Source organism: Strix uralensis, chromosome 21 (assembly GCF_047716275.1).
Source record: "Strix uralensis isolate ZFMK-TIS-50842 chromosome 21, bStrUra1, whole genome shotgun sequence".
NCBI lineage: Eukaryota > Metazoa > Chordata > Aves > Strigiformes > Strigidae > Strix > Strix uralensis.
Genome location: NC_133992.1, coordinates 429,450 through 551,345, shown reverse-complemented (window position 1 = coordinate 551,345; position 121,896 = coordinate 429,450). Strand labels below are relative to the sequence as shown.

At 48.3% G+C, this 121,896-nt stretch overlaps 4 protein-coding genes and 1 pseudogene across 6 annotated transcripts; 4 read left to right on the top strand and 1 right to left on the bottom strand.

The window, feature by feature from the left end:
* The first annotated feature begins 384 nt into the window (after positions 1–384).
* Positions 385–19,518, top strand: UAP1L1 (UDP-N-acetylglucosamine pyrophosphorylase 1 like 1). The gene is made up of 9 exons (XM_074891232.1): positions 385–661; positions 8,299–8,503; positions 10,161–10,336; positions 11,426–11,598; positions 12,439–12,632; positions 13,463–13,603; positions 15,203–15,388; positions 16,138–16,204; positions 17,200–19,518. The coding sequence occupies exons 1-9, from the start codon at positions 385–387 to the stop codon at positions 17,284–17,286; spliced, it is 1,506 nt and encodes a 501-aa protein (XP_074747333.1). The 3' UTR covers positions 17,287–19,518.
* Positions 19,519–22,420: 2,902 nt separating this feature from the next.
* Positions 22,421–42,490, top strand: MAN1B1 (mannosidase alpha class 1B member 1). The gene is given in 14 exon segments (XM_074891469.1): positions 22,421–22,527; positions 22,530–22,634; positions 24,625–24,733; positions 25,381–25,517; positions 26,590–26,750; positions 28,355–28,464; positions 29,760–29,945; positions 32,155–32,303; positions 32,985–33,173; positions 34,152–34,342; positions 35,793–35,913; positions 38,361–38,558; positions 38,866–38,997; positions 39,864–42,490. Coding segments are annotated over 14 exon segments (2,058 nt in total). The 5' UTR covers positions 22,421–22,461; the 3' UTR covers positions 40,068–42,490.
* On the bottom strand, positions 33,169–68,731 carry DPP7 (dipeptidyl peptidase 7). 2 transcript variants are annotated; one of them, XM_074891471.1, is made up of 13 exons: positions 68,657–68,731; positions 68,217–68,330; positions 64,999–65,138; positions 64,127–64,290; positions 62,228–62,363; positions 59,331–59,412; positions 57,662–57,828; positions 56,377–56,437; positions 48,558–48,676; positions 48,318–48,474; positions 47,938–48,002; positions 47,020–47,090; positions 33,169–33,294 (listed from the first exon to the last, which is right to left on the bottom strand). In XM_074891471.1, exons 1-13 carry the CDS (start codon positions 68,709–68,711, stop codon positions 33,276–33,278), a joined length of 1,350 nt encoding a protein of 449 aa, XP_074747572.1. In that variant the 5' UTR covers positions 68,712–68,731; the 3' UTR covers positions 33,169–33,275. The 2 variants fall into 2 exon arrangements, with proteins under 2 accessions (XP_074747572.1, XP_074747571.1); XM_074891470.1 differs by lacking the exon at positions 33,169–33,294 and adding an exon at positions 45,685–46,489.
* LOC141953119 (kelch-like protein 9) lies at positions 48,748–55,805 on the top strand (annotated as a pseudogene).
* Positions 68,732–79,297: 10,566 nt separating the features above from the next.
* LOC141953123 (dual specificity testis-specific protein kinase 1-like) lies at positions 79,298–112,569 on the top strand. Of its 2 annotated transcripts, none has more exons than XM_074891435.1 (9): positions 79,298–79,394; positions 97,989–98,188; positions 102,679–102,800; positions 102,944–102,992; positions 103,724–103,873; positions 105,775–105,948; positions 106,539–106,622; positions 107,578–107,664; positions 109,122–112,569. In XM_074891435.1, the coding sequence occupies exons 2-9, from the start codon at positions 98,000–98,002 to the stop codon at positions 109,221–109,223; spliced, it is 957 nt and encodes a 318-aa protein (XP_074747536.1). In that variant the 5' UTR covers positions 79,298–79,394; positions 97,989–97,999; the 3' UTR covers positions 109,224–112,569. The 2 variants fall into 2 exon arrangements, with proteins under 2 accessions (XP_074747536.1, XP_074747537.1); XM_074891436.1 differs by lacking the exon at positions 79,298–79,394 and adding an exon at positions 90,427–90,480.
* Positions 112,570–121,896: the final 9,327 nt, after the last annotated feature.

Genomic DNA, 121,896 nt, shown 5'->3' with positions numbered 1-121,896 from the left:
CGCCTGCCGTGCCCGGGCCAGCCTGTGGGCCACGAGTTCGGCCACGGGGCAACCGCCGCGCTGGCCAAAGGCCTCACCGGGCCGGGCAGCGGGCAAGCCCCGGGCAGGGACCCCGCGGCGGCCGGCAGGGTGCTGCGGGCCCGAGGAGGCCGCGGGAAGCGCCCGGAGCGCGGGCGGCTCTCGGGAAGCGAGCGAGGGGCACGCGGCAGCCGCCGACCGGCTCCGCCCGCGCGAGCGGCGGGGCAGCGTCCCCGGGGGGCGGGGCCGCCCTGCCGTGGGGCCGCCCCGCCCCGCCCCGCCCCGGTCGGTCCCGCCCCGGCCGGTCCCGCCCCGCCCCGGCCGGTCCGGCGGGCGGGCAGAGGGCGGCGGGCGCGGCGCGGCGCCATGGGCCCGGTGGAGGAGGCGCGGGCGCGGCTGGCGCGGTGCGGGCAGAGCCACCTGATGCGCTTCTGGGCCGAGCTGGGCCCGGCCGAGCGCGGGGCGCTGCTGGCCGCGCTGCCGCCGGGCCTGGACGAGCACTGCCGGCTGGCGGCGGCGGCCGGGGCCCGCCAGCGGGGGCTGCCGGAGCGCCTGGACGGCCGCATGGAGCCGCTCCCCGCCCGGCTGCTGGGCAGCACCCGCCGCAGCGGCCCCGCCGCGCTGGAGCGCTGGGAGGCGGAAGGTGAGCGGGGCGCGGCGCCGCCTGTCCCGTCCCGGGGCGGGGGGGGGCCTGGGGGCTCCGGGCCCCTGGTGCCGCCCCTCCCGCCCGCGGGCTCAGGAGCGCGGCCGGGGCGGGGCCGGGGGGGCCCAGGGGCGTCTGTCCCGGCGCCGCCGCCGCTGCCGGCGGGTCCCGCAGCGCGGCCCTGCTGCCAGTCGGTGCCAGAGATACAGAGGCTCGTCCCAAGAGCCGGCCGGGGCTGACTTACACCCGACAGCGCGGCCGGGCGCCAGCGGGGAGGGGCCGGGCTGGCCCCGGCCCTGGGGCGAGGCGCGGGGGGGGCTCGGGGCGGGGGGCAGGCGCATCCCTGCGGCATCCCGCGGAGCCTTGGCCGATGTTCCTGGCGGGGTCCCGGGGGCAGAGAGCCCCGTCCGGAGGTGTCACCTTTGGGGTGGCATCCAGCAGCCTGCACGGCGGCCGTGTGCTTTGTCGGGAGGGGGGGCTGGTGTCAGGCAGGGGGGAGGCGAGTGGGAGCCAAGGTGATGGCGAGGAAGGCAGAGCGGGGGAGATTTGGGGTTACAGCTGTACCGGCAGGCCCCAGTGCAGGCAGCCAGATGACCAGGGCAGGGGCTGTGGAGACACTTTAGAGCTGAAACATTGAATTTTCACTCTTAGCTGTTAAATACAGGGGCTGAGGCTGGGGAGCGTGTAGTGGGCAGGCCACAGGATAGTGTGGTGCCTCACAGGTGGAGGTGAAGTCCCTGGGGAGGGTGGGAGCAGAGGGGCTGCATTGTCCCTGGCATGGGGACCTGCCCTGGGGCACACAGGTGATCTCCCGGACTGCTCAGGGGTGTGAAGGCAGGCCTTGGTCCAGCCTGTACCACCTGCAGTGCAAGGAGGGAGGTGGGATCTGGGAGCAGAGCGGATGGGTGGTGTGGAAGAAGCTCAGGAGAGCCCAGCGTACATGTTTTTTGGAGCCTTTGCTGGCAGCTTTCCCTGGTCACCCAGTGGGTGTGTGAAGGATGGGGGTGATGGGAGAGGTGGTGGCTGGATGTGGGGTGCTGTGCTCCCCCCACAGCATGTGAGACATCCTGTGCTTTTTTCCTTAGTGAACGCTCTATTTTATTTATTTGCAAAGGTTCAGATGTGTCTCCCCTCTATAAAATGTAACAGCACCGTTAAAAAATAATCATAATAAAAAAAGGAAGCCAGAAAAAAACAGCTGTGGTCAGAGAGACACTTGCCTGAATTGTGGGAAGCGTCTGCACAGCCTTGACCTAAACCTGCCAGTGAAGCGGTGGGGATGTGTGGGCAGGGGAGTAAAAGTTTCCAAAGAAAAGACAAAATAGAAGCATCAGGGTCACAGGGCAGAGGAGCTTTCCTGCCACGTCCGACTCTGCAGACAGAGCTGAGTGGCGATGGAGGGAGCAGGAGGAAACTGGTGACCAGGGGCCACGTGTGCTTGGTCCAACCAGGGTTTCCACCAGCCATGCTCACATGTCCAGCCGAGCAGAAGAGGGTGTCAGTGCCCAGCCAGCACCACAGTGGCCGCCCAGATGTAACCAGGGGGGTTTGGTAGGGACCCGCTTGGATGGTGGTCGCTGCCTCTTGCCTGAGGGTGTCACGGTCAGGGGGAGGGGATGAATCCTAGGAGCAGACGGGTCCAGGCCAGGGGACCGCAGTTAGATTAATAATTTTACCAAGCTGGGTCTTTCGTCTTCTGCCCTGCCAGGCCAGCAAGGAGCCGGCATATCTGCCTTGTGCCACCGTCTGCAGCAGGGCAAGGAAGGCAAGCTGTGCGACTGGCCTCCCTTGGCGTGAGCAATGCTTTCAGGAGTCCAGAAGGTCTGGTGTGTTTGTGACCACCGGCACCGTGCACAAGTCGCCTGGCCCTGAAGTCTGGATGGCCTGAGCTACATCAGTCCTGCAGGAGCATTTCTTAATTTGTACCAGGAGAGGGGGATGTGGTTCTTCTGGTTTCCTGTGGTTTGTTTTTCTCATTCCGTTTAATGCTGGAGCTGGGAATCAGCCCTCGGTTTTATCTCCCAGAGGAGGGCAATCAGGAGGGAGACTTTGTGCCGCTGAACCCGGGCAGCGCTGGCATGCTGGCTGTCCCTGCCGACGTGGCCTCATCCCTGGGAGTGTCACCGTGCCCCCGCACGGCGTTTCCCAGTGAGCTGGTGTCGTTGGCACAGGCTTTGTGGGGGTCGTGGGTCTCTGAGGGGATGCAGGCTCCAGAAGGCTCTTGCTTCCAGTGAGCTGCTCGTGGTATTGAGCTGGACAAGAGCAGAGAGAGCAGTCCCAACTCCCAACCCGCTGCTCGATGTCCTCGAGGCTGCACGGCGGGTACAGCCCTTGGCTGCGGGGCCGGGGTCACCCCGAGCTCATCTGTGCTCTGGCTGCAGGTATCCAGGTTCCCAGCAGCTCTCACCTGCAGTCTGTCCTCTGCAAAGACTGAGCAGCTCCTCCTTTCCCCTTCCCCCTTTTTTGTGATAAAAAATGATAAAAGAGCCAAGCAACTCAAAACTTAGTCTTGGGAACACCCAAGATATTTTTTTTAATAGTTAAAAAAGTCATTGTCTCTGAGATGATAAAACTTAGCTTGGTCAGATTTGCTTTCAGATCTTAAACACAAGCATTAAGTGATCACATGCTCTAGGCAGCCTTAGGGATGATGATATAAATCAAGCACAGACACTTTTACATTCTGTAAATATTTTAATGTTTAGTGTTTAAATGTTTATCTAAGTCTTGGACATGGGCTGCAGCATAGCCCCCATTTCATCAGAGAGTTTGATGAGCCGTTCTGGTTATCTGACTGCTCTGCAGAATTAAGGATTTTGGGTTTTTTGCTTTATTCTCTTGCTGACTGCTGTTGTATATTGGGCTGATGCACCTGTTCAGCAGGAGAATTCAGTCTGTTCTTGCAAGATCAATCCGTTCTTCCTGCAAAATCTATTTTTTGTTTTTTACTTTTTATGCAGAATAAGACTTACTGCAACATTGGTGGCTGTCTAACAGCCAAGACATCTTCTGTTTTTTGTTTGGTTGAGCTATTTGTATTTCATATGCTGCAGAAAATAAGGTGGATGCTTTTTTCAAGAGGGATGGATATTTCCATTTACTCCAGGAATGTGCAGCAAGATGAGTCAGTTGTTATGAACTCTTGTCGTGAATATTAGTAGTTTTACAGCTGGGAAGTCAGTAGGCTTACTCAGATCTTTGGGGATGTTTGTTTTCATGGCAACTTAAGATCCGAAACTTGGAAAAACTCTCCAGTAGTTGTAGGATTGCATCGTAAATCCTGAGAATGTCATAAATGAAGGAGAGTCCCCTTGCTGTGTTGTTCATGTGTGCCATGGTCAGCCCTCTCCTGGGAATACATTCCTGTCAGTCTGCTGGATTTTGGTAAGAGAAAAAGAGAATTACATCGTTGATGTTGTGGTATTGCTTTGGATTCAGACTCATCCTGCTTAGGTCAAGGTTTCGGTCCCTGCAGTGAGAGGCCCCTTCAGGAGGTAGATGTGAGATGCCAAATCATCCTTGGGCAGATTTGATCTTCTTGTCGCTGCATGGAAAACTTCTGAGAACTGCCATCTCCTCTGGGCCATCCCCGTTTCAGTGGGGTGACACCAGCCCTGTCACCCTTGAGTTGTGGCCGAGGATAGCAGCTGCTTGTGCCGGATGCTGCAGCACAAAGTGGGACCTCGCAGGCTTTTCTGATGCAGCGTTCGCTCCAGAGCTTCATGTGAGTGATGCCCCTTGGTCACAGGCTATTGCTGTACATAAACCTCTAATTGGAGATCATGGGATGTGGTCCGTTGCACCAGGACCAGGAGGGTGCGTGTCAGTACGAGCCTGGCGGTGCTGTGGCAGAGCTGGAGCGGAGCAAGCACTTGACCTAGTCCACTGGTGGATGAATCTGAGTTGCACCTCAAAGCAGCAACCCCCTTGCTGCAGCAACTGAGACCAGCAAATGCTGAGTTCAGACCTCAGCTTTCTTTTAAATCAGTGTGAAATACTTTAGCTCATGCAGTTTCAGTTCTAGGTTGTTTCGGTTTTAAAAAATATTTTCATTGCCTGTTTGAAACGGAACAGTTTGGAAGTGTCCCACAGGAACTTTTTTAGGTTGGTTGGGTTTTTTTCCTCCATAAATTCTTCCCTCCCTTAATTTTTCTTTTTCTACTGGGACATTTTGGGACAGGTTTGGTGGAAGAAGCCCGGCAGCCTGGTACAGTGGTGCCCTGCTCACATATGTGAGGCCAGGCAGAGAAATCCTCCCTTCCCCAGCCCTGCAGTAAGACAAGGCTTAGGTAAGGATGAGCACTAATGAGTACTTGGGCTGGGAGCACGGAGGAGTGCTGTGTCGATGGAGGCAGGTGATGAACATGCTGCAGCTGCACCTTGCCCTGCCTGGCTGGGGTTATCCATGCAGCATCCCCGCCCGGAGTGGTCCTGGGTGGGATGTGCTTGGGTACTTTGATTTTACTGACCACATGCCTTAGCCTTCAACTTCAGTCCAAGGCTGTTCAGATCTTTAGAGAGCTTCAAGTTTGCTTTCTTGGGGGACTGCTGGTGGTCTTGATGCTGGAGGAAGGTTGTGTGTTTCCCTTCGTGCTGCTGCCCTTGTGACCCTACTAACTGGTGCTGTGGGGCACCAGTGTGGCACAACTGCTGCAGCTGTGAACGAGCCAGGTATTTGCTTGCATCCTGAGGAGCAAGTAGCTGGAACACACACATATATATATATATATATATATGTATGTCACCATCTTATCTCTTCTGCCCGGTAGGATGTGCTCACTGGGCTTGCTGGCCCTGCGCAGCTGCATGTGGCGGTCTCATGCTGCTGTCTGACGGTGCTCATTCAGCCCTGGGCCGCTGTAGCGTGGGGACATTCAGAGCCCTTCCAGTTGCCAGGTCTCTGGGCCTGTGTCCATCTGCTGTGGGTTTTAAATGAAGTTGGGAATCCCTGGAGAGTGACTCATCCTTGGCTGTGGGAATGACAGCAAGTATGCTTTTGCAGTGCTCATGGTCAAGGGCTTTTCTTTGCTCAGACACTGCTGTTTGTCTTGCTCTGAGAGGCTTATCGTTACTGTGGAGAGGACGAGATTAAGCTTGCTCAGGGATAGACTGGCCAAGTGAGAGGTGTTTCCTTGCGGAGTGGTGAATCAGCTCCCCATGGCTGACCTCTGCAGGACCATGACAGTTGTTATTCCTTTTCCTGGGATAAAGCAGGGATAGGAAATGGGCAGGATCTGTGCAACCACATGCTTCAGCTGCAGCCATCGCTGTCCTATCCCTGCCCTGCCCCCGGACAACAGTGACACAAACTGAAGAGTTTGGCTTTGTTTTCTAACCACAGTGACTTTCCCTTCCTCTTCCCATTGGTCAGTTTGTCATTGCTGCTGACCCCTCCACTGGCCTGTGATTCCTCCCTGTTCCATCCCGCAGCTGTTTCTCGAAAGGACGGGCACAGGCAGAGGCGATGGTGGGGCTGGTCGTGGCGGGGATGTGGACTCAAGGGACACCCCCAGCTAGCCTGGTACTGAGCTGGCTGGCGGTTTTCTGCGTCTCTCGTGTCTGTGTGGGGAGGAGAGAGAAGGGAAGGGAGAGGGGGCTGGTAGGAAAGAAGGTTTTACCCAGGTCTGTGTCCCCCAGGGCTGTGTGGCTGCACCGAGCCAGGCTTGTGTGCAAAGCACAGGTCTCGCCTGCGTGCTTCCCTCCTGCATGAGTTTGCTGCCTCTGTGCCAGGTCTCGATGCAGGGGCAGCCACCACCAGAGCCAGGGTGCTGGGAGGCCTGGAGCCATGCTCCTGTGGCCCTTCATTCGGTCCTTCCCTTCGCCCGCGATGGTGCTGTGCGCTGGCAAACCGCCTGCCGAGCACGTGGCAGCAAACCATGTGTTGGGGACCAGAGCAAGTAATAGTGGCATAACTAATGCCTTAGACCTCCTGCTCTGTGCTTTAAGTCTTTTGTGATGGGAAGTTCAGTAAAGATGCAAAGCCATTAATTGCTTGTGGTATGTTGCATAAAATTATGCTTATTTGCATCGCCATACAGCTCACCCACACTGCTGTCATCTGTGCCTTTTAAAATTTAAATTTAAACCCACTCAAGCTTCCCCCTCTATCCAAGGACCTCCTGAAACTTTGAAATCCCCAAACTTCCACCTTCAGCACAGGTTTCCCTCTAGAGAGCTCTCCTAATCCCACTTGGAGTGGAAGGGTAGACTGCGGATCTCCAGAAGTGGACAGCTTCTGCAGTTCCATGAACGCAGAGGCTTGCTGCAGCAAAGCGATGGCAGGGCTGCATGGCAGGCTTCCTTCCGTGTTCCTGAGCAGGCATTACCAGCCTTTTCGGAAAGGGTATGTTTAGGCAGAAACATTGTGTTACTGATGTGGTGGGACTGAAACTTGTAAGCGTGGGGAGATATTGCTGCAATGTCATGAATGACTTACGTCTGGTTTTATTACTGAAAGCTACATTTCCGAACAGGACTCAAACCAAGCCAGGTTGTTAGAGCAGCAATTGGTATTTTCCCTCTATTGCTCCTTTAAATGGCCAATTATTTAAAGATGAGCATTAAAACAATCCTGTTTTTGTTGTAATTCAATATCTTTGGTCCCTGTGTCTTTCAGTCCAAGTGAGGAATTTTTTAGTCCCGGATGTAGTTCAAGTTGGGTGTTTGTTTTCTCCTCGGAGGTTGGGGTGAAGCACGGGGTGTCCTGGGCCGCACGGAGCAGTGGCAGGCTTGGGGGTGTGTGTGAGACTTCTTGTATTAGGTTGCAAAAGGCTCCGTTAACTACCATACAGCAGCAGAGTTGTGGCTTTTGGCTTGGACAGAGCAGACCTCACTGCATTCCTGGAGGAACGCAAAGCATTCCCTTAAGAAAAATGTTTCTCGCAGTTGTCAGTCATTACTGTGATGCTGGCTTGAGAGAAGGCAGGGAACAAAGACTGTGAATGAGCTGGGTGCTTATTACGTGGTCTGGTTCTTCCCCAAGTTCTGGACTTTCCTGGTACGTTGGGAGAAACTATCTGTTTTAATTTAGATTGTGGAAGTTGTGGGTTCTGCAGGCTTGGCTGTGCTATTAGTCTGCAGCCGAACAGAAGCTGGGGCACAAGTACAGATAGTTCATTAAGGCAGATTCCAGAAATGCTTCACTGAAGATGACAAAACTTCATTTCTTTGGGATGTAGAAATGTTGGTGTTAAGGGACCTCTGGAGGTTTCTAGTCCAACCCCTATTTGGAACAGGATTATACCCAGCCCTAGGTCAGGTCAGCTATGGCTTTACCAAAGTAAGCCTTGAAAACCTTAAGGGACATCCCCCACCCTTCTGGATCTCTTTTCCAGTGCTGTACCACCTTCCTAGTAAAGAGTTTTTATCCTAATGTCCAGTTTGATCCTCCTGAGCTGCAACTCATGGCTGTTCCCTGTTGTTACACCATCTTTAGGTGAGGAAACTGCTGCATCAAAGAGGTGAAATGACTTTTTCTCGTATTGTGTGCAGTGTCATAGTTCTCTCTGAACAGCCAGCAATGGGCATTGAACTGGCAGCTGTTGGCTGTTGCCTGAGCTCTGCAGAAAGGCTCAGGAGAAGAGCACAGGGTGTTGGTTGCTTTTGTGATTCTCACATCCCCTTATGTTCCCGTTCAGGCTTGCATCTGATCTCGCAGAACAAGGTGGCAGTGCTGCTCCTGGCTGGAGGACAAGGAACTCGCCTGGGAGTGAGCTATCCCAAGGGCATGTACAACGTGGGGTTGCCCAGTGGCAAGACGTTGTATCAGATCCAAGCAGAAAGAATCCGCAAAGTGGAGCAGCTGGCTGGCCAGAGACACCACTGCAAGTGTGCCGTCCCCTGGTAGGTGACCTGAAGCCACAGACCTACTGTCTTTGCGTTGCAGTCTTGCCTGTGTTGTCTTCTAGAAGCACTTTGCCGGGTGCTGTACAGAGACATGTCAGGGGAGAGCCGTTTGTAGGCAGGATTGTGATGCCAGCAGCTGGAGGAGGGTGCGCAGGGATGGGCAGTGGCAGGTCTGTGTCTGCAGACCTGAGGGACCGAGTACTGCCCTTGAATCACTGACCACTATCCTAACTGCTGTACCCTGCTGTCTTTTCAAGCCCAGGCCCTGACAACACTATAAATAGCACTTTTCAGTGCCTGCTTCAGATGCTTCACAAAAGATTTCCTCTGTTTGGGCCATTCTTTCTCAGGTTCCTGCATGGAGGGAGAGATCACCTACAGCTCACCTTCCAAGACCCTCTGCCTCCCCTTGTCTGCAATTTCTGCCACAGCAAAAAACCTCTTCCCCTTGCAGTTGTAATGGAGCTTGTCATGCTTCATTTTCAGGCCACCTCCTGCTGTTGTTGTTTACAGCTGGCTGCTGTCCTCCTGGCTGCTCCTAGCTTTCAAAAGGCTTCAGAAGAGACTAGATTTCTGCAAGGTGCAAAATACGAATTCCCTATGGGATGTGGTGGGTGAGAGGGAGGAAGGCGCTGCAGCGCGCTTCTGGGAATGTTTTCTGCTAAGTGTTCTTCATTAGACACTGTCTGGTCTGAGCCAGGGTTTGGGAAGACTGAAAGAGCAGGGTTTTCAGGGTAGCACATTGTTTTACAAATTAGAGATCAAAGGTGGTTCGAGCCCACGTTGTGTTTCTTTCTGAAGCCATACGTACATGACATGAATTGCAAATACACCATCCCTGGTGCTGGTGGAAGCCAACATGGGTTATTTGTAGGATGCAACATCTGGTGATAATGTTCCTCTCCCTGGACTGAGGAGGCAGCTGGCTGCTACAGTCCACCACAGGCCAGGGTGTGCTGTGCTGCAAAGATGCAAATCATGGAGTGTGTGAGGTCCAGGCTCTCCTGTGCAAGGGATTGATTCCCCTGGCATGCTGGCAGAGGACCCCATACACCTATGCCAATAGTTGTTGACAGGTAGATGAGGAAGGTGGTTCTTAGCCACTGTTGAAGGAGGGTAGTGGAGGGAGAGACAGCAGCAATGTGGAGCTAGAAGGAGAGGAGGAAATAGAGAAACTTAAGAGAAAAACAAATGATGCAGCCAACATTTGAAAATGCTGCTGTTCGCCTTGGCACAGAGGAGGCGCTGGCGGACTGAGCTGCTGGGGGTTCACAGCTCATTCTCAGCACCTCATGCTGGTCAGTGCTGCTTTAGACACTTAACAACAGTTTGAATCTAGGATGAACGAGGCTGTTGTACTGTCCTTTGCCTTGTTTTCCAGCTCATCTGGATATCCAGATGTTGTTCACCTTTAGGGAAAGGCTCTTCTGTCCTGGCTGGAGCTAAGCCTGTGGTTAGGGTCATGCACAGACCCTGTGCAGCCTTCCTGCAGGGCGAGTTCTGGAGGAGAGCTCCCCTGCTCAGCTGCATACTGCAGGATATTGCAGTGTCCTCATTTAACACTCTTGGCTTTCCTTCCTTTTGTGTTCCACTTGTGGTTTTGTCTTTTCCTTGTGCTTTTCTTGCTTATTGCTCAGCACCCATTCCTACCCAGGTACATCATGACAAGTGAGTTCACGCTGAGGCCGACAGAGGAGTTCTTTGTAGAACACAACTACTTCAACCTGAATAAATCTGACGTGGTCATGTTTGAACAGAGGATGCTGCCTGCTGTCACCTTTGATGGGAAGGCCATCTTGGAGGAGAAGGGGAAGATTGCCATGGCTCCAGGTACCCCACTGTTCACTCTTATGTGGTATAGTAATGTGTTAGGTGTTGATAATTGCTACGAGCCATCAGCCAGCTTGGCACATGGAGCAGTCTTTGGAGGTCAGTGTTAATGCTTCTGATTAGTGTGGGAGGGTTCAGTTAAACGTTTCAGGCTGGTAATAGAGTCTAGCAATGTCTGTTTAGTTCTTACTGGAGATTTGCCCACAGCACATGGCTTTTATCAAAGCCTGGGAGTATTGTCAGGATTAGGAGTGGTGCAGCTGCAGGTTAGGAACAATGTGCATCAGCAGGGCTGTGCGTGAGGTCCCTGGGGTGCTGCCTCTCAGGCGTGAAGCTGTCAGGAGCCAGGCTCCCATGCAAGGCTTATAGCTGGTAAAAAAGCAGCAAGAAGATTTAACTTTCCAAAATGATTGCAATGTCTCACCTAATAAAGTTCTCTTCTCTTAACCTGGACATGGTAGGAGACTCGGTGAGGGCAGCCCAGTCGGGGCCGTGTTGCGGTGATGTGGTTTTGCGGTTGCAGAGCAGTTTTCCTAATCTGGCAGGGGTGTCAAAGGAGGAGCTGTGAAAGGGTGATCTGTGATGAACAAATGTGCAGGTGTCTTTTGTGCAGCTGCAGTTCAAGCCTTTAAAAAGGCATTGGGAAGTTGCAGGCGGAAGATAAACAGAAAATAAGATTTATTTCAGTCTTTTTCTCCAAGCTGAGCTTTAAATATGCTTTTGCTCTGCACTAGAAGAGAAGAAATATAGCAGGCTTTCCCCACTGTCAGCATAATGTTTTGCCCTTTAGTGTTTACCCTCTGAGGATCTTATAAGGCTTCATAAAGTCTCATAATGCTTCTCTGTGAGGCTGGTCCCCATGGTCCCACTCTGCAGGTGAGGGAGCTGGGGTGTGGAGGGGAACAGCCTTGCCTGAACGTGACAGACCTGCAAATAAAATCTGGTAGCACTGACTCTTGGCTAGAAAGAATTCCCTGCTCTGCTGTTAAAGAAAGTTTCTTCAGGACTTTAAGCTTTTTCTCTGTCAGCAAAAAAAAACCCACAAAGTCACAAACTAACCAGGGTTTTCTCTTTTCTCTTGCATTATAGATGGCAATGGTGGCTTATACCGTGCTTTGGTGGATAATAAGATCTTGGATGACATGAAGCAACGTGGAATCCAGTATGTCCATGTATACTGTGTGGACAATATTCTTGTGAAAATGGCAGATCCAGTCTTCATAGGCTTCTGTGTTTCGAAAGGGGCAGACTGCGGTGCAAAGGTGAGGTGGTGCTAGCGCTGGGCCATTTCCCCACGGGGAGTTAAGGTCTGATCACACTTGGAAGCTGCTGCCTAGGATGAGCTTAGATGAACCAGGGTGTTCAGACCTCTGTCTGATAGCGACTCGCTCCAAGCAGATTTAGAACTGCTTGCTGCCTGCGTTGCATTCAGAACCCATGGGTGTCCTCCTCTGCTGCTCCCAGAGTACTGTGCAAAAATTAACTCAATTAGAGCAGGGACTGTAACTGCACAGGACACTACAAATTGGAATTGCTTCTCCTTTATGCCCTGCCCTTTCTGCAAAGGCACTCGGGCTATCTGGAAGCTGTATTGAACTGGGTTGTGTTACTTAAATGCACCTTTAAGTCTAATGGAGGCATTCCTTATGCCCCACTGTGGAAGATGGGGAAAACCAAACCAGCCTGGTTTTGTCACCCTAAAGCAGCAGGTGCCTGAGGAGAGATTTATATTACTTTAGTCATTAACACTGTACATTCAGACAGGAAGCTGAAGGCTAATAATAGCTGCAAACATTTTTTCATTTAATGCCAGGTCTCAGTCCTTGATAAGAAAAGTGCCCCACAGTACGCTGATTTCTTTCAACTGTTTTGTCTTCTGAACAGCCATGCAATTAAGCGGTCAAGTACTGGGTTTTATGCCCAGTTGTTGGACAGAATGTGCCTCCAGGCTACTCTGTATACCCAGCACTGCCCTGCCCGTGCTCCTGAGGTGCTGGAGGATCAGCATGCCTACAGTCCTGTAGGATCATTTGTACGTGGGAGTTGGAATAGTGCTGGGATTTTCTTCTTCCTTGTCATAGCCCTCTGTCCTGTGGCTGCAGGTGGTGGAGAAGGCCTACCCCACAGAGCCTGTTGGGGTGGTGTGCTGTGTGGATGGGGTCTACCAGGTGGTGGAATACAGTGAGATCAGCCTGGAGACTGCGCAGCAGCAAAGCCCTGATGGGGGACTGATGTACAGCACTGGCAATATCTGCAACCATTTCTTCACAGTTGAGTTCCTGGAGACAGTGGCCCAGTAAGTTCCAGCAGACCTGCTAGGCAGCTGTGCAGCCCAGAAAAGCCTCCAAGAGCAGGTGTTCCCGTTGCCCACTCTGTAATATCAGTTATGGGTACCTCGTGCTCTGCTGTTCACCTCCTCTCTCCTACAAAACAGCTGTGTCCCCTTTCTGACAGCCCCAGTGTGCTCTTCAGACCTTACCCAATGAAGAGATTGCATGCGTTGCTGTAGCTAAATCAACCAAGATATACCAGTGTACGACCTTCCTGGGCCTGCAAGGGTGAGCGGCCACATGGGCTGCAGTCTGGTCAGTGATGTCATCAGTGATGCAGCCCCACACTGAGGATTTTCAATGGGAATGTCACCCATGCCATCCCTTGGGACAACAGAGGTTGGGGGAGGGGGTAAAGCTGGCAGAGGACTCTGCACCGTGGTGTTGGGAGATGGGGATGTGATGCCAGGCCTTCAGTGAGCAGCTGTACACCCTTCCTGAAGTCCTTGATCCACCCTTGTGTGAGAAATGGGTTCTGCTCCATTGTCATCCTGGTCAGATAATAATTTGGGTTACCTTTTTTTATCTCTGCCTGCAGTTCCAGCTCTATGCTAGATCTTTCCTCTCCTCTTGCTTTACCCTGTCATGTCCCACTGGTACAGGGAGTGCTGCTGGCTGGGCTGCTCTGCTCAGTGAAGTGTTTCCTGGATGTGACTTGGATCAGTTTGGAGAGAGCAACACGGACAACAGTTGAGAGAGGACCCAGAGCAGTAATAAGCCATCTGTTTCCCAGAAGTGTACTACTGTTTTCTAAGTGGGCATGAAATAAATGAACTTGTTTCTTCTCCTTTTGCAGGAAATATGAGCCGCAGCTGAGGCATCACGTAGCCATAAAGAAGGTGCCCTACATTGACGAGGAGGGAAATCTGGTAAAACCGCTAAAACCGAACGGGATAAAGCTGGAGAAGTTTGTGTTTGATGTGTTCCAGTTCTCTAAGTTAGTGGCAGACATGATTTTATTTTTTTTTCCTCCCCTTTTCAATGTTTGTTTGAATGACTGTAGGTTGTAACAGGCCTTGCCAGGGAGCGTGTGGTTTGTGGGTGGCTTGTTAGAAAGGCTGTTGGATCTACACCAAGCTCCAGCACAACATAACACCACAGGCTCTGAGAGATGCGGTCACAGAGTGCTCAGCAGTAGCTGGCCTTGCTCTGACCATGCTCCCAGAACTGTTTGTTCCACTGAGCATGTGTTGGCTGGCTCAGCCTCTGCCAGCCCCGTGAAAGAAGGAATCAAAAAAAAAAAGAGGAAATCTAGCACAAAGCCAACATTTAATACGAGCCCATGTTGGAGTATTCAGACTTGCAAAAATTGGGTCTTTCAGGATTGTGGCTTCCATGGCAACTGCAGCTCTGGTTGTGTTTTTGGTGCATGTTATGCCAGGGCTCAGCTCACACCCTTGGTGTTTGGAAAATGGGTTGCTTAAGCACCGTGGGGCCAAGTTACTGTTGCTTGGGAACTGTCAGTGTTGACTTGCCAAGCTCTAAAACATAGCTGAGAGCGCTGTGCCGTAGTGTTAGTGCAGGCAGGGGTACTTTGTGTTTAGGGAATGTGGGACTTTTAATAATGTAGGAATTTAGCATAAGTGTTCTTTTAAAACCTGTTTTCCGAGGTCTCAAATTGAGCAGTAAAGATTCTGGTTTAGGCTTAAATAAATGGGAAAAAGAGACCTCAGGGAAACTGAATTATCTTTGTTCGGGGATAGTATTTTTCTTTTTAGAGGGTTTACTTTAGGGTAAGGAGCTCAAGGTTTGAACTGCTCTCCGTTTCCTCACGTGTGTTCAGTAAAGAAGTATCACACCAAAGGCAAAAGCAGAAATGTGATAGAAACAGTGCCGAGTTCTGAGCTTTGAAAGGACTCATTTGCAAGCAGTGATTCCTTGTGCTTTTTTAATAATACTGCAAAACCAGCCTGGCAGCTGCTCTTCACACGTGAAATGCAGAAACGCACAGATGCTGCTGTGGGATTTTTTAATTTGCATTCCCATTTCTGGTAAACAGCTGTACTTAAGATTCAACTGTGAATCTTCCCATACTGCTTGTTCATACCTGGGAACTGGTGTCCTCAGTTGATCCTTGCCTACAGACTCCCAAGTGGAGTGGCCGTTTCTTGCAGCAGGGGTGCGATGCTCTGAAGTGAGCTGCAGAGCTTGGTGCTGTGTCTGAGCTTCAGGCACCGCTGCTCTCTCCATCCTGCCGTGTTCTTACCTGAGGCTTTTTGTCCACAAGCTTCCCAGTGCCTGGAGAGCTTTCTGTGGGATCTCTGCTTTTCCTCTCATCTGTGCACAGCTCTGGATGGTTGTGAAGCTGCTGTTATGTTGCAGAGACTGGGCTTCTTACTGTATTTTTCCATCATACAGCCCTGGTGGTACTTTGCTCTTCAGATGGGAGGTGGGTTTTCCTTAGCTTGACTGCCCCAGGCTGCATACATTGCTGCTCCCTAAAATATATATGAGCCTTTCCCCGTTAAGGTTGTTGCACATCAGCAGGGCTGATGGCTAGCTTTGTTTATCATTGTTTTCTCCCTTTTGCTGGTAGGAATTTTGTGGCATTTGAAGTTTTGAGAGAAGAGGAGTTCTCTCCCCTAAAAAACGCAGACACAGCTGACAAAGACACTCCTACCACTGCTCGGCAAGCCCTCCTGGCCCAGCATTACCGCTGGGCTCTCAAGGCTGGGGCCAGATTTCTGGATGAAAATGGTTGCAGGATACCGGAGAAACTTGGGTAGGAACCTCTGTGACCTTCTCCACAGTGTCTCTGCCTGTGAGTGCCCAGCTGTGCCAGCTGGCTAGTGGCATGTACTGTGCTCTACAAAACGGGGCATTAGTTTGATCCCAGGGTGGCTCGGCATGATTTTTGTTCAGCTGGTCTTTTCTGAACATGCCGTGTAATGTCTATTACAGCTCCTGCTCCATTAGTGATTGTGAGTGCTCTAGACAGTAGTGCACAGTGCTCTGGGCTTTATCTCTGGCAGAGATTCCTGCTCCTCCTATAGGAGCTTGTTAGGCAGGGGCAACCTTTTCCATCATTCTGGATTTAGCCAGCCCAAGGAATTGTAATTTGTAGTCCTCACCAGCTTTTGTGAATATGGCCCCAGTGCTTAAAGCCCATCAAGATTCTCAGGTGGGCTTAAGGATCAGCTATTATAGCAATTACCAATTCAGATACTTCCTGCATCAAGCTGGTTTTACTCCGTGGGATAATTACTTCATCAACTCATAGTTTAATAAACCCACAAGCTGTTCATTTTACTTGAGAAGCACCTCTATAAAAGCATGTTCTTGTTTTGATGAGAAATATTTGGGAGCTGCTAATTCTCTTTTATTTTCATATTTTGTTTTCGAATAATGTCTGGTGCATGTGAAAACAGATGTCTTATCCTTCTGGATATCCTATTCTTGATGATCTTTTGACAAAGATGCACTGGTTTTTTTAAGCATTGCAAGAAGCTAATCCTGTGTTCTCTTCTCTAGTCTCTCAGGAACTGAAGATCCTCCAGCTGTCTGTGAGATTTCTCCATTAGTGTCTTACTTTGGAGAGGTGAGAATAACTATCTATGGAGGTATTTTTAAGAGTGTGCAGGTATGCATCTGATTTCTTTCCAAACACAGGGGATTCCTTTAGCCTGGTCTTGCTGAGAAATGGTAAGATCAAAGGAACTAGGACTTGGGCTCTGTTACGTTTGTGGTTCCCCTACGGTTTACTCTTCAGCAGTTGGTTCACTCTTAGTTTTAGCCATCTGTACAATGAGACTTGCAGTGAGGCTGGAGAATTTCATTAAGACTCACAAATACTTTGAGATCTTCTGAATGATAAGTGCAGAATATTCAAAGTACAAAATCCATGGGCTCACCGTATGCGATTGTATGCTAATTTGTGCCCCTCTCCCACAGTGAGTGAATACTGAATGATAAGTTGGAGTTCTTTAGAGAACTGTAAAGCATTGGCTTTAGAGAAACCACGTCATAGATTTCTTGTCTGTCCCTCTGGAAAGAATTGGTCCTAGGAAAGCTGCTTCCATTTGGAAGTGAGAAGAGGAGCTTTCTCTGTTTTGGACAGACAGGGCAAGAAATAGTGGATTGCAGGAGGATGTGTGGGCACTGTGGGGAAGGGCATTCATAAAACTTCACATCTTCACTAAGTTTCTGTGTGCAGATAGCAAACTCATTGCAATCGAAGTGTTGTAATAACAAAATGAAAACAAGGCAATTTGAATTGACTTTTCTTTGCTAGGATTGTTCTAATGTGAGTTAAGGACACACCTTCCCATGCCTGCCCCTCCCAAGGAAGTTTGCTTCTGAGATCCATTGTTTTATGGTTCATTGGTACTTCTCCTTCATGAACCCCAGGCTTGGGGCTGAAACACCTTCCATCTGTGTCACTGGGGAAACTGTTGCTGTTGTCTGCCCTTCCCGTGACCTTTTAGCTCTGGGTAGTTGGTTGTTCTTTGAGGACATTATGTAGACTTAAAAATAGTGCAGGTAGCCAGTTGGATGCATTTACAACCTAACAGTACTGTTTTCACACATTCTCAGGGTCTGGACGTGTACATGAAGAACAAAGACTTCCCTTCTCCCTATGTACTCGAGGAAAACAAAGCAGAAATGCTAGGAAATTCTTGAAGAGAAGGGAGGCCTTTCCCCCTCAAATCAGTTATCTGTTGGTCAGATCCATTACAAAAACTGACATCGCTAAAATGTCAGCTATGAAGTATGTTATTAAAAAAATTGCTTTGCAGTATCGGATTGATGCCAGATCCTTGCAGCCGTTGTGTTTACACACACATCTGTGCTCACCAGCTCTGTTTGGTAACTTTGAAGGCTATGCCTTTTACCTCAGTCTGTTTTGTAAACTTGGATGTGAATGAAGATTAATACCTTCTGGGTACCATACAGATTTTATATTTCTTATTTGCTGTGCATATGAATATGTAAAAGAGCCAGTCAGGGCCTAATAAATCAGCTTTGCATTCAAGAAGATTAAATGTATTCAGTGCCTTGTTAGGTATCTTCTTTGTGCTGGTGGGGTTGGGGTGTTTGTTTTGTTTTTAAATTGTGTGCACAGTTGAAGAATCAGTTTGATCCATCTTTTCCCTAATCCTGTGCTGGTTAGAAGATCCAATTCAGCAACTGCATCCTCTAACCAGATCATACAGAGGAGCCTGCTGTAGGTAGGGTTGCTGCTGTGCAGGGTTGCTTGAGGTTTGTACTCCAAGGCATAACAGACTGCTTTGCATATCTAGGTTTGTTGGTGCCATTCCAAGAAAACATAAATAAATAGGCAGCTTGGACTGATTGCTCTTTACAGCTATAGTGACCTGTTTTTCTTAATTAAAAAAAATGAGAATTTTTTTCACAACCCTCTGCTCTTCCTTCTATATAATTTATTTTACTTTTCATTTTTCTGTTTAATGTATACCATATGTCTCAAAGGGGACTCTTTTAAAGTATCTGAAAGTAATAAGAGGAACAAATTCTGATGGTAGAATTTAATGCTTAACCAAAACCAGAAGAAGCCTTAATCCCAGCATAACCAGTGTACACAGTAGAACACCAGCCTCTGCTTCTACAGTTTCTTGCCAGGTAGTTTTCCAGCACTCTTTCACTTAGTAAATAATTCTTTAGATGTCTTCTTTTTAAATATATTACTAACCATAATGTAAAGATGTGTCAGCTAATTAAGGACACTAATTGCCAGAACATACGTAGCATGTGACCTCAGCCCTGGCTGAGGGATCCCAGTGTGGCTGTGATCCACAAATGATTGTTCCTGTTCAGCCTTTGGATGTTGCCCCAGCAAGCTTGTGCCAGGCGGGACCTGCCTGCTGCAGAACCTGCACTGAGCGCACTGGAGTCATTTCAGCCTTTGTGAGGATGATTCAGGTGCACTGCTGGGCGGCCTTTGCTTGAGGAGCGCTCTATACCTTTTCCCTAAACCAGTTGTTAAGGAAGGTGGTGAGGAAGATGCCTCATCTGGCACGTTGATATTTCATGCATCTGCTACTGAGGAGCAGCTGATGCTATTTTGTTAAGTGTACATCTTTTAAATAACTTACAGGGCTTTCTGTAATTTCTGACGTGAAGCTGTATGCAGAATGTTGGGGAAGTATAAAAATGGCTTTGAGAATAAATATGATTTGTAAGTAGGCTCATGTTTTCCAGAGAAAGCGTCTAAATGTCAGTGGCAGAGTTTTTGGGTATAAAGTGTATCTGCATGCACATAAGTAATGAGCCTCTTGCACATGCAAACCAGCTAATGACAGTTTTGATTACCTCAGTTTGCAGGTGCAGCCAGTAATTCCCATTTCTTTTAAGCATTTGTCCTTGACACTCAATTCTGTAATTTTTTTTTGCACAGTGTTTCTGTGGGCCATTCCATTCCTGTCAGTCACGTCTTATATCTGAGAACAAATTGTGTTGTATCTTTGTGGGTATTGCTTGTTGATTCAGGCACGCTCTTGTCTTAAATTGCACTGTGCTATAAAGAAAATGTATTTCTTGTGCTCTTTCTAAAGTGCTTTCTCTTTTGAAACTTCAGTTCCCATGGGCTTTAATCATGTGTACACTGAGCTGCTGACATGATTTCTAGAGGTTGTTTTCAAGGAGAAGCTGAATTAGAGTGCTGAATGCCTTGTCTGTTGGGTTGGTTTTTATGACTCCTCACATTTTAAGCGGGAACATAGAAAGAATTTTGGGAGAACTTTAAAAAAAAATAAATAAAATCTGTCCTATATGTAACAAAGTAGTTCTAGTATGTGTTACGGAATGAAAAATATCTGAAACAAAGGGACGTCCCGTAGTACTCCAGAAACTTTTGAACACCTAAGCATTTTTATAATAAAGATGTTACTGTGATTTCTATGTGTGTGTCTGTGTTTCTTGTCCATGAGGAAAACTACACTTGTCGTCTTTGTCCCTACACGTCATGGGTGTTGGACACTGAGACAGCATCACGTATGGCACGGCTGGAGGCTGCAGTGCCCACGCTTCAGATGTACAGGATGTGGAACTCAGCAGAGGGTAATTCCTGAAGGAGTTTGACATGGTGGGATGTAATTTTTTCATCAAAAAGCAGAAGACTGTGTTCTTGCCTGCAATCCTGTTTAATTTTTTTCAAGTTTTTCAACTCTGTTTACTGAGAGAAGGGAGTTTAATTGTGGGTGGAGTGTGTTTTTCTTTTATTTTTATTTAAAGTAATTTGAGTGATATGGATCTGAGTCAGGCTTTCGCAGCTGTTGTGTAGGTAATGAGCACTCACTGTAATGCAACTTTTATTTGGCTTCCCATTGACAGGCACTTTTTAAACAGGGCTCTATTTATAGAACGAGCAGTAGGGGAAGTTAGTGATTTTTCACAAATAACAGATTGTGCTCTTTTGGGGGTTTAGTGCTGAACCCAGCAAAGGTCAGAAGTAGATATTCTTCCTTCCCATACCTATTTCACACCATGTTTCTCTCTTGGCACCCATGTGAATGCTGCTGGGGGTTTTGATGTGTTTTTAAGGTACATAAATCAGTAATTTCCTGTGATAAGAAAATAAATATTAAAAATGAATGCATGCTTCAGGCTTCTTTTAAATTGTTCCACCGCTTTAAGTGTTCATATCCACCAGAATTGTTTGTTTGCTCAGAAAACCACCAAATTTTCAGTTTTATCTGGAAATCTAGTGTGAGGTAGATTCCAAATTTAAAGGCTAAACCGATGTATGTTAACAGAACAGTTAGGCACAACTGAAGGTCAATTCAGTGCCAGCACTTAAAGCAGTAGTCTTAAAGCAGCTGCTTCAATGCTTTTTTTTCCCTTTTGAACTAAACCTGGTCTAGGAGTAATGGTTATTACAAAGCCAGTTATGTTGTGGCTCTGAATGTGTACCTTACTAAACAGCGCTCTTTCCTATTCCTCTGACCCCACTGATGTCCCTCCTCCTCTGCAGTGAAGATGCAGATAACTGTTTGCACAAGGAGTGATGAAGGGCTCGCATCTGTGGAGAAGCAGGTGAGGGAAGGAGTTGTGTGGGACAAGTGGATCCTGCCGAGTACCAAAATTCAGTCCCAGATCTTACGGAAGGGTTTACACAACTGCTTAAGTTGCTTTTCACCTACTCTCACACATCCTCTCACAGATTTCAGTTGTCTCCTCTCGGGATGGTGTTCCTGTGTTGTCTGCCCAGGACTGTGTGCGTGTGATGCAAAGGACAAGGGATGCCAGCTGACAAATAGCTGTCTCTGGGGTTCTCCCTGGCAGGCAATAACAACATTAGACAGCTTTCTCAGGCCTCTGGGAGTCAACAGGTGTTTGGGCTTTTCCTTTGCTGTGCTCACCTTCCTGGTGGACTGGCAGGAGGAGCATTGGTGTCTGTGGTGCATCCTCTTGTTAGGGCACAGTGTCTTCTGCTGCGTGGCTGGTGCCGTGGCCTTACCCCAGTGTGGTTCTCCAAGCTGGATGGGAGCTGCACCCTCCTGAGCTCGACTGATGGGAGTGTGCCGGCCGTTCTGTTCATTGAGTTGTTTTTCCTGATGACCTCCTACATGCACATTTCCATTTATGTTTCTTTCATGCCCCTATTTCTGTGACTGGTCTCTATATTATAATTTCACAACACAGGAAAAGCCTCTCCTTATGTCTCATTTCCTGCCCAGGCAGCTGAACTCCTGGCCCAGCTCCGTTGAGAGAGTAGGTATAGCGAGGGGGAAGAGGCAACCACCACCTGCCCGAAACAGGTGCCGGCACCAGGATGACCGGTGGCATTGATTGGACTCGGAAAACCCAACGCCAAGAGCTGCGTCCTCTCGTGGCACCCTTGGTGCTTGTCGCGGGTGGGCGGTGCAGGGCCCCCGCGGCTCCAGCGCTGCGTAAGGCAGTGAGGGCCGCGGCTGCCGCCACCCTGCCCCCCGTGAGGAGGACAGACCCCCACGCTCTGGCCGCGTCGAGGGGCACCGTTCGTGCTCATTGCCAGCCGGCTGAACAGGAGCTAGCAGTGTGCCCAGGTGGCCAAGAAGGCCAATGGCATCCTGGCTTGTATCAGCACTAGCATGGCCAGCAGGGACAGGGAAGGGATCTCACCCCTGTGCTCGGCACTGGTGAGGCCGCCCCTCGATGAGTGGGTTCAGTTTTGGGCCCCTCACTCCAAAAAGGCCATTGAATGACTCGAGCGTGTCCAGAGAAGGGCAACGGAGCTGGTGCAGGGTCTGGAGCACAGGTCTGATGGGGAGCGGCTGAGGGAACTGGGGGGGTTTAGTGTGGAGAAGAGGAGGCTGAGGGGAGACCTCATGGCCCTCTCCAACTCCCTGAAAGGAGGGTGCAGAGAGGGGGGATGAGTCTCTTGAGCCAAGGAACCAGCGCCAGGACAAGAGGGAATGGCCTCAAGCTGCGCCAGGGCAGGGTCAGACTGGCTCTTAGGAAGGATTTCTTTGCAGAAGGGATTGTTGGGCGTTGGAATGGGCTGCCCAGGGCAGCGGGGGAGTCCCCATCCCTGGAGGGGTTGAAGAGTCGGTTTGACCCAGCGCTGAGGGATCTGGTGTAGTTGGGATCTGTCAGTGCTGGGTTAACGGTTGGACTAGATGATCTTCAAGGTCCTTTCCCACCGAGGTGATTCTGGGATTCTGTGCCGTGCCGGCCCTGGCTGCCCGTGGCGGGTCCGGCGCGCCCTGCGGCCGCCGTTGCTAGGGCGCGGCGCGGCTGTTGCTAGGGGCGCCATAGAGTCCCGGAAGTTCTCTCGGACTAGAGCGGCACCCGGAAGCGGACGCTCCGTCCCGATGTGTGGTGGGAGGTGCGGGATCATGGCGGCCGGCGAGGGGGATGGTGGGCGAGCGGGCTGCGGCTCCTGAGGCGCCGCCATGTACTCGGCTGCCGCCGCCGCCGCCTCGCCGCCGCGACGGGACTTCATCTCCGTCACCCTCAGCCCGGAGGAGGCGGTGGGGGCCGGCGGCTACAATAACAGCAAGGCCTGGAGGCGGCGCTCCTGGTGGCGGGTGAGGGCGGGCTCCGGGCCGTGAGGGGACCCGGGCCGCGGGGGGCTCCGGGCCGTGAGGGGAGGACCCGGCCTGGAGCGGGTGGGGAGCTGTACGGCAGTGGCGAGCTGGGTGCAGAGGGCACCTGGCAGTGAGGGAGCACTGCTGGGCTGGGGGGGACGGTCTGTAGGGAGTGAGCGGTGAGGGGTGTCTCTGGGCTTGGGTGCAGCTGGACTGTGTATTGAGGGTCCTGGCTTGGGACCCCGCATTCTGAGCTGTGGGCACTTGACGATGGGGATACCCTGGGCTTTGGGAAGGGGTGGCCCCGGGCTGGTGTCTGTTCTCAGGAGTGTTCGGGTGGCAGCTCTCCACTGGTGGGGCTTTGCGGAGTGCAGGCTGGTTGAGGGTGCTCTAAGTCATATCTTAATTTTTGTGAACAAAGCTGTGTGGAAGTTGGGGGATAGGGAGAGGGCAGGCAGCTTACAGCAGGTGGGAGTCTTGGGCTGGAGAGGCAGGGTGGGAAAGTGTGAGTCAAAGGGACAAGGTTGTTGCAGATAGCCACCTATAGAGGTTTACAGGTGGTCGGGTGAAGTGTCTGGAGAACTTGTTTAGGGACACAGTATGGCAGCTTCTCTCTATTAACAGCTAGGGTAATGTGGGAATAGGACACAAGAGGTTCCATCCTTCCTTTTATCCTTATTGTTTGTCAGGAAAAAAAAGTAAGATGGTGGTGAATGCCCTCATGAATTCTTGTGCCTTATTCCTACCCATCCCAAGACACCACAGTCAATGCCTCTTCCCATCCTACCCTTGGGAAACACAGGGCCGCTGGGTTTCAAGCATCCTTCTGCAGTTGGGAGATGGTTTGCTGTGCTGGTAGAGCCGAAGGTGAAGGAGTGGGATCTGCATCTTGTGGTGTGCGTAGGGAAGGGTGTGCAGGATTACCGTGCTGTCAGCGCTGTGGGAGGAAAACAGGAAATGTGTGCTGTGGGGCTCGGCACTGTGAGCACGGTTCTTTGCTGAAACATTTGCAGCCTCTGGATGATAACTGTGGGAAGTGCTGGGGGGTGTAGAGTGGTTTGTAGGAAACTGCAGGTGTTCCCGAGTGTAGCGTTGGCACCAAAGAGCCCTCTCTGTGTGCTGAAACTTGCCATCAGAAGCAAAATGGTGAATTTTGATAGGACTGTTAGAAAACGAACAAAATGGTAATTTAGCAGTTAATGTTTAACTCCAACTGCTCTCTCTCTAAATGGAGGAAACTTCCCTCTCAGGCTAATCTAGCTAATCTAGCATTTGCTGTCTGACTTTTAGTGATTTTGTTGTATATACTTCAGTTTTAAAAACACATTTTTGCCCAGGACTAAACTTGGAAACGTTGTGGGTTTGTCTTGTTCATTGTTCTCTTGGTCTACTTCATTTTCATATTGTTGCGGGTTGGTGACTTTATTTGTGGTGGCAGCACCTGTTCTGTGTGACGGTTACACATATGTTTGTCAGAGGCAGGACGCCTGGATTTTCTTGTCCAGTGACTGGTGCTTATTTTGAGCCTTCTTTGCTGCAGTAACATTTTTAATTTTCTTATCGCTTTCATCTGTTCCATATTTTGCATGTGTGTTCTGCAGCACCTCCCCAGCCAGAAGGGAGGAAAGAGGCTTTTGGCTTATTTCCCATTTGACATCTGGGCAGATGCGCAGGTCAGCCAGCAAAGGTTGTGATGAAAGTCAGCGTGCTGTAGCTGATGCTCTCTGGGAACCTCGGCACTTGGTAGTCTCTGAGGTTCTTGCAGAAAATGGCTCTGATGTTTCTCTGAGCTTGCTAGCATGCTGTATTTCTGTTTTCTCTATCATCAAAGAAGATAAGCAATGGATGTCTGCAGTTGGAAACAGAGGGTAAAATTAAACCTACTCAGTTTTGTGTTTCTTGCTCTGACCGATAAGAGTTTATTTTTGACTGAGTTGGATCTCAATGTCATGCTAAATATTCTTCCTTTTACTTATTTTCTCTCCTAAAGAAATGGAAGCAGCTGTCTCGACTACAGCGGAGCATAATTCTCTTCCTGTTTGCCTTCTTGGCAGTCTGTGGAGTCATTTCATACACAAGCATGGGGGAACCCTGGAAAAGTATGTGTTCTGTATAGCTGAGAATTACCGGAATGTGGTGTTACATTTAATTAATTGTAGTTCTTATAACTAGTTTTAATTTTTATTGACAATGACGGGGTGTATCCATTAATGCACACCTGTGAGATGATTTTTATGTGACGTTTCAATGACTTGTTTCTGCTTAATCAGAAATATTTTTCATACCCCTTTTTATTATTTATTTTGATTAGAGCAGTGTTTTGGTTTAGTTGATTAAGATTTGGAGGCTGTGAGTGGTTTTTTTATTATGTTTGTGTGTAGATAGTGGTAACCCAAACCTAAACAGTAGAATAAGATAATGCTCTCCTCGTTTTGATTGTCCATCAGATTAGAAATTCCAAGCTTTTCTACAATATGAAGGCACATTTGCCTTTGATATTATCTTACAGCCTGTATTGAGAAGCTAAAATAATAGCAATTAAAAAGAAGCATGTGCATTTCAGCAACCTCCTTGTATATTGGGGAGAGTGTTAATACCAGAAGACACTGTGTGTGTTTATCAATGTTTTGTGAATGGAAACACTTTTTGGAGGCGCATCTAGTATGTGAATACAGCAAACTGTTCTAAATTTCTAGCTGGAGCCTAAACTGTTGATTCCTTGTGCTGAGCAGTTTTGTGTGTCTAGGTCTAACAAACAAATCATTGGATGATCAGAGAACAGAACCAGAAATTCCTGGATTAAAGCTGGCAAATCCAGCCGTTCTACCAGCACCCCAGAAAGCAGATGCCAACCTTGGAGACTACCCAGAGCTTTCACCACAGGTACTATGAGAAGAAATGAGTTTTATAAAGCTACCAAAGAGTTTGTGAAAGCTGCAAATAGTGCTTGGTTTCAGCAGTTGTTGAGAAAGGAGTTATAACTTGCAATAAAAGTCTGCTCTGAGTGGAATGCTCTCTTCTCAGGAAGGGCTTTGGTATAGTATTTCTTGGCTCTACTTTTTATAAGTAAGTGTTCAGTATACTGTTTCCTAATCACTGATATACCTAGGAGTGCCAGGACTTTAAGTCACAGTGACCTCTTACTTGAGGCTTCACTTTCTTGCTACAATTAATTTGTTTGGACTGGGAGTGCTCTGGACATCAGTCTTGCTGTTGTGAGGAGCCTAAATAGAGTCGTGGCTGAATATGAGTCGTGGGATACTGTCAGTGTCACACTGAACTGAAATAGCTTTTCTGGAAGCTTGAAATATAGCAGCAAACAGAACAGATGTTAGTAGGTTTTGAAGGGTTACATTTGTGGGGGATGTGATGGGAAAGAAACATGAACTGGCTGTGTGAATTAGTGGTGTAGAGGAATACTGGTTACTGTGTTGCTCTTCATGTATTTACCTCATGAATTTTGGGATTTCCAGTTAATACGAATTTTTGTATTAAATCTTTACTTCACTCCGCACAAATGTACACATATTACTTGTGTAGTAATTCTTGGTATTACCTAACAATAGCATTGTGTAAGCTTTTTTTTTCCCGATGCTTTTTGCTAATTCTGATAAAAAATTTACTGTGCCTAGTAAAATGGAATCAAATATCTTTACAATCCTTTGGCAGTGCCTTGTGTTAAATTAAACACTGGTAGCAGTAGAGGCAGTTTAAAAGTAATTTCTCAGTGTGAACTTGAGAACTGCATAATTTTACCAGAAGTTTAAAACAAACAAAAAACTAAGGTCTTTAGCATACCTTCCATTCAGGGCAGAACTTGTATGCTGATACGATATCAAACTAAGATTTATCTGAAGTTATGTTTAACACTGGAATGCTGTTGATTTACGGTTTGAAATTTTACCAACTGTGCAACATACCAAGCACTTTTTTTGTTTTTCCTTTATTTTCTCAGAAGCCACCAAAACCACCTCATGTTCGGCGTGGTCCTTCCAATCTTCAGAACAAGCCACCGTGGAGGGATGTGAGGCTGAAGACCCGACATGATACCAGCAAGGTTGTAGAAGACCCAGTCCAGGCTGATAAAGAAGAGAAAACGGAGAAATCCATTATCAGGTAGAGACGTTTCCAGCAAGTTACGGTCTGGCCTGACAGGTGTTGATATTGCTAGGCTGATTTGTTTAATTTCAATGAATGTGCAGCTTTTCTGTTTTTACTGTTTGCATCATAGAACTGCAGAGGATTTGGAGCCAAGGCTGTCTGTATTTCTAATGCACTTAGACACTCTTAATGCTCAGCAAAATTCTGTAGGTTTCCACGGTTTGTTTTGTAGTAAATATTGATGTATCAGTACAATAATACCGTCACAAGTGTCTATGTCCTGGGCCAGACTTGGAAGATATGTCAGTGTCAGTGTTGGTTACGGGTATGATGCCACTAAGCACGGTAAGCCCAGGTTGGGCTGGCAGAAGCCGTAGACGCGTATGTAGTTGTGTGCATGTAACTGTACAAGATGTGCTTACTCCTTTCTTACAAAAGGTTAATCATACCGTTCAAAGACCCCTTATGCAGATACAGTAGTATCTTTTACAGTGGGTCTATGCTGCTATGATTATATTAAGTTGTTCCCTAAGATATTATTGATCGAAATTGTTTGATTTAGGAATAACTGGAGGGGTGTAACTTGGATATAGAAACAACTGCCACAAGTTCAGCAGAGGTTCTTAAGATTTGGAACACTAGGCTTTTTTTTTTAATATGTTTGTGTCCTTTTCAGCACTGGCACAGCTGAGCTGATCATAGCATCAGAACTGTGCCTGCATCGGCATTTTGGCTGTCGGTGCTACCTGAAATCTCTCAGAATGACTTGAAGTGTTTTGTGCTGTGCCTTCTGCTATAACTCAGAGAGTTGAACGGGTGGTAACAGGAAAACTTAGGAGAGCAGTGAAAGTATAGTGAAGACTAGTTACAAATTTAAAGAATGAACGTAAGAAAGGAAATGATGGGATTTATGTCAGTCATAAGATATACTGACTGTAAACAATAAAAACTTTAAAGGTCCTGTAAGTCTGGTTCCCTTAGGAGGCATAGGATGAACTCAGAGGCAATATGTACATTAAACAGCATGGTCGAGGTTGTTTGATCTTGATATGAACTTGTCTTGACTTGATGTCTGTTCTGAGAGACTTCAGGAGATTCTTAATAAAAACCAGTAAAAACTGATTTATGCATCTGTGGTGGTAGGGAAGTCCCGTGAGTCCCGTGCTAGTAAAGCCTTAAGTGACTTTAAGTGGCTACTCCTTTATGCTTATTCATGATTTTTTGATGATCATCATTTGTGTGGTACTATTTAGTGTTAGTAGCTCCTGTGATCATTTCAGAACTGGTAGATAACAAAATACTTCTAATGCAGCATTCTCAGGTGTTTTAATTATTTTTAGAAGTTCTTTATTAAATTACAGTGCCAAGGTATTTAATGAAATTCCAAGAGCCTGTAAGACATGTTTCTTAATCCAGTAAAATTTCTCTGGTGCAAATTACTTTCTTTGAACAGAAAAATTATCTAGTGGACAACATAGTTGTTTTGATCCTTGATAGAAAATCCAACTCCTGTTTTTATCAAAGTATTGTGAGAAAAAGGAAATGCAGAGATATCTCATTCATTTGCATGACTTTCTGTGATCAAATTAAATCTTAATTACAATCCCTTGTATTTGAAGCTGGAGAGGAGCAGTGATAGAACCTGACCAAAGCACTGAACCTCCGTCTAGTAAAATAAAGGAACCAGAAAAACCTTCATCTGTGGAAGTTGAAGACCAGAAGGAACCAGGTAAATAGTACAGTTAATTATACCTTTATTTCTGTTCACTTTTATGGCTGAAGTTGTGCAATTCCTCCCCACACATCTATTTTATTTATTTATCTATTTTAATTAATGAAAACAAAAAGTGTAGGAAAGATTATTTACCTAGGACATCCAAGCCTTTCAGTGTCCTTATTCCACCATGACAGCCTTCACGCTTATTAGCCTTCAGAATTTGAAAATAAATTTTAGTGACAAATTTTTGAAATAGAGCCTCTGGGAGAAAGCAGACATTCCTGTCCTTTCTCCAGGAAGGGATAGTCTAAAGAGATAGGGCTTGGAAGGGACAGTTTCCTTTTTCAGCTGTGGTTTTCCTTTTGTTCTGCAAATACAGGGAAGGTGACTTCCTCCCTGAATTAAACTGAACTATTTTTAAGTCTCACCAGAAAGTTGGAGAAGTTGTTTTTGCAGTTGCTGTCCTTGTGGAGTAAAGAACTTGTTGTTCTGCTTTCAGGGCTCGTATGAGGAAGTTCTGATATGATAAAAATGGCATATTACAATGTGGTGTGTTTGGCTTGTTCTGACTTAATATATATGGGTTACTTATGCTGCTTGGTGTTTCACACTCTAGAAATCTTTGTTTATAATTTTGAAAAATTTCAGCTAATGGGCTTGAAATTTTTCATGTTGGATGTGTAACATAAACTCAATTTTATGGCCAATTGAGAGCAAAAATTTCAGTAGAACTGTGGAAAAAGGTATGGCTTTGCCCAGGATGGAAAAATGTAAATTTTCTTCCTTTTTTGTATTAAATGAAAAGTTCAAGAGAAATTATTTTGTATAACTGATTTTAAATTTAGCAGACAGCAATGAATAAGACAGGGGGCAAAAAATGGTATGTGGTAAGTTAGCTGAGGATTGAATTGTTAAGCATATGTATTCAGCAGCTGAATTCCAGTTGATATAAGCAATCTTAATTCTGCTGTTTCCTGACTTTCAGGTCTCTGAGCTTTAGTGATACTCATGTAACAGTTGTGCATGGGATTATTTTAATGTTTTATTTGCCAAAGTGACTTTTTTTTTTTTGCCAGGGAGAGATCTCTGTTTCCATCTGGCTGAATTGCTGACCAGAAACACTGACTGGTTATTCCACAGAGGAAAGGCTGTACTGAAAAGAATAATCTAAGGATGGTTTTTCCGTTACACTGATTGTCTAGTTCAGAAGAAAGTTTATTTTGTGTAGAATGCAGCAAAATGGTGTTTGATATAGCTGCATAACTCCCCTGCAGAAGTCTTGAGCAAGGTGCTGTTTCCTTTTGCAGTGCCCATCACCGAGCGTCAGGTGGCTGTGATAGAAGCATTCCGCCATGCCTGGAAAGGGTACAAGGATTTTGCCTGGGGCCATGATGAGCTGAAGCCCTTGTCCAAGTCCTACAGTGAGTGGTTTGGACTTGGGCTTACCTTAATTGACGCCTTGGATACCATGTGGATTTTAGGCTTAAAAGAAGGTAATTTTTTTTCCTCCTCCATTTTTTCCCCTCTAAAATAATTCCTTATTTTCTATTCAGGCAGTACACATTCAGAGTTCTTTGGAGGGAACATTTACTATGCGTGGCCAATAACTTTTGTTTACCTGTGAGGGTAAATACATATATATATATAAAACAGTATGTATAAAAAAACAAAAAAAAACAAAAAAACAAAAACAAAAAAACCCCAATTATGTTAAATGACACCATTTTTCTTGGAATAGAATTTTGAGCCACAAAAAAAATACTCCACTGTTACATATAACAAAGGATATGTCTGCTAGAAACTGAGGAAGGTATTACTAAGCTTTCTGATTTTTGTTTCTGTACTGAAACTCTAGTGCTATGTTTGTACCATTATACAGCCACTGTAGGCTTTCTGCCTATCAGTCTTAGATAGTTAGCCTGTAAGCTTGGTTGTGTTTTATTACACCTAGTATCAGTATTTCATACCTGGATTTAAGAAAGTTGTTTCTGTAAGGAATCAATAGATGGAGGAGTGTTCAATACCTCCTTCCTGAACTGCTCTGATATCTGTATTTTTTCAGTTATTCTTGAAGTGACTATGTTAGAAAACTTTCAAACAGAGTTTAAAAACTAAGCCAAAAATTGTGCAATTCTGTTGCAAAAAACTTGCTTAATCAGTACTTAGGGGGTTTTTTTTGTTGTTTTGGGTTTTTTTGTGGTGCAGTGTTTTTCTTAGTGGTATTTAAAAATTTCTGGAACTGTATCTATTTAACCTTGGTCGATAGCCACCTTTGTAGACTTCTATCCATCATGCATTTTTTTTTTGTGTCAGGATAGGAAGAACAGAGGTGCTAGTAAGGGGACAATAAACAGTCAAAGTCTCTTATGATTCTGTCTCTTTTACCTTTGAAGGTTGTGTAAAATATTAAATCAAATGAAAACTCTACATCATGTCTGCAGCTCTAGGCCTGAGTAGTGTATCTTTCAGAAAGCTGACAGTGTGCTGCTTTTTTTTAATAAAAAATTAATTGTGAACTGCATAGAGCTTTTAAAATAAGTTATTAGTAATTTAGATGTGTTGGAAATGGGTTCTTGGTGAAGGCTTCTTCATATTTTATAGCACTTCTTTTGCTGATTGCCTTAGAAAGCTCCTGTGTTTTTTTTTCTGAATAACAAATGCTATCTAAATTAAAGCTCTGTTGGAGGTTGCCAGTCTTTCTTGCAAGCTGATCAATGCTAATGCTTCTGTGAAAGAGGACCTTACCTTTTCTGTTGTACTGCTGGATAGTGCTAACATCTGACAGTAGAGATTTTTCTGTGGTTCTCAGTCTACCCAACATCCAGTACTTACCCGCTATCCGAGACATTTTTTTCTCATGAGGACATAGAGGCATCCTTTTGTTTTAGAGTTAATCTTCTCTGGAATACCTTCCATTTCTGGGAAACTGATTGTTCTGCGCTACTCTCGAGCAGGAGTTTCTGGAAGGTGTGATAATTCAAGATTAGTTTAGCCTTTGTAGTTAAAGCATGAGCTAACTCACATGCACCATGGAGTTAGACCCTGTGCAAAAGCAGTCATTGAGTGATACTGCTGGTAAGCTGACTTTTGAATCTAAAATGAGTTTTTTTACATTCCTTTTTGAAGTACTAGAGTGATAAACAACCATTTTTGTTTCTGGACAAAAAATTGCAGACTGTTGGGATTTTAGGGTTAAGTGCTGAAGTAGGAGGCAGGCTCCCCAGGACATTGCTAGACTAGAGGTGTTAATGGCTGTTAACTGAAAATGTTATCTGTTATCTTGGTAGGTATCTTGGTAGATAACAGCTTTGGTTTAAATAGGTTTCATGGTAAAGTTCAGAAAGCTCTTGTGGAAGTGTAACTAATTGCCTGAGAAGTCAAATGGATGGGCTTAAAAGATCTCAATTTCTGGATGATTTTAATAAAGAATTCCTCAATTCTTTTTTTAGACTATTAGAAACTTTTTATTTTGCTGGGTGTTTTTGTCTGTATGCATCTGTGGTGTATGCTGAATTTAACATAATAAGCCAATGATAGTCAAACTTCTCCTACCATGTGCTCTTTATTTTAGTTTTCCATCTAAAATTATGATCCCTTTAGACAGATATAAGTAACTGTCATGGATATATGGAGTGCTAATGTCTCTAGTCTGTTTGGAACATGCCAGAAGTTCATAACTGGACTACCTTTTATACTTTGCAGAGTTTGAAGAAGCAAGAAAATGGGTAGCAAACGATTTAGTATTTGATAAAAATGTGGATGTGAACCTCTTTGAGAGCACTATTCGTATCCTGGGGGGCTTGCTGAGCACCTACCATCTCTCTGGAGATAGCCTCTTCTTGGAAAAAGCTGTGAGTGACTAGTCTTAGAAATGAAACTAGATTATGTATTCTGTATTGGATGTAGTCAAGGGAAGATGCATCAGAAAGTTAAATGTTGCTGGTTTTTTAAGTTGCAATGTAAAGTGGTGGGAAAGGGATTTACCTTTAATCTTTTAAGCCTGCACTTTTTGCTTTCTGGATAACCTCAGAACCTTGCTGTGTTTTGTCAGGTATTCTTATATGCCTGTTTTTCTGTTGATTAAGAGCTGACCGTAATAAAGTTCATGAAACAAAAGAAGAAATAAATGGTTAGCGAAGAGTAATAGTTGTCATTTGTCGCCCTTTCTGTGTGTTTTAACAGCATCAGCCAGCTCTTTAGATTAGCTAGATGCAGGCAATGACTTCAGAATTGCATCACATTGCATAGAGGTTGCAGACTCCAATGAGGCTTGCAATACTAGGAACAAGGTAGAAACTCTTTACTCTTACTTTAGTAATTTAGTAATTACTAAATGTAGTAATTACATAGTCATTACTATGAATAAATCCATGACCCTTTTTAATTCTTGGCTTTCTTGCACCATCTAAACCCAAGCTGCTATTCTCTCTTTTTCTCTCTGCTTGTTGAAAGAAAGTCTAAACGGGTATGTGTGTATATATTTATTTTTTGTCGTCTTGTTGTTTTGTCCTGTGCTCTTGGGTTTTCTTTAGAAAGACATTGGGAACAGGCTTATGCCAGCATTCAAGACCCCCTCCAAGATACCATATTCTGATGTCAACATTGGCCGTGGCACTGCACATCCACCTCGTTGGACATCTGACAGCACTGTGGCAGAGGTGACCAGTATTCAGCTCGAGTTTAGGGAGCTCTCTCGTCTCACTGGAGATGAGAAATTCCAGGTATGGAAGAATCAGTCAGTGTTTTTCTCTTTTTCCACCTCTCTGCAGCTCCACCACTGACTCTTTGTCAATGTATGTGGTCTCTGTAGTCTCTAAGTGACGCTAAATGAGTTCTGAAACTCTAGATGAGGGAAGAAAAAGAAACAAAGTAATTCCAATTATTTTCTTAAGTACCAAAAAGTCAATAAATATTTTTCTCAGAAACAGCTTTTGATTTAAAAAAACAAAACAAAAAACCAACAGCAAAACCAAACCACAACAAAACCCAAACACCACCATCCCTCCACTGCCCCCCTCCAAGTTTTTGTCATTTTTTTGTTTGACATTCGGTTGTCAGATTTTGAAAAAATACTAAGCTAAACAGGGGACTGTGGAACTGTGCCTTGCTTAATGTTGTTAGAATTCTATGTGAGGTTTCTTGATGACATTACCTAAATGCTGCTGTACAAGGAACTAAAATGTGATTCACTAGATAAGGCTCTGACAGGAGGTCACAGTATAAGGAAAAGTTAGTTGAAATAAAAATAATTAGAGGAGAATATTTTCCAGTCTTTTTGTTTGGTGGTGGTGTTTTGTTGTTTTAGACTGTATTACACACAGCTCAAGTTTTGTGCAGTTATATAAAGAAGTTTAAGCTATTGCATGATCCATGTAAATGTTATTTTAGCTGGACTTCTTGCAGATACAAGTAAGTCAGATCATAGTCCAGTGCCATACTGGCTTTCGAGTGGGCTTATTTGAAGGAAAGGAAATAGTTACAGTTATGTCACAGTACTTAAATGTACCTAGTACATCATGTTTTGAGAGTCAGAAAGTTTGAAATCCTGTATTTAGTATATTACACGAGCTGAACTTGATGTCCCTGATGCTAATTTGAGGAAGAATAATTAAAGATTTGTTATCAGCCTGAAGTTACTAGCCACAGTTTTGTGCATCATTTATACCTGTAATTTATGTTTGCTATTTTCTTTCATTCAGAAAGCTGTAGATGAGGTGATGAAGCATGTTCATACCCTCTCAGGGAAAAATGATGGACTAGTGCCTATGTTCATAAACACCAATAGTGGGCAGTTCACTCACCTGGGTGTCTATACTCTGGGAGCCAGAGCTGACAGCTACTATGAGTATTTGCTGAAGCAATGGATTCAGGGTGGAAAAAAAGAAAATGAGTAAGTTCTTTCCATTTCTCATATCTGTGTGAGAATTATGTGAACTGTAAAACTTCCTGTTGTAGTTTGCTGCTTAAAGAAAAATAATGTACGTGCCCAACAGTTGACTGAAAATATCACTGTTTTTAAAAGCAAGCTAAGCAAGCAAGAGGGACCTGCGCTAACTTTGATGTAAAAACAGCATGAAAGTTAGGCTTAGTCTCAAAACCTCTCCTCCTCAGAAAGCTTTTCATCCTCAGCACATCAGATGTGAGGAGTGTTGCAGACAGGAAAAGAGAATTAAGTCTTTGCAGTAGATACGGAGCATAATTAGACACTTCTGAAATACCGATGATACTTCATTTCACCAGCAATGTCTGTGCTTTCTCTGGGTTTGTGAGGGAAAGGTGAATCCTACAAGATGGTTGAGGTGGGAGATTTAATCCATAAGGAGTAATTTTTCTTAGAAAGGAGACTGAAGTTTGATGTTTGTGTAAAATTTTGCTTTAGGTCTCTTACGTTTCTCTTATCTGTGCTGGATAAGTGTAAGAGAATGTTTGCAAGGAGCAGAGGAATTAGAGATGTTGGAAAAGAAGGTTTCCTCCAAAACAAGACAAAAAATCCAAGCACTTTTTTGTCTGCTTATGAGCTAATTATGTTGGACTTGTTCATGTCGAGGGGTTTAATGCCTCTCTGAGGCATTTCTTTATATCAGAATGGGTGCATGTCTGCAAAGAAAGCTTGCATCACTGCTTTTTCCAAGCCACACCTCACTGTAAATGGAGACTGTGGTCTTTGGGACCACGAACGATGGCATTTAGTGAACCTCAAATGAAATTATTCAGCTTTTTTCCACATAAAAGTAGTTTGAAACAAGGGAAATTCCAGTTAAATACTGTGAAACAATGCTTCACAGTGAGAGTGGTCAAACATTGGAAAAGACTGCTCAAGGTCTCTGAGGGTGATACTTCATTTAAGGTCATACTACTACATTTTTGGATGGAGATACTAAAAAAAAAATTGCTTGGTTATGCCCTCAGGCAACCTGATCTAATTGAATCTGCTTCAGAGCAGAGGGTTGAAGTAGAGACCTCCAAGAGGTTCTTACCCGCCTGTGATTTCAGTTACTGTAATTCTAAGGATTCCTGAGATAAAATCTGGTTACTGCCTAGAAACAGAGTGGGGAGTATGTTTTATTTAATACTTAAATTACTTGAATTTAATACTTAAATTACTTGAAAAGTAAACCCAATATTACTACTTGGTAGTAATAACTACTTAATGTCCAGTTGAGGTTTTTTGTCAGTTTTGGTTAAATTTTGGTTAGTATTGTTCTTCATTAAATTTGGTTAAATATTGTTCTTTAGACTGAAATAACAGTCTCCAAAAGGATTGTGCTGAACATCAGCTATGATTAAATGTGTTCTAACTGTGCATATGTGAGCCAACTGGGAATGATTTTAATTCACAGACTGTTGGAGGACTATATGAGAGCCATAGAAGGAGTGAAGAAGCATCTTCTTCAGAGATCACAGCCCAAGAAGCTTACTTTTGTAGGAGAGCTTGCTCATGGCCATTTCAGTGCCAAGATGGTAAGAAGTACAACTGCATTTAAAAAAACAACAAAAGAAAACAGAAAAAGCACCACCACCAAAAAAAGAAAAATCAACATATGGATAGGCAAATGCAAAGCTTCTGTGTTGTCTTTCCCCCTTCCTCCCTCCAAAGAAAAACACCCCAACCAACCAAAAAAAAAGGGAAAAAAAAAAACCCACCAATAAAACCAAGACTATATATATATATAGGCAGTGGGATGGCAGTACTGAGTAACTAGTTTGTCGATATCAGCCACCTGTGTAAACCAGCAGCCTTCTCTTTGAGTTACTCTGGTAAATTCATTTATGTTCCTGTAAGACGGAACATTTTGGAGCTGGAGTCAAATTTTCTTCTGTTTTGGTCATAAAATTCCAGTGTCTGAAACTGTTGAGGCAGTGCCTGTTTTATATATTATTTATATTCCATAATTCAAAAATATATGTAGACACTTGCACACCTGGCTTCTCAGATTTACCTTCAAAACAAGGTGATCTAATATTGTGTTACTATGTCAAAAAAAAAAAATCTGATAATTTTGGAGGGTTCTGTCCATTCATGACATTTGTTTCTTTTCCTACATATAGGGTTATTGAGTAAAACAGTATGCTGTTTGCTGTAGAGAAAATTGATTGATCTCACCTCCCTGCTCTTAATTTGTGCATCCATACTCTTTAAAAGGCATTTTAAAATCTCAGTTAAAGATTTCATGCAAGTGCAGATATTGTATGAGTGTGTGGCTTTTTTTTTTAAAGATGAGTGCTGTGTTATTAATGTATGTGTAGCCTTACGCATACTTTTTCAATACCTGAAGTGAGTTTTAGTGAATTCTTTGACTTGTTTGGTTTCTTGATGTAGATGTTCAGTTCTGCATGTGCTTCCTGCATCTGAATTTCTCAAAGGCTCTTCAAACCTGCTGTGAGCAAGACTGGATTGGTAGAGGGAGCTCCCCCATCCCAAGATATGACAGAATTGAATTCAGACAGATAGATTTGGCTTAGGTTTTTGCATGTATTGGTACACTTGCTTCTGTTCCAGGGAGTCAGAGTTTGGGTATTTAATCAATTATTGAGTGAAAGGCTTGACAGGTATCTTACCCTGGCAAACTGGAAAAGTGGAGGATGTTTGTCCCCTGTGTCTGTGTTGACCTTCACCACCCTCACCCATTTCCTTTAGGACTGGACAAAGCTTTTAAAGGTCCATACAGGTGCTGCTTGTGCACCGGAGTGTTTTTACTATGCTTTTGGGTGATGAGACCTGAGCTTTCATACTGAATGGTAAGAATCATTTGAAATTCCATATGTGACCTTAATCTGCAACTCTTACATTCACAATACCAGTGGTGGATTAGCCCCTGAAGGACAATCAATCTTGTACTGCAAATTGAATTTTGCTGGAGATGGGTTTTGGGCATTTTATACAATCTGATTTTTGATGTGTTCTTCAACTGACTTTGACAACTGAGCTTTCTTGGGAAGTTAACTAAATTAATCTTGATTGTTTACAAATGTTGCACAGTTCTTGAAGTAATACCACTCATGTTGTCCTTTGAAGAAATTGTTTGCTGTAGCAAGTAAAAGCTAAGGAAGAAGTGTCCCTGCGGTGCTTTCATTGCTGCTGCTTTGTCTTGGGAAAGCCAGCAGGAATGCTCTTCATAAGATCATCCTCAGATGCCCCTCTTCCACACATACACAGCGAGCCAGAGATGTTTTGTTCAAGGTGCCTGGTATCTGTGGCATTCAGCTGGCTGTAAACAAGAGAGTAAGTCTAGAGCTAGTGGTGGGAATGGGAGCCAGGTGTATCCCAGACTCTCCAGAAAAATGGTGCTCTCGCATCTTTGGTGCTCTGTAGATGTGAGGGGTAATAGCTTTTTATTACCCCAAATAACAAAGTTGCAAGAAAGGGGCAAGCTTTCAGGCAGAAATATGCTTGAAAGCTTGTCAGTGGATCTAATGATCTCTGCAGATGTTGTGTCTCTTACAATAATGCTAAGATTATTTCAGAATTTTAAAATGAAATTCAGATGATGAGTTTGTCTCTTACGTTGTCCCTTTAGGTGTGTCTATTGAGAAACCTTTAGGTGATCCTGTTCACCCCACTTCATAGGCTGGTATGAAATGAATACTTCTGGTAAACCGAAAGACGCTCTCTTCCCTCTTGCACTGACCTCAGACCTCTTTTTCAGAAACTTGACATAAAAACAGAGTCTCGTAAATTTTCCAAATTAGTGATGTCTCTGTAATAATGTTGCCTGCCTCATGGTACATTACATCAAACGTAAGAAGTTATGCTCAAGTTCTTGGTACCTGAAATGTGTTTTGAAGAAGAGAAAGAAGGGGAAAAAAATGAGATACACACATAGGGACAGAGAGGGGCATGTGCACTCACACAAATACCTGTTTATTGTGTAATTTTTTTCTAGAGTAAGAGTTGTCTTGTCTTGCAGGATCACTTGGTTTGCTTTTTGCCTGGTACTCTGGCACTGGGAGCTCACAACGGATTGACTGCTGATCATATGAAATTGGCTGAAGCCCTTATAGAAACCTGTTACCAGATGTATGCTCAAGTAGAGACAGGCCTGAGTCCAGAGATTGTACACTTCAATCTTCATGCACAGAAGGGCCACAAAGATGTGGAAATCAAGGTGAACAGATAGTTGGCCTGAACTGTAATTTGATGATTCTTCTGTATCTCTGTTCTGCTGTTGAAACTCCCAGCCAGATATTGGTGATGTGCTCTGTTGTGAAGCAGGTGCTTCTTTTGCTGCCTTCCTTTCTAGGTGTACTCTAGCCTTTGTTTTTAATTACCCCTGTAGTGTATTTAGAAGCTGAGTTGTGCATAATAAACTCTCTGCAGTAGGTGGAGATGGGAATCGCTATTTTTTTTCTTCCTGCATGTGTCCTTGAGGAAATTCGTTGTCTGAATTATTCTTGCCTTTTTTCCTCTTGCAGCCTGCAGACAGGCACAACTTACTGCGACCAGAAACTGTGGAAAGCCTTTTTTATATGTACAGATTCACTGGTGATAAGAAATACCAAGACTGGGGCTGGGAAATCTTGCAGAACTTCAATAAATACACACGGGTAAGGTCAGCTTATAATGTCCTTGTTCTGTCAGCACTATATTTGTTCACTTGCTCTCTAACAAGAACTTTGGAAACCTACTGTGTTTCAAGAGTCATCAAATGCATGTGGGGAAATTCATAAGAACACACAGAAAAGTTCAGTTCATGCAGTGCCTTACAGTTTGAGATACACTACTTGGTACATTCAGGGAAAGAGCTGGTATTACATTGCTTAAAATGTAAAATGCAGAGGCTGCATGCAGACTACCAAAGTGCCCTTATGTCCTCTTGGAAGCTGTTAGAATCTCTGCTGTGATCTTCTTTAGAATTCAGAAGCTGAGAAGGACCAGGCTGGATTGAAAGAACCCTTTGGTTGAAGTTGCCAAAAAAAAAATTTGCCACAAAATGGCATTAGTGCTTTAATAGAGGGTTTTTTATATTCATTCTGACTACAGTGCTTATGAAGATACCACTCTGATATGCTGTAAAAGTGTGGCCTAGATTGCAGTGGCCATTAAATATCCATTGTCTGTTCTTTAGAGAATACATATGGCAATTTGTCCAACTCTAATGTAGAAATTGCACTAGTTACTTTCTGTACTTCTGTCCAGAAACTTCAAGGGGATGTTCTTTGTGATACCTCTTTAAATTAAGCATAAATGGACATTCTGATTCATTTTATCAGGGTAGTTTCTTTTAAAATGCAATTAAAGTTTTTTCATAACTAAAGTTTTATATGTAAATGAAAACAAGTCTGAAATTAAAAACATGCTGATTTGTTTCATAGCACTTATTTTCTCCAAGTGCATCTGGATGTTAAGAAGTGAAAATAATTGATTTTAGATTATCAAAATGTACAAAATCTCTTCCTTTCTTTTGGCACAGGTTCCTACAGGTGGTTATACTTCCATTAACAACGTCCAGAATCCCAGCAATCCAGAGCCACGAGATAAGATGGAGAGCTTCTTCCTTGGGGAAACACTCAAATATATGTTTCTGCTGTTTTCAGATGACATAGACTTAATCAACCTTGACAAATACGTATTTAACACAGAAGCTCATCCACTCCCTATCTGGGTGCCAGCATAGACTGGGTGTCAGTAGACCTTCCAATGGTGGCATTTTTATCTTCAAGTCACTTTACTTTTCAGGGTTTGAGGAGAGATGCTATATTGCACCTTTTTTGACTTAAAAGAAACAAACAAAACCTTTGGGAAAGCTTCTCTGGTTTGGAGAAGTCATGTCAGTCTTAAATCTAATCCCTGGTTCTGGGATGGACAAGCTGTGCCATACTAAGCTGTTTTTCCTGGTATTGATGATGCGGTTCAGAGAATAATTGTAGTGTGGACCATGACATTCACAGGGCTCTGGTGAACGAGAAGTCACTTATGTCAGTCTTACTAAATGCTCGTTAAATATCGGGAGTGCAGCAAGTTGTCTTACAGCACAGGATTGTCCCTGGAGAGAAGGAATAAACCTACAGGCTTCTGGTTTATTCTGGATTCACTGAAACACTCGGTTACAGCGCCATTCCTTCGTAAGAACATGTTTCAGGTTTAAGAAGAGTGTTTCAGGTGGTAAGTGGAATAAACAAAGAACTGTAACGTTGTCCCAGGTAGAAGCAAAGCTGTCAGTATTGCTACTGATACTCTGATCTCATTCCAAACTACCGAGCTATGCTGCATCACATTAGAAGAAGGAGGTAGCAGCAAAGCATCTATTGTACAGTGTCTTAGTTTTATAGAGCACTTTGAACAATCTGTTCAGGCTGTGGCTGAAATGAATGATGGAAGAGAATTTGCTGCTGGTTTGGCTCAGAAGTGGTATATAATTTTGTAGAGGTATTGCAGTTTTTTTAACTTATCTGCAGGAATGCAGGAGATAATGTGAAACACAAGTGAAACTACACGTGCATTTTATATATTATTTGCATCAGTTAGACTCAGGTATTCTGACTGAAAGCTGCTTTCTGAGGTTGGGCACTGGGAAAGCTTGTGAGCACATTAGGTATAATTCCAAGTTAGCCTCCTTCCGTCCCTCCCTGTCCACATACTGCATTGTAAGGTGTTTGTTGACTCAAGCTTACAACTGTACAGCAAAGTTCATGTTGTTCATAATTTTTTTGACTGTGGAGAAATTACTTTGGGTAGAAGTATTTTCATTGATAGTATTAAAAGCAGGCAGTCTAAACGTATTACAACAGTTCCTGGTCCCAGTAGAATTAGTGAAATCTATTCAGTTGCTTGAAGACAAAGCAGACCCAGGTTTTTTTAAGAATTGTATGGGAGCCCTGGGATCTTTCATTTTTTGTATGTGCAAATAGATTTTTAAACCATAAATTTGGAAATCAGCTTTCTATAATGCTTTTCTTTTTGGTTTTATAGCTACTTGGACAGTCCTGTATTCACAGATAAGTTCTCAGAAATGTGCTTGTTCATATTTCTTAAAGAGGTTGTTCTTACTGAAATGTCCTTTCCCCTCACATCAGTGGGAGTGGTGGGAAGTATGCAGGTGCATGGTAGCGACAGTGAGGTACAGTCCCCTCTAAATTTAGAGCTGCTAAGTGGAATTAAATAAATCTGACTGTAATGGTTACTTTTCCAGTGGCTGAGGGGGGTATGTGTATTTTATAGTATTTGTAACCTTGGATTTGTAAAGTAAGATGCACCTTTATTTGTTTTATGCTGATCAATTCTGTTTGCCAGAGTCAGAAGTTACCCTTGGGACCACATTTATCATTCCATGTGTTAATGATGGCTTATGGAAATGGAGAAATTTTACAAATTATTTAAACGCACCTTTTTCTGTCATCAGAGGGACCCTGGGATTTGCAGGACGTGACCAGTTTGTGCAGAATGATGATGTTCCTTCAGTTCACATGCCACCAGTAACCCTGGAGAGTAGTTTCTCACTTATGTGTGCAGTGGAATCCAGTAGCTGTAGCCTTTTTCTGCACAACTGATTTGCTCCTAAGACTTTTGTTTTCTTTGACATAACTGTGAAGAAGGAAAATGCTGTTGAAATGTGGGAGGAAACACCTTCATTGTTTTTGTATGTGGAGCCAGGTTTGTGTTTCTGAAGAGCTGAGCTCTGGCTAAAGGCTGAAGGCTTAAAACTGGAGATTAAAAAAAAAAAAAAAAAAAAAAATTCAGTGAGACTACCCAGGCCCTACTGACTTGCGTTGCTTTGGCCTTGTGCCTTCAATTGAAGGTAGTATTGAACCCTTAATTAATGACTTTGCTATGGACTGTAAAACTTCCAGAGTCTGGCGTTTCACCTATACAGCAGCCCTACTGAGGAAACAAAGAGATTTCTTAGAAAGTGGAATACATATAAATGCTCACCAAAAACCTTCTGTCTTATACTAGTCTTAATGTAATCAACTTTACAAATGGGACTGTGGGAGTTTGTGTTATAATTTTTTTGCCTTATGGTTGGCTTGAGAGTAATCATCCATTTCATAACGAGTTAAAGGAAGGAGAGAAGAATAAATTGTCACTTTCCCAAACACACTTCTTGTCTTTTAGCTGAGCCTGTTGGTCCAACTGATTTCTTTTCTACCTAATTCTTCCTGGGAAACTGAATCTTTGCGAAGTGTGGCTTTACTGTCCTCATCCTTTAAATCTGAAGTTCAGATTTTTCATCTCTCTCTACCTTTGAGAATAAATGCTTGTTTCAGACTCCTATATCACATGTGAAATGGTATAAACCTAAATAATCTGATAAAAGGTCATCTGCTTCTTCCTGTTCTTTTGCAAAGGTCACTTTAATTGCTTATTTCTTTTTACTTCCTTAACAATGTCAGAGTAGTCTCTTGAGCTTCACAGCCCATCTCAATTCCACTGTGTGCACACACTCCCTCGCCAGCCCTGGCACAACACAAGCTCAGAAGCTTTGCGTGTAGTTGGAAAGTTTTCTTTCGAGTACTCTGTAGTTCTTTGAATCAAAGCCTTAATTGCAGGGTCTGTAATCCATAAATAATGTTTATGCTTTGGATGCTTAAGTCAAATGTTGCAGAAAGGCCATCTCTTCAGCCAGTGATTCTGTCCTTTTGCACAAAGACCTGCCTTGGTTTCTCTCCAAGAGATTGAGTGCCTTGCCTAATGAAAATAAAAACCAAACCAGGTGCACCCAGCTATGCTGTTCCCTTCTGCTTTCACTGATAAACAGAAATGGGTATGGGCAGAGCCACGGAGTGCTGCACAGCTGTAGGACTTGGAACTCTCACAGTCTGGGCTTTAAGCCACAGCTCAGAAAAAAATACATACCTGCTTGCTCAAAGAAAATTTAATAGATGGATGGGGCCACAGTTGGCATCTAATCTCTGAATTTTTTGAGAACTGAAGTGTCACTACAGATCTTAGAAACTGGCAGTTTTGCAATGTCCATGGTATTGGCTGGGACACACACACACACACCCCCCTTCTGTGTTTCACATGGCTTTCCATTAACAGGATTTTCACCATTACATGCCATGCTCAGGTAGAGTTGTATTTACTCCTCTAAATACTAGGCAAAGAATCCACTTTGTTTCCTATTCTCTATCAGTGTGACATTGCAGTGATGAGGGATGCAGACAGGATAGGTTTTTGCAGCTAACATCTTTACACGGTTCTGTGAATTTCTCCTGTCCTTTAAAGACTATTTCCCTTCAGCTGTGCTTTCCTGCAGGCAGTTCAGCTCCTGATTTCCAATGCCACACTCAGTATATGTAATAAGACCAGTAAAACTGACATGTCAGGGTAGCTCCATGATGCTGTCTAGCAAGCTTGTTGCTTCAACAGAAGGGTTAAGAGTTTCCTGACTTTGGATTTGGGAAGAATAGCTCGGGGTTTTTTTGTCTCTGAAGTATTGCTAGAACTTATTGTCAAATTCTGGAGGCCTCAGCTTCCACAATAAAAAACAACCATGAGTTCTTCAGAAATGGATGACTTGTAGCTTGCCAGGAGAACCCGCTGCTTTGCATGATCAGTTTGCAAGCTCTGACTTAAAGGCGTGTGACCAGAGAGACACTTCTTACTGTTTGTGCAATGTTTCCATCTTGGTCATACTCCTCATGCTGGTACGTGATGATAGAATGAATAAGCCTCTTCTCAACCACCCCACTGGTGCAGGTCTTAAACCAGCATGGGGGCTCCACCTATGGATGGTTCTCTGGGTCACTTACTCTCTGCCTGCACTCCCTTTTCCTTCTGTGTTCCCTGAAGCTCAGCCACAAGCAGTGTTCCTGAAGTGTGCAAGAGCGGTGACTGTTGGGCTCTTCAGTTCAGAGCACCACAAACCAGGGTTTTCTGCTTGGGTCCCATTCTTCCTTGTCCAAGGCTTCAAAATATCATGGACATTTGTGGCACTGGCTTCAGATTTCTGCTACAGTTTCTGAAGCCTGTTTTTGTAATTATTTTTAGCACTGCTCATCTATCATCTGCATGGACGTCCATGTATATCTTGTTTATCCCTTTGCCATAGCGTCTGAAAGCCTTTAGTTCATCTTTCCATATAAATCAAACCATTTGTGTCCCTTGCACTCTGTGGATTCCTTTGGGGCAAGTACTGTTGGCCAGCAGAAAATAAAAGATTGGTATAGTCCATTATAAGAGGATTAAAGAACTCTCTCCTTCTGGAATGTCAAAAGACACCAGGGCCTCTGTTCACTCAAAGGTACAAAACAAGCCCCTGGCAAAGATGTTAACTTGCAGATTCCTTTCCAAAAGACATGGTGGCCGCTTTAATGCACTGCTGGGTTGATTGGGGTGCCTGCTTGTTGGGAGCTAAGGGTGCTGTTAGGTAATGTAAGCAAGATGTAATCCTCTCTGCAGACACATCCACCACTGTCTGCTTTAATGTGGTGCTAGTCCTGAATAATTGCTGGGGTACAGCAAATTACATTCAGAAAAGCCAGGAGGGTCCTGTGAGCATACCGGATCCTAGCATATCAGTAAGGCTGGAAGGGGCAGCGTTGTGTAAGCTGTATAGTTCAGCTGACAGCTCTTAGAGGTGGAGAGGTTTTTGTCAGCACAAACTGAGAAGATACAGGTCTTATTGAGGATGTAGTTCCACTAGCAGTCTCTAAGGGCTTTTTTCTTTAAGGACTGGAGTTTGACTAATCAGGTCCTCCATACGTTGTCCTTCATTTGTACGTATCTGAAAGGTCTGATAAAGGGACTTCATCTGCTGCAGCTCTTCAGCGGGGGGTGGGGGTGTGGGGAGCGGAAGCTTTGGCCCTTTTGTACTTAAGAACAGGGAAGAGGTAAGCAAGTCGTATGCAAAAAACCCCTTTTGTCAGCAGCTGAATATTGTGAAATAACATCAGTGAGTGACATCGTAGCTCTGGGAACCAATCATACGGTGATGGCAGGGTGGACCCAGCCATGCAAATACTCAACACAAAGCCTTGTGCTTGAGCAGTGTAACAGAAGCTGAAGCAGTGCTGTGACTTTGCCTGTATAAGTAATGTGAGTCTGTGACCCGGGAGGCTTCTCTGCTAACTCGTAAAATTATTGTAAGTGGACCAACTGAGCCTCCAATTGATTACCAGGATTTAATATTTTTGCAATTATGCTAGTATTTATTGGTGCATAGTAATTCCAGTAGGTAAGAATCCACCTGACTATGTGCAAAGATGAGTATACTCCACCTGGAAAGGTGAGAAGTATCCTTTTTTATCTTCTTTGGTTATACTACCAAGCCATGAAATTATATCACACACTTTAATAAACTTGTAATTTATTTTAAAAAGATCTGAAGATGTCTCAAGTGGAAGTGTGCTTTACTGGTCATCAATAAGCAGCTCTTCAGTGACAGCAGTACACACCAGGATTACTTTGTGTAAATACCAGCTCACCAACTGGAGATCTCTTGTGCAAGTTAAAATCAAAACCAAACAAAAAACCCAGACCCACAGTACTGGATGAGGCTGACATAACTGGTCACTAATGGAGTCCCCTGTGAACTTGTGTAAGTAATGACCATGCCTCTGCTTTTCCACTAGTCGCCTAGGATTTACTTTTTGTCTAAAAATAATTTAGCTTCAACCTTCAGGTGCCTCCTGCAACCATATTATTGAGGACAGTGATGATTCTTGGGCCTTCAGGCCAGCTTTTATTATTTCCACCATTTGTAATGCCTTCTCATTCCAAGCAGGTGAGCGTGGAACCCACACAACATAGTTTTGGCTTTAGCCAGTGATTTGGCCTTTTGCTTTTCTTTTGATGCTTGATTAGGGGCAGGTGGGACCTTCAGAAAGGTGAATTTCCACAGTCAGGGCCAAGGAGATAACACTTTCCCAAAGAGCACAGGCCCAGCTCAGCAGGCTGCTGTCTGTGCGCTGGTGGCAGCCTCCCACCCACCAGGGGCTGTGGGATGGGTGTAGTCAGGCCTGTCTGCCCGCGGGAGCTCCCGAGTGCCTCTCCCCTGCCCTTTCCATCTGTGCAGCTTTCACCCAGCTGTTGATGATGCTCGCTTCAAGCTTGCGCACCTCTGTGACAGACGGGGGGTCAGCTGGATTGTGTCCTCTAGAGAAAGCAGAGCAGTGTGAGCTAGTCAGTGGGCAGCAGCTCTCTGCCCCTTGCACAGGGAAAACCAAGCCAGGGAACGGAAGGACAGAGATTATCTGCTTTGTACTTCATATTTATCTCCTAGAAAACAAGTTACAGTCTCACACACACCAGGAGGTTGGAGGCAGGCTTGAGAGCTCTCCCTTGCATTGGTGGCTGCTGCCCTCTGCTCTGGGCCTAAAGTGTGATGGCTAATGCCGAGAAACCCTGGACTACACGAGTACAGCTACAGGCTGTCACACACTTGTGCCACTCCCGGTGCAAGAACAGGTTCTAATGAAAGTAGGTAAGCTTAGTGCTGAGTTCTGCACAGCCTGGCTTCCCTAGATGCTGTACTGGGGAAGAAGGCTGCTCTTCCACAGTTGTGCTGCAACAGTCTGGTATCCAGACCTCTTCAGGTATCTCCTGGTCCTCTGGACTGTGGCTAGCTAAGATCAAACACTCAGTGCAGCAGGATTTGGTCAGCCAAAGGAGTGTTCAGTACTTACCGGAGATCTAGGTGATGAGCGCCTCCTTTAATGGTCAGTGCAATTAGTGAAGGACTGAGGCTGCTGTTTATCTGGAAGGAGAAGAAAGCAGAGACAAACTCTCACCAAGTCACCAGGCAGAACTGGATATCAGTTCTGAAAACTGGAAGACAAGCTGGGCAGGACTGAGGAAAAGCACAGGGAGAGATCCTTGGTACAGCTGATGCTGTGTTCATGGCTAATGGTCCTGATGAGCCAAACCATCTGTCTCAAACGAAGTGAAGGCCTCCCCCAAGATGAAGACTGTCAGACGATTCTGGTACAGGCAGTCTGAAGTAACAAGCTCCTTTGGGCCCATGCACCCTAAGGAACCTGTTCCTCTTGCAGCTGGGATTGCCAAGCCAGCCTAGAACACGGAACTTCTGCATTACAGTCAGGAGCTCAACTAACTCAAAATCCATTTCTGAGACATTTTTGTTTTTAAATTTTAAACTAGAGCTCTGCCACCACTCTAAAGTTTTGCTGAACCTAAGCTAAAATATGCCCTGCTTCGAGTTGCTGCTTACAGCAACTGCTTGGTCTCATAAAGTGTGCTGAGGCTGGAGAGGGCAAGGGGCTGTCAGCACTGAGACCAAGTCTCCACAGAAACACGACGGGTTGTGGTTCAGAGCCCGGGTGTTGGGAAAGGAGGCTCCTGCTGTGTCTGCACTAGTGAAGCCACCTTTGCTGCATCAGTGTTCCTGGCTGATGGACTCTATTCAATGTGTCCATCATTAATGTCCTGAGGCTCCTGAATGGTTCAGCGTAAAACAGCCGCTTGTAGAAACTCAGATGGGCTAAAGATAAATCACCAGTGCTGCTTTGGAAGGGAGAGAGGGGCAGTGTATCACCTGGAAAGGTTGTTCTCTGTGCTGGGTGTGCAGGAGTGCACATGCTTACCCCACCTCCAGCCCACGGGTCCAAGTCTCCATTTGAAAAAATGATGTTGCTTGCACTTTTCAGGTCTGAAATTAAGAGAGATGACATTTGAGAGGCCTCGTCCTGCCCATTTACCCAAATATCTTTGGCTACTGCAGGAAACATGGCTAGGAACAGAAAACAGATGAATAAACCACATTCTTGGCAGTTTTTAGATTTTCCACTTCTGTCTCAAAGAGGTACAGAAAAGTCTGTTTGGCTCAAGTCAGCACAAGGCTGTGACTTTCTGCCAGGACTTGTTAGTGCACTGCTGCCTGTCCCCTCGGAGCTCAGCGGGGCAGAGGGGGACAGGCAGACAACTACAGGGTAATGCAAAGGGACGAGAAGCCAGCACAGCTCACCTCCTCCCCAAAAGTTTGTCTGCAGCCAGTGTGCTCGTGGCCTCACGTGCCACTTGCTCTGACAGTACTGCTCTCGCATGGCCTCCGTGAAGGGCATCTCAGGGAACATGTCAGTCACGTTGTTGCTGTTGAAAGTCAAGTTGATCTCGGTGCAAACCTAAGAGAGGTACAAGAGCTGTCATGGGGCAGGGGTATAACCATGGCAGCAGCTGAAACCTGTTGGTGTCTCCAACACCTTACCTGGTAGTCCCAGGCCTGAGCATCCGAGCCGCTGCCGCAGCCCGTGGGGTCAGCACAGGACTGGTACAGCTGGTATATGTCGTAACACTGCGCTGAGCCGGAGGAGTTGTAGAACACCCCTGCCAGGTGGGAACACAGCACAAAGCCAACCTGTCAGTGCCTCTCTGCTGTCTCACCCACTGCCTCCCACATGAGCCTCATGGCCAGACCAAGCAGAGGGGTAGCTATCCCAGCTGGGCAAGTGTGTAAGGCTGGGGCAGAGCTAGCAGGGTCTGCACCACCGTTACATTATGAGCCAACTTTATGCCAAAGCTTTCACATGGTCCCAAGCCCAGCTGCATGATACCCTTTGCTTCTGCTGTATCCACGGGGAGGATCCCAGGTGCTCCCAGGTGCTCTCTGCTGTCTCTGCTCGTGCAAGAAGCCAAGCAACAGGCTCACTAGTCCTTGGGAGAGCCTCCAGTCCCCAGAACACCCGGGAACAGGCTGTGTACAGGACGTTAGCTGAATGATTCAAACTGAACGGGACACAACTGCTGAGACCTTCCCACCCCCTCCCTGAAAGCAGCTGTCTGAATGCATCAAATTTAGTCAGAGGGCCAAGGGTGGCACGTCACAGACAGGATTTTGTTTGACTGTTGTTCAAGAAGGGGAAGACGGCGTGTGCAGGCTTGCCCTGATGAAAGAGCACCTGTCCAGGCAGCCCAGCGAAGCAGAGCTGGGGAGCTGCCGAAGAATGAACTGCTTTTTGTGTGGATGGGTAGTTACCAGATAGCAAGGAGGAGGAATGCGGCCACACCAGTGGCCGTCTGCTGCTGCCAGTGTCACATCCCACAGGCAAAACCCACAAACACTGTGGGCTTTGTCTGATAACCAGCACCAACAGCTCCACTTGCAAACGGCCCCACGCGGCTCTGCAAGGCACCCGGCGCTCTGCACCGGCAAAGCACCAGGCAGAGGCCGCTGAGGAGGGAGGCTGCTGCAGCTACTGCCTTCGGAACGGCTCTGCGGCGTGGGCAGCGCAGCCTCGGCTCCCTCGAAGCATAAAAGCACTGGTTGGGCTGCAGGAGATGTGCTGAGTGTGTGCAGCGAAGGGTCCTGAGGCTGCCCCAGGGCTACACCCCTTTCAGAGAAATGTTGCTCAGCTCCCAGGCCAGCACGGTGAGGCTTGTGTCGGACACCTACCTGGCGAAACTCCTGGAAGGGCTCAACAGCCTTCGCTCACAGAGTGCACTGTGCGACGTAACACTGGAGGCAGAAGGGGTTTGCTTTCCAGCTCACAAGATCGTTTTAGCGTCAGCAAGTAATTACTGCAAGATCCTGTTTGTCGGAAACTTGACAAGAGCGGGAAGCGCAGACAGTAACGTTCGGCTGAAAGCTGTCAGTGCTGCTGGGCTGAAGAACGTTCTCAACTTCATTTACTCCAACAGTCTAGACCTCTCATTACAGAATATCGAGGAGACCTTCAAAGCTGCAGAAACCCTCCTGGTTCGGGAGGTGATCAAGCTGTGCTTTTGCTTTCTGGAGAGCTGCTTGAACGGTGAGAACTGCATAGATGTTCTTAACATTGCTAAAAAACTCGGCCCAGCAGAGCTGAGACAGAAAGCCATGTGCTACGTAGGGCAGCATTACAAACAGATCCTGGCTGATCCTCAGTGCTTGAAAGACCTGGACCGAGGAACCCTTTGTGAAATTTTAGAGAGGACCGACACTGAGGGATGCTGCGAGCTGGAGCTGTTCAGAGCTGCTGTGAGCTGGCTGCAGCACGACCGCGTGCGGCTGAAAGATGCGGCAGATATTTTAAGGCGCATAAGATTCCCTCTCATTCCTTTAAGGGATCTGCAGAAGTATGCCCAGGAAACGCCCCTTATGAGGCTGGATTCAGGCTGCCACAGGTACCTGCAGGAGGCTCTGAATTACCACTCCCGGCTGTATGCTCAGCCAGTCCTGCAGACGCAGAGCACAAGCCTCCGCTCCGGTTCTGCCATGCTGCTTGTGGCTGGCGGCAGAACCGCTGACAACTGCGTGTGCAGAGAGATGTGGGCTGCAGACCAGAGCTGCAGCACCTGGCACAAGGTCGGGGACCTCTGTGTGCCAGTGTACAACCACTGTGTCGCCATCATCAATGACTTCCTCTTTGTCATCGGGGGACAGTGCAAATTTGACCCCACAGGAAAGCAGCCATCAAATGAGGTAAGACACAAGAAACATGTAGCCTTGGAAAAATGGCTGGGTGAGGAAGGGAGGGAGTCAGTCTTCTTGCCCACCACACATCTCCTACCTCTACGTATTGCTTAGCACTCTGTACAGTACTGAAAGCCCTTGGGCACAGAGCTTCCAAACTCTCTGGGAAGCAACGAGGTCCTGCCCTGGTCCTACCGTGCTCCTACTGTAAATTGTCACCCTGATCCGTACACAACTTCCACAGTGCAGGTTCAGCCAGGTCCATGTCAGCCAACCTCATGAATGCTCCCCCGTCCCCCTTGTTGCTGCCGTGGGACTCGCACTCGGGAGGCATGGTTAAAGCCTTGAGAACTGCTCCTTCCTCAGTTTTGCCCTTGAAAGGTAAATCTGCTTTAGCTCCCAGGACTTCCTCTTCTGCCTTGAGAGTAAAAAGACTTGTGCAGGATTTTATGTTTTCCTAGATGGCTTCAGTGAGTTTGCTAGAAAAAACAGCATGTTTTTCTTTCCCATACTTCCAGGGGGCTTATTTCAGCATTGTACTTAGTTCAGCCGTGCCACTGCAAACAGCAACTTTCTTCCACTGCCTTGAAGGTAGGAGGCAGCTCAGCAGCAGTGGAGCAGAGGATGCTGAAGCAGCAGGGCTGCGTGTGGTTTTGTTCACTGACCTGGGCTTTCTAACCAGGACTGACAAAACAAGTTTGGGGAGGTATTTACTGCTGAACAAGATTTGAGTGGAACCCCGGCCTTAGCAGAGGTGCTACACCCCTGCGGGGATGCCATCAGGGACGAGGGGAGGGGAAGCCACTCCTGCCTTCTCCTGGGCAAGAGCAGCAGGCAAGCTCAGCTGCTCTCTACTACACACTCAAACAGTAGCAGAGATGCAAAATGTGCTTGTTTAAATCAAGTTTTCAGCTGACACATGCTAGCTGGTGTTTGAAACAAAGGTATTTCATTAAGCCAATGTGTTTCACCTCCTGCTTGCTGCAGGAACAGGAGCACAACCTGTTCCCAGACCCCCACAGACCTGCAGAAAGGCCATAACTGAGCCTCCAGCTCCACTGGGGAGGTACTGCTGTTATCAGCTGGCACTGGAAGTTGAGCCTGTCCAGGTCTGAATATAAAACCTGCCTCAGTCCAGGGAAAACGTTTATCAGTTCTTGAAGGCACACAAGGTGCAAGCCAGCCACCTGCCTTCTGCTAACCATCACCATCTGCTGTGATCCTAGGTTTTCCGATTTGATCCCCGCAACACTTCCTGGCTCCAGGTCGCCAGTATGCTGGAGAGGCGGACACGCTTCCACGCGGACGTACTGTCTGATCGCATCTTCGCCGTGGGTGGTGGGACCCTGCTGGGGACCCTCACCCGCACCATGGAACTGTACCAGCCCGCTGACAACAAGTGGGAGTTCGCAGCTCCCTTCCCCGTGCCTATTGCTGATCACGCAGGCACAACCCACAAGGGAATCCTCTATATTTCAGGTGACAGAGCTAGTAGAAAGCAGCATATTTTCATACAGTTTCACTGATTTTTGCTGGCATCTTAATGTCACAGCCTAAGCCTGCACCCACACCAGTAACACCCACAGCTCCAGTGTCCCTCCCTGGTGTGTTAGCACAGCCCCACTGCCCTCCTGAATAGCAGGAATTCTTTTCTTTCCAAGACATTAAAGGTGACACCACCTGCTTGCAATCCACACCCCTGCTCACCTTTGACCTTGCAGTCCTGGCTCAGTCATTACAGGGATCTTTGGTAGATGGTGCAGGATGTTTAACAATAAAGCAGCAAGGGTTTAAACAGTTCAGGAAATTCTTGTAGGATCTTTAGCTTTTGCAGGTACTAATTTGGTCTTGAAAGATGACCTTTGGTTTGTCCTAGGAACCGCACAGTGTTTGTGTTACTGCCTCTGCAGTTACACAAGCCCTGGGCCAGTCTGCCATGGCCACAGGCTCCCTGCACCAGTCACAGCCCACTGGGATCAGGGCACTGGTCTAGTCCAGATGACCCACAACTGCACAGCTGCAGCGAAGGGCCCCTCTCTGTGATGGACTGTACACCTGAGGCCTGGCAGCAGCACAGGGGCTGCCCTAACCAGATGTGTCCCCCCCGCCGTGACAGCAGGCCTCCTGCATGGCAGTGCAGTGCGGGTGGATAATGGTTCAGCTGGGGAATTGCTGAGACTCAGGTTCAAGTCCCTGCTTTGACTCAGCTGGCCCATGGTGCCACAGGCAGCTCTTTTAACCCTTGTTGGTCTCAATTCCTACCAGAGAGCAAGGACACAATTGCCTCACAGAGCTGCAAACACACCACAGTGATCTAGGCTGGATAACACCATACCCCTGGTTTATACCTACCTACAGCATTCATTTCCTTCTAAACTAGTGGGGTGACTGCAAATTTGTTTTGGCCAGCCTACAGCCCTGCCCAAGCAAACTGAAAATTAAGAGCAGACAAAGTATTCATGCCTAGGTGAGCTGGGGCTTATGGCCAACCTGAAATATCATCTTCCTTGTTTGCAAAGACTCTGTGCAGGCCGGAATTCAACAGGCAGGCAGCTGGAGGTGTTTACCCTTCCCATTGCAGCATCCTCCTTCTGCAAAGAGCTTTTTATAACGCACACCTGAAACACACAAGTGAGTGCCTAATAAGGAGAGAAAGTTGACAACAGCACTGGCAGCTTGGCTCTGAGCTTCTGTCGAAGATCCAAAGTTCAAAGAGTTTTGAACGCTTTTCTTTCAAACCACCATTCTGTGACTGTGTGCTGGAAGCAGATTCCCTAGTTGAAGCTGTTCCTGGTTACACTTGAAATACCTTAAGAGTTTTATTCAAAAATCTTTTGTGGAAAACTGTTTACAGAAAGAGCTGGAACTGGTTTGGGATTTTTTTTCCCCCTCTTTAAAATACCTTAAGAAGCTCAGGTTTTAAATTTCACACCGCATCAGCTCTGCAGAATGGTGTGAAATTTTAAATCCGAGCTTCTTAAGTATTTTAAAGAAAAAAATCAGCTCTGCTAATGTTTGCAGAAGATTTGCTGGATGTCAGAGAGGATGATGGACAGATTTTCAAGACTTCTGCTTTCCTTTTAGGGGGCTTCTCTGGGGGTAAAACCTTAGGAGACACATACAGCTACCTCCCTCGCCTCCGACGCTGGATCGGCAACAGTGCCATGGCTTTTACCCGCTGTGACCACGGGATGGCTACAGTCAGGGACAAGATCTTTAGCATTGGAGGAAGGACACTAAAAGGAGTAAGTTCATTTCTCTTGTAATCCCAAATCTGATCCAAAACGGGATCTCTGTATTGCTAGGCCCTGACTGTTTTATTCCAACAGGTTGACCTTCATCATCTTTGGTCTCTTCATGGACTGGCACAGTTGCAAGTCAGGCCAATAAGCTTATGAAAATGTGCCCGTCATTACAATCATGTGCATGAGAAGCTGCTGTGTTGTCACACTATTTGCTAGAGTACAAAGGCTGTTTAAAGTATTTTTTTAAATATACAGTGGAGGTGCAGTCTGTTAACACAGGAAAAACTAAGTGTAAAACTGGTCACATACCTGCCCCAAACACACTGACCACCCGATTTTCCTTGTTCAAGCAGAGAGAGGATGAAACACTGGCAGAGGGGAAGAGGAATGAACTGCAGTGAGGACGCTAGCCTAGATTTTAGGAAAGGTGGGCTCAAGTCCTGGAATGCAAGTGAAGTCTCTTCAAATCTGTATTTCCCATCTCTGAAAGAGGAGGGAAAGCACTGCCCAGCCTTCTGGGAAGAGACCTGACGGGGACTGAAAGGGTCACTCTAGGAGAATCCCATTCCCTGAAGCCAAGAGAACTGAGTTTTCAAAGATCATTCAGCAATTCCCATGTGAAAGTGTAAAGACTCAGGGCCTGGCCCCATTTTACCATGATGGATACGGTTTCTTTTGAAAGAATGAGGGTGTCTTAGAGTCCTTATTGCTCACTGAGGAAGGGATAGAATCTATAAACTGCACATCAAGGCTTGATACCCAGTTCCTCCAGATGACACCAACTCAGTTATTGTCCACGGTTCGATGCAATATAGCCTTCTTCAGATGATTTTCCTCATAATGTGTTAAAAGTCTGGAGAGCAGGCAGGACTTGGGCTATGCCAGTTCTAGCAGGTCCCTGCAGCACCTTGTTCAGCTCACTCCTTTGATTTTCCAAGAATGCTCCTTTAAAGCTGTGCCATTCTGGTATTTTATTCAGTTTCCTTTGAGGCTCTGATTGCTAAATGTAGATCTGAAATCTGGCACCTTGACCCCCATGATATTCAAATAGATGTTGAGATACTGGTTTCCTTTATCATGAACCAAGCGAGCCTGACATGACAGTGATGCCCACTCGAAGTGTGATACAATGGGTGAGTGTTGGTCTGGTTTTTTACAGGTGAAGGAGTGGATTCACGTCAAGGAGACAGAGTATTATTGTCCTGTAAGCAATCAGTGGACAACACTAACGCTATCGCCGTTTAACTGCTGCCAGTTCAGCATCACAGCCCACAACACTACGCTGTACCTGGCAGGAGGTGGGAGGCTGAAGGACATGCAGAAAGAAGACAGTGTCTTCCTGTATGACACAGAGGGGCAGGTATGGAAGAAAGCCAGTCCCCTGCCTAAAGCTCTGGTGGATCATGCCTCTTGCATGATTAAACTGTCCCAAGTGAATGCAGCTGGTGAGATGGAGGGAGCCACAAAGTGCTCCCCCACAGGAAGGAGGAAGAAATCTACCCTCAGCTTGTTCATCACAAAGAAACAAGAGTCCCACTCTGCCTCAGAAAAGAAGTAGGATGTGAATACATCAAGAGATCTGACAGTGTTTGCCAAGACATTAGTATTTTAACAACTCTTCTAGTTTCCAGCCAAACATCTTTAGCAGTGATTTGGAACTGGTACATTTCTGACTTGGTGCTATCATGGTGACACACATAATTTGCAAAAAAAAAAAAAAAAATTAGTTCCCAATCCTACTAAACTGCATTAAACCCATAAGAATTCCTTAAATCGATTTTTTGTCATTCAGAACCTGTTTTTCAGAATAATGACCAAGGTAGAACTTATTTTTAATGAGCAACTTGAGAGATTTTATGAGGAAGTCTTCAAAAGAGTTTTGAATTCTGTCTCTAATAATTTCCTTACAAACACTGCTGGCTGACAAATTAAGTACTCACAGAGACGTACATTTAAGATTGTCTTGCTACTGGATTAAGACCATAGGGCATATTGTGATGACAACCTTGTCCTCAACACACAGACCAGAAAAGTTCCGTCAGTGAATGTGCATTGAACCTCTGACTGCTTGAGCCAGAGTGTGGGTAAACTTTTAGAAAAGAACCAAGTACCTTAGAAGTCCACATCGCACGGACAGACAGGCTAAGGGGCTGCAATGGCTGAAAAACCTGACAAGAATAAGTTTGGAAAGGTGAGAGAATGAACCCATGGGCCACCATGGGACATCCCCATGGACAAAGCCAGTATGGGGCAAAACATCCCTGTGGGAGATCGGAGTCATACCAGCTCCCATGATACACAACCTGCACAACAACGCAACAGCTCTGCTTATAGGTGCTTCTAGAAAACAGGGTGTTAAATAAAAGACCAAACTGGTAATATTAACTCACCAACAAGAGCAGCCAGGCCTTGAACTGGGTCTGTGTGGGCAAGGATTTGTTCACAGCTGACCTGGATGAGACACATTACAGGTAAATTGCAGACAGGATAGTTAACAGTCTCTGCTCCGAAGAAGATCTAAGCTGGAGGATTCATTACAATATCACTTACACATTTTATGGTTCAGCAGTTTTCCAAGGGCCTAATGCAACAGGTTTTGAGGTTTTTTCCTCCCTCCCTTCTAGCAATAAAATACATAAAAACAAGGAGACAGGGCTAGGACAAACAGTTCCTTTAACAAGTTAAGCAGCTGTGAGAAGGTCAATGATACACAACAGTTCCTTCCTCCTACAATCAGAATATTTTAACACCCTCCTCAATGCAGATAGAATAATTATTTCCATTTTACATGTTGTTAAACAGACCCTAGAAGGGAACTGGATGCCCAGTGGAGCCAGAGACAGCATCTCCTGAGTCCCAGTACAGCATAGCCTGTATGACCTCTTGCACAGTATGCATTTTGCTTCAGGTAGGGCTCGAACCATAAATGCTATAAGGCCAGGGGAAAATAAAGTCCTGTCTGTGTGGTGTGCTGGAATGCGGCAGAGAACAGCAGCAAAAGGCCGACAGAACACCAGAAGAAACCAAGAATTGCAACAGCAACTGGTGATCTGGGGTCAAAGTTAGGACCTTTCAAAAGTAGCTGGTGTCTGAGAAGTCTTTGTAACCCTCTGACAACCAGGCCCCTTTCCCACACTTTGCCATCTGATTCTCTTGAAAGTTTGCAGGTTTTCCAGCCCCCACAGCAGCAGACTTTTCCCTACGTTATACTCTGAGGTATGTCATCCTCCTGGGTGACACTTAGAAAGGAGTCTGATTTTTAGATCTCCATCCCTACCCACCAAGAAAAATATATCTATGAAAGTGTGTTGAGGTGGGCTACAACAAAGCACTTTTTTTTTTTTTTTTTAAAGCTACGGGTTTTTAGTGTTTAAAAGCTGAAGTCAACAAGTTTGCACAGGCCCTTCTGTCTAAGGTAAAGGCAGAGCAGGGTAGGAGCGGCTCCAGCAAACCCTCCCTGACAAGCCTTACGGCAGTGCAGTTCAAATACAGCAGTCACTGTCACAGAGAAGTTTAAAATGTGTAGATTTACTGTCAGAGTGGAAGGGCTGCAACATCCACCAGTACCTCCCTCTGTCACCATCACTGATGGTGTGTGCCTGACAGTGTCCCTGCACTCTGGTCACCAAGGTGCACAACAGAAACTGTGACTCTCACCCGCAGCCTGGGACTCACCTTCACGGGATTGGCAGGGAGGTGACCCATGAAATCGGTTTTGTAAGGGTAGTCCATCATGGCCATCATGGTGAAGGCATTTCTAGCAAACCCAAAAAGCTGGTAAACATCATTCCTGTTAGAGATCTTATTGCACGTGGACATTTTGCTGCTGATTTCATTGTAGGCTGCAGAAGGAAGGAAAATGAAAGACACAAACTTCAGCAGAGGAAAACAATACCGTGCTTCAGCACCTTGCTTCACTCAGGAGTAAGGAGATGCCGTAACACACGGATGAGGTTTCTAGTGGGAAGGAAACATTACGTCTAAATTTACACACAGGTGGATGTTCAGGCACAGCCTTCTTGTGCAGCTTCACACCCCGCACGGCCCACAGCCCACACTCTGCTCCCTGCAGAGCCACCAACACCTCCCTGGGGAGCCCAGAGGAATCAGCACCCACCGAGACAGCAGCAGTCCCAGCTGGCACAGTGAGAAGAGCAGTTTGGTACAAGCCCATCCTTGCCAGTGCCCTGCCTGGCTGCCTCCTCCTCACCCCCACAGGCTCCCTCCCTGGGCCTTGCTGTGTCCCGCAGCGCAGTCTCCTCAGGCAAGTTCTTATGCAGGAGAGCAGGAGCCAGGACATCTGTCTTTGAAGAGATTTCTTCAAGATGCAGTCTTATGCCTTTGCACTTCTGCTGGGGAAAGCTGCTCCCTTAATTTTCATCCTCCACATTCTGGTGTCGCAGTTCCTGTCTGTCCCCATCGTACTCTACAAGCTGCCCACTGCAGCCCAGCTGTCTTTACTTGGAAACCCAAGGCCTGGCACCTGCCTCTTGAGCCTAAGCCTTAAATAAGACCACCTTATCCACCCTGCTGCAGAAAGCGTGGCACCAGGCAAACCTTGATGACCTTGGCTATTTAACAGTAACATCTTTCCTGCTGTGACCCAAAGCTAAATGGGGTTTGGGACCCCCTGGCTGCTCTGGGCAATTCCAGGATCAGCCCCTGCAGCCAGGCAGCAACAGCAGCCATCGGAGGCACACAGGCCCTGACGTGCAGCACCACAGACCAACCCAAGCCTTGAGACAGACCACGAAGCCACCACAGCTGTTCCACCACCATGCAGGGCTCCCAGGAGATGGGAGCCTGGTCTGGCCTACGTGGGAGACACTGCAGAGATCTTCACCAGTCTCTGTCCTTGGCTTCACCTAACTGTCCAACATTGGAGACGAAAGAGACTGTGATGGCTGCTTCAACACCTGGATTGCCTTCCAAATATTTCTCAGATATGTCCAGTGAGCTGAGCCACGCAGCTGTCATACACCTGAACAGTTCTCAGTGGTGTGGGTGTTGAGGACAAGTATTTGGTGAAACATGAGGATTTACCAGCATAAAATGCAGGTGGTTTGCACCTGCAGGTGTTTTTGCACTTTGATGCAGAAAAGATGGTTTCATTAACACTGAAAGCATAGATGCTTTCATTTTGATGTTGATTACTAATTATAATGCTAACCGAAACTGTTAATTAAATCAAAAATCAATCATACAGGCAGAAAGAGGTGGCCAGGTGGGCATTTGCATTGATTTAGCTGAACCAATTGAAGACCCAGCTGAAGTAAAACTGAATCAACTTTTTCCACACAGCTGGGACTGCCTGCTGGCTGCCCTTGGGGCTATCTTTCCTTACCTCCACTCAAGCACAGATCCTTAATCTGCTGGAAGGCTTTGCGGACAGCTGTAACACAACCTGGGCTGGACTTCTGAAAATCCTGAATGGACAGAAAAGACACAGGATTACGGTCACACAGAGGAGATACGTGTGGAGGCTGCATTGGGAAGAACTGCTAGAAGTACCAGGAGGTGACAGGGGTTACTGACCCACTGGTCAGAACCTCATCTGTGTCTCCAGAAGCAGTGACAGTGGTGCTTCTACCTTGTCCTCCAGACAATCAGCACATCCCAGCAGAAGCCAACAGTCTGCAGAGCTCAGACCAAGCAGCAACTGTTTCACCAGGTCTCACTGGAATGAGTTGTTACACAAAACACTTTGCATTTAGTGGAGCCATTAGACTGAACACGAGGCAGTGAGGAGACACATGTTCCCAGGACATGGGAACAGAGTGCTAGGCCTGAAAGCTTGGTGGGTTGTTTTTTTTTTTTTTTTTTTCTTTTCTTTTAAACACACAGTAGAGTTCTTCCAACTACACTTTGTCTATGAGAAGGAGCCATGGAGATGTCAGTTATGCATAGAGGGTTTGGGAACCAAGACCTGCTTTTCTTCTTAAGCCTGCCAGTGACCTGCCAGATGACCAAGAATGCCACATCTTTTTTCTTGGGAAAAGCATTACTGATCCTGAAAAAGCACTTTAAGGTATGTTTGAAAAACTGTGGCTGGTTATGCTGGTGCAACAAGTTGTCACTGAAGGTTCTAGCAACCCAAACTGTTTCTCTTCTGTCAGCTTGTAAGACAGTTTGAGATCTGCTGGCAACCAGTGCTTTGTAATAATAAGAATTATTAGGGCTCTTTTAAGGTCCCTTTACCCTGCTAGAGCTATGGTTAAGTAACCACAAATCACTAGCTAAACATTTTTCTTACAAAGACCCAGCCTCAACTAAAAATAGATATGGGATCTTCCTTTTATTCCTAACTCTGCCTTTGTTACGCTTAGAGAAATCACTATGGGGTTTTCCACAGTTTACCTGGACATCCCTTAGGAATTCCAGATCTCCTTCTGGATGTGGTTGCTGATCTTCATCTACTATGGGCTCTAACTGGAGTGTGGGGATGCCCTGGCCCGGGACAGAGGAGCCAGTCTGCTCTGGCTGCCGTGAGGGCTGAGCTCCCCACTAGCTGCAGCAGGGCCACCGCTCCTCCTGTGCTCCCCTGCAGACCTGTACAGACCCAGGAACAGTTCAGCTGAGCCCTGGCAGAACCAGAGGCAGGAGGCATTACAAGTATTCCAAGGAAAGCTGCTGCCCCTCCAGGCTGCCAGCTTTCCTGTTTTCAACCACACCTAGTTCAGATGTCTACACTGATCTGAAGTCCAGGCCTGAACAGCCCCTGCAGCAGTAACCTCAGGGGAAGCACCCATATGGCTGTATGGGTGGTGCTCACCAGGGGCTCTCTGCCTGGCCGCAGCCAGGGCAGCTGGCACGTATAACCTACTCTTACACAAATGCATTATGGAAAATCCGCTTTCTGCCCTTTGCTCACTTCCCCTGTGAGCTGGAGGCTTATCAAATGGGCTGGAAAAACTCAGTAAAAGTCAGAGAAAGCTGCTTTGAGACAATGCACTCTGGACTCACAGGAAGAGAGAGCTCCCACAATGATTCATAAAAGGTTTCTGCCTTCATTAGCATTAAAAGCTCTCCAGGGGTGTTCTCTCACCAAGAGCAGCAATTGAATTCAGATTTCATATGCACAAATTGCTTTTATGCAAATGTGTTGAAGGTGGAAGGAATTACTTTGAAAACAACACAAAGTGCTTGCTTAGGCTCTCAGCCCAGAGGTCAGCTTATCACTGCAGAGAGAATATATTTTAAAATTAATTGGAAAGTTTCTTCACATGAAAAGGTCAAAGCCCTAATTGCAGGCGTGTGTATTGACTCACAGCATATTCACAGCTCAATCAAGACAGAGATATCAGCTGAACAGAGCTTCTGAGAAGGGAAGAATTCCCACCGCAGGGTCTGTTAGAAGACTGAGTGGTATTACGTTTTTTAAAATGTACAATTTTAGGACAAGATGTCTTTAATTCTCTTACACACTTCGAATTTCAAATGCTGTTGTGTTTATTTTAATATGATTTACACTTACTGGTAATGCTATCTGTCCTGTAAGTCTCTGCATTGAAACAAGAGCGAAGAGACCCCAAGTTTCATACACAGGTAGCTCGTGCAAAGCCATCTGTGTCACCCAGGTCTAGAAATTCATGTCGAAAAAGAGGCAACACAAGATTTCAGTACTACCAGCTAGTACATTTCTTTCCTTATAAACTAAATATAAGTCAGTTCTAAGCAATACCACTTTCCTATGGGGCCTATGTCCCCAACTGTGAAAGCCACATTTAAATTTTGGTTTTAAGTGAACCTGGGATACCTTGCATGTTTTTAATTAGTGAAATGAAGATTTTCCAGCTCTTCACTAAAATGCAACCATCTTGGGACTAAGGAGCTGCTGTGAATTATTGATATCAATGCAAAATACAGCATTCTGGGAGAAGATCTGAAGCATAAATTATCCAAAGAGCATTCAGCCAGACACAAAAGAAAACTTTCAGGCTGCAATATGGTCAAGTCACTAGAAATGGGAAAGTGAATCCTTAGTGGTACTAAAGGTGCTGGAACCGAGTTGTGCTGCTCATCAGAGCAGCACCTTTGGGCCCTGAGCTGCCACAGCTACGGCAGTGCTCAGCCATCACATCTGCAGCTGCTGCTTTTCCGGGTGGGTTCCCATTTAATTGCATTCCCTGCCCAGCACTGATGCTGTGAAGACAGATGTCTGTTTAAATACATGGAAAAGGAAAAAAAATCCAGCCTTCTTAAAGGAAGAAAATAATGCTCCTGAAAAGAGATGCTACTTACCGCTGTTACATCTCTGAAGAACTGGGTGGGCTCTCCAAGACCAGCCACAGACAACAGAGGAGCACTGGCAGCTAATGCTCCAGCCACGAGGTTTGGGTATTTCATCCTCATGTAAGCGCTCAGCATTCCTCCATAGCTGCCACAGCAGAGACAAAGAGTTACTTCCTTTAACAGACAGTTTATAACAGAGTAACTCAAAAGTTCAGGCCAGCATTCGTAGGCTCACCTAATCCAAGGCAACAAGAACCTTATGGATGTCTAGTAGATGCCATCCTCATGTAAAAAGATCGAGTTATGGTCAATGAGCAGTACACAATGTGTTCTTACTGGCCCATCCCCAAACATTCACACCAACTCCAGTGGGAACAGAGCAGCCCAGTTTGTTTCTGCAGCCAAATGTAAATTCTGCCTCAGTATTTAACTCTGCACCTTCAGGAGTGTGTCCTGAGGGCTTCAGTGCAGAACCAAGTGGGACTCGAGTGAGGCTGTCACTGTTCAGTGTGGAAAGGAGACACATTTTGCATACAGGATTATAAAGACTAGCTAGGCTCTTAGCAAAGGGTGTCCCTGAACACTACAGGATATGCAGCCCTCTCTAGTGCTGGGAAGTGGAGTATTCTCCCTGGGCACCCCAAATAACAGCTGCATAGATGATCAGCAGAGATATAGGGAATGGGAGACATTAATAAATACCACAATAAAACTCAAAGCCACCTTGGTAGCTTCAGTTTGAGGGCCACAATCTGCAGATACATCAAGGGTTGCTAGATAAACCCCAGGTGACAAAAGTTATTCATATGCTGATGTCTGTGGAGTTACTCTGTGGTCACTCTTGGGAGTGGCAAATGACATCCCCAAGACACAGGTAACACCCAGTCTGAGTCTAAGCTTACAGGTATTCAAGTCTCCCTCCCCACCACCCCAAGTGGTTGCAGTAAATACCATTTCACACATCACCCACATGTAATTTCACGTTAAAGTCTGGCAAAGTTATAAGCAACAGAAGAGGGTTGTTTGTTTTTTTTCCTCCCATGGGAAATGCTGTGCCACTCCAACACTGCTGGGTTTAGTGCTGTTTGAGGCTGCTCAGACTCAACTCTGATGTACACACACGGAGATGCAGTCTAACATGCAGCCCAGCCAGCAGGTTTTGCTGAATCCCTCTCTCACCTCCCCATCCCAGGACAGCTCCTGGCCCTTTTTACATTAGCTACTGGCTCGATAGTGACAGTACAAATACCCCTGAGATCTACAGTCTAGTCACCACCACAGTGAGCTGAGAGTTTAATGATAACGATCAGGTCAAATGCTTGTAATCTCACTCCAACTAAATTAGAAGCCCTGTACTTGGTGGAAGCCTTTTAAAGGGAAGCATGGGCGGGGGGGGGGGGGCATTCAAGAGACAAGGACATCACATTGACACAGCTGAGCTGCAACCGAGAAGCAGGTTACAGAGCAGAATTATAAAGAAGCCTACAATGAAAATGGCGGGATGTTGTTAAAAAGGCTGTGTTTAATAGAAAAAATGGGTGGCCTCTGGAAAGAATATTTTACCAATTATTAGTTTTTTGTATTTCTAATGTAAAATGTTCTTACTCTGCAGGAGCAATTTCCCATTTTCTGCAGTTCTGGCTGACTAGTACATTGAAGATACCTAGAAACATCCTAGGCAGTGATTCTTCTCCAAAGCAATTGCAAATGGAGACTAATTCTGGATGGGAGAGCTGATTGAGGGGATCTGGTAATGAGCTCTTGGGAGCTGAGGTACAGGCACACCTGCTCTCCATTGGATAGCTTAAAGCTCTGCTGTTGGAACTTGCTTGAGAGCCAAATAGATCTATGGGAACAGCATGACTGTGACAAGATGCAGAAAAGGGAAGAAGCACACACAACCTTTACCTGCCTCCAAACGCAATGACAGGGCAGTCTGCAGCACCATACTGCTGCTTAAGCTCGGTAATTAGCACTGCGTAGTCAGCGAGGGCTTGTTCCACGGTAAGCAGAGCAGTCTTCTTCAGCTGCGTTGACTCAAGTCCAAATGGAAGAGACTTCCCATAGTACCTCTGAAAGGAAAGAGGTGTGCTGCAGAAATGCTGGTGTCAAGAACTCTGTTCTCACCACAGAACTGGGATAAGTGTGCACAAACAGTAAGCGATAACAGAGCACGTGGTGTTCTCTAACTTGTTTGTAACTGAGGAAGTGCCTTGTATCCTGCATCTGATAAACACAGACTTTCAGGACGTATCCTGTAGAGGATGGACAGTCCATGACAAATGACTTCAGTGGGTGCCAAGGGGGCCCTCAGCACACGTCTCTCTCCTGAAATCCCCAACTAGAAAAGGGAACAGGGTAATCTCTTCATGCATAAGTTGTGGAATACTAGATTTAATAGAGTGGTGTGGGAAAGGTTGGCTTGGGACTCCGCAGGCTAGGGAGATTACATATTGCCCAAACAAAATAACTCTCTAGTCCAGCATGGAGTTCAGGGCCTGTGGAAACTACTTACAAAAGCACTGGTCTAATGCAAACACACCATGGCATAGGTTTTACTGAAACTGTAGTCTGTATCCTGGATTGCTGGTAGGTGCAGTAAAAAAAAATCAGACGCCATAGTTAAATAAAGAAAAGCTGCTACCATGAGGAGAAGGCGTACAGCTGGTATACCTCAGCTTCATGGCAAGGGATGTTATTTTTCCAGACCTACAGAAAGTTGAATTCAGTAACACCGAACAGAACAAGGCTATAGTATGCATAATGACTAAAATACTCACATGCTCAGCAAAAATCACAAGTGCTTGCTGTTCCTCTGCTAATTCAAATATGAAGTCAGAGTTCTGAGCAAAAGTCCAGATGTCACCTTCATTGCCAGTATAGAAAAAGATGGGTCCAAATCCTTTCTTCCAGAACTTTGCTGAGTGAGACAATTGACAGAAGCAAATAAAAAAACCCCAAAACCACAAAAAACTCAACACATGAGCCTGAAATGACTATACTTTTGGTGAGTTTGGGCAGGAGCTTAGCAAGGAAGAACTCTGTGAACAGGCTGATCCCTGAGAACCTGAGTTGAGGCATAAAGGCATTAGAAAGAGCAGGCTACAGAAATCTCTTATCTGAGCAGGAGTAAATAAGAGCTTCCATGAGATCAGTACACGGCCTGGAACTTCTACTTCTGCCTGAAAATCCCTAAAATCTCAGTTCTGCAAGTCATTTGGAAACACCTGCCCTCAAAAGAGGCATTTCCAATTTATATCCCTTTTTCAGCCCAACTCATCCCAAAATACTTGCACAGATCACTTTTCCCACAAAATGAACATTAGGGCATCACCTGCATCTTTCTGCGGCTCCTGCTGTGATGTATAAGGTAGAGAAAAGCTGTAAGTGACATATCATAGAATGGTTTGAGTTGGAAGGGACCCTCAGAGATGATCCAGTTCAATCCCCCTTCCACGGACAGGGACTTTTTCCACCAGATCAGGTTGCTCAAAGCCCTGTCCAGCTTGACTTCGAACACTTCCAGGGACAGGGCATCCACAACTTCTCTGGATAACCTCATCCACTATCTCACATCCTCATAATAAAAAATTTCTTCTTTATGTCCAGTCAAATCCACCCTCTTTCAGTTTAAAACCATTGCCCCTTGTCCTGTCACTACAGGTCCTGGTAACAAGCGTCTCCCCACTTACTTATAAACTCCCTTTGTATACTGAAAGGCTGCTAACAATGTCTCCGTGGAGCCTTGTCTTCTCCAGACTGAACACCCCCAACTCTCTCAGCCTTTCTTCACAGCAGAGGTGTTTCAGCCCTCTGACCATTTTCACGGCCTCCTCTGGACCCACGCTGCCAGGTCCTTGCCTTTTTTGCAGAGGGGGCCCCGGAGCTGGACACAAGGCTAAAGGCAGGGTCTCACCAGAGCAGAGTAGAGGCAGGGAATCCCCTCCCTTGACCTGCTGGCCACACTTCTCTTGATGCAGCCCAGGATATGCTGCTGCTGATATGCTGATATACGTTATATATGTAATATACACATATATACCTCATGATATATCATGATACGCTTCATCCTCTGATCTGTTTATAGCTGAAGGCAAATTGAGACTGGCAGGACAAGCTGACCCATGATGTCAGTACTTGCTTATCTAACAAACAGTTGCTTTAATACTTGCTGACTTTAACAAACACTTGATTTTAACTTAGTCTTAAAAGGCACAGGAATTAAGAGGGATAATAAATAGCTTTCTTCAACAACAGACCCCCAGTTAAGCGTTGATTTCAACACTCCGGGTGATGTGGCAAAGGGACCCTCCAATAGCAGTTGTCCTATGGGTGCTGCTGCAGCACGTCACATAAGGTCATTTCCATTGACAGAGGCACCTGAATTTAATTCTTGGCATTATCAACACAGACTTGCCAAAGCAGGATTTGGCTTGGAAATGGGTTTGAAACCTTTCATTAGTGAAACTGCTACTCTTCATTGACAAAGAGGCTGATTCTCTTTCTGTGTTGCATTTGCTTTGGGTATCAGGTAGGAAATGGAAGTGCTACATACTCTGGCTTTTCTTCTGATATGCTCTGTGGCTCCTGGAGAAAACAACCATTCACAGGAGCCAAAAACAAACGAGATGGGTTGCTTAAAAAAGTATCTATTTTTAGATTGAAATCCTGGGGAGCTGCCAGCTAACCTCAAGACAGTCAGATGCCTGGTTGTGAAATGATAGTCTCCTTCAAGTTCTTGCTGATGATGTGAAAAGTCACATATTGCACAAGAAGCAGTAGAGGGGAATGGAACTACTCACAGGAATTTTGAGTAAGAAACTATTTGTAAACCAGCAGAACGGCAATGTTAATGTTTCGTTTCTCACAAATATTATTTGGCTCTGCCCAGGACACTCAGATAAAACATAACACTTTAAAAAGAAAATAAATAAAAGTTATGCAATGCTTTAAACCAGGTGATCCCAAAATTCTGTTCAAAAAGAGCCACTTAATGAGTGAAAGTTCTGCCTTGGGTGCACTATCAAAATTCACTGGTGTTCCCACATCTTTGGGCTGAAGTGATCCATGAATTCATGCTTGATGAAACATATGACTGGGTGCAGGTGCCGGTAAAGCTGTGGAGTGACCAGTGATTGCAGAAGGTGAGATGCTGCACGTGACACCCCAGATGTGGGCAGTCTGTGAGGCAGCAGCAGGCAGGTGCCAGGCTGGGCAGTGCCCTGAGCTGATGCTACTCACAGCTTCACCTTTGTTCTCTCTCTGCAAATCTCTCCCCGATTTCTTCAAGCAGGCAGGACTGAAAAACATCTGACACCGGTTATTGAAATGGCTTTCTTTTTAGTCACATGCCGTTTAGAAAAGCCTCCTCTCTCTTACTGCCTGTTGCACAGAAGATAACTCATTATTTGGCTAGAAAGGAAAACAGGCAGCTTCTTGCTGGAAGCCCTCATTGTTCAGCACGGCTTAAGCTATCGATAGCTGCAGGGTTTTAAATAATGCAGAACACTGATCCAGGGGGAGTTATCACCACTCATAAGAACAATGGGTACAGAGTGCAACGTTAGGTCACTATTTGTTTTTCCTGCTGCATTCAGAGCACCAAGTTGCACTTGCAAGAGATGCTCTGGCCTGCTGAAAACACACATGCACAAAGCCAGCCCTGGTGCAAGCCTAACGCAGCTGCTGCTTCCAGCCTGCTCTCGCTTCAGAGAGGCCGTTCCCCACACCGGCATCCCACACCCCGTGGCCAGACCAACAAATTGAAGGGAAGGAGAGGAGGATACAGACAAGGCTGGGGGCAATGACTGGCTCATGAAGGGCTGGCACTCAGCTCAAACTGACTCCTGGCTGCCCAGCACAGCTCTCTGAGTACCAGATGGAGAGGCTCTCTGCAGGAGCAGTTATAGCGAGAAATTCAGCCCTGAGCCATAGCAAGGCACTGCCACGGCCATGCCACTGGAGCAGCCTGGCCGCAGCGCCCCCTCCCGGGACCCACCTGAGACCAGGTACCGCTGCGGGAAGGTCTCGTTGCCACACGTCTCGAAGCTGAAGTGGTCCCGCACCTGCTGGAAATGCCGCTCCTCCAGGTCCGACCCCGCTGCCCGGGCAGCTGGAGGGGGAACCGTCAGCGCCGGGGAAACCGGCACCGGCACCCAGTACGGCGCAGCCCAGCCCAGCCCCGGTAACTGGGGCCCAAGGGAGCCCGGGGCACCCATCCAGTGCTCCCCAGGCCGGCTGGTGGTTCCTGCTCAAGGAAGCGGATTCGAGGCCCCGTCCAGGGCGCAGGGCAGCCCGCTGGGGTGGGGGAGGGCGCAGGGCAGCCCGCTGGGGGGGGGGGGGGGGGGGGGCGGGGGGCGCGCAGGGCAGCCCGCTGGGGGGGGGGCCCACCAGTGGGCAGGACAGGGGCGGTTCGGGGCTCCAGCCTGGGACACCCACCGGGAGCGGCGCCAGCCGGCAGCAGCAACAACGAGAAGATGAGCAGCAGCAGCATTTCCACGGCAGCCACCCCCCCGCCCCGCACCCGCCGCAACCCTCCCGCGTGGGAATCCAGGCGGCCGGTCACATGACCCCAGAGCGCTCGCATCACGTGCGACTTGTCAGCCTCTCACGTGACCAGGCGGGCGCCATGCTTACCGAGGCACCGCCGCGTTGCCTGAGAGGACGTTCTCTCAGGGCCGGCTTCCCTGCCCAGCCCGAGGGTGCTGCTGCAGGGGCTGAGGCAGGCGGGGTTGGGCCGGGCGTCGCCTCCTGGTCCCCGTAGAAGGTGCAGGGAGCCGGGGCGGCGCCCTCAGCCCAGGCCCAGGAATGCTGAGGCAGGGCAGGGTGGCTGTCAGGGCTCTGTGTGCCCCTCTGAGGGGACGGGAGGTGCTTCACAGCTCCCCGCCGTGCTGCCGGCCGTTGAGGCAGCAGGTGTGCTGTCTGTGCCGACTGGCCTTCACGACTCTGCCGGGAACCCGGCGTGGGGGTGAGGAGGCTGGAAGCCAGCGAGGCTCAGGGCCGGCGCTAGGCCTCCACGCTGTCCCCGCAGATCTGCGGGGAGCTGCTGGGCAGGGGACGGGGTGTCTCCACCCTGACCTCACTGCTGGCTTCTGTTCTTCAAACCTCTGTAGCTTTTGCCTCTGGGTGTTGAATCGATGCTGCCCTTCGCAAGAACAAGTGGTGGTACATCAGGTCCCCTCCGTGATGTTTTTGTGTGAGAAGAGAGAGCTGGGGAGGAGTGAAAGCCCAGCCAGCTCACAGGGGCCGTGCCAGCTCAGCTTAGTACCCAGTGGAGATGAGGGAAGTGGGAATGTAGCACAGGAGGGAATCAGGGTGAGGACCCATCTCTCTGGTGAGGAGTGGTGGGTGAGAGAGCAGCAGAGGAGAGGAGGTCTGGATGATGCCCCTAAGCCTTGGCAGGAGGATGTAAGTGTGTGACAAGACTGGAGCATGTCCCCATGGTGGTGATACACTGGTGGCCCTGTGGTTGGGCATACTGGGGAGAGAAGGTGCTTACGCTGCTCTGAGAGCAAGTCAGGAACAGCATGAAATAGTTTAATGGGTGATTTCTCTAGGTTTTCAGTTCCAGAGGGAGGCCACAGCAGACACCCCAAATGGCATGTGGCCTTGAAGGAAAAGATGAATGGAGAAAGTTGCACTGCAAACTGGGCAGGGCTGAACCTGCTAGTATGGCTGAAGTAAACTCAGCAGTACCTATGATCTAGCTTGATCTTGTTATGCTAAGTGCTGTATAAACATGCAAAAAAAGGCCTAGTTTTACCCCAAAGGGTCAGTACACTGTCATCTTATTCAAAATGTTACGGACACTTTACAAGATGTCTGTCTGTGAATATCATAGAAGTTTATATTTTATAAAGGAAGGGGTTTAGCTTACTGAAGACCAAAGAAGCTGTGACAGGAAGAAGATTTAAAGGATGTGATCATGGGTGGGAAGCTGCAGAAGCAGCATTTTCATGTCTACTATTACCATCTGCAACCACACAGTGGCAACCACAGCATGGGAGATGGGTCTGGTCAGGCGGTCACAAGATAACAAACCCAGGTGGAATCAGATCCAGCCTGTCTTTGTGTGATGAAAAAATGATACCAGACTGAGAATTCATGAGTGGCTCTGGCCAGGGCTTCTCCAGGACTGATTTTGTATTCAGGTTCCCACCCGAGGAGGTACAGAGATCCTGCCTACTTCTTGCCTGAAACTTGCATAAGATTTATCCCTGGTAGTCTGGTTACTTGATTGAAAAAATGTTTTTAGTGCATTAGGACTTAAACAGTATTATGCTTTCTTTATGAATTTAATAGAATGAAAACATTAGAGGAGTTCTGAGCAATATTTCAAGTACATTATTTTTTAGTTAATGTCCTGCACTTCTCAGGGTAGTGCTTTCAGTAAAGTGTCATTATAATTAAGACTTTGAAATCCCTGATTTTTGGGGGGCTGTCATTTTTAAGACTGTTTTGGCTTGATGCTCCTGAACAGGTTTATTTCTGTGAAGAGTAAGGCTCAAGCAATTTTCTTCCCACCTCCCCAGAGAGGAAAAGGCTGTGACATAGGAGGCTCTTCTACTTCATAAACCACTGTATAATCTTCAGACGTCTTAGTTGAAAATGTGAGCTGATACAAAGAAAACTAAACACATTAGTAGGAAATGGTTTGCTTTTGCAGTGGAAAGGAAAGGCTGGAACTGGTCCTTGGAGCGGATCTGGTGTGGGCTCAGGTTGAAGGCTGTGCTGCACACAGCAGGATTAAGATCTTATTTTTAGACTACTGCTTACCTAAATTCTGTCTTGAAGAGCTTTGCAGAGTTAGGCTACAAGTAATGGTTGTGAGGTGTGCAAACCAGGGCCTTAAGGGAAGAAGAAAGAAGAAAGGATTTCTACTCACTGCCAAGCTTTATGAAGAGGTTAGGAAAATCCATGAGGTGACATTGGCAAAGACATTTGTCCTGGGGTGAGGAAAAAGTTTTTCACCAGAGCCTTTTGTGTAAACTAATCCTAATAAAATAATGCCCTTAAAAAGGCTCTTAGTATCTTCAGAAATGAAAATACTTGCTGGTGGATGGGACAGGATCTGAAAAGAGAAAGAAATAGTCTGGTTTTGTCTCTCGCCTGTCAATAATACTAAATGTATCCAAAGATACTAAACTGAGAAAGCGAGTCTCTCTCTCGTGGTACTTTCAGACCGTCAGCCCTGGGCAGCTCCAGCGGGACAAGCTCCTTCCAATCTCCACCAAGGTGGGATAAAAGAGCAGGGGGTGCTTGGAGTGACCCCTGGACCAAACAGTGCCATCCTGAATTTGTATTTTGTCCATTTAAAATTATGTAAATCCTTCTTCCATCTGCCCCAGGTTAATTGTTTCTAAGTTCCTCTCTGTGAAAGTGGAGAGATCAGTCACGTACTGAGCAGCATGTCTTGCTCTAATAACCTGTGGCATTGTGCTGCCTTTCTGGGGATCAGTTTCTGTTGACTGTGTCAGCTAAAGAATGGCTGGTGTAAAGGTCCCTTTGTCCTAGCTGGTGGAATGGAAATGGAACATTCAAATGTATTGAAAATAGGAAGAGGGGTTAAGCGTATAGTCAATCATAAACAGCCTTGCACATAGCAATTGTGTAACTTCAGTTTCCCTCTTTGGAGGAAGTAGTATCTATGTATCTTGGTTTATAAAAATTCCCAGAGCACCTTTGAGCTCAAGCAATAACTCTTACATGCTCAGAGGCATCCCCAGCAGGCCTGCACTGCTGCTTAGCTCCTGGCTCTGAGGGCCAGGAGCGGGGTGGTTTGGCTCCGTGGGTGGAAACTCAGCTCCCTGATGAGCCATAGCTGAGACTGAGCGCTTCAGTGTTCACCTGCGTAACTCCTGAGTGTTGGCCAGACGAGAGTGCAGCCTCCCTGACTCCTCTGCCTGCTGCCATGGTTCCTGGTAGAGCTGCCTGGCTCCTGTTCTCCGTGCTCCTCTGGCTGCTTGCTGGGACTGCATGAAACAGCATCGAGACTTGGAGCAGTCTTGCTGAGAGTGAGGATATGGTGTATTTGGACAGTGCATCTTCTCTCTTGCTTTCAGCCAACAGCCTGGGAGCATTCTCTGGGACAAAAAAATGCAGCTTTATTTTGGAAGAGGTCCCTACACTTCAGTATATGGAGCAAGTGGGGAAAAATACAGAAGGTGGTCAAGGATTCGAAAAGGGGGGTGTTGGACATTGGCCTGTGTACTGCAGAGGCCAAAAAAGCAGTGGAGGTGGGAAGCTGGCCCTGTAATTGCAGCAAGGCCAAGTTTACCTGGTCACTCGGTCTTGTGTATGCTCAGGTTGGAGCTAGGAGATGAGGCACCCCCTCCCTGATGGGGTGCTTGTCATGGTCCCTCCCAGGCATGGGTTTGTGCTGTTGGGCAAAGAGCAGGACCAGGCAGCTGAGCCAGATGAAAAATAGTTTCTCTTTCCTCCTGTTGAGTTAATTTTCTGAGGGATTGGTCTTCAGATCTGGCTCACAAGACAGTCAGTGCAGAGGCTGGTGCCAGCACAGGGTGGAGGGCAGGGGCAGCTGAAGCAGGGGAAGGTGCGGCCATGCCTTCGAGCGGCAGCTGCATTTCTTCTGGATTGCAGAAATGGCGTAGCCCAGGAAAACGCTGTGGGACAGGTCTCAGCTCGCAGAGGATGTGATGTGGAGGGCTGCAGTGTCTGGCTGGGAGAAGGCCTCCCTGCAGAGGTTGTGCTTACCCTAATCTTTTTTTAGCCTGGTCGTCATGAGAGGAAAGGTCTGACCTTGCCTTTTGCTGCTCCTATCCCTGTAAAGTACTGGGTGGGTGTTCCCGGGGCTGTGCTAGCTGGTGCTTTGAGCCAGAGCTCAGCCCGGTGGCACTGGAGGTACAAAGAAACAACGTCCCTGAGGAGCGCGGGGAGCTGGGAGCGCCGTGGTGCAGCGCTGAGCCTCGGATGCAGGAGGCATCGTGCGGTTTGTGCCAGCTGGGTGACCAAGTGCTAACATCAGTCCGTGTGCAGGCTTGCCAAAGCAGAACATGCATGTAGTGTGTGAAATGGTGTTACTGCACTGGCCTCCTGATAAGATTCTTTAGGAGGTCAGGTTTGGTGACACAGTGACCTTCGTGAGGCATTTAGCTGAGCAGTGACGTGGCTGCGCTGCTGCAGCGGCGTGAGCTGCCACAAGAGACCTGGGGCTGGGCCTCGCAGAGCTGGCCAGGCATCAGGCTGGCTCGGGCTGCCACCTTTGCTGTCTGGACCAGCACCTCATGGGCTGCCAGGCCGTGGCTCTGGACACCGCAGCCTCAGGAGAGTCACGATCAGTGGGGTGCACCAAATCTGCCAGTGGCACTTGGTGGGAGGCTGCTGCCAGGACCCACAGCTCCACACTGCAGGCAGGAGTGGGCATGAACTAGAGGGACCACCTGGCTGCTTTGCAGCCTGGGGAGGGTGTCAGCGAGGGTGCTGGTGAGGGGCTCTGCCCCCCAGAGATGGCACTTTCACTGTTGTCTTTTCTTAACCTGAGGAGTCCATGCACTTCTGGCAGGTGTTCATTGCTGTGAATTTACTCTGCAAGCGACGCCTCCAAATCCAGTTGAGAGTGGGGCATGGTTGAGCTGTGCATGACAGATTCAGTGCCACTTGACTGTTGTGTTTTGCAGGAGGTCACAGTCCCTCTCGGAGTAAGGTTCAGGGATGCCAAAAGCTAAGAGTGATTTTCATAAGCCAGAAAATGGGAACTTGCCTGTGGGCAAAGTAGGTGGGCTGGTGGTGACTGGGGTCCGTCCCTGCCATGAGTGGCTCATGGTTCAGAGCAGTTGGTGAGCACCATGTTTTGCAGGCAGGAGAGGTGAGACTGGGGATCTTCCTGCACATGCTGCTCCTGCTGGAGTCCAGGCCTCTCCTGTTTCTGCACAGGGTGCAGCAGATCCCATGGCTTGGGAGTGTGCCGAGGGACAACATGTCTGCCCCTGCTCAGGCTAGCAGGCAGAGATGTTCTAAGTCCTCAGGGATGTTCGAGGACAATGTCCTGGATGCAGCTGCTAACGGGTGCGCATGGCCAGCGCAGCTGTGTGGCAGGCTGGTGGGAGGGGCAGGCGTTGGTGTGGAACAGGGCTCAGCAGCAACCTCAGGCTTGTTTAAAGGACCAAAGTAACCCACAGTGCCTGTGGAGTGACACGTCAACCAGATTTTTCCTCCTCTAGGGTATGAGAAGGGTCTGTGCACACAATTTCTCAAGCTATTGTGGCAGGACCCAACTCTGTGGTGCTTTATTCAGTGTCAACAGTCTCCTGGTTGTCCCACGTTGTCCTGTGTTGGCAAGAGGAGCCACAGCAGGTATTTTGGCAGACGTGGGCAGTCCCTGTGCTGACCAGAGTCTCTCTTCAAGGGTTTCTTCCAGTTGGGTATGATGCTATGCTGTTCTTGGTGTGTCAAGAAGGTGCAAGCTCCTATCAGAGCCTCTCCCACTGCTGGACCTTGTGGCAGCTGCTCTGGGGTGTGGAATCTCAAATGTCTGCTAAAGGCTGAAGCATCCCATGTACTGGGAGCACAAACAGGCTCTCACTTCCCCACATGCTGCCTGTTTTCACAAAACCATGCACCTCTGAGGTCTTGACCCATCTGTCAAATGTGGCTGAAATGACAAATGAGCCCCAAAATTGTCCAAGGCAGGACAAACAGATGGAGGCAGCGTGATTGCACAAATCTTTTCTAGAAGATACCCTCCAAGGAGCACAAAGGGAACAAATGTCTTGCACTGCATTGAATGACCTACAGAGTGATGTCAGGCTGTGCTTTGGAGAACACAGTGTTTCTATGAGTTTGGGTCTGAAAAAGGCAGGTGCTTAGACCAATTCAAGTCTCTCTGTGTTCCTCTTTGTTACCCTGGTCTGCAGGCCCCGCTGGGGGTCCCAGGGGTCCCTTACCCAAAGGCAAAGTGGCTCTCCCATCACCAGGGCATTCACTGAAATGCATCTGGGCCCCCATCCCTCCTCAGCAGGGATTTTCCATATGCTGGACCTTTTCTGCTTGGCTGTTTTGCACCTGCCAGAGGCTCCTCTTCCAGCTGATGTTTTGGGACCAAATTGGCTGTGGCTGTCACACCTGTGGTTCTGTCAGTGATCTTTCAACATTTACCTGCAGAGACCTCCATCATTTGGGACAGGCAGCTGTCACCCCACAAGTTCCTGACGGGGTGGTATGGCTGCTGGTTGGCTTGGAAATGCCCAGAACCACTTGGTGTCCTGGGCTGGGCTTCACATGAGAGGCTTGACTGGCTGCTCAGCTCCTCCAGGGACACTCTTTGACTTCATTTAATTATTTCACTGACAGCAAGCACACAGAAAAGAACATCCTTGAAAACCTCCCAGGGTCCTTGATAATCCTGAAGTGATTGAAAGCAGGAGTGGAGGAGAGTGTTGCAAGCCTCCATCAGAGCGGAGTTGCTGCCTGATTGTGCTGCCACAGACATGTCAGACCCCCTGCTCCTGCCAGCTGTGCCTGGGGGCCATGGGCATGCTGGCCTGGGAGAGCTGGGGGCACCAAGGAGGCTGGGAGAGATGATGGCATTGTTTAAGGTCTTGCCAGAGGAGAAAAGCACCTGGACAAGAGAAGGAAATTCTTAAAAGAGGAAATGTAAGTGGCACTTACACCTGGGTCTTCTTGTAGTTTTCTGCAGAGTAATACAGGTGCTTCTCAGCCATCAACACTGTGAGGTTTGTTGCTGGCACTGTTTCTGCTTGAAAGCAGTGTTCCTGGTGGGTTGCCCGTCTGGTGTTCATTTGCCTTAATGATGTGGACACTGGGGCCACTGAGGCATCCGGCTGGTGTTGATGGGGCTGCTTGTGTGTTATTCAGTTGGACTGGGCTTGAGCACAGGGACAGCACCTCTCTGCTTTGACACCTGCTGATGATCACTTGATAGCTCGCTGATGATCTTCCCTGCTAGCTGTAAGAGCAGGCAGCTGCTGCTAGGGCTGCTCTGCGTGCTGCTTGTTGCAGGGAAGATGATCCATGCTCACAGGTGAGGCAGGATGACATAGCAGGGTGCTCTGTGGAGCTTAGCTGGTCACAAGCTTGCCCAGGTGCATCACACAGCCTGTGAAGGGGTGTCTGTGTCTTGAGAGAAGTGAAAGGGGAGAACGGAGCTGGTGTTCTCCTCTTACCTTAGCACTGAATATGTTGCTCTTGATGGACATTGTGGAAGGAGGAGGCAGGAGGGAGATCAGGGAAACCAGGACAGCTCGCTGGGCAGCAAGATGGGCCAGCCGTACCTGAAGTGACCACACTGCAGTGTGGAGAGATGTGCCTGGGACTGACACCAGAGTAACTGGGGATGCATCTGCATCCTAATGTGAGCTTTCGGTCACAGGAGCTTCACCCCACAAATGGACTTGCCTGGCTGACCTGTTGGTTTTGCTGAGATCACTGACACATCTGCCCTGTGAATGGAGTTGATTTTAGTCCCTGTTAATCCCTTTCACAGTTTCCCCCAAAGGAAATGGAGCCATGGAGCTGTGGGTACCCAGAGCACAGCCCAGCGATGCCAGTCTGCTGACAGGCGCCTGATGCCATGTGCAAATCTGCTTGTCCCCACTGCATTTGTGGTGTTGGTCATAAGGAAAATGTGAGTGAAATTACTGTGTTCAGTTTTGGGCCCCTCACTCCAAAAAGGCCATTGAATGACTCGAGCGTGTCCAGAGAAGGGCAACGGAGCTGGTGCAGGGTCTGGAGCACAGGTCTGATGGGGAGCGGCTGAGGAAACTGGGGGGGTTTAGTCTGGAGAAGAGGAGGCTGAGGGGAGACCTCATGGCCCTCTCCAACTCCCTGAAAGGAGGGTGCAGAGAGCAGGGATGAGTCTCTTGAGCCAAGGAACCAGCACCAGGACAAGAGGGAATGTCCTCAAGCTGTGCCAGGGCAGGGTCAGACTGGCTCTTAGGAAGGATTTCTTTGCAGAAGGGGTTGTTGGGCGTTGGAATGGGCTGCCCAGGGCAGGGGGGGAGTCCCCATCCCTGGAGGGGTTGAAGAGTCGGGTTGACCCAGCGCTGAGGGATCTGGTGGAGTTGGGAAGTGCTAGGATTAACGGTTGGACTGGATGATCTTCAAGGTCTTTTCCAACCAAGATGATTCTGGGATTTCTGTGAAATGGTCACGGATTTGAGGGAGGAGTTTGTAGCCCCAAGTTGCAGAGTACATTTGTGTCAGGTGTACTTGTGAGTACACCTGGGCGGGGAAGCTGTGCGGGTTGCTGCTGCCCTGAGTCTCAGTGCAGTAACTGCCCAGCCAGCTGCTCTCAGGTCCTGCGCTGCAGTGGAAGGACACTTCTGAAGATGGTGTCTCATTGTACAGCTGCATCTTAGCAACTGTGTTTACAAGATCGCAGTCAATGGGCAGTAAATATTCTAGGAGCCATTAAGAACCTTAACAGCTAGTTATGTCTAAATGTCTTTCTGTACTAGAAAGTGGCTTTGAAACTGCATCTTATGTTGTGATCTGCAGTACCTACCTTTCATGTGGTGAACATGACCTGTGGATATCCCAGAGACAAGGGATTTCTGTTGCTTCCCTCGTTGGCGGTTGTCATGGAGGAGTATGAGGGGCTTGAAGACATCATGTCTGGGGCCTTGGGGAGATGTGGTCAAACCTTGTGGTCTGTAGCAACTAGATGTTGCTCTCCACATGTCAGTGCCCCGTGCCAGCTCTGATGGGGGGGGTCTACAGTGCTTCAGGGGGAGAGGGTCTGTGTCAACCATAAAATGAAGTTTCCTGGTGTATCCACCCAGTCTTCTTTGCTCCACCTGATTTTGTTCTTATTGGAGGAAACTACCCTGGCTGGTTAATCCCTCTGCAGAGGGGATTTAAGGACCCTCACCCAGGAGAGCCTGTGTGGCTGCTTCAAGCATCTCCCCTGCAGCCTGTGTTGATGCCTGGGATAAATGCTGCTCCTGGTTCCATGTACCTCCAGCCACGACTGCGTGGGGCATCCCCAGGGAGCCAGCAGGGCCGGAGAGGAGGGCAGGGGGCTAACTGCCTCTTCTTGCCTGCACCTCTCCCTGGCCCCTGCTGTTCGGTGGGGACAGGAGTGCTGTGGAGGGGACAGAGGGCTGAGCATGTGCCTCAGTCACACATTGCTGTCCTGGGAGCCCTGCCCAGCTCTGGAGCACACCGGAGTCACTAGTGTAGCACAGATGTTTCTGACTGGCTGCCCAGCTCCCTTGTTACCAGCTGCATTCCCCAAGTCCCAGCTGCCTCCTGCTCCTGCATGACCCAGGTTTTTGTTTGTCTTATCAAATAGCCTAAATGAGTTCTGGGTGCTCTTGTAGCGGGGTTGCTATAACCTGCAGAGCACGCAGCAGCGTTTGTATTGATGGAGAAATGTTGTGGTGCCTATCACACAGGTGAGGGGGTCGCCCTGCCCCACGGGTCCATGGAGAGCTGGGGCGCATGGTGGTGGGTGCTGTGTGCACCCTTACAGCGGGGATGAAGGGATGGGATAGCAGCTGGGAGAGGAGGCAAAGCTGGAGGACAGGTGGAAGGAAAGACTTGGCCCACCGTCAGGGATGGAAATAGGAAGTTCTTTCTTTCCTCAGGCTGGGATCACGAGAGCTCTTCTGGCGTTGTGCGAGTACTGGGACATCTCGGTGCCAGGATCTGTTGCCATTTAACAGTCTGGGGTCTAACAGCGGTGTCCTTGTGAGACGTGCGGCACGTCTGGCCTCTGCTCTGAGCAGCCTCAGCCATCATCCGGGAGCCAGGGCAGGGCGGGGGGTTCTAACTCGGCCGGCCCCGGTCCCAGCATGGGGTGGGGGAATGCCTGCCCTAGAGGAGGGTCCGAGGGGGGAGGTAGTTGGGGGTTGCCTTTGCTGACTTCACGGAGGAGGTTGGGTGTGGGGCAGCGGCTGCGGGGCTGGACGCTGGACACAGCGGTGCCGGGGGGGGCAGCTGCCCCGGGAGCTGCGGCCCTTTGTCCCGGGGGGGGCCCTGCGGGGGATGGGGAGGGGTGTCCTGGGGAGACGGGGCCTTGCTTTGGAGGGGGCCGGGGCACGGCGCGGGGAGGTGCATCGCCGCTGGGGCGGGCGGGGCCGAGCCGGGCTGAGCCGAGCTCACGCTGGGGGAGCGGCGGTTGTGCCGGGCCGAGCCGGGCCGGGCCGAGGGCAGCGCGTTCTGCAGAGCCGGGCCCAGCGGGGCCGAGCCGGAGCGGGTGAGTCGGCGCTCGGGCCGGGCGGGGGGGGCTTCTCTTCGGGAGCGGAGCCGCCGCCCGCGGTCCCCGCTGTCCCCGGGCAGGCTGCGGGGGAGCCCGGGCGTGCCTGGTACCTCTGGCACCGAAACCATGGAACGAGCGAGCTGCAAGGCGACGCTGTTTTATTCTTAAGCCCTGCTGGCTGCCCTGCTGGCTGCCCTGCTCCCTCCAAGGGATAGAGACCGAGCTGATTCTAGTGCCAAGAGCCTGCTTTGCGCTTTGTCCTAAAGCCTCCTGATAGGAGCGACTGAGCGGGCAGGGGATGGGGGAGAGCTGGTCCTGAGGCTGATGGCGAGGGGGAGCAGCTTTGGGACGGAGCGGTTTGGTGGTTCTCCTGGCCTGGGCCGGTCCTGAGCGGAGCCAGAGGTGGTTTCTCAGCTGCTGCCCCCAGGACCTGCTCGGTGTCCAGTGTCTCTAGTCTTAATTTGGAGAAGGGCTCTGGGCTTTTTGGAAGACTACAAGAAACAAGTAGATCCCAAGGGGTGGGGGGGTGGGGGAAACAGAGTTGTGCTTGGTGTGGAGTTCTTAGGCAATTGGTCTTCCCTACGTCCAAGCAAGTAGTTTCGCTTTGATGCTGCTCTGATGCTGCTTGCAGGTACTGTGCACATGCTGCCTCAGATTGGTTTGCTAAAGGAGAGCTGTGTTTTCAGCCCAGTCTCTGCTCTGCAGAAAAGATCCCTCTTCCCCTGCCCTTTCTTGGTGTGTCTGGTTTGGAGACGTGGATCTGCCCCAGAGCAGCCCTAGGAGCAGGACCCTGATGCGGCAAGGAATGGCTCAGGGCAGCTCAGGCAGGGTTCTCCCACATCTGTGACCAACAGCTCCAGGGTCTCTTTCTTCCATTTCCCTGCCAAGTTCAGCAATTCCAGTGCAGGAACAGTACCCAGGAGAGAGCATGCTCAAGCTACCGGATCCTGCCTTCAGCTTCAATCCCAAATGTATCTTGTTTTTCTCTTTAAAAAAACCAAAACACCTGGACAGCAGGGAAAACTGAGTTGGAGGCTGTGTAAAACCTGCATGCAAAATGTAGGTAAAGCTGTGGGGTAAACAAATGGTAAAAGGCCAGCACTGAGAGGATTGCTGTTATCATGCAAGGTCCGTCACAGCATGGCACGAACCTGCAAGGGGCCAAACAGACACCAGCTGGAGCAGAAGTGTTCACAGTGGAGCTACCTGCATGTGGATGGTTATAAATCACAAAAGTAAGACAGTGCTCCTGTCCCTGAAGAGAAAAAGAATATAAACCTAAGGTGGACCCAGCAGCGAGGCTGAAGGATGCCCCAGGCTGCAAAGCTGGGACATCAGCTCATCACGGGCTGGGCCTGTCAGCACTGAGAGCCCTGCAGGGTCCCACAGGGACCTCGCTGGAGGCTCCTCGCCTGGCCCACGGTCCTTCCACAGGCAGGAGGTAGGGCTGAGTCACTCCGGGTACCCAGCAGTACCTATTTGCTTGTCCTTTTCCCATTGAATCTTACTCTGCTGGGAACGGGTGCTCTCACAGGAGTGTCGCTACTTGCACCTGGCAGGAATGCTGTGTGAGGTGAGTTGTATCTGTGTGTGCAGCATCTCTGTTGTGCTGGTCCACCAGGCAAGGTCCTTGCACAGTAAATCCCTCGGCAGCCCCCACTGCTGGTCCTTGTTGCTGATACACTTGTTCTTTTCTCTTTAAACCATTAGCCCGGTGATCATCAGGTTTGGTGCTTTCTAGGGATGTTTCAGAGGATCCCAAAGCAATGTATAAGCTCATGGTTTGAAACTGGAGGTCCTCTCTTAAGCAAAGCACCTTTCTACAGCAGTTTAGCAAAGCTTTCAGGAGTATCTTCAGACTGCACCCAAATGTACCTGCACGTGGGGAGTGGCACAGGAGTTACCTGGAGAGCATGGGGCATAAGAAGTTGTGATTTTTATGCCACCTCCCTGTTTCTTGCTGTATGGAGAAGCTTCTGCTTGTCTGTCTTGTGAGTTCAGAAGCTGGTTTTGTGCTGGGGACTGGCAGCCTGTTGGTTTCCTGGAGTCAGAGTTTAAAATATTGGGGCCTTCAAAGAAAACACTTCAGGGTCTCCTACTGTTCAAATTAAGTCTTTCATAATCTCTCCTAAGGGCAGGTTTTGCAATGGAAACTATGTAAAGCAGCAGCCTGGCTTTACATAAAGTAAGGCCATGAGGTTTTGGCTTGGACCACAGTTTCTGAGGCAACTTTCAACTTTGAGCACTGACGGCAAATGCTTTGGCTCCTACCCCATCTGATCTTCAATGTGAGTGCTTAATGCTAGAGGTGTATTTCTCTCACCATGAACGAGAAGTGTTGTGTTGCTGCTATTTAGCAAGCGGTTGTCTGGTGCTGTGCTCCTCCCATGCCCTCGGTGACAGCTGTGGTTAGATAAGGTGCATGTACTGTGGGTCAGCTCCCTGCTGCTGGAGTTACAGTGGGGTGGAAATGGGCCTTGATGTCCTGGGAGAGGTAAGCTGTGCGAACTGTGTCCTCACCAGCCTCCTACTCCTTACTGCTCGGTTGCTGCCAGGGTTGCTGTCTGCTGCCCGCTGCCCTCCCTCCTCGGTGTGGAAGTGGGCAGTGAGCAAATGGTGGTGTACCAACCCGCTGTGGTGTACCAACCTGCTGTGGGCATGAGCCTGCCAGCTGGGGAGTCTGCTCGAAGCACTGCTGCTCTGCCAGCACCGGGTTGAGGGCTCTGCAGTGACATTAGGGGATGTGAAGAGCCTGCTGCGGCTCAGCCTGAGCTGGCATTCAGTCTCAGCACATCTGATTCTTGCTCCCTGTGCAGCGGGCCACACTACTGAGCTGTGCAACTTCTGGCCAAAGTATGTTTTGGAGCTAAAATTCTATGTAGTTTCAAAATCTTTATTGGGCAGATTCACAGAAGAAAACATGCATTGAGAGTTATTCAATACGAATCACTGTATCCCGTCTGTGCTGAGCTGCAAGTGAAAGCCCGGAAGGCGTATGAGCAGAGGCAGGTCTGTGAGCCCAGAGGTGAGGGGCACCCTTCTCACCCCTCACATCTCAGACTTGACAGCCCACCTTGACACTGGCTCATCATGTGGCCTTGAGCAAGTCACTTAACTTATGTTTTAGCTTTAGCTTTTCCATCTGTTAGGAATAGCCAAGACTTTCTGCTTTGCAGTAGTGGACTGGTATGAGATAGCATCTATATGGAGTTGGGATTGACTTAGGGGCTCAGTCTGCTGTGCTACACTGATAAGAAAATGCTCCTCTTGGGTGCAAATCTATTTCTCTTCCCTTGGCCCTTTGGGAGCTGCTGAGTTCCCCGAAGAGAGACTTTACTTCATTCAGTGTCCCTGGCATTAGCTGGCTGTGACATTGGGTGCAGAGCTCTTGGAAACAGCTTGTTTGCCTTGAGAAGCTGCTTATAACGTGTGTTGTTGTGCAGATACTGCTTGTTTAGATAGCGTTACATGAAGAAATGGATTTAATGGGGGTAAATAATTGATTCATTTCCCTAGCAGGGGTAACCTGACTTTCTGAGGCATGCAGGAGAGCTGGGCAGCTTGTCAGCCAGCTGAAGTTCAACTTCCCACAAGTCATATGGTTTTTAATAAGCCAGTGGTGGATTTGATACAGCAGCTGGTGGCAAGAGGAGGGCTCAGATAGGAGAGGATAGAGAGCAGTCCTGGATGCTTGAGGCAAACTCATCTTGGGATACTGCCCCCTAGACAGACAAACCCCACGCTGATGTAGCAGGATTTGAGCTCGCTCTCCTTCAGTCCCCTGGGAAGGACTCGTGTCTTGCAGGACGTATCCTGGAGGCTGTCAGAGCAGGGACTGTCTGCACTGCATCTGCACAGCCCAGCTGCAGGGGCTGGGGTGAGGGACAAGTGCAGGGCAGGGATGTGGTGCCCAAAAGTGCTGTGGAGATGCTGAACTTCTGAGAAAGCACTTGCCTGCCGTGCTGAGGTGGGTCCGGTTACCTCCATCTCAAAGCATGGCCTTTTAAATTATTTCTTACCTACTTATCTCATGCAGCCTCTGGCAGGTAGATTACTGTGGTTTTAGTTCCTGTGTGCAGACAGGATGGAGAGGCCCAGCACCCATGGGGTGCTCCCTTGCTGGCCTCCCACCATCAGCAGCTGTTTCATGATGTAGCTTTTTTCCTGAGCATGGATTAACCTGTTGCAGGGGAAAAAAAAGGTGAACGAACATATCTGTGTTTGCAATTCAAAAACCTCTGCCACAGCTGAGACCTGGAGCCTCAGTCACGTTTCTGATAACACAGAGTCTTGAAGCCAGTGTGTTTTCCTTGCGTGCCTGTTGGTGCAGCCAGGGTAGCAGAGGTGTGCAGTTGGCCAACATGCCAGCGTTGGCCGTCACGCCAGCTCCTGGGAAGATTTGGATGGCAGAGACTGAGAAATGGGCTGGCTGAAATGAGCCCTCTTCAATACCAGTGAATCTAAGAGGATTCGTTACCTCCTGACTTTCTCTGTATAATGTGAGAGGGGGTGGTTTGTTTCTGTGCATGAGCTGCATAATGCAATGAAAGCAGGTCTGAAAATGTGTTTTTTTCGGTGTTGAGAAAGCTTCAAAGCACAGCAGTCTCTGCCAAACCTGTTGAAATAATTTTGCTCTAGCTTTTTGCAGGAGGAGGGCTAAGATACAGAAAATGTTTTTTCTGCCCCGTATCTATGAAAGGTTGAGAATATTTGCTCCAAATTCTTTGTCTTTCATTAATTTGTTTTAAGCTGCCTGGAAAAATCCATCATTTAGCTGCTGAAGACCATAGCTGTAGTGTTGGGGATAAGCCAGCTGGAGTTGATGGGGCTGCTGTGATTAATTTTCCATTGCTGGGAAAAATGTCTGAGATGCTCTAACTGGATTTTGGTTTTATCTACTGGATATTTACTACAGTTCTGCTTTGGCTGGAGAGTGCAAAATGTGCAAGGGGAAATAGAATTTCACCTGGGATGACCCCTCTGAACCAGCAGGGTCCCACACCGGCTTTACCAGGCTGTCTGTCCTCTGCTGGATTCAGGTCTGCTGCTGAGATGCCTCTTGCTTCGGGACCCACCACCACCTTGTCCCCGTTGCCCTGCCCTGCCCAGCACAGGAGTGGCTTGGTCTGACGTGGCACATCTGCAAGGGCTCTGGCAGTGAAAGGGCTGTGAATTATCTGGATAGTGCCCCAGAGGCTCCTGTAAATGATAGAGGGAGAGAAACACATCCAGAATGGCTTTAAACTGCAACAGGGGAGGTTCAGACTGGACATTAGGAAAAAATGTTTCCCAGAAAGAGTGGTCAGAGAGTGGAATAGGCTGCCCAGGGAGGGGGTGGAGTCACCATCCCTGGATGTGTTTAAGGGTCGTTTAGATGAGATGATGGGTGTAGGGGAGAACTTTTTAGAGTCGGGCTGATGGTTGGACTCGATGATCCTGAGGGGCTTTTCCAACCTGAATGATTCTGGGATTCAGAAGGCAATTTGGGGCATGTGAAGTCCCTGTTCTGAGTGATCACCTCTTCACTCCGGGGGCAGCTGAGCTGAAAGGCCTCTGGAATATGGATATTTTGGCATGTCTGAACCCAGGGGAAGCTTTGCCCTTCCTCTCATGGTGGATCAAGAGTTAATTAGTTACACTGGAGCCGTTCCCTCGGGGAGGCACATGCATCTTGCCTGGCATCGTGAGAGTTAAATGCACTGCTGAATTATGCACGCTTTAAAATTCAGACAGCTGGGGGTCTGCCTGCTTGTGTGCCCACAGCTGGCTGCTGGCTGCTCTCTGCCTCCCGTGGACGTGAAGGCTGGGAGCATCTCTTCCCCATTCTCTCAGCAGCTCTTTGGCTTATCTTTTTCCTTGAACTGTGACCTGCAAATTCGGAGAGGGGAAGAGTGATCTCTTCAGGAAGGGAATAGGATGAATGATTTCTGCTTAACAGAAGGATGATGCTTTGTTTTTGCCATAGATCCTGCAGAGCCTGGAAAACAGAGTCCAAGCATTGCTGAATGGGGAAGGGCATCAGGGCAAGGATGGGAAGCTGTGATGGTGGAGTGAGGGAGGGATGCACAGCGAGGCTGTTTAATATACCTCTGTTGTGACTGAATACAGTGGCTTGTTTATTGGTTAAATAAGCCTGAGTTAAAAAACCATTGCCACTGCTCTCTGGCTTTCCCTTCATGCTGATGTTTCTTGCATATGGCTGGTGCATCTGCGGAGCCTGTGGGCAGCAACAACAGCCCGTGCTCCTTCAGCTGAGGGATTGTCCTCTGCCAGAATGGGGGTGGCCCTTAAATTAAAGACTGGGTTTGCTTTGTTTTACCTCAGGTGTCTTTCAGCTGCTGTTCCTCTCTGCCCAAATGGCTGCTATCAGCAGAAGGGCAAACTAAAGCCCGGAGCATCAAGGGTATTTGGGGCCCAGGGTCGTCTCTCACCAGGTTTACTTCTCTGGAAGTGGGCTGTCTCATCCAAGCAGGTCTCCCTGGTGGTTTTAAGAGTCACTGGAGAAAGACCAGCACTTCCCAAGGAAGACTGATCCCACCTCCTAGGGTATCCTTCTGCGGTGTCCTCAGCACTGCTGGCAGGGCACAGGGTGTGTGTCCCACCTAGCACAGGTGCTTTTGGGTGCTGGGGGGTGGGTGGGCATCATCCCTGCAACCGAGTGTCAGAGCCCAGCCTGCAGCAAGATTCCTCTGCCCTGGAGACATGGGTGCGCCCATGGCTGTGCTCCCACCATCAGGAGCCCCTCGAGCATCCCCTGAGCCCTGCAGTTACCGTAATGGCCAGATCTCTGACACCTGACACACGGAGCCCTCACTCTTCTGTTGACAGCTTTAAGCCCCCTGGCAGCTGTAATGCCCAGGATCCCTAATGGACCATGGCTTACTTCAGGTCCCCTGTTTCAGGACAGCTACTGCAGTTGTTTCTTGTGTGCTAGTTTCAACTGAACCCTCTGCTCTGTCTATGCACCTGCCAAAGAACGGCATGGAGCAGTTCAAAGAGCTTATTCTGGTTCCCATTTGTGCTCCATTTAAATGTTGAGCAGTACCATGTGCCACACCATGAGAGGTGAGCCCATGGTGATTGTGGTACTCTTTGGGCAGCCCTGGACTTAAAATGAGAAACTTTGCTCACCTGAGAGTGGTTAGTGGGATATGCAGGTGATCCCAGAATCATTCAGGTTGGAAAAGCCCCTCGGGATCATCGAGTCCAACCATCAGCCCGACTCTACAAAGTTCTCCCCTACACCACATCCCCCAACAGCTCATCCAAACGACCCTTAAACACACCCAGGGATGGGGACTCCACCCCCTCCCTGGGCAGCCTATTCCACTCTCTGACCACTCTTTCTGGGAAACATTTTTTCCTAATGTTCAGTCTAAACCTCCCCTGTTGCAGTTTAAAGCCGTTCCCTCTTGTTCTGTCACTAATCACCTGTGAGAAGAGACCAGCACCAACCTCTCTACAACGTCCTTTCAGGGAGCTGTAGAGAGTGATGAGGTCTCCCCTCCCCTTCTCCTCCTCACACTGAACAGTCCCAGCTCCTTCAGTCGCTCCTCACAGGATTTATTCTCCAGGCCCTTCCCCAGCCTCGTTGCCCTCCTCTGCACTCGCTCCAGCACCTTGAGATCTCTCTCGTATTGAGGTGCCCAAAACTGGACACAACCCTCCAGGTGTGGCCTCACCAGTGCAGAGCACAGGGGGACTATCACCTCCCTGCTTCTGCTGGTCACACTATTTCTAATCCAAGCCAGGATGCCATTGGCTTTCTTGGCCACCTGGGCACGGTGCTGGCTCATGTTCAGCTGTTGGTCAATTAGAACCCCCAGATCCTTCTCTTCCAGACAGCTCCAGCCACACCTCCCCAAGCCTGTAGCCATGCAGGGGGTTGTTGTGGCCCAAGTGCAGGACCTGGCACTTGGCCTTGTTGAAGCTCATCCCGTTGACATTGGCCACCGATCCAATCTATCCAAGTCTCTCTGTAGTGCCTGATGAGTGAGTGCTTTTCATGCCTGAGCAACCAGGGGTTGATTTGCTCTCCCTTAAACTGATCAAGCCCCTGAGATGTCTGGAGAAAGTACCACCTTCCATCTTGTGTTGCTGTGTACCAGAAGTGGTGGGAAGTGATTATTTGTAAGTGGATGTGGGACCAAAAGACTGTTTGGAGTCAGAGAGGGGGCACAGCAGATGTTCCTTTACTGGCTGGCTGCAGCTGGTTCAAAAGCCTCTGGTCCAGCCCTGGAGACACAGATGCCCTGTGTTGTGTCCATGGCTTTCTACCTCCCGTCTTGGTTGCAGGATGCTGCTGAGTGTGGCTTTTCTGTAGAAACAGGGCAGCAACATGTCCCGCAGGGCTCTCCCCTTCTTATTCCCCAGCTTGATGCAAATATGGCTTTGGGTGAATGTCAGCAAAGAGCCATTTGTCAGGTGCTGGGGAAGGTGCAGTACTCCTGCTCAGGGTGCTTTTGCATTGATCAGGAGGAGATGAAGCTCTGGAAAGACCTGGCAGCTGGGCTCTGCTGGCTCTGCACTGATCCAGCTTCCAAGGGGCTCTGTCCGAGGCTGCTCTGCCCTGCCTGAGTGTGGGCCAGGAAACACCCCTGTCCTCAGCTTCAGAGCTGTGGCACCTTTGCTCTGGACTAATGCTGCGGTAGATGAGAGCACTCGCCCAGTGCAGTCCAGGCTGCAGAGGGAAGGGCAGGTCCACCCTGCCTGTCCCCTCACCCATGAGCTGGCACTGGAAGTCCTGGTGCTGGTGGTGATGCACATTGAGGACTCAGCTGAGAATAAACCCTGAATTGATGCCTAATTAAAGCAGTCGGACTGTGTATTGAAGCAGGCATGTGACAGTGGCTAGCACAGCTCCTGTGTGACAGGGCAGGGGGCCAGCTGGGCAGGATGCTTTTGCTGAGGCAGTACCATGGCCTTCACCTTCAGCCCAGGTACAGGGTCCTTGTGCTCAGGGGTCCCAGGCCAGACTTTCCACTGTGCTTGGGGTCATGACAAGAGGGAGAAATGGTGGGAAATGGTTGTCTCCGGGGCAGCTGTTCCTCATGAGCCTCTAGCTCTGGTAGCACTTGCCCCATTTTGCAAGCTCTGTGTGGGTTAAGAGCTAGTCTTTGTCCTGAAGGGCTGAGAAAAGTCAAGAATAGAAAGGAGGAGGAAAGGTGATGCCAAGGAGATCCTGGCTGGGGCTGTAGCCCAGGTGTCCTGAATCAGCTCCTTACTGGACTGTGCCACTTCTACAGAGTTTTTCTGTGCCGTACATGGTGACCCTGGTGTCTGCCCACTTACAGATCTCAAAGATCTCAAAATGTTTAATTCAGTTTATCATGGTTAGTGTTTTCCTAGGAACAGCCTCAAAAGAGCAGGGTTTCGTGGTCCCTCCAGGCTGTCCCTGTCCCCAGTGGCAGCCAGCACCACAGTATGGGAGGATGCCAGAAGGACCCATTGGTCTCTTCTTTCCGTGATTCACTGGGAGTCTGTAGATACAGCAGTCAACAGGAGGTGGGTCCCCATTAGCTATTCTTCACCCAACTCATCCCCTTGTCTCTGAGGGGTGGAGATATGGCTGGAGCATGGGTCTCGGGTCTGCTGGGTCATCTCCGAAGTGGTGCTGGGGCAGTTCTCTGACTTTGAACCATTTGCTGATGGTTTTCCATGTGTAAAATCAAGTTTCTCCCCACCTAGCTCCCAAAGTGCAAAGCCCAGTTAATGCCCTCTAAGCATCCCCAAAATGAAGTGCTTCCAGGGAATTTGGTGCTGTTTCTATTCTGTGGTTTTTTGTGGGTGTTACACAAGCTGGAAGGAGCGAAATGATGTCCAGTGGTTTGAAAAGAGATAGACTGGGTTTAGGAGGAAAACCACTCATCAGGTGTGGGGAGAACTTGTGTGGGAAGCTCAGCAGGGGAGCTTTTGCATTGCTCAGAAACAGCTGGCAAAGACCATGTACGGCTCCAGCAGCTTCCTGAACATAGACAGGTATCACTGCTGTGGCGAGCACAGCGCGTGGCCATCTCCAGCCCGGTGCCTTCTTATGGATAGGAGGTAGCAGATGCTTTGGGAGACTAAGCAAGACATGCAGGAGAGGACCCAAGGGGGAGGAAACCATGTTCTCCCTGACGAGGAGTGATGCTGGTTGTTGCATATGGGGTTTTCCATGCTGAGATATCAGAATGTCTTGCGAAACCAGCAAAGTGCTGTTACTGCCTTTTGGCATTTGAGGAGAGATGGACACAGAAGCTCATTCACTGTGGGGTGATCCGCCAGCAGTGCGTGGCGGGCAGCCTAAGCCTTTATTCTATCTTAGGACTCTGGCCATCTGCACTGAGAAAAATCCTTGAGCTAAAAATAATCTCATGGCTTCTGGGAACAACATAGAGTGGTTGAGTTTTGAGATTTGTTTCTTTGATTTGGGTTTCTTTGGGGTTTTGGTTGGAAACCCCAAAGATAAAGGGCATGGCTTTCACCTGCTGTGGAGCACGTTTGGGTTTCCAAGGAGCCCAGCCCTTCGTGGGCTGTTTGGCAGTATGGTCTCCACCTCCCTCCCCAGTCCCTCCCCAGCGTCCAGCCCTCATCTCTGGGCTGTAACAAGAAGCAAGTTATGGTAATCACTATCAGATGATGCCTCAAACATTTCAGCAGTAAGGTCACGGTGTCTTTACTCATCCTAATGCGTTTTTCTTGATGGAGAGGGTGGGCTGGAGATGTTCTCGCCAGCTCAAACGCTTGACAGTTCCCACACGCTGAACTTCCTTTTAAACACCCACATACCCTGCTCTGGTTTTTTATTTGTATAGCATCAATTAAATATCAGGGGAGAATGAGGTTTATATATATGCTGGTGAAATAAGTGCCATATGACATCAATTAAGGGTCTTGTACCATGAGTCTTCAGAATTAAAATAAAAATCAAAGAAAATGCGTGAAGAGTGTAGCAAAGGGAACAGAGATAGATAGTAAATATGTGGGCTTAGGCTTGTGACTGCCGAGTTGTTACAACTATTTTTTTTCTACTCTTTCTTTTCTGCACCTTTCCATCTCAAAGGAATCCACGTGCCTTGTCAATCATCATTCATTTTGAAAGGTGAGCCAACTTGAAGCCTTCTCTGCTGACTGCCCTGGAGAGTGTTTTTGCTTGTTCTTGTCTCATTTCTTTTCCTTCAAAACACACACTAATTTCCCATCAGGCAGTGCTGTGGCACTTTTTGTGCATGGGGAGTGTTACTGGGGGGGACTTCGCACAGAGACCTTCACAGATGGTTGGGTTAAACTTGCCCCAAACTTAGTGCAAAACAGCCAAGTTCTTCTTGGAAGACTTAGGTGCCTGACTGTCCTTAACCCTGCTAGAGGCCAAACTGCATCTTAGCTGCCCAAATGTCTTTATGCATCCTGGCCCGATGAGTCTTCATCAGTTTTGTGAAAGCCATTTCAAGTGAGACTTGGTTCACTGGGTGTGGGAACAAGGGAGCTGGAGATCAGGGCTCCTTAGATGAGGAGGGGATCAGCTGTGTCTGCATTCCCCTGTCCACTTGTCTTGTGGGGAGGGTGCGAGTTGGTTGCTGGAGGAGCCAGTCCCTCTCCACTTACCTTCAAAAATATTCATTGCTAAAGCTAAAGTTACAGCCAAATCACAGACAATTAATCTCTTCCTTGAAAGCCTTCGGGAAATACTGATTTTTAGGGCCAGAAGATCTTAAGAGCTTGTCTCCCACTTGTTGGTAGCATGAGCCATAGATTTTCACCTGGAAACTTTATGCTTTTTGGTTAGGTTGCTTTCTGGATAACATGCATGTTGTTTATAAATTAGGTGGGATCAAGATTGTGTCCTGATCAGGTCTTCTAATGATTAGGTCCTCCCTCAGCATGAAGTCTTTTATCTATTTCAGATTTCAAGGGGGATTTATGTCACAGGGTGGCCACTTATAACGAAGACCTATACTTACCTGTGCCAAGGACCTGCTGTCCTCTTGGATCATCTGAGTTCCCATTTACTGGATCTTACAATGCCCTTGTCCCTATTACTCAGCATTTTCCCCTCAGCAAAAGGATACTTTAGCTGTCTTGTGACTTTCCTTCATGTTTAGATCTTCTGGGGAAGCAGATTTCCCAGATTTTAGATCTTTCCTAAGGTTTCTTTCTTATCTGGCAAAGGATAGGTTTGAAATCAAAGCAGCTAAATCAAAGCTGGGATTGCAATCCAGGGTGTGATCCTGGCCCTATGAGCATGATGCTGTCCCAGGAGGGCAGGATTTTGTTCAGGTCTGTGGCTCACAGATGTCCTTGTTGACAGCAGCGTAATAAGCACTTGAATTTGCAAAGTGAAAATTATTTATCCTGCCAGTCACTTACCCTGAGCTTTTTACTTTCTGGGCTGTATTTATTTATTTCATTTTATGAAAAATGTGTTTGTGCTCAAATGAAATGCAAGTATCCCTTTTTCCCTGCTGCGTAAATTACTTTAATTTGCTTTCTTGTGGAGAGAGGAATTTGCCTTCCTGATTCTGTTGTGTGGTTTTTGTTGTTTTTTTTTTTCCAACAGAAAATTGTCTTTTTGACTGGCAAGATCAAGTATATTGGTGTTAGTGTGAGGGAAACAGCCAAGCTTAGACTAGATGTTCTCATGTATGTGAGGAAAAAAAAAGCTAATTGCTAACTTGTGTGACAGTGGCATCCAGGGAAAGCCAGCTGGTCCCCATTGATGCTGGGAGCTGTTGGCTGCAGGGCTGTTCTGACATCCTCACACTGGTGAATGTCACTGTTTTCCCTGTGGGAAACCATCCTCTCGCTGGGCAGCAGGAGCCATGGGCTGTCTTTAGCCTCCTCCCCAAGCCAGGAGTATTCAGGAAATACTTCTTCCATTTTTTTGTGGGTCAAGAGCTCAAAGATACCGATGACATATTTTTAGGGATCAGCAACATAGTACTGGTCAGCAAATCCATTTTGGTTTTGCTTGACCTACTACATTTTCCTTATGCTACAAGATGGTTTGCTGTGTCTGTTATAAAAAGCCAGAATGGAAGAAAGTCTATTTCTGTTGAGAGAGATAAATGCAGAGTAACTCTGCTGGGGTGTTTTGTTCATCTGGCTTAGACAGATGATCTCATCTAACGTCACCATCGCTATCTGGATTTGCTTTGCATTTTCACCTGGGAGCTGAGGAGCACTCATCCCTCATCTGCCTGAGCCAAGCGCGGGCAGGGCAGGATGGAGGAGGCTGTAGGGAGCGTTGCCCGTACACCCCACACATGCGCTGCAGGAGAAAACCACTCCACTCCTGTGGTTTAAACCATTTGGGGACTGAACTAATTTACTGATTCATTGATGAGATATAAACAGCTGGCTGTTAGTGAAGCATCAGGATCGTTTATCAGCAACACAACAGGTAAACCCCAGTGCTAGACACAAAATGTTAATAAGCACCTACAGATTTCTAACCATCCTTCTGTACCTGATCCCCCCAAGGCCAAATCCTGCACACGGGTGCACATGCACACACATACAGTCAGTGCACACCGCTTTCTCCACCAGGAGGGTGGGTTCCCCGTTTGTGGACCCCAGTTCTGGCACCCAGTGCTGGCACCCTGCTGTCCTGGCAAAGATACTTGTTTACAGTGATCCCACTCAGGGGTTTTTGCATGGCATGTTAGTAAGCAAAAGTTTTTACATGCTGTTCCCCAGGGCAAGGTCCCAGCCATCAGGCACTGGGCTTGTGGTCCAGGGAGGTGCCTGGGGCTGGTCCAGCCTCCCATATACTAGCAGAGGAGGCTGGGGAGAAGATCTCTGCTTTCCTGATGATGGGAAGAAAAGTCTGGAAACAGTAGCAGGGGAGGGGGGTTGGCTGTTTGGTGGCTGAGGGGAGGAAGAGTCTATGCTTCCCCTTTTTTCAGGACAATTTGCTGTCTAGAAGCAGGGTTTGAAGCCTGGGGTTTGCATCCTCGCAGCAGAGCCTGGGTCTGGACAGATGCTTGGGGCCATGTCTGGCTGTGCGTGGCTCTGGGACAGTCGGTCTGCTGGGTGGGTGGTGGCTTGCTTGGGAGCCGTGGGTGCTGCATTGCTGAACAGAGGCAGTAAACTCCCTGATACCTGCCTGCTCCTGCCAGGCTCTTCCCCAGGCTGAAGCTAGCCATGGTGGTGAGGCCAGAGCCAACTTTTGCCTGCACGATTGCTTTCACGGGGTGCTTGCACAGGGGTGGTTATGGCCTCTTTGCCAGCCCTGGCAGCTGCTGGAGCCTTGCTGAGCCTGTGGCACGGCAGCAAGTGTGGGAAGCCCCAGCGAGCCCCGCTGGGCAGCCAGACCCTTCCCTGTGGGGTGTGGGTGCCTCTCTGGTGTCTGCAGTTGAGGAAAGCCCGTTGGAAGACAGTGCCCCAGGTCTGCTTTTCAAAATGGCTGCTAATTTCATGTTTTAATCTGGCAAGGAGTGGGTTCCCTGCAATGACAGCTCACAGCATCCAAGCATTTCCCAGCTGCCCGTGAGCTGCTTCCTCGGTGCCTCTTGTCACCCTGGGGAGCTGGGAGGTACAAGTTGGCTACTGTGTACAGAGGGAGCTCCTCGCTTGCTGCAGGTGCAGCTGAAAGCTTGGGGACATGGGCCGTTCACCCAGAGGGTGGTGGAAGCCAGTGGCTCCATCTCCCCTCTCCCTGCAGGCAGGGCAGCCTCGAAGGAGATGAGCCTCCTTCTGTACCTGAGCCTGGTCTCCCCACGATGGGTTGAATTCCAGTTGGGAGCACTGGGGATACGGGCAGCAGCCCCAGCACTTTGGCTGCTCAGACAAAAGCACTGCTTTGGGTGCTTTAACCCTTGCTGGTGATGCGAGGATGCACCCTGCCCTGCTGCCGGGGGCTGCAGGCTGTCCCCCAAGACTGCTCTTCCTGCTCCCTGTCCTTCTCCCACCCTCTCCTCCTCCCTCCCCGGCTCCTAGGAAGCCTTCAAATAAATCCTGGCATTTTGAAAGGCCGTTTTCTCCCTTAGCCTACGTGTCAGCACTAATCTGGAGATAAACAGCTGCATTTATAAGAAGATAAAGACTCGCCTCCTACTCAGTGGCATAACGCAAGGGGCTGTTCCCGGCATGCTGGGGGTGCTGCAGGGATTTCTTTGCTGGACAAAGAGGCAGTTGATGAACTAGGTCATGGCGGGAGGAGATTGTACATGGGAAAAGCACTGAACAGAGAGGCCTCTGAAAAGGAAACTATTTCCTGTGGAAGAGGCAGCCCCACGCAGCCTGTCTTGCCTGAGGGGACCTGTCGTGCCTGTGCCCGGGTCACCCTGCAGGCAAGAGGGGCTCCGGGTGGGTGTGCTGCTCCTGCTCTGCTGAGGAAAGGCTCCTCTTTTGTAACTGAAGAGCGCTAAAGTGGAGGGAGAGGCTTTCAGAGCCTGCTGGGTGTGTCTCTGGTGGCTAGAGCAGCAGTTGAGGGTGCTCACAGCTCTGCCAGTGAGTGACGTTGCGGCTTGCTGTGTAACTGTCTCCATCCACACAACAGGAGAGGGCAAACCTGTGTCCCAGGATTGGGGGCAGGAGTGGGTAAAACCCTGAGAGTGCATCTTCAAAGATGGGTCCGATGCTTATGGCAGCCCTTTGCCATTCCTTGTCCGTGTTTCGTTGGCAGCTTGGGGTCAGCATGATTCATCGATCCTGTTAGTGTCCCCTTGTGCCCTGGCCAGTTGTGCAGGATGTGGAGGAGCCCCTCTGTGTCTTGCTGACCGTGAAACACTGATGCAGAGAAATGATTACTTGTTTTGAGACTTATTTACTTATTTACTTGTAGAAAACTGCTTAGCAACTTATTTACTTACTTATAGCAAGTTATAGTATTACTTAGAGTATTTTTGAATATTGCTAAGAATCCTGCTTGCCCAGTCTGTTCTGTGGAATTTTACCAAGGACTGCTGTGTTCGTCAAACAAAGCAGTTTACTGTGAAGTCTACCAAGAACTGCAGTGTTCAGCAAAATATCATGTTTTTGTCCTTGGGAAACAGATGTGCTCTGACTAGTTGGGTCTTGGTAATGAGTAAAGATAGCCATGTATGGATGGTGGAAGTTCCATTGGTTCTCTTAGATAAGATAGAATGAGTAAACCAGCTGAAAACACTCTTGTTATTCAAGGAATTGGCCAAGAGAATCTGTGCATGCTCCAGGGAAAAGTACAAAGTGAGGAGAACTGTGAGCCTTCCTCCCAAAGCCCCCCCCCCCCCCCCCCCGAAGACGCCCCCCAGGAGGCAATGCGCAGGTGCAAAGAGAACATAAACTGCTGACCCCAGCCTCTAGAGCTAACCCAGCCTCACTCATGCATATGTATGTGTGTGTTATGTAATCAATGAATATGTATATCCACACTCGATAAGTTTTTGGTAAAATGTGCTGTGGGTGTGCAAGCTTTGTGGAGAAATCCCCTTGCACCCCAGCCGGAGTAAACATACCTGCTGTATAACTCTCTGAGTTGTAGAGTCTATTTTCCACAAGTCAGCACCACTTGCTTGGCCTGGAGCTGCAGCACCTCCTGTGTCTGCCCTCCTACTCGTGGCCCTGCACGCTGAGCATGGCCTTGGGCAGTGAAAGCCCTTTGCTGCACCCCGCCACCAGCTTGTGCTGGTGCCTTGCAGAATCTGGATGAATCCTACCTGTGGGAAGGTAACGCCTTCAGCGACACAGCCAGAGCGGGTGGCTTTAGCAGCACTGAGTGTGATTCCTGTGAGTCCTGTCCCCTGCTTTTGCATGAGCCTCTTCCTTTGTGCCAGTGTGCGGCACCTGGGTGCAGGCTGGATGGGAGGGGGCTGGGCACGGCTGAGTTTCAGATGGTGATGGCTGTCAGGAGCAGTGACTGTCCCAAGGCAAAAACCTCCAGGCACGCCCCTGCAGCTGCATCCTGTCATGGGATGCTCCTTGGTTGCCTGTCCTTGGGTCAGAGCAGGGATAAAGCTGTGGCCCTGTAACCTCTTTCATGTGCCCTGCCTGATCTGAGCGCTCTCCACTGATCGTGGCCATGGGCTCCCCTGTTCATGAGCAGTTCTGGGGCTTTGTTCCTGCAGGCATTTGCCATGCAAACAGGTAGGAGCCCATCTGTTATGTTTATTTTGCTGGGACTGGGTTCCTGCAGTCTGTGTGGGACTGTCCTGTGGTAGCAACTTTGGGGTCTGGATGCTTTCAGAAGTTTGTGCTGCTGTTCCCCTGTGTTGCAGCTCCCTGAGTCTCAGCCTGGAGCTTGTCTGCTGCTTGCATTGAGAATCTCTGCCCTGCTCAGTATTGTCTGCCTGCTGCCCCATGTCCCAGCCCTTGGCTCTTCCTGAATTCCTGCCCTGCTTAGCCCTGCCACCACATCTTTCTGTCCCCCCTTGGCAGCTCTCTCTTTGGATCTTGGCTGGACTGTGGGTGGGTGAGTTGGCCAGTGAAAATATTTTATGCACGTCTCAGTGCAGATTTTGCCTTGCCATGTAGAAGCAAAATAGCCATGCAATAATCCATGGGATCAAGGGATGCTGATACAGCTTTCTGTTCGGTGCAAGACCTAGGAGAGAAACTTAGGGAGGGCAGAGTTTTCCTTTGCTTCAGTTGGAAGTGTTGAAGAATTACCCTTTGTTGACCGTTGTCTCATCTGGCAAAGCAGCTTGCCAGGCCCCTGGGAATCAGCACGTGCTGTCAGTGGAAGGTGCTCAGACAGCGTTGTAGCACACCAACAGTTGTTTACAATTATCCAGAAGTAGGTGCCTTATTCACCTCGCTCAGGGTGTCAGAAGCCCATTTTCCCCTGGATTTGCCTCTGCTGCATTTCTGGAAGTAACTAGAAGCAAGTGATGCAAGAGAAGGGGAAGGATGGTATATGGCTTTGGAGGAGTGTGAGCCTTGTGCTGTAAAAGGCAGAAAGAGGAATGGGGGCAGGTAACTGGAGAGGGAATTTTGAGAATCAGAGCAGTGGAAAAGGAAGACAATTTAGCAGAGGCACTTGAGGCTTGGAGTCAAATTCAGGATACACAGACAGGAGGAGGGTTGCTGGGGCATTTCCTTGTTCTGTGATTCTTTAGGGCTTATAATGAAACTGTAGGCACCTCTAAGTGAGGACCCTTTTAAGAATGAGTGTTTCCTGCTAGCACACTCAAGCCATGACCCTCTGTCTGCAATAGTAGCTAAGCCCTGTCTACAACTCTGGGGTAACAGATGTGGCATTAGTATGTGGCACATGACCTATGCTAAAAGCCCAATTTAGACAGTGTCTTTTAACCCAACATAAACTGTCTGAGCAAGACTGAGTCCCCTGGACTTTTCCTGGACTACACTATCATGTGTTGAAGGTGATGCATCCTACCTGTCATAAACCTTTAGAAGGTATAAGTGAATATATGCTAATTTGACATCTTTAAGTCCTAGTCTAAAGAAGTCCAAATCCAACCTGCATAAGACAGGCTTAAGCCCAGGGTGACTTATCCAGGTGACAGTGCCCATGGGTGCTTCCCAGTGCAACGTTTGCTGCAGGGTGCGTCATCTCGGTGCCTCATCTCCTCTCTCTCTGTTCCTGAGGCTTCATCTAGTCCTGGTGCAGGTATTTGTTTGATGTCCAAATGCTGCTGTTGGCTCATTGTGAAATACACTGTGTTTTAGCTGCTGCCCCCATGATGTGCGAGGCAGGGCTGATCGCCCCGGAGCCCTCCTGCCCTGGGCAGTACTATGGCGAGTCATCCCACACCTACTACCATGTGGACCGCTGGCAGAGGCTGCGCACGGCTGTCAGGAAGCTGGAGTTCTGGGAAAACTTCAACGCCGAGCTGATAGGCAGCGGCTTCTTCTCCAAGGTCTACAAGGTAAACTGACATGCAGGCAGCCTGCAACCTGTGTGAGGGCAGCTGAGCCACTGCTGAGGCTGTGTAGATGGTGCCTCACCTGAGGAACTGGTCCCCAAGCTTATTTTCTCATCTTCATCCCTCCCAGCTCACTCTGGCAGGTTGGATGGGCTGAGGAAGGAAAGGACATCTCCCTCTGTACACCTAACATATGGCCTTTGCACATCTCCCATAGTGAAAAAGGAGATGGGAAGACTTGATCAATCAGTGTTCATTGACACTGTCACCTAGCCATACAGCAGGCTTGTCAGGGAGCTAAACTGGGTATTGGATGAGATTAGGGGATATTTATGATCTGTGCAGGTTTTGTTGTCAAAACTGTAGCAAAATATATAGAGAAACAGGATGCAAAATTAAGCTGTGTGTGTCTCCCAGAATATCTGCCACCCACACCCCATGGAGATGCCAGCACTGTCACCTCTCTCCGGCTGCTGCCCTGTGTTATGGTGATGCTGGGGAAGAGCAGGGGACCTGGGGCAGGGTCAGACTGGGAGAGGCTGCTGACCTATCCACCTCTGCCTCTGCTGCCTTCGTGTCAGGAGACCCATAGCTCCCTGCAGGCCAGTGCGTGATGCAGATGGTGTGTCACCAAAGTAAAACTGCTTTTCTCACTGGGGCTGTTGTGAGTCACTTCCTGCACTAAGCTCCACTGGTGTGGGAGTTCTTTTAACCCTCTCCGAGCAAGCACAGGATCTGGGGTGCTGCTAGCTTTGCTCCCCCTCCAATGCTGCCTGCGAGTGCTGCTGCTTATTTAGGGGGAGTGGATGGGACTTGGAGCTCTTTCCCTGCAGCCCTCGGTGATCACTGCTCTGTGAGTAGCAAAGTGAAAGGAGCTGGTTCATGTTAGGAAGCGAGACTCAGCCTTCATGTCTGAGAGCAGATGCCACATTGCTTTGCAGTGTGGTCAGGTTTGCCAACCTTATCTCTCCTCCCAGCAGCCCTCCAGAATGCGGTTGCTGACAATGATCTTGGTTGTTGGGAAGTCACACAGACCCAGTGGAAACAAATTGGGCCTGACTCTACCATTGCTTTCAGCTCCTTAGCTTTACCAGCCCCGTGATAAACATCATGACTGCACCATTTCTCCTGGGCCAGCATGAGATGCTTCTGCCAGAGGAGCATTCTGATACATTCTGGGTGAGATCCCTGGCTGGTGAAAGCACATGTGGCCAGTTGAAACTAATGGAGCCAGGCTGGCAGGATCTGGCCATGGAACTGCAGAAAATACACAAGTTGGATAGAAAAACATGCATTGCTTTCTCAAGGCTCTGTCTCCTCCTCTATTGCATCTGGGCTTGGTGCTGTCATAAATCCTTTGGGTGAACTTCAGGTCCAGGGACAGTGCACTAAAGCTGTTCAAGGGGAATCTCCAGCCAAAGGTCTATGGCAGCTCTTTGCAGACTGGAGCAATACATGACAAATACCTCTCCCCACCACAGCCTCCCTCTAGTAATTGCTTTCTCCACCCACTCAGCATGCTGTTGCCATTGCTTTCTCTTTCCTTTATCTAGCAGATTTTCATAGTAACAGTTGCTGTTTCCTCTGTGCTTGACATTTTCCTCCTCCCCTGGCAGTGAATGAAATTCCAGCAGTAGGCAGGCTGGAGACACAGGTCTTGAATGAAAATGAAATAACTTCTTGAAGTAGAAACAGAAAAATAAATGTGAAAAAAATAAAGTTTGAATGAAATGCTATGGGTCAAATAGTCAGAAGACAGTGGAGGAGGACCGGGGACTTGACATTTGTCTGGGGGCTCGAGCACGACCATAACCGAGTGCTCTGATGACTTGTGGTCCTCTTGGGTCAGTCAGTCCCCTGTGGACTCATAGCCCTGAAGCATCACTGCTGATGGTCCTTTGAAGCTCTTTGCCAACAGATGCTGTCTTCTAAAGTGCTCCTGCAGCAAGGACATAGACTCCCCAAAGTTCTGGCACTGCCTGTGCCAGCTGCCTGTTGCATTTGTCATCCTTTGTCGTTCAGATAAGCCCATTCTCAGGAGTTGTCATATGTGGGTTGGCTGAGGAAGGAGGATTCACTTGGTTCTGCTTGGTAACTCAGACTCAAGAGTTAACCCCTTCTGCTCTGTGGGTTATATATTGCATGATCTGGGCACTGCCTTAATTTTCTGATGTTCAATAAGGAGTTCAAGTATGAGTTTCTCTCGGGGAAAGCATCTTTCATTGGCATCTCTCTCCTACATAAGGGTCTGAGGTGCTCAAAAGCAGGAGAGAAATGCAGCATGACTTCTTTTTTTTGAGGCTGGTTTAAGGCATTGCCCAAAGGGACCCTCTGTGCAACCTCTTTGTTGGCCTTCAAAAAGCTTCATAGTGGTTAGGAAGCACAGTCCCACTCCCTCTCTTTATACATCTTTCCAGTGCCAGATTTTCACCTTTATTTCTCCACTCAAGGCTGACACCAGCTCTTTACCCTTCATCACTTGTTAGTGTGAAATGAGAATACCTTGGAGGCCCCTCTGCACTTTCCTGGTTCTCACACTGATCCAGGACAAAAGTGGACACTTTGAGTGATTCAGAGCAGACCAAGGGCTGCTCCAGGTTGGTGAGAGCAAAGTCTTAGGGCCTGTGGTCTTGGAAGAGGCCTTCTGAGCCCGTTACCTTTGCCCATCACTCCCACTACTTTTTTTTGGGTGTGGGTCTACCCTTGCTTTTCAGTCATTTCTTCTCCAGACCAGGCTGGGCTTTGCATTGCCTTGTGGACAGGAACCCCTCTGGTGCTCACTGACTCCACCAGCCCAGGTGGTGTTTGTGAACTCTGCTGGTGTCCAGCTGGGACATGCAGCCTCACCTGGAAGCTCAGTGTAGCTCAGTGTCTCCACCAGAGTTTGTGCAGAGCTAATAGGTCTCACTGAAAACTCAGTATTAGCTCTTCTGAAAGATTTTCAGATCTTCCAGATTTCAGCTGCTCCCTGTACTCTGTCCTGGGCATAAGGGCACTCACAGTGTTTGGGCAAAGGTGATTGATAGCATCTCTTATATTTACATCTGTGCAATTACGGTTAATAATCAGTTACGTCTGGTTAGTGACCCCCAGTCTGTGCTTATGAAGTCCCATCAGGTGAGGGTGTCAGAGCTCTGGCTTTCTTATGACCTGCTTGTGTAGAGAGGCAGAGGTATTCCACTGATAACATCGACTGTCAGGTTGTGTTCCTTCAGAAGGGAAGCAGCAGTTCACATTGCTCCCAAGACAGTTTGTTTTGTGACCTGATTATAATGAGCGTTTCTCTACTTCCAGCCCAGCTAGATCTTACATGCAGCTCTTTGTTCTCCTCACCTTAGCTAGTAACCTTATCTGTAAAGTGACCATCACAGAGAGCAGTGGGTGACACTTTGTGTCTCAGAATTCTGCTCTTAAGCCAGCTCATGCTGTGTCCAAGCTGTTTTTCCCTTAAACCAAACAAAACCCCATAAACCTCAAAATGAGAGAAAATTAAACACGTGGCTGGATTCTCTGCTAGCCGTGTGGGAACTGTCAGGACATCAGTGTGGGCCACATGACACATGAGTCTCCTTAAAACAGATGTTAATTGAAGATGGAAATGTTAAAGTACCACAATGCTCTGTGGTGTGGTCTGGAAACTGCTATTTGGATCATCAACCCAGATAACATGAGCTGCAGTGCAGGGCCCTGGACGGTCCTGTCAGGGCTGAGAGCCAGGGGACTCCTGCACGTCCTGCAGCTTGCATGAAGCTCCTGCATTCAGTACAGCCCAGCTCTGGTGCCTCCACAGGGGACAGAAAATTTCCTCCTAAAAATGCCTGCTCAGTCTGTTCAGTGTTTTACGGTGGGGGAAAAGCATTTTGTTTTCTGTTCTTTAGCTTTCAGTATCCCTGCCTGGGGGAAGCCTTAGGAATCTGGTGGTAACCAGAGGTTCAGGTTAGCATGTGGCTGGGAAGCAGACATGGGACCTCCGTCCTGGAATGTGGGGGAGAGATGAGCTGGCTCTGTGCTTGCTGTGTTGTGTCTGTCTGGCAGACCCTGGGTGGAGGGGGCTGGCCATGGGCAGGGGTACAGAAGGAGTTGGGGATGAGGAGCGTGATCAGCAGCCTTGTGCAGTGATCAGACCCAGGTAGGAGGGAGGGATGGCATTGCGGGGCAGGCTGTGGTTGGGAAGGGACATTGAATGCAAGGCCAGCTCTGCGGTAACCCGATGTGGACTGAGAAAGTGCTCCAGCCTGAGGAACACACACATTTTGGCAGAGAAATAGTGTTGTGATGTGTTGGGACAGGAGGGACCTTGCTGTCCCCAGCCACCTAGGCAGACACCACTGGAGTGGAGCTTACGTGGAAGAGACAGCACCTCACACTTGTGCAAAGCTCTGGGTAGCAGGGAAGCGAGATTCAGGCCTTTGGCTGGGAAGGGATGCTGTTGTCCAGAGGGGCTGGCAGACCTCTGGAAGTTAAGAGATGTCTTGCTCCAACCTTGGCTTCAGGTGACCCAAGCTGCTGCTTGTAAAGTGATGGTGGTGAAGATCTACAAGAACGACGTGGACCAAGAGGTGATTGTGCGTGAGATCAGCCTGCTGCAGAAGCTGTCCCACCCCAACATCGTCAGGTGGGCATATGACACGTGAGCAGTGGACAGTGGCAGGGGCTGGAATTGGCTTGCTGTCTCTAAGGCAGTTCTGCAGTGAGGGATTGAGCTGAACCTTGATGGCTTCTTTTCATTTTTTTAATTTAATGTGTTGTTCTGCTTAGGTACCTTGGGATATGTGTGAAGGATGACAAGCTGTACCCCATTCTGGAGGTAAAGGTTTCTTGCTTTAAGTGTGCTGTGGGCAGGTCAGGACCCTGTGGTTGTTTGGCAGGGAGGATGGCAGATACCCTGTAATGCATATCTATGCCTCTCTGACTCCTGCACCTGTGAACGGCTCTGGCCTAGCAAGATTGCCTTGGAGGGGCTTAGGGTACTTTCTGCCCCACAGCTGGTCACAGCTGGAGTTGGGCACAGTCACTGCAGGGCCATGAGATTCAAGCAGAACATCCAAAAAGCGTTTCAGGTTGGCTTGGTACCACCAAAGGGCCAGAATGGGCCAGTTGGCGGGGAGGAGAGGAGCCAGGGATGGAGGGCAGGAGTAGAAAGTAAAGCAGATGGAGAGTGGCAGGACCTCCAAGGTGGCTCTGGAATGGTGGTATGGTCTAATGGAAAAGCCTGGGCTGGTACCGGGGAGGTCTCACCTTGTTCCTATGCTGTCAGTGGCAGCCGCTGCAAGGCTTTTTGCCTCTAGTTTGCTGCCCATAAGTGAGGACCATGGCTGGCTTATGGAGCCATCCCTGCAGCGTGGCAAAGCAGTGCCTTGCTTTGCCAGGAGGAGTAGTGCCACTACACCACACACAGGCCCTGTGCGCAGTGGCATTCCCAACCTCCATCTTGAAGGAGGGGCTCCTGGGTTGGCGAGGGAGGGTTCAGCACCTGGGAGGCTCCAGGGGAGCCTGCACCCAACTGCACAGCCACTCACTTCTTGTCTCTGTTCACAGTACATGAATGGGGGTTGCCTGGAGGAGCTCCTGGCCAGCAAAGATACTGCTTTGACATGGAAAGAAAAAGTGGACTTAGCTTCTGACATCACCAGGGGAATGATTTACCTGCACTCCAAGAACATCTACCACCGAGATCTCAACTCCAAGGTACGCAGCTGGAAAGGGGACGTCACCCCCAGACTGCTGAAGGTGACTGTATTAGGGGACCTTACAGGGACCACTTAGGGCTGTAACCAGGAAGCCTCAGGCCTCATGCTGGTCCTCTGCTCCATGCTAATCCCTCTGCAGACAAGGAAGCTTTCTTGATAAAACCTGTCATTACATTTCATTCATTGCTTGCCAAGCAGGAGACCCAGATAGAGATAAAAATATATTGCTCCTAGTGCTGCTGCTGTCAGAAAAAAAAACCCAGATGGAAATGTATGCAGGATTGCACATGGTTTTCTTTGCCTACGGTTGCAGGAGAAGCTCTGCCAGATTTAGAGATTTGCTTTCCTGTTCACAGCAAGGAGGAAGCTGTTGCTAACAGGAGCTGGTCACAGGCTCTGGGCGCAGGCGCCATGTGAGATGATCCCTGTCTGTCTGTCTACTCACTCAAGTGCAGGGAATTTGTTCTTCCTTGATCCAGAGAGTCCAGATCACCAGTTTTAGGATTGTCACCTCCACTGGCAGCATGCCAGTTGTGAAGACTGGCATCTGGAGACAGGCTTTGGGTGTAATGTAAAGGCACATCATGCTCCTGGTGTATTTGCCCTCTGGCTGGGAGGCTGCTTTCCTCAGCATGGGCTCGTGCTGCTTGATGGGGACAGGAACAGCACCAGGTCTTTGTCATTCTCAGGTTTGTCCATGGGGACAGGTATGGCAGTAGGGACATGGTGAGGCAGTGCCTTGTTGATCTCTTTTGGGCAAAACTATCCAAACCTCGGGTAGATCTGCAGCGTGTCCATGATATGTGAGGGATCACAGGGAATGTGAACTGAGGGGTTGGTGACCAGCCTGGACCATATGTGTGTCAGCTGATGCCAGAGGCTGGCTTCATGATTCATGGAAATGAAGTCTGCAAGTCCTTGCAGCTGATGCTGGATAGGTAGTGGTGTATCTCTTACAAGCCATTTTGGTTGGTGCACTGTGAGCTTTTTAAGAGAAACTTGAAATATTGATGAAGGTTCACAGTAGGGGAGCATTATAGTCTTGAGAGACATCAGCACAGGAATGAAACTCACCTTTGTAATCTCAGGCTGTTTACTTGGCTCAGTTACCATGAAATCACAAACACCAGGCAAGGGCAAGGCAAGAGCCTGATTTACTCTGACCACAGGTTTCTTGGCCACTGTGCTCTGAAGTCAGGTGAGATGTAATTTCCTATTTGGTGGTGGCTGATGAGCTCAGGAGCTTCCCAGATCTGCTTGTGGAAAGTGCTGGAGGTGCCTCCCCTTCTGTCTCGCTGCAGTGGTTCAACCCTGAAAGAGGTTCATCCTTCCCCAGGGAAACCTGTGAAACCTGGAGTGATGATGGCTGGAGATACGGGAGAGAAGGGTATGCATGCTCCCTTGAAATCTAGTTGTCAGTGAGAGCCATCTGGGGAAGATGCTGGTCATTTCTGCTGGTTCCCTGGGAGCAGATGCAGAGGAGGAAATCCTGGGGAGCTGAACAGGCTGAAACTGCTGGGTTTTTGAGAAACCTTAAGACAATTTTATAGGAATTCCTCCAGAAAGCTGTGTTAAGGATATATAGCCATGGGCAGTGAGAAGGGCTGTGGCTGTGATCCTGCCTGCCTTCGGCTGAACGGTGAATAAGGTCAACATGCACATTTCGAGGTCTCTTTCAGATAAAAGGATGCGGATCATCATGTTCGTTGAACAGCTTCTTCAGAGGACCTTTCCTGGCTTCAGATGTGATTGGTCCATCCCTAATCTGCCCCATGTGTGCAGGATGCAGGTCCCTGGCGAGGGCAGAGCCTGTAATGGCAAGGTGGGGCTGAGGGCCAGTGAGGTGTCACTCAGGTGTCCAGGCCCTTCCTCACGCCATGCCCCGGGGGCTCCTTTCAGAACTGCCTCATTCGAGTGACACCGCGGGGCCGCGAGGCGCTGGTGACTGACTTCGGGCTGGCCAGGGAGGTGGTGGAGCTGCCTGTGAAGGATGTGGAGAGGAAGCTGTCTCTGGTGGGCTCTGCTTTCTGGATGGCTCCTGAGATGCTGCGGGGAGAGCCCTATGACCGGAAGGTATGGCACTGCTTCCCAGCTCCTTGTTCATTCTCAGAGCTCCTGAGCGAGCATGGGAGGTGTCTCCTCTGCTTACTGGTGACATGTCCCAACAGCAGAAAAGCCCTTCCCTCCTTACCCAGGAAATGTTGCCCTGCTACCTGGACCTTTGCTTGTTAATGCTCTGCTTAGCAACTTGGAAGTTCCTTATGTGGCCTTGTTAAGTTAAATTTTTATGGAAATGAATTACTGCCATGGGCAAACTCGGTGAAGCCTCTCTGAGGAAGATGCTTGATGAGTTACAGCCCGATGAGCCTGTTGCAGGATCTGTGGGGGGTGCCAGAGCTGTGGTAGAAGCACCAGACACATCGAACAGGAGCATGGGGCCAGGCTTCCCAAAGATGAGGCTGGATTCCAGGTGGGGCTGTGGTGTTTCTGGGTGGGTTCAGAAGCCCAGAAGAAGGTTAGGGGTTTGCTGCCTCCACCTCCAATGGGCTTTTTTGATGGGCTTTTGCATAACTAATGGAAGGACCTTGTTCGTACGCCCCTTGCTCATGCTTTGTTTCTGTGCATGCCCTGTCCCACCTCTTGCTCTCCCACCCCTCCTGCAGGTGGATGTGTTTTCCTTTGGCATTGTCCTCTGTGAAATCCTAGGCAGGATTCCAGCTGACCCTGAAGTGCTTCCCAGGACCCAGGTAATGATTCTTGCAGCCAAATCTAATGGTGTTTTCTCCATGGTACCAGATTGTGGCTTCTCTCTGGACCGGACAGAGCTGTACACGGGGGTATGTGTTCACACTCAAGTTTCTCTAGAGGTTTTTCCACGAGAAAATCTGATCTCAAAATTCTCAGTGCACAAGAGTTTCAAAACTTTTGTTAGATCAACAATTTGAGATGAAATGCTTCTGATTAAAGTCCTTAATTCCAAATACTTCATTTTGCTTTGATGTTTCAGCTTCTCCATTCTCCACAGTTCATGTGGAAACAGTGGGCTTCCCTAAAAACATGGCCTTTTTAGTTTCAACATTTGCAAAATTTCCCTTCCACAAAGTGGGAAGGAAAGTTTACCCTGAACAGGGATGAAAAATCCAGCAGCAAAACAGCAAATTGCTGCTTTCCAAGGAACAATGCAAAGAACCTGCAGTGACCAGAGATTATTCCATGTTTCTGTGAGAATGAACAGGAACTAATGCTCCATCTGTGTTCACAAGATGAGGGAGAGTTACATATCAGAGACTCTGAAGTCTGGAAGGACAAAGCTGTAGTTATGGAAACAGCTGGCTGGACCCCTTCGACCAGATTATCTGCCATTCCTGTCCTCAGCAGCCACTGCTCAGCATCCGCTGCTGGTTCCTCCACTGGTTTGTGCTTTTGTGGCTCTTGTTGCCTTAGTCTGAGCTTTTCCAGGAGGACGCCTGCTGCCCTGCTGGGATAGCACAGAGCAAGCAGAAGGATGCTGCAGTGGTCCTAGCTCTGCTAATGATGCTGACCCAGTACCTTTGCATAGCCATCAGTAAAATAGCCGTGATGGAGACCTAAAAGCTTTAAACCATGAGCATTTTGTGCTTTAACACCTTGAGAAGGATGAAGAGCTTTTAAAGGACTTTATAGCTGAAGTCTTTTCTACCTACTCTTTCCCCTTCCTCACAGGATTATGGCTTGGATGTTGCTGCCTTCCAAGGGATGATCAGCGAATGCCCCAAGCGGGTGATGGACCTTGCTGCTAGCTGCTGTTGGGTGAGATTCTTGCTATTTTTTTTTCCCTTTAGTTTTATTGAAGTTGTGTCACACTTGTATGACAGAGACCAAAATTGCTGTGAACCCTGGAGAGCTTGAACCTGCTGCTCTCAGTGCTAGCACACAAGGCTCTGCCACTTGAGCTGTGAAGTGATGAGATCTTCCTGGGCCAGTAGAATGCTTTCATTCACCATGCAATTTTGCCCCTAGAAATGTTTAGTTTGTGTATTACAGCCCAAAACATCCCAAGGTCCTGCCTGTTCCCTTACATGTTGACCCCAGAGTGGGAAGCAGGTTGGTGATGATGTCCAGTCCCTCCTTAAGCCAGGCTGCAGACAGAGGCACTCAGCTGATCCTTTCTGGAGGGCACTGCCTCTCTGTTACCAGCCCTGGAGTTACAGATATCATCAGAACACAGTCCTCTAACCACTCTTGTTTTAGCATAAAAGGTAACGGTGAAAGGTGGGGGGCCTCCCCACGCTCCCCAAAGCCTTGGTAGGCAAAGCAGAGAGAAAGCGAGGATTAAAGTTAGTCTCTGAAAAGAAGAGAAAAACAAAGTCAGTAATCAGGCAGAGAGTGGAGAAACTGGGTGATCATAATGCACCTAATTGCTAGGAGCTCAAGGCAGCAAATGGAAGTAAATCCTTGCATGGGTCCCGTGGACGTGTGAATAACTTTCCCTGAATCAGAGGAGTGATTCATGTCAGCAACTGGCTTAGATTTATGTGTGTTCAGATCTTGTATCCCTGATGGTCAGCTTCCTAATGCAAGTTGGTATCATAATGGGTTTCTGCCAGAAATGGCCCTTGGGGTTGTTCTTCTCTGCCCTTGTGTGATGTGCAGGTTTAGAGAGTTTCTGGTGCAGCTTCCTAGGCTGGCTCCGTGGGGTCAGGCACAAAGGGCAGCCCCAGGATGGCATGCAGGGGGTGTGAGATGGGGGTGCCTCGGGCCATGTCCCTCCCTTTGGGTACACGCTGATGGCACTGGGAGGGTTGAGGAATCACAGCCCACTGAGGATGAGCTGCACCAGGGAGACAAGATGGTTAGATACTGACTGTCATCACAAAGCTCAGGAATGATACATCTCCCCCCCGATACCTACAGGCAGGCTTTCCCTGCACAATGCCTGCCCCTGCACTGTTTGGATGGGCTCTGGGATGAGCAGTTCTCACACCCTGTCCAGGTTGGCGTATGTCAGGCTGGTTTTCAGCATCTCGCTGCCTTTGCTGGAGCTATACCGATGCGTGGGACCTGTCCTGCGGCTGCTCATTTGCAGCATCCTGGGCCTGGATCACCAAGTGGTGATGCCAGAAGGCTCCACCACCAGGTGTGTGACACAGACCAGGCCTAATGATGGATGAATGCTGTTGCCCAGCCTTGGGGAAGTCAGCGAAGCTGCTGCAGAGCACCCACCTCCTGTTCAGGGTGTCCTCTTCAGCTTTCCCTTCTTGTTCCAGGTGGAAGCATTTAAGAGGCCATCTTTCTCCGAAATCCTGGATGAGTTGGAGGATGTCGCAGAGAGCCTGGAGCCTAGGAGGAACAATCAGCTTTCGGGCTGAGCTGTCTGCCTCCTGTGAAGCTTGGCAGAGAATTGCCCAAACTGTAAATTAACTCTCTGGGGGGTCAGGAGTGAAGAAGGAAGGTGGGGAAGAGAAGAGCTAAGTGATGCGCTGGTCTTTATTTAATCATAGTCTTGGTCGCTAATTTCTTGGATCAAAAACATGGTTAAAAATGGAGAAGGGACTTACCAAGAGTGTATTTTTCCTAGCTAAGGTTTTTAACAGATGTAATTAGGACACCAAGCAGCCTTTGTCTGTTTGCTTGTTAAAAGCAAATGATCCTGGAGGGACCTGAATTCCCTTCAGGATGCTTTCCAAATCCCTGACAGAAACATCATCCTCTCCTGCTTCCCTGTGCCCCCCAGACCTTCCCCAGGCCTTCCCCTCCTCCATCCCCATGGCTTTGGGGAATCGCCTCTCCAGGGCTGGGGTCTGTGTGGTGTGAAGGAGGGGGGTTTTGGGGTGCTTGGTGAGCCTCGGAGTCACCTTGTATTTCAAAGCCTTAAAGCACTTGTCCAGCAGCCTTGCAGGGACAGGTATGCTCTGTAAGGTCTCTGGCGGGGTCACCTGGCATCCCGTTCAGGACACACCCAGGCAAGGAGGCATCTGGCAAGGTTTTGGAGAGTCAGCCAGGGCCACCCACAGAGTGCTGGCCTGCACCAGTCGAGGTGATGGGGAGGATGTGCATTATCGAGATACGAACTAGCCAACTAATATCTCCTCTCAGAAGAGCTGTGTCAGACACATGCCCCAGCATTACAGCAGTCTGGATTTCTCCTCACCACCCTTGACTGGGGCTCAAAGATGGAGGGGTCTGCCTCCCCCTTCTCGTCTCACTGCAAACATGGCGATGAGCAGAGTGCCAACAGCTTGTGAGGCCAAAATGGGGGAGAGCTGGGTGCAGAATCATCCAGCATCTCACCCATTTCTCTGCCTGGCCCAGCACCCATCACCTCCTTGGCGATATGGGATACCCTTATGGACCCCAGGGCTCAGGCAGCCAGGAAAGGACTTTGTTTTGATACCATGTTTTCTTCTGTGGGCCAGAGGAGGGTGCTGGAACTGTGGATCCAAACCAGAGGTGGAAAGAATAATGGCTAGAAATGGTCTGGCGTTGCAAATTAAGGGAAAAGGTGAGCAGTCGAGTCCCTGCCCCCATATCAGCTGATTGCTGGGCCATTGGTCTGAAAGACATGTTCTGCTGGGACCAAGATGTTTGTGGGTGTAAATAGGTGTAATGTCTGTATAATGGTGGAGCTGTGGCTCTGGTCTTGTAGACTGTAAGCTCTTGGAGCAAGGATCGTTCATCTGTTCTCTGGAAAGTCTTTGTACAGTGTTTAGCCCAATGGGCCTCACCCTACAGCTTGAAGGCTGTTCTCCCACATATAGTGCTAGACCTACCTTGGGGGCCTCATCTCAAGCTCTTGGAGCCAGACTTGATGTCGTATATAACCCAGTGTCTCTGTGCTGTGGTGCATGCACAAGGGAGTGTCAGTGGCGTGCTGGGACAGAGATGGAGTGGAAAAGCATGATGTATTTTCACCAGGGATCATAAAGAATTGGGAGCTGACATGAAACACACTGAATGGCGCCAGGGTCACCAGCTCAGCTACATCTCCAGGGGGCACCTGCAGCTTCTCATTCTCCAGAGGTGCTGTTGTGCTTTTGTGGGATACTGACTATTTGCACAAGAAACCTCCTGTTCAACAGTAAACTTCCCAGCAAATACCTTCATCCCAGCTGGACACTGCCAGTGGGGGAGAAGCAAAGCCTTGAGAAGTAGAAGACTGAAAATAAGGGAAGCTTTTAAACCTGAAGGAGGGAGAGTGGCCACTTTTTGGCTTGCACCAGTATGGGGACTTTAGCCCAGTGGAGTGAAATGGACTGCAATAGCAGTGCAAGCAGCACTGATATATGTGTGTGTCTTCAGTGAGAGCCAGCTACCACCAGCATCACAGCAATGTGTTGGACAAAAATCAGAGTATATATTTGGCTACCAGGAGATAGACCTGAGGAGCTAACTGCAACCTCCCAAGGCTTCCCAGGCTTCCCTGGGCTCTTCTTCCATAGAGCAATAGGCTTGAGAATGAGGAATCCAACAGTATGTCCTAACACCCAAAGCATTAAGGATACAAAGCCTTTTCCAAAGGCCACTGTGGATGAAGGATAGCTGTCCACCTCGGCTCAGTCTCTGGCTGGCTGCATTGCTTTCACAAAGGCATTCCCCAGCCTTCCCCATGCTGCCTGGTCTGCCAAGCTGGAGTCTATTCTTCCTTTGCCCTCCCTGCACAAGAGTAGACAAAAGGAAGATCCCTGGACATATTGATCCCTCAAAGGGCCTGTTATGGGGTGAAGGTGTCTTGTTCCAGGGCGCTTCCCTGCAGGGCCCCTGCTGGCCACCCCCTTCCCAGGAGCAGCAAGGCACGGTGCTGGGGGTGCCCTACTGCAGACTCAGCTGATCCTTCCTCCATACATGTGACTCTGGTCCTGCAGAGCAACAGCCATCGGGCTGGGATGCAGTATGTGGAGTTCTGTATACTTTGGTGTTGCTGTGATGTGAAGGAAGATCTTTTGGTTTTATTTATCTGCTTGGGGATAAGAAGCTTGCTCAAGGATTAAACAGATCCAGGGCGAGGGGGGAATGTTTTCTGCACAGAGGATAGCATTAGCCAGCACGGTCTGAGCTGAGATGGATCAGGACTGTGTTTCTTCTGGGCTTGTCATGTGCTCCATCCACTCTAATGGTGAGGCCACACGGTGGATCTCAGGTGACCGAAGGATATCAGGTTCTTGCTAGAAGGACCTTTGGTGCCTGCTGCAGGGACAGGTGGGACCAAGACTGCAGGCATGCACCACGTGGACTAGAAAAGCCAGTCCTGGGAGTCTGCAAAGAACAGAGTTGGTCTGGGAATTTGGCTGGTGCATCTCATGGACCAAGAGTTTCTCTTCACTGGAGAGAGCTGGAGGGAGAGGTGAGCATGGGAAACCCGCTGAGATGCCCTCCAGGTACCAGCCCCTGTGCTGGGAGCACAGGGCCTGGCTGACACAAAGTCCAGGTCAGTGGTTAAATTTCATGTCTTGGAGTCCTGGCTCTGAACTGAAGCAACTGTGATGGTGGGCAGAGGGTCTGGGCAGCGCAGCAGGCTTGCCTTCGCTGGACCTGACCGGGAGCTGCCTCCTCTGCCTCTCTTCCCTCTGTTGGCCGCTTGTTCTGCAGGTGCCACTGGCACAGACCCAGCCATGCTGTGCTCCACGGGCCATGTTTCCGTATCCTCCATTATGTCTTATTTTTTTGTTTTTATAAATGCCGTTTGGGAATAAAGTCTAGCAGTTCTTTTCCACATCAGCCCTGGCCACTGTGTTTCATCATCCTGGGTCTGCTGAGTGGTGCTGCCAAAATGACGTTTCCAAGCACAGGCAGCAAACACAACTAAACAAACAGCTTCATGCTCTATCAGCACAGCTGGCATAATAAAGCTTTAGTTAAAAGTAATTTATAGAAGAGTGTTACCTATGAGAGAGTGGTATTTTGAGTCCATTGCCCCCCCTGTGCCCTCCGTTTGTCACAGGGTCAGCTGGTGTCTTAAGTCACCCCTTCGGTTGTGTGGGCACGGGGTAACAGCAGCAGCACAAGCATAGTGCAAAGGGTGTTGGATTAGTCTTTTCCACCCAGCAGCCCGTAAGTCAGAAGGACCAAACCCCAGTGAAATTATTTCCCTTCCCCAGCTGCAGCTTGTTTTATGCTGACTCGTACATGGCATTAGCTACTCTTCAGATGCAACCCTCTCACAAGGACACCTTGGAAAAATCAGAGGAAGGTGTTCACTATGCCAGGACCAAACACAAACCATAGAGCAGCGCTGGAGCTCGATCCTCTGAACTCCTCACATGATAGTCATCCGTGGTAGGTAGGAAGAAGAGCTTTCTTTCCAAAGTCCAGTTTCTCAAAGTCAATCAGCTTTCAGATCTACAGCTGTGAAATCTCTGGGCATTTGCAAGTGGCCAAAGTGCTGTGTTTCTCCTTGGAAAGAGGGAAGCTGGCCTGGATGGGCTGACAGGAATCCCAGGGGTGGTTTGGACTGCTGGGTCTTCCTATGTCCCAGACAATGGGGGAAGGTATTGCTGGAGGCAGCCTTGATCTGGCCAGGAGGCTGGCCTGGATGGGACCTGAGAGGACTAGTTTGGCCCTGCTTTTGCTTTCAGGTGGCTCTATGTCAACAAGCCATCAGGGATGCTTCCAGCCTCTCATGTGTCGGGCTCCCTGATGATTCACAGAAACAGACTCTACAACTCAGAGAGTTATACAGCAGGTGTGTTTACTCTGGCTGGGGTGCAAGGCGATTTCTCCACAAAGCTTGCACACCCACAGCACATTTTACCAAAAACTTCTAGAGTGTGGATATACATATTCACTGATTACATAACACAAATATCCATATGCATGAGTGAGGCTGGGTTAGCTCTAGAGGCTGGGGTCAGCAGTTTATGTTGTCTTTGCACCTGCGCATTGCCTCCTGGGGGTGTCTTCGGGGGTCTGTTGGAGGAAGGCTCACAGTCCTCCTCACCTTGTACTTTTCCTCCGAGCATGTGCAGATTCAGCCAATTTCTTGAACAACAAGAGTGGTTCCAGCCAGTTTACCACCTCTATCTTATCTAAAAGCACTAGCTTATTAGTTTCTACTGTCCATATATAGTCCTCAAAGACTCAACTTGTTAGCACCCATCTGCTTTCCAAGGACATGTCTCTTATTTTTGCCGAACACAGCAGTTCTTGGTAAGTTTCCACAGAAATCTGCTTTATTTTGATGAACACAGTGGTCCTTGGTAGGTTTCCACAGAACAGTCAGGGCAGGCAGGATTATTAGACAATATTCAGAAATCATTATAAGTTTCTGTAAGTAAATAAGTTGCAAAGCAGGTGATCATTTCCTTGTATCACTGATATGGCAGAAACCAGGTCCTCTCCCTACACCCCATAACCTGGCCCACACTGCTCCTCTGGTGACTCCCCCAGCCTCACTTGTCATTACTTGCAGCAAGGGAGATGTCTGGAGAAGCTCCAGGGACGTTGTAATTTCTAGACTTCAGCATTCACCCTTTCTAGAGCTGCTAATGAGCAGAAGAGGGTTTTTGAACACAAAATGAAAACCTGATCCATGAGCTTTCCAGGACACAAAGAAAAAGCCCTGAGATGAGAAGTGGCCAAAATCAGTCACAGATTGACTGGGGCTATTCTGCTTCTCTTCTGGGGACCCTTGGCAAGACGATGGAAAGCAAGAGGGACTGAATGGTATCCTGACAGTTTGGGGAGCATATTCCTTTAGGACATTCCCTGACTATTCCCTGTCCTGATCCAATGTTGGGGGATGTTAAGACACAAACAAGGTCAAATGCCGTACACCCAAAACCATTTTATTTATTAAAAGTGAAGAGTGGTAGCAATAGGACAGAATGGAAGGAAAAGACAGAAATCAAGCAACCATCCGGAATAGAATCACAATAGTCACCACCATGGACCCAGCAGCATCCCATTGATCCTCAGTCTTAAGTTCTTCAGTGGTGGGTGCACACACAGCAAAGTTCTCTGTCACCTTTTAAGTTTGTCTTATCAGCTGATTAGCATATCTGCCCACCTTTAGTTTTTCCTCTGTTCCCACAGGTTTTTGCTGACTTCATGGTTCTTGAGCAATCACCCAGCTTCTGGGGCAGAAACTCTCACCTCTTATCACCACAAATCTTATACAATGGCCGGTTCTTGTGCTTGATGAGAAACACCTGGTTTCACTTAGTCCACCTCTTTGAGGCTTATCTAAGGAGTTTGTTAATACAACTGTAAGGGAGTGGGAGGGTGCATCCTTCGATATACTCCTGCTTCCTTGGGTGACATTCCTTCGATTAATTACAAAGGCCACAGCTGGTCCTTGATGTATGGTCGAGGCGTTACTGACACCACCCCGTGACTCAAGGCACACACACAAGCAAGCTTTGAGACAACCATTTGACATTTCAGTCTTTCACATTCCCTCACTGGTCAGATGTGAGAGCTGATGGAGAAGTGAGAGCCCTTCTGTTGAGGAGAGGTGGGAGCTCTGTGCTGGTAGTATGTATATGGTGGATCTAGGGAACTGGATCCTGACTTCAGTGGTTCAATTCCTCCTGGCTGGAATCAGTGCACGCCCTCTCTGTGACTGCTGCAGGCATGGTACCTGGGATGGACCATCATGCCCAAGGACCTTCTCCCCCACATGTCTGTATCCGTACAGGGAGCATTTTCCTGCCTTGAAGTGTCTGGGGCTTGTGCTGGAGGGGATGCAGTGCCAGCCCATGGCTTAGTGTGCCAGCTTAGGGGACGCAGGAGAATTTTACTCTGCAGCCAGGCCCAAACCACCTCACCTAGCACTGGTGATGCCTTGTCATACCTGAATATTTCCTCTATAGAGTCAGGTGGTGGTCTTGGAACTGTTCTTGGTTTTCTCTTAACCCCTCTAATATCAGTGTCCTTCACAGACAAAATTTAGATGTTGAAAGTTTCTGTGTAGTAACAGAAGATAGAGTGGAGCAGAGAAAGGGGATTCAGCACTTTCAGCTAGGTTAAAGCTGAGGATGTATGAGCTCATACATCTCTGCAGAGGAGTCTGTGGTTCTGCAGAGCTGTCTGTGGCAGCACCTTGGGCCTCTCTGAGAAGCTACTTGTGAACAACAGCATCAGTGGCTGATGGGGTGGGACACAGCTGAATGCTGTGTGACCTTCCTCCTGCTGCTGCTGAGGGCACGACAATCTGACTGGGAGTAGGAGAAAAACACAAACAGAGCTCCTGGAGATGGGGAAGTGACTTTGAGACTTTCAGTGTGTTCTCTGCTCAGACACGCACTTTCTCATGTACCTGAAAAGGAGAAGTGAGCAATGAGAGGACCTAGTGAACAGGGCGATGCAAAAGCCTCAGGTTTATTTCTTAGCACATCATTGCCCATTGCTTCGCTTTTCTCACCCACAATGTTTGGATTCAGTATTGTAGGGCTGGAGCTGCCCTTGCTACACATCTGTGCAATAAGTAGTGTGATAAATCTGGGACTGTTAGGAACATAACACAAATAAATACTCTGCTTCCACTGACTCAGGTCTGTCCCTGCAGTGAGGAGTTAGCACGAGGCTCTCCTCCCCTATGTCAGCTGTGGGGAGGAGTCCAGGAAGAAGAGACCCTTAAAGGGGGTCTGCTAATAGTCAAATACAACATCACATGAACTGGATGAACTGCCTCCATCCACCAGCAGATAGCCTGTCTACAAATGCTACTGGAAACAAGGTGAAATGGAAGATACTGGCACCTGCTGGTGATTTACATGATGTCCATTTGTGCAAGGCTTGCCTTGGGACTACTGTAGTGTCTTGGTACCACACATGTTGCTGGACAGACTGTTTTGTATCTGGCTCTTGGTCCACAGTGGCTAAAGAATGAGATCTAGATTAGTGTCCTGGAGGAGTGGCTGAAGCTGGCTCTGGGCCTAGCTGCAGCTCTGTTGTGGTGGGAAGTGCTGGCAACGCTACTATGGTTCCAGGATCTGAGGTCCCACCTGAGGTCCTGGAGCATATGTTGTGTGAGGCAGCGGGGCGGGACGGAGGGATGTGGGAGTGCTGACAGCCCTGTGCTGGAAGCTCAGTCCTTTCCATGCTGGTCTACACTGTGGCTCCATCACAGCCTGCAGGGAAATAGGGGGGTTGGGAGTTCAGTGCCTTTCAGATGGCTCTTGGGTCCAACAGAAAAGAGGCTGCATGAACACTGGAGGCTTCATATACATGGATTAGACTGAAAATTACCAGTAATTACTAGGGTAATAATATCTGAGAGCTTTACTGAGGTGCAGTAGTTTCACCATCGCTTGGTCTTTAAATCAAGGTAACGCACTTTTCAGAAAAAGACGCTCGGGCTCAGTCAGCATCTGTGAGACTGCTGGAGATAGTCCAGGGTGAGAGTGTGCTGCTTACAGGAGCTCAAACCAGCACTGGTCTCTTCTGGTCTCTAGAAGTTTGCTCTAGGCTGAAGGCACAACCTGTAATATCCTTCCTGGTCCAATTTTGCCATCAAACAACCTTATGTTTGTGTCTCCTCTTGGCTGTTGAGTGGCACCTGTTGGTGAGTGACACCCTCTTGCTATGTTAAACTGACCTGAATTTAATTTCCATTCGCTTATAGGAGTAATGGTATTCTTTGCCAGTCTTCCAGTTTGTGCCATCAGCAGTGCTACAGGCTTGGGGAGGAGTGGCTGGAGAGCTGCTGAGAGAGTGACCTGGGGGTGGTGATTGCCAGCCGGCTGAACATGAGCCAGCAGTGTGCCCAGGTGGCCAAGAAGGCCAATGGCATCCTGGCCTGTGTCAGCCATAGTGTGGCCAGCAGGGACAGGGAAGGGATCTCACCCCTGGGCTCGGCACTGGTGAGGCCGCCCCTCGATGAGTGGGTTCAGTTTTGGGCCCCTCACTCCAAAAAGGCCATTGAATGACTCGAGCGTGTCCAGAGAAGGGCAACGGAGCTGGTGCAGGGTCTGGAGCACAGGTCTGATGGGGAGCGGCTGAGGGAACTGGGGGGGTTTAGTCTGGAGAAGAGGAGGCCGAGGGGAGACCTCATGGCCCTCTGCAACTCCCTGAAAGGAGGGTGCAGAGAGGGGGGAGGAGTCTCTTGAGCCAAGGAACCAGCGCCAGGACAAGAGGGAATGGCCTCAAGCTGCGCCAGGGCAGGGTCAGACTGGCTCTTAGGAAGGATTTCTTTGCAGAAGGGGTTGTTGGGCGTTGGAATGGGCTGCCCAGGGCAGGGGGGGAGTCCCCATCCCTGGAGGGGTTGAAGAGTCGGGTTGACCCAGCGCTGAGGGATCTGGTGGAGTTGGGAACGGTCAGTGTGAGGTTCATGGCTGGACAGGATGATCTATGAGGTCTTTTCCAACCTTGATGATTCTGTGATTCATAGCTCCCATGAGCCCAGTCCCATTCAGGTTGGACTAATAGCAGTCATTGTACTACCACCCTCCCTTGCATTCAGTGGCACAGTTAAAGGAGCTCTTGTCATTATCCTGGTCTGTTGTTGAAAATGGCATGTCTTTGTGGTGTGATAAGGAGTCACCTGCAGGGAGTATACGTTCACAATTACTGCAATAGAGAGCACAAAAGGGAACCTGATTTATCTGTGCACCACTGCAGGGCATCATTGGCCCTTCTGGATGCAAGGCAGATTTTATAAATCCTGCTGTTCCCTTGGTTGCTCAGGTTTCCTCCTTGGTCCTGGAGAAAAGGAGTATCCTGAGCTCTGCCAGGACTGCTAAAACACATGGAGACCTTATCTATGCCTCTGAATCAAATGGGCCAGGTTCTCCTTGCAGTTACATGGGTGTCACTTCTCTTGCACCACTCAGATTCTCTTCAGACACACTGAGGTATGGACTATCAGACAGAGTTGCAGTGTACAAAGCCACATAAACCCAGAGCACTGTTACCTCAGGTGTTGGGTTCACTCATTCCTGCATGAGAGGTATTGATTTTTGCAGAGGATTTGTTTGCTTTTTAAAGAAAAACATCAGGCATTAAGAGGATGCAGTGCTGACACTGCAAGTGCTGAACAGCTCCCCAGCCCTGGAAATGCCAGACCTCGTGGGCAAATTATTTCCTTCCAATGTAACTGAAAGCACAACTTGGTCTGGCTGCTGCAAAGCTGTTGGGAAGGTTATGTTGGATGAGGTGCTGCTCAGGACCGGGCTCCACGTTTGCTGCTAAACCATGTGGCTGGGCTTGTACTTAATGCTCTGGGTCACACTTCTGTGGGTGATGGGTGTCCCTGTGCTTTCCCTGCACCCAGAGGTCACTCGGCACCTGGAGTGCCATGGCCAGTTTTAAAAAAATGACCCAAAATGTAGCTGGTACAAGGAGTTTTCATAATACAACTCTGCACTGTAAATACTAAACACTTCTGAAATGTTCTAGAAAACAGCCTTTCCCAGTGAGCTGCTGCTAAATTACTGGCATTTCCACCAAGGAAGTCTCAGAACCAGTTTGTGTTTCTCAGACTCTCCTAAGACTCTGAATGAAGTATACTTGGCAAAATAGTAGTTATTTTCAAAGTCTCTCAGGTCAATGTGGAGCTCACAGGGTCCTAGAAGAGAAGGTGGACAGCAGTGGAACAGGGCTGATAGTGAGTATGCACCTGGATTTCAGGGTGGAGGGTTTAAGGAGCCCTGAGCTAACTTGAGAGGAGCTTCCACCACTTGAGAGATTATGCTTTATTTGAAATTCCTGCAGAGCCTCCTGTACCTTTCATGGCTTTCTTGTGAAGCACCTTCTCTGATCAAATATTGGGTGGTCATCAGCACTGAGAGCTACATACCCAGGAGTCCTGCACGCAACTGTGACTCCAAGGCTGTGTGTGAACAAGATGACTGTCATCACAACCAGTCTAGTAGGAAGATGTGTTGGTGTATCTCCAGGATAGGTCATGCAACCAACTCATTCTCTTCCTTGGCTTCTAGTTTTCCTTTTTTAAGAGTGCAATTTTCTGTGTGCAGTGGGCTGCAAGAGCCCGCATGATGTTTAGGATTAACTGTTGGGGCTTCAGTCAGATGCAAGAAGTTCAGAGTCCTTCAATGACTAACTGTGGTGTCCAGGGGGTGGACTCTCAGGGCCCCAGCCCGGGATGGAGGCAGACCTTATCCAGCGATGTGAGGAAGTGGATTGTGTCATTCCTCAGCCAGAACTCCATCAGCTGGTTGCCAAAGCTGGCTTAGGCAGTCTCATGCCCTAAACCAGGGGCTTTGAGCCCTTCAGCCTCCCAGCTGGTTCTTGCACTGCAGGACTCTGGCACACACCTACTGCAAGCCAAAGCCCGCTGCAGTTTTTGCATCCATATGTCACAGGGGAGGTGGGCACCTTCTAAGAGATGGTCTAAGGTGCTCAGACTCCTCTCATCTGCAGTTACTCTTTTGGGGGTCTGGGTGATGGGGCTGCTCTGAGTGGGATGACAAATTGATGATTGGGGAGTTTGTCCGGGCTCAGGAACACAGAGGGGGTCACAGAGAGTGTGTGGGCAGTTGGCAGCAAAGGAGTGGTGACACAGAAAAACACCTGCCTGTAATACAGTGAACTGTTCAGATCACCCTCTGTGGGTTGGACAGACGTCACTTTTGAATATATACATATATCTAATGTATACATTTATTTTTCTTCCCAAAACCACACCTGATGACAGATTCACAGATGCCAAAGGATTGACTGGAACGGTCCCTATCAGACATCCCAGCTTACAGCTGTGGCTTTCATAGGCCTTGGGAGATGGTCTGAGACAGGGGTGCTGGTGGTGCAGGTGTCTGAGTGTGCTGTGGGCATGGGTGTCCTTCCCTAACAGAGGGATGGTCCTGGACTTGGCCTGTTCCTTGTTAGTCAAATGTTTTTACATGCCCAGGAAACACAAAAGGACAGAGGAGAGCCTGGGGCAGCAAGGAGCCAGTTCAGTGGCATCCCAGTCTCCCAGGTGTTAGAGCAGCTCTGAATCTGCCTGAGCCTCTGCACGTGAGTGTGGGCCTATGGCACCCAAGTGTAGTCAGAGCAGGTTGTAGCTCTGCTTTGGCTTTAGCTTATAGAGACAGATGGGTCAGCTGAAGCCTGTTTGTTTTCTTTCTTTTTTTTTTTTTCTTATAATTATTAAGTTAATCTGTGCACTATCACACACATGAACCTGCCTCTGCAAGCGTGGTGGTACAACTGCCTTTGAAGTAGCAGCATGTCTACAGAGGTGTTTCTAGTGGTTTCATCTTGGAAACCAGGACACTGAGTCTCCCAAAAACTAAGACACACCTCACCAGGGCAGGTGACTCGGATAGTACTCAGAGGACACCATTTTCCTGGCTTGGCTGGATTACTAAGTAGACACACAGAAGCTGCATGTGGCTGTGAGAAACAAATTGGTTAACAGTGATATTTCCTTACTCTGTCCTTCAGTGTTACTCTGAATTTGTTTTTATTGCTGCCCTGTCCTGACTTCTGGTGCAGGGAGTCCATGACCATCTGCTCTGCAAAGCCAACAGTGGCATGAAGGACCTAGGATGAAACTCATCCCATGTTTCTGGAAATCCAGGCTCTCCTTTCATTCCTGTTGGGCAAACACCACCATCAATTGCTCTTCACCTTCCATACCCTGCCCCCCCTCCCCCAGCACTTGGCATCATTTTCTTTTCAGGACAAATCCTGCTGCACTGGTAGAGGACTGTGATGTTAGAGGAAGTGTTTAGCTCATCTGTGCACAAAACAGAGGCACAGAGAAACCAGGAGTAACTCAATATATGTTCTGCTCCAGCTGCTCCTGGGCCCATCAGAGGAGACCCACCAGCCCATCAAAGGCCCATCTACACAGACCCAGGAAAGTACATAGGGACAATGGCAGGTGGGAACCCAAGTCACAGACTCCTGTAATTACAATGGTGACATCCAGAACCCTCAGTCACTGGGAGCAGCTCTCCAGGTTGCCAAGCAGGCATGTGGGGTGGCTGCCAGGGGGGTGGGGCACATTGTAGATGCACAAGGAGCAGCAGCCTTGGCTCTCTTGGCAATGATATGTTTTACCCTGACATCTGCTTTGGGGCTGGGAGGTCCAAATGGCAAGACCGACACAAGATGTTCCTCTGTTGGGCCTGGCTGCTTTGC

Coding starts and splice junctions, on each gene's coding strand:
- UAP1L1 (XM_074891232.1), top strand. CDS start 385: ATGGGCCCGGTGGAGGAGGCGCGGGCGCGGCTGGCGCGGTGCGGGCAG. Junction 15,389..16,137: donor AGGATACCGGAGAAACTTGG/GTAGGAACCTCT, acceptor TCTCTTCTCTAG/TCTCTCAGGAACTGAAGATC. Junction 16,205..17,199: donor TAGTGTCTTACTTTGGAGAG/GTGAGAATAACT, acceptor ACACATTCTCAG/GGTCTGGACGTGTACATGAA.
- LOC141953123 (XM_074891435.1), top strand. CDS start 98,000: ATGATGTGCGAGGCAGGGCTGATCGCCCCGGAGCCCTCCTGCCCTGGG. Junction 102,993..103,723: donor AGCTGTACCCCATTCTGGAG/GTAAAGGTTTCT, acceptor CTCTGTTCACAG/TACATGAATGGGGGTTGCCT. Junction 103,874..105,774: donor ACCGAGATCTCAACTCCAAG/GTACGCAGCTGG, acceptor GGCTCCTTTCAG/AACTGCCTCATTCGAGTGAC.
- DPP7 (XM_074891470.1), bottom strand. CDS start 68,711: ATGCTGCTGCTGCTCATCTTCTCGTTGTTGCTGCTGCCGGCTGGCGCC. Junction 64,291..64,998: donor TTGTGATTTTTGCTGAGCAT/GTGAGTATTTTA, acceptor CTTTCCTTTCAG/AGGTACTATGGGAAGTCTCT. Junction 57,829..59,330: donor GGATCTGTGCTTGAGTGGAG/GTAAGGAAAGAT, acceptor TTCCTTCTGCAG/CCTACAATGAAATCAGCAGC.